Below are 144,179 nucleotides of genomic sequence, written 5' to 3' on the forward strand. Positions count from 1 at the left end.
CACTGAGTTAGACCAGAATTGAACCAGAAGATAACCGAGGGTAACTGCACAGCCAAAGTAAAAAATGTTTCTCTTGGTTTTCACCCCCCCCACTATAGTCCTACACGTTCTACTAACCCTTCTCATCCATACACCTAGTAATGAAGTGATCATCTCTCCCTCCATCTCACCTCCTCAGATTTGTTCCTCAACATACAATCCTCTGTCTCCAAACACAGACAGCCATCTCACACTCTCTCCTGCTCCCACTAATATCACTTTCTCTGCTCCTCCTCACTGCTGGCGATATCTCTCCAAATCATGGCCCTCCTCACCACATACCCACAGTCACTTCTACCTCTCATCCACAATCTATCAAATTTCCGCAACCTTTCTAACCCTATACCCATTGCCCATCCCCCACTTCCCCAATCCCACTAACAGGAGCTCTATGGAACGCTGGCTCCGTCTGCAACAAACTTTCCTACATCCATGACCTTTTCATTACTAACAAACTTTCCTTCCTTGGCATCAATGGTATCTGACTCACCCCCTCTGACATGGCCTCTCCAGCTGCACTTTCATATGTTGGATTCCACCTTTCCCACACCCCTCGCCCCATCGGCAAGCTTGGCAAAGGAGTTGGTTTTCTCCTGTCAGATAACTCTACTCTGCTGCCCGACTAATCCACCTGTCCCCCTGCTATTCCCTGGCCTCTACCCTCTGTCAATCCCTTCACTGGCTCCCCATTATCCAGAGACTCCAGTTGAAAACGCTAACCATGGCATACAAAGCCATCCACAACCTGTCTCCTCCATATAACTGTGACCTCGAGTCCCTGTACTTTCCTGCACGCAACCTCCGATCCTCACAAGATCTTCTCTACTTATGACGCGCCCCCTGGGCCTGTGCTGTGCAGGGGGATACCCGGAGCTGGATCGCTGGGGGTTGTAGTCCTCCGTGGCGGTGACCCGGTCCGTGCCCAGGGCGGTCAAACCAGTGGCAGTCTGAGTGTGATAACAATGTCTGACTACGCCACCCGTGGATTGCGGTCAGTGGGGACCGCCGCTGCGCTGCAGACCGCTGAGGCTGATGTAGTTTGCGCAGCCAAGTATGGAATAACTCCCCAAGGGAGAAGTATTGCCTCAGGGCAGCTAGTGTGGATGATGGGAGTGATGGTGTGAGCGTCCCAATACTGATGGTGCTGGTGCGGCGATGAAACACAGAGACATGTGGTGCAGTTCAGGGTCTTTACTGATGGTATAACGCAGACCCTCCCGGGAGTACTGGTTAGCAGTAGAGGCCTGGTCAGTCTGTGAGCAAGCAGGATCTCCCCCTGGCCAGGTGGAGTTGTAGGCCTCCCCGTCTATCTGTACTCTTTCTTGGCTACCTTGCTGTATGCGGATCAAAGTAGCCCACGTCCCTGAGTATACCATGTGGTGCTCACCCGTATGGCCGGTGACTTGAGGCCTTCTGTTAGCCTCCGCTTCACAATGGCGTTGCTGGTCCCTTGCTTGTGACCGTGCCTTCGGGTTTCTATGGCCAGAGGACATGAAATCCCCTGCCGGTTGGATTCTGCTGCTGGACCTGGATGTCCCCACTGCCTCGGACTCCGTGTCCGGTATTAGTGTCTTCAACCAGGGCGAACTCTGCTCAGCTCCAGCCCCTGGTATTCAGCTACTGTTCCTACAGAGCTCCTAGGTCTTCCTTTCCCTGTGTCTGCTGTCCTCCAGACCAGACTGCGTCTCTGTCTGGGAATTCACTCTCTACTCCCGCCCCAGACCCAGTCTATAAGGGCAGATTCCTCCCCTCCCAGGTCTGGGTGGGCCGTGTTGCATGCTTAGGGCTCCTGACCAGAGAAACCTCCCACTTACTCTCAGACATAATATTTCTATTACTGTGGCAACCAGACCCCTGGGGGTGCCACACTTACCTCTTATCTCCTCTTCCCACAATCGCACACAAGATTTCTCCAGTGCATCCCCCCTACTCTAGAACTCTCTACCCCAACATATCAGACTGTCACCTACCGTGGAAACCTTCAAAAGGAAGCTGAAGACCCACCTCTTCCGACAAGCGTACAACCTGCAGTAACCACCGCTCCACCATATTGCTGCACGACCAGCTCTACCCTCACCTACTGTATCCTCACCCATTCATTGTAGACTGTAAGCCCTCACGGGCAGGGTCCTCGCTCCTCCTGTACCAGTCGGTGATTTGATTTTGTTCAAGATTATTGTACTCGTTTTTTGCTATGTATATCCCTTTTCACATGTAAAGCTCCATGTAATAAATAGCACTATAATAAATAACTTAATAGGGGGAGGTTAATTTGCTGTTTAGACTTCAGGACTCCGAAGAAAGTCCAGCAAGTCCCTGTATCACCTCCTACATAGGATTCTGCTATGGAATTGGTTCAACACCAGTGCCGAGCTTGCTCAAGAATGGCAGCAGGCAGACGTCAGTGCTGTTAGGGGCATATGGAAGAATGAATGTCCGGAGAAGAAAAGCGGAGCGCTACTTTAAGTCCTGTGTTATGCCAACAGTAAAGCACCCCGAGAGAAGTCATGTGTGGAGTTATCCATCATCAAAAGGGAGTGGGCTCACTCACAATTTTGCCTAAGAACACAGCAGGAGCATTTTGGTGATTAACAATGCATTTACCAGCATGACGGAGAATATGTCACAAGGCAAAAGTGACAACTAAGTGTCTGGGTAGCATTGACATTTTGGGTTCATGGCCAGTAAACTCTCCAGATCTCAATTTGATTGTGGGCAATCCTCAAAAAGCGGGTGGACAAACAGAAATGTATGTAGTCAGTTCCAAGCACTGATTAGACAAAAATTGTCCGTCCTCAGTCAGGATTTGGCCCAGCAGCCGATATCCAGCTGCCAGGGCGAAGGGAACGAGTCTTGAAAAATAAGGGTCAACACTGTGAATATTGAATCTTTCCATAAACTTGATGTATTTGTCAATAAAAGTGTAAAACTTATAAAAATGCTGATAATTGTATTACAGTAACCACAGAAACATCTGACTAAAAGATCTAGAAACACTGAAGTGAACACCAAAATTTGTATCAGTCACAAGACTTTTGGCCACGACTATACATAAAGTGACACAAAACAAGATACAAGACATAGGTCAAAAAAAATTCTCCATCTTCTCCATTACGTCAATCCATGAAAAATGGGACTGCACTCAGATGTCATCTGAGTGCAGTCCGATCTTTTCCAAGAACTCATTAACTCGCATGGCCGAGCGCGATCCGTATATTAGATGAAACTCAAGCATAGTGATTTTTGTCCTTGGACAGACTGTCTATGGGGCCGTGCACATGTCCGATTTTTCTCCTTGGACAAACACTGGTCAGAGTGCGATTCAATGTTTTGTCAGATCGCACTCCGACCGAAAACACGGTTGTATGCGCCTGCCTTAACATAGCAACGCTAACAATAGTGATCTCAGCAAAGACTGCTGGGAGATTTCAGCTCAGAAGCCTGCAGATCTCTGAACGCAGCTCTAGACTATAACACTGGCTGTAACTCAGGATTAGTAATCGATACCTTTTTCGAAAGTTACACAATAAACTATAATAAATTACTCTCATGTGAACACAAATTCTAAAGGAGAACTCTAACACTAAGATATTAACTTAAGGACGAATTCACACATCCGTGGTGGGACGAGACCACCCGGCCCGGCCCTCCGGACCTGATCAATGCCTCATCTATTCCTAGGAGGTAATCACAGATCAGCACTGGTGACCCAGCGGTTGTCAGATCTGAGCTCGGTCCGTGGAGCACAGATGTGTGAATTCAGCCTTACATAAGTTTTCCCAGAGTAGAAAGCCAGAGCTGTTGGATTGTAGCGCCACCCCTGGGCACAGGCTGTGTGTGGCATTACAGCTCAGCACCTGTCACGTCACTAGACCGGAGCTGTAGTACCAGACACAACCTGTGGCCAGGACTGGCGCTCTGTGTTACTTTTCCTCCAGGACAAACACTGTGCAGAAAAATACAGAATCTGGAAACCCCCAAACATGGCAGAAATCGCTAAATTCTAACAGTGCATAATGGGCAGCGCTCCAGCCATACTGTCAGTGACTGGAAACCTGGTTTATAGTCCAACTGCTGACAGGTGAGAGGCTGCGGCTCCCTGTAATCACCGGCTCTGACCCGTCACCGACCATTGCTGCTATACAGCAGTCTATGTGCCGCTCTCTATAGTGCAGAGGACTAACCACATCCACAGGAAGCCAGGCTGCCCCCCCAGGAGCTCAGTGTGGGGTGCACAGCCATCCGCCATGTCTCCCCAGTAATCATCAGCAGCCTCACCACCCACCACGGTAAACACTAGAATGTATAAACTCCTTCCAGGTCTGACCTCATTTCCGGGGGGCGTGTCCTGACTGCATTATGGGCGTGTTCTAGTTTAGCACCAGACTCCATAGTCTCAGGCAGAGAGACACAGCTGCCGGTGAAGCTGCAGGAGGAGGTCAGTGCTGCGGGCTCTGGAGGGATGCTGCGGGTTTGTGGGGGTTCTGTGGGGGCTAGTGGTGGCTCTGTGGGGACGTGCTGTGGGCTCTGGGTGCTCTGTGGGGATGCTGCGGGTATTCTGGGGGATGCTGCTGGTTTGTGGGGTTTCTGGTGGCATGCTGCGGGCTCTGTGGAGGCTCTGGGGGCATGCTGTGGACTCTGTGGAGGCTCTGGGGGCATGCTGCGGGCTCTGTGGAGGCTCTGGGGGCATGCTGCGGGCTCTTTGGGGCTGGTGGGGGGATGCAGCTGGCTCTGTGAGGGCATGATTCACGTGTGGGGGGGCATGCTGCTGGCTCTGGGTGCTCTGTCGAGGCCCTAGGGGCATGCTGCGTGCTCTGTAGAGGCTCTGGGGGATGCTGCAGGTTTATGGAGCATGCTGTGGGCTTGTGGCTCTGGGGGGACGCTGGGGGCATGCTGCGGGTTCTTGGGGGATGCTACAGGTTTGTCGGGGCTCTGGGGGGATGCTGCAGGTTTTTGGGGGCTCTGGGGGGATGCTGCGGGTTTGTGGGGGCATGCTGTGGGCTTGTGGCTCTGCTGGGGGCATGCTGCGGGTTTCGGCGGGCTCTGTGGAGACATTCTGTGGGGGGGGATGATGCACGCGTGGGGGGAGCAAGCTGCGGGCTCTGGGTGCTCTGTGGTGGCATGCTGCGGTGGTTGCATCTAGTTTGGAGTTGATTTTTTGTGATCCTCAAACAATCAACTCCATTCTAGCTGATTCACCATTGAGCCGTCTAGTTTGGAGTTGATTTTTTGAGGTCTCATTTTATCAACTCCACTCTAGACGGCTCACTACTGAAGTGACTGGATCGGAGTGGATATTTTGTGGTCCTCATTCGAGCATCTCCACTCTAGACGGTTCACTGGTGAGGTGACTAGATTGGAGTTGATCTTTTGATGATCTCTCTGCAGCTTCTCCATTCTAGACTGTTCAGTTTCTACAGTGACGTTCCTCAAAAACTCACCTCCAATGTCCAGAATGGAGTAGATTCCTGGTTCCTCATAGCCTGCAATGTAGTGGAATTGGAATGTACACACATTGTAGATATATATCAACTTTATAATTGTAATGATTTCATGTTTTTATTTTTTAAGTACTTGCTCAAACTGTTATATTTATTACGTATTTTCAAAGGGCAAAAATTTATTTTTTTCATGATTAATCAAACTTGCATTTTATTATCGTTTTTTGTAATATAAATAATTACAGCGCTCATTGTTCAGTTTTAACATAACATAACAGAGCGCAGCGACAGAGTCCTCATAATTTACAACATTGTATTGGAGTGGATTTTTTGAGGACCTCATTTTAGTAACTCCATTCTACCTGATTCACTAGAGAGCCGTCTAGATCGGAGTGGGCATTTTGAGGATCTCCCTGTAGCCTCCAATCTGTACAGTTTGGTGCTGAGGTGACTGGAATCGAGTTTTTCAAAGAGTGAGCTTCGCTTCGCAGGGAGAAACATAACAGAGCGCAGCAACAGAGACCTCATAATTTACAACATTGTATTGGAGTGGATTTTTGAGGACCTCATTTGAGCAACTCCATTCTACCTGATTCACTAGTGAGCCGTCTAGATCGGAGTGGATTTTTTGAGGACCTCATTTTAGTAACTCCATTCTACCTGATTCACTAGTGAGCCGTCTAGATTGGAGTGGATTTTTTGAGGACCTCATTTTAGTAACTCCATTCTACCTGATTCACTAGTGAGCCGTCTAGATCGGAGTCGGTATTTTGAGGATCTCCCTGTAGCCTCCAAACTGTACTGTTTGGTGCTGAGGTGACTGGAATCGAGTTTTTCAAAGAGCGGGTGGAGCCTCGCGGGAAGAAACGTAACAGAGTGCACCCGAGAGAGTCCTCATAATTTACAACATTGTATCGGAGTGGATTTTTTGAGAACCTCATTTGAGCAACTCCATTCTAGCTGATTCACTAGTGAGCCGTCTAGATCGGAGTGGATTTTTTGAGGATCTCATTTTAGTAACTCCATTCTACCTGATTCACTAGAGAGCCATCTAGATCGGAGTCGGTATTTTGAGGATCTCCCTGTAGCCTCCAATCTGTACAGTTTGGTGCTGAGGTGACTGGAATCAAGTTTTTCAAAGAGTGAGCTTCGCTTCGCAGGGAGAAACATAACAGAGCGCAGCAACAGAGTCCTCATAATTTACAACATTGTATTGGAGTGGATTTTTGAGGACTCATTTTAGCAACTCCATTTTAGCTGATTTACTAGTGATCTGTAAAAAGAACTGACCAGCACATCCTAATGTGAGCAGGTGCAAGCTGCAGAAACTGAATAAGATATATAAAAAGAAAGCGCAGCAGCACTCCATTATGGACAAAATACATAGACAATAAAAACGTTTGATTTAAACTGTGTTATTACTCAATGACCTTTACTTCTTTACTTACAAAATACGGAGGTTCCTAGAGCATAAATTGGCCAATTCATGTGTGCCCATCAACCGCTGCAAGGTGACCTCCCATCTAATGGGTACTACTCTGCCTACATGCCTCTCTTGGGCTACAAGCCTATAACTCTGGACAGAACATGTCACTTCTGGGCTGAAACACCTACAATTTAAATGGGCTGGTAGAGTAGAATATACATGGGGGAGGGGGGGGGGGGGGCAAGGAGGTAACTGCCTCCTGTTTGACCTTGCACTCCCCCCCATTTAACCAGCAGGTGATGTATATTCTACTCTACCAGTCCCTCTAGATCGGAGTGGATTTTTAGATGATCTCCCTGTAGCCTCTATTCTGTACAGTTCATTGCTGACCTGACTAGAATGGAGTTGCTGGAGCGATGTCCTCATAGGTTCAAATCCAATCTAGACGGCTCATGACTGAAACCTCCAGAATGGAGTGAATTCCAGGAGCTCATCATAGATTCCAATCTAGTGGCATAGGAATTATAAATGGATGGATGTATTGTCACATTTTATGACATACATAATTACACACAGCACTGATTGTTCAGTTTTGCCCGAATTTGACTTTTCCTGTATTTCCACCAGTCCCAGCCACAGCACCGACATTTCTGAACAGTGGGTGGAGCTAGACAACATTTATGTGATAATTTTTGCCACTTTTGTGATGTAAATTATGATAATGTCCACCCGCTCTTCAAAATGCTGGTGCTGACCAGGACTGGTGGACAGACAAGAAAAGTAAAATTTTGTCAAACATGAACAATCAGAGCTTTGTGTAGGTTTTTAAACTATGAAAAGTGATAATATAAAAAAAACCTAATTTTTTACAAAAAAAAAGTGGCCCAGCTTTCTACCTCTCACCTTTTATTACTACTGGCATGCAAAAAGCATGCAAAAAAGCAGATCACAGACATGGCACAAAACTAAAGTCATTTGAAATAGCAGCTTGAGGGCTTTAAGAAACACTAAAAGAAATCAAGAAAAAAAATGTGGTACTCAGTAAGGGTAATCTTTTTCAGACCAAGCAGAGGGAAAAAATTATGGAATCACTCAATTCTGAGGAAAAAAATATGGAATCACCCTGTAAATTTTCATTTCCAAAACTAACACCTACATCAAATTAGATCTGCTCGTTAGTCTGCATCTAAAAAGGAGTGATCACACCTTGGAGAGCTGTTGCACCAAGTGGACTGACATGAATCATGACTCCAACACGAGAGATCTCAATTGAAACAAAGGAGACGATTCTAAAACTCTTAAAAGAAGGTAAATCGTTACGCAATGTTGCAAAAGATGTTGGTTGTTCACAGTCAGCTGTGTCTAAAAACTGGACCAAATACAAACAACATGGGAAGGTTGTTAAAGGCAAACATACTGGTAGACCAAGGAAGACATCAAAGCGTCAAGACCGGAAACTTAAAGCAATATGTCTCCAAAACAGGAAATGCACAACAAAACAAATGAGGAACGAATGGGAGGAAACTGGAGTCAATGTCTGTGACCGAACTGTAATAAACCGCCTAAAGGAAATGGGATTTACATACAGAAAAGCTAAACATAAGCCATCATTAACACCTAAGCAGAAAAAAACAAGGTTACAATGGGCTAAGGAAAAGAAATTGTGGACTGTGGATGACTGGATGAAAGTCACATTCAGTGATGAATCGCGAATCTGCATTGAGCAAGGTGATGATGCTGGAACTCTGGTGCCATTCCAATGAGATTTATAAAGACTGCATGAAGAGAACATGCAAATTTCCACAGTCATTGATGATATGGGGCTGCATGTCAGGTAAAGGCACTGGGGAGAAGGCTGTTATTGCATCTTCAATACATGCCCAAGTTTACATTGATATTTTGGACAGTTTTCTTATCCCATCAATTGAAAGGATGTTTGGGGATGATGACATCATTTTTCAAGATGATAATGCATCCTGCCATAGAGCAAGAACTGTGAAAACATTCCTTGAAAGAAGACACATAAGGTCAATGTCATGGCCTGCAAATATTCTGGATCTGAATCCAATTAAAAATCTTTGGTGGAAGTTGAAGAAAATGGTCCATGACAAGGCTCCAACCTGCAAAGCTGATCTGGCAACAGCAATCAGAGAAAGTTGGACCCAGATTGATGAAGAGTACTGTTTGTCACTCATTAAGTCCATGCCTCAGAGACTGCAAGCTGTTATTAAAGCCAGAGGTGGTGCAAGAAAATACTAGTGATGTATTGGAGTGTTCTTTTGTGTGTTTGTTTTTCATGATTCCATAATTTTTTCCTCAAAATTGAGTGATTTCATAATTTTTTCTCTCTGCTTGGTCTGAAAAAAATTACCCTTACTGAGTACCACATTTTTAATCTTGATTTCTTTTAGTGTTTCCTAAAGCCCTAGAGTTGCCATTTGAAATGACTTTAGTTTTGTACCATGTCTGTGATCTGCTTTTTTTCAACATTAAACAACTGAATGAACATCCTCCGAGTCCGGTGATTCCATAATTTTTGCCAGGGGTTGTATACACCTTTTGATCACTTGTTTTATAATATTTTTTGCAGATTTATTTATTTTCTGTTATGGGGTATAATAATTCTATAGCTTGGGTCATTACAGATGACCGATAACAAGTGTGCACTTTGTTGGCTTTATTTTAGTTTATTTATAAAAAAACATTTTTATTGGCACTAAAAAATTGAAGCCAAAATTTAAATTTTTGGGGGTTTTCTTTTACATTTTAGCCCTTTTTTGTAATACCATCTTACTATTAGCACCATATAGTAATTTTGGCCAATATCTTGTAGTAATGTCCCCATCATGGTCCCTATCTTGTGCTTATGTCCCCCATCATGGTCCTCATCTTTTGTTTTATTGTCCCCCATCATGGCCATCTTGTAGAAATATCCTCCAACCTGGTCCCCTTCTTGTAGCAATCTCACTATTCGGCTCCCTATCTCATAGTAATATGTCCCTTCCTGGTCCCCTTTTTGTAGTAATTTTTGTCTCTTTGCAGTAATGTCAAGATCCTGATCCTCATCATCTAGTACTGTTCCCATCCTGGTCCCCTGCAGACTTTAGCTGCTGGCCTGTGATTGACCCACAGTTGGCATTGGTAGAGCTGAGCAAAGAGCTTGTCTGTGTACGGCGCCTGCAATATGTTCCACTGAAAAAGTGCTGACGTGCCACAATCCTCAAGGTGTATGGTGCCTGCGGGCTGCATGAAGCAGCCTCTGTGGCCAAATGTTTGAGACCCCCACTCAAGTCTATAAAGCTACAGCTGCCAATCAAAATACAGGGTGCCATGATATACTGAGGGGCTGCGATTGGTTTGATTAGTTATTCTGTGATGACAGAGTCTCTTTAAGGCCCTGTCACACATAACGAGATCGCTAGCGAGATCGTTGATACGTCACGGGTTTTGTGACGCAACAGGTAGCAACGATCAGGCCTCTGCTGTGAGATCGCTGATCGTTACAAAGCTTCCTGGACCATTCCTGGGTCGTTGCACTCCCGCTGGGCAGTGTGCATCGCTGTATTTGACACCTAGCCAACGACCTCGTCAGCGATTCAGAACTGAGACACGTAGGCGGGCATAAATTGGATTTTTCCGCGCCCCTCGTCCCCGATTGGTGGTCGCTACAGCGTTCTCATTTCCGGCCGCGCATAAAGAAGGCAACAGAATAGCGATTCCGTCCTTTGTTTCTGACCTCGTGCTTGATTGCAGATCCTAGCAGAGTTCTCCGGGCTGTTAATATCCATTCATTGGACTAGTGCTGATCTTTGCGGATCATTGTAGCGTTCTCCTGCTGTGACTCCGCTTTGAACAAATCAGGCATCTTTAGTGAGGTAGGTATTGTTTGAGGTCTCAAATGCGTTTCCATTTTTATTCTTTTATCGCACATCTACCAATTATCTGTTATCTTTGCTTTTCAGGGAGGGAGGGCTTGGCTTCTATCTGTATATATATATATATATATATATATATATATATATATATGCTTTTGCATGGACAGATATTTTAGGGGTCTCGTGCACACGCACCCACACAGCACGTTTTCTGTCATGCTCACTTACAGAATGGAACATGGTTTTCCATGATATTTTTTATATACAGTTTCAATACTTGTGTTAATTGTTTTGTTGAAAGTGTTCTCATCTTTTCATGTTATGTTTGCAGTTTGCACATCATGGACGACGGGCAGTGTGTTATAGTGGTTGCTGCATTGCTGGTTGAGGAAGCTCGGCGTCAAGATGAGGCACGAGAGCTACAAAGGCGTTCCAAACGAAAGCGTCGCATGTGGACCAGAGAGTGGCTGCAGAAGAGGTCTGAATTGTCCCACATGCAACTTGTAAGAGAGCTTCAGGAGAAGAATCCTCATGATTTCCGCAACTATCTGAGGATGTCAGAGGAATCTTTTAAAGAGTTACTGGAACGAGTTACGCCACGTATTCAACGGAAGGATACAGCGATGCGTGCTGCCATTCCGGCAGATGAAAGATTGGCAGTCACACTGAGATTCCTGGCCACCGGACGCTCACTCCAAGACTTGCATTTTTCTGCAGCCATTTCAAGGCCCATGCTCAGTGTTCTAATCCCGGAGACATGTAATGCAATTTACCACAGTCTACGTAGTTACATACAGTTTCCCAACACGGAGGAGGAATGGAAAAAGATTGCCTCTGATTTTGAGCAGCTGTGGCAGTTCCCTAACTGTGGTGGGGCTTTGGACGGGAAAGATGTCCGAATCACTCAGCCACCAAATAGCGAATCCTATTTTTATAATTATAAGGGCTATTTCAGCATCATCATGATGGCCCTTGTTAACGCCAATTACGAATTTATAAATGTAGATGTTGGCATGAATGGCAGGGTTTCTGATGGTGGTGTTTTAGAGCACACACTTTTTGGAGAGCGATTGGACAACTGTGACCTACACTTGCCTCCCAACTCAGAGACTACAGGTAACCTTAATTTTGTTTTTGTCGGCGATGAAGCCTTCCCACTTCATCCCAATCTTATTAAACCGTTCCCCCAAAAAAGTCTTACCCAGGAAAGAAGAATTTTCAATTATCGTTTGTCAAGGGCACGTCGTGTTGTCGAAAATGCCTTCGGTATCATGGCCAACCGCTTCAGAGTTTTTCACACGCCAATTAACATGAAGCTTACATCAATAGACTCTGTTGTTTTGGCCTGTTGCACGCTTCACAACTTTCTTCGTCGACGTGATGCAATTACGTACTGTCCGCCTGGCTTCGTGGACTCTGTGGACCTAGCCAATGGGGAAGTGGAGCTCGGAGAATGGCGTGCAAACGATCCTGCAATTGTAGGCCTTCAACCAGTGGGATATGGCAGAAACACCCATGATGCGAAGACCAGCCGCGACAACTACTGCCAGTATTTTAACGGTCCTGGTGCTGTTACTTGGCAGCATCAGAACTTATAGTGGGCAACTACTGACAATTATACACTACTTTCAGTTTTGTATTGATTTGTGTAATAAACTGTGTTTAACTTTGCAAACGCTTTGTTTCTCATTGTTTCAGTAGTAAGGGCCCGTATATACATACGTGTACTACTCCAGGGGCGTACATAGGAATCATGGGAGCCCATAGCAGAAGTTATAATTGGGAACCCCCCCACAAAAAAAAAAAAAAAAGTAAATAATTGTTGGGGACACAGAAGAGCAGATCTCACAACCTTCCAGCCTTTGCATAGCAGCTTTCTTCCTTTCTGAACTCCTAGATTCCTCTTTCATAGCCCCATAAAAATGTGATGCCAACAAAAGTGTCCCCCTTAACACAGTATGATACCCCGATGGTGAATTCCTCCTTTTTAGCCTCCACATGCACAGTGTAATGACCCTAATGTATCACATGAGCCATGTATGAGGGAGTTGGAGTCGTGGAGTCGGAGTCATGGAAATTGAGGAGTCGGTTTGACTTACCGACTCCACAGCCCTGTATACCAGGATGGGAGAGCATATACATATGCATACATATACATAATGCACTCGCTGTGGTCCTCCACACAGTATAATGCAGCCCCCCATAGGGTAAAAGGCAGCCCCAGTCCTCCAGTATTATCAGTACTGACTGATTTACAAAAATATATAAATACATACTTACCACTCCTTATTCCCCGCTGCTTCAGTCTCTGCAGCCTGTCTCTCTCATCACGACAGCAGCTGGCAGCTCCAATGTCTGACACAGCGTGGTGCATCGTAGCAGCGTTGCCGCTGTTTGATTAACCGCCACCCACCGGCACTGTACTCAGTAATGGCTGCGTGTAGTGTGCTGTGCGGCTGTGTCTTGTAGTAATGCCGCAGCAGGGCCGACTCAAGCACAATTAAAGGCGCGGCCATGTCTGAACACAGTGGCAGTGGGCGGCGGCGGCAATCAAACAGCGGAGCGTGGGGTACAGAATGGGGGAGACTGCTATGGGGTCTGCCGGCTCACGGGCCCCTTACGGCCACGGGCCCCATAGCAGTTATGTGGCCTGCCACCAATGGCGGTACGCCACTGTTGTACTCATATGTATACATATACATCCATATACACATACATATTCAGATACATAAAAATCTACACCCATATCCACACTTATATACAAATAACTAGATATACACACACATACTCACAAACACAAAAGTATGCATACCTATATAAAAATATAGATACATATTTCTACTTAAAACCACCTAGACACCAGTGTTCCTGTGTGACCGTCAGACTGGAGACACTGCTGCGTTCTACAGATGACGCATTATCAATACAGCGTCTCCAGTCTGACAGAGATGCTAATAATTCAGGTCGCAGTAGCGTTCTCTAATGAACCGGCGCTTTATGGGCGACGTTGATGCGTCATGGGCGTGGTTACCGACGTTGATGCGTCGTGGGCGGGTCTTACGACGTAGTTGCGGCCTAGCTCATTAACAGCAATATGGCATCCAGGGTGAGAGCATCTCCTTGGGGTGATGCTGAGGTGCGTTATCTTGTGGAGCAGCTGGATGCACTGGATTATGAGTGCCTTGTGCACTCTGAACATCCAGTGCTCCATAAACAGGCGGTGCTGCAGAGGATCGGTCGGGGCCTGGTCCGGAGATTTGGGGTGCAGCGCTCTGCTTCCCAAATCAGAAAAAAGCTGGCGGACCTGAAGTATAGGTCTGCCGACCGTATCGTCAGCATCCGGTCACAGACTTTGCCCCATCGTGGTGAGTGGTTTTAAAATATGTTAGCACAATATATGGCAGCACATTAGTTACAGCTTCATCTTACGGTAATGCTTTCACATAGAATACGGTCCATACAACTTGGAAAGTATAGGGCTGTCATGTACTATGAAGTGTAGTGTCTTTCCCTAGCCGGTGATGCCAGGGGATCCGGGTGGTCACTCAGCTCGTCATCATCCGAGCAAACCGAAAACCGTAAGTGTTAAATACCAAACATGTACCTGATAGGCTGTGTGCCCACGATGCGTTTTTTAAGGCATTTCTGCAGCGTTTTTGCAGCTGTGGAAATGCATTAAAAGCGCATGGTAGAAGGTCTGCCATGTTCATCAATGATAATCCGTATGTGCTGTGCACATGCTGCAGAAATTTCAGCTGCAGATTATCATTGCGAAAAAAAACGCAGCACTACCAATTATTTTGCAGAAGGGTTTTTTTGCGCCGCCATTGACCTGCATTATAATGCGCCAATTCCGCAATACTGCATCTGTACTTGCGTAATTAGCGCGTTCTAATGTGCGGATAGTACCCGGGTGTGGTGCATCGTGGGCACATAGCCTTAATTTGATGAATGTACAGAATTATTGGACTTAAGTTTAACAATTACCTCCGTAGAAATCCCAACATTACAAGATCTCCTGGCATCACAATGGAGACTGAGTGAAGAGATCCACCAGCTCGGAGTGATGCTGGCAAAATTTGTGGCAGCCCATGAGAGTCGCGGCAGCCAATAAATTTTTTTTTGTTATGTTGTTGATATTTTTTGGTTTGTTGTTATATTTTTTCTATTTTTATAAAAAAAAGTTAAAGTTTATATCCACTGTTGTCTACACTTTGTTACAAACAAACAAGATGTTTCATCACTCACACCCATTATATGTATGCATCTGTATAGATCAGAGGTCTCAAACACGCGTCCCGCGGGCCGCATGCGGACCCTCCAGCTGCTTCATGCGGCCCGCAGGCACAGACCCCGTAAGTATCGTGGCTCTCTTCAGCAGCCGCCGACATCAGCGCTGTAGTGCAGAGTATTGCTGTGCGGAGACCGGCTCTCTGCACAGCAACACCAGTGCCAGCCGCCGGCCTTTCAGAGGCCAGCAGCTGACATCTGCGCATGGCAGTGACGTCATACGCTGCTGCGCTGGGACGCAGATGTCAGCTGCTGGCCTCTGATAGGCCGGCGGCTGACACTGGTATTGCTGTGCAGAGAGCCGGTCTCCGCACAGCAATACTCTGCACTACAGCGCTGATGTCGGCGGCTGCTGGAGAGAACCGCGATACTTACGGGGTCTGTGCCTGCGGGCTAATTTAGGTTATCAGCTGATTTTGTGCGGCGGCAGGAAAGCCAACTCCGAATACTGTCTGCTGAGTTGTGTATCTAATCCTATTCTTTGTGATACTGCCTGAAGAGTTGTGTATCTAATCCTATCCTGTGTGATACTGCCTGACGAGTTGTGTATCTAATCCTATCCTGTGTGATACTGTCTGCTGAGTTGTGTATCTAATCCTATCCTGTGTGATACTGCCTGAAGAGTTGTGTATCTAATCCTATCCTGTGTGATACTGCCTGACGAGTTGTGTATCTAATCCTATCCTGTGTGATACTGTCTGCTGAGCTGTGTATCTAATCCTATCCTGTGTGATACTGCCTGACGAGTTGTGTATCTAATCCTATCCTGTGTGATACTGTCTGCAGAGCTGTGTATCTAATCCTATCCTGTGTGATACTGCCTGACGAGTTGTGTATCTAATCCTATTCTTTGTGATACTGCCTGAAGAGCTGTGTATCTAATCCTATTCTTTGTGATACTGCCTGAAGAGTTGTGTATCTAATCCTATTCTTTGTGATACTGCCTGAAGAGTTGTGCATCTAATCCTATCCTGTGTGATACTGCCTGACGAGTTGTTTATCTAATCCTATCCTGTGTGATACTGCCTGACGAGCAGTGCAGGGGCAGGAAAGCCGACTCCAAAGTCGGCTTTCACACCCTCCTGCTTATTGATGTTATCAGCTGAAGTTGTGTGGGGGCAGGAAAGCCGCCTGAAGTCGGCTTTAATAGCCGCCTGCTAATTGATGTTATCAGCTGAAGTTGTGTGGGGGCAGGAAAGCCGCCTGAAGTCGGCTTTAATAGCCGCCTGCTAATTGATGTTATCAGCTGAAGTTGTGTGGGGGCAGGAAAGCCGTCTGAAGTCGGCTTTAATAGCCGCCTGCTAATTGATGTTATCAGCTGAAGTTGTGTGGGGGCAGGAAAGCCGTCTGAAGTCGGCTTTCATAGCCGCCTGCTAATTGAGGTTATCAGCTGATGTTGTGTGGGGGCAGGAAAGCCGTCTGAAGTCGGCTTTCACAGATGCCAGCTAATTCAAGAAGAGAGAAGAGGAAAGAATAGGAAAGAATAGGAACATAGTATGAAAAGTTGAAGGAAGACCTAACATGTTGATCCAGAGGAAGGCAAAAAAAAAACATGCTCCGTTTCGGGTAAAAAAAATTCCTTCCTGACTCCACATACGGCAATCAGACTAGTTCCCTGGATCAACGCCCTATCAAGAATCTAGTATATACAACCTATAATCAGAGTCAGACTCAGGGTGCATGGTATGGCAGATCATTGCCATACAGTGCACCATGACTATGACCCCAAAGACTAAAACAAGGGAAGTAGGAAGAGGAGGGGAAGAAGACCAGCTGTGGAGAAGACCAGAGGACACAGGGAGAAGACAGAAGACAGGTGATAAAGCCTGGAGCCGGAAGAGGAGAAGGGGAGGAGGTGATGGGAATGGGAATAGAGGGTAGGGAATGGAGGGGAGGGAACGGAGATTGGGAAGGGATCGGAGGGCAGGGGTGAGGGGTCCCACCCTCGGGAGGAGGTAAAGCAGAAAATAAGACAACAAAAACACATTTTTATTTCAATCAGGGTGAGATCAGAGGGCAGGGGTAAAGTTAAAAAAGAGGACAATAAAACATTTTTTTTATAAACAAACAAAAATGTGAAGAATTTAAATAAGTATTAAATTAACAATATTTACAAAATGATAACAAAAATTGAAATGAAACATCACTACAGTTCTTCATATCGATTGCCTGTATTTGTGTATCCATGCCTGGGGGAAACAAAAGAATCAGAACACATGGGATACTGTGGGGGGGGGGGGGAGGGGGCAAGGCTTTGTGGATGCCGGATCCTCTGCACTGGTGTGCTGCGAAGTGGGTCCGGCATATGGGTCCAAGAATGTTGTTGAAAATGGCCAGGGTCGATCAGAGTATGTACAGTAGAAGTTTCATTAAGTTCACCGGCTGCCGCTTTATTTAAAGTCTCAAACATGACCCTTTCTGCGTGCGCCCTCTGTCGGTCATCCAGCCTCTGTAGTCTCTCGCCAGCAAATGTTGCAAAGTTGTCCCGCTTGGCCTGGGTCTGCAGCAGTAGAATCTTGTTCGCCAGAGATACTAGATCTGGCGATGGCGGCAAGCTGGCCTTTCTTTTCCTTGATTTTCTTTGTCGCCGAGGCACAAGGTCTTCTCTTGTAGAAGCCATAGGGTCTTCATTCGCCGATGCCATAGGTTCCTCATTCCTTGACAGCACACTCGCCTCCTCCATACCACGTTCCGTAGCCGGGATGTCGTCATCTTGCCGATGGTGCTGTGGGAACACAAAATTAAAGTTAAGATTTGGTTACAACATCCAGCAGGTATGTTATGACCAGCATGGGTACACGTGCACTTAAAAACAAATATGAGGGGCGGCTAAACTATGGCATGTACATTGAAAGTATAAATGCTATTTACAGGGAAGCAAAGAAGGTACTTACATCTTCAACAGGGGAGTCAGTCCGGATGTCGGGGTCTTCTTCCGGGGTCGGCCGCATCGTACACGCCATTCGCCGAGGTAGCTCCTGGTCACGGGTGAAGGCAAGCAAGTCATAATACCATAATGTCAGCACATAAACCTCATCTGTGCCGGTACCCTACTTCTTTGACTTCTCCACCCGGTTGAGTTCTTTCTTATATACGGTGCGTAGACCCTGGATCTTTCTCTTCACCAGCTCTTCATCCACCTTCTCGTTGGGGCCATGCCTTTTAAAGAGGGCAATCAATTGCTGGTATGCCTCCCTCTTTTTCTCTCTATTGCAGTAGTCTGTTGATTTTATTTGCCAGAGGCACGGCAGGGAGCGGTAGAGGTCAATCATTTCCCTCACAAACTCTTCACTTTTGAAAGCCATCTGAAAAAGGATAGCATACAATGAGCATACATGAAACATTTTAAAACATATTAAAAAATACTGCACACCATTTGTTGACTCCCTTAAAAATGGCCTCCAATGCATAAGCAAATGTATACTTGTTGGGTGTGGCAAAAATCCACTAAAATAACTTACCGTGTAAACAAAGCAATATAGCTGCCTGAAGAACCCAAAAATCGATGTTGAGTCACAGCTGAAGAAAATCCACATATGAATGGAATCACAGCTGTAGAACGCTACTAGGATCCAAAAATCAGGATGCTGACAAGGCTTCAACAAATCCCAGATGGACGAATCTTGCCCGGAGAACACTGCTACGATCCGAAAGCAGAGCGCAGATAGGAACAAAGGAACGGAATTGCTGCAACGTCGCCTTATTTTAAACCTGCCGCCAATCAGAACGCAGTAGCGTCCACCAATCGGAGATGTGTGGGCGCGGAAAGGTAATTTTATGCACGCCTTTGTGACACAGTACAGTCCCTATCAAAGTGTGGATCGTTGAAATAGCTGCTGTGTGAAAGCGCCCCAGCGACCAACGAGATCGTTAGTTAGATCGTTGAGGCGGCCGAAATCGTTGGCAAGTTCTACATGTTTGACGGCTCCCCAACGATCTCTCCAGCGATCTCAAAACCGTGACGTAGTAACGATCTCGCTAGCGATCTCGTTGTGTGTGACAGGCCCTTTAGATTGCATTCAGAAGTCAGTTTTTCACGTATGTGTTCCACCTGCGATTTTCACGGATAGAAAACGTACCTATCATGGTTTAAGGGACTGTTCATATGTCAGCCTTCTTTTGCAAAAAAATAAAATAAAAACTGAGAAATATCTTTTTTTTTTTTTTAATTAGCCTCACTGATGAAAATCACCCATATAAGTCTATGGAGCCATGAAAATCACAGACAGCTCATGGATGGCATCAGTGTGAAATCCATGCGCTGTCCATGATTAACACTGCAGTGTAAAGGAGAGGCTTTGTAATTTATTTTTCCTCATGTAAAAATCACTGATGGTCAAAAAATGTTTTTTGCATACATGAAAAATCATGGATGTCTGAATGAGGCTTGACATGGAGTATCTATGGTAAAGTCAGAAATTTCAGTTTTAAGAACTGAGTCGAATAGAAAGTAGAAGTCAAAGCAAGGACTCTCACCTACTAAGTTAGCAATTCTCACATGGCATTAATACTGGGTCAATACATGTTTCGTACAGAATATATTTAGGGACAGGGTGCTTCAATGCGTTCTATACACACACTAGCACAGTATATCCAAAGCACCATGTTCACAGTGCTGGCAATTATCCTTTATCTGGCACGAGAAAAGAATGGTTAGACAAAAGCAAAGGATTCTTACCTGGGCACCTCTGACAAGTGGTCTCATAACTATCTGTGTGGATTGCTTGCCTGGTGTCTGTTGCCCACTTTTGTACTAAAGGGGGAGGAATAACAGTGCCACCAATACATGATGGTACCTGCCAGAAGAACATGCAAGTCATTACTACAGTAGAATTAGCCTAACATTTATTAGGATGTACATAAGGAGGGCTAGATTTTTCACTCAGTCATTACCAGGCAACTTTACATTTTTTACTCTGTCAAGGAACAATTTTTTTTTAATTTTTCCATTTACATAGCCATTTGATGACTTGTTTTAGACTGGTGGTGTTCAAAATTGAAACTCGTCCTAACACTACCATTTCATGTACTGAAAAACGGGGTGAGCGTGATTAAGTAAAGGGAGTTTTGTTTTGAGGCATTCATTTTGGGGTAGACATAACCTGTCAAGATGAATCTGCAGGGTTATGGTGTACCATTGTTCCTTCTACAGTACAGACCAAAAGTTTGGACACACCTTCTCATTTAAAGATTTTTCTGTATTTTCATGACTATGAAAATTGTACATTCACATTGAAGGCATCAAAAATTCTGCACAACACAACTGATGGTCCCAACCCCATTTATAAGGCAAGAAATCCCACTTATTAAACCTGACAGGACACACCTGTGAAGTGAAAACCATTTTCGGTGACTACCTCTTGAAGCTCATCAAGAGAATGCCAAGAGTGTGCAAAGCAGTCATCAAAGCAAGAGGTGGCTACTTTGAAGAACCTAGAATATGACATATTTTCAGTTGTTTCACACTTTTTTGTTAAGTATATAATTCCACATGTGTTGATTCATAGTTTTGATGCCTTCAGTGTGAATGTACAATTTCCATAGTCAAGAAAATACAGAAAAATCTTTAAATGAGAAGGTGTGTCCAAACTTTTGGTCTGTACTGTATATGAGGACTTGTTTTAAAAAATTCCATTTTTGGGTGCATACAACATTTTTAATCACTTATTGCCGTTCTTGGGGAAGTATGTGTAGAAAAATGGCAACCAACAAAAGAGCAATTCCATTTTTTTTTCTTTTTCAGTGTTACAGGCTATATAATTTTATATTATGATCTGACTTTCACAGACACTACAAACCATACAGATACACACCCATGTGTATTATATATTATATTTTTTAAAATAATTTCTTACATTTTTATTTTTTTTTAGGATTTCATTTTGCGATTGCATGATTGCTTATGGCATATACAGCAATACTAATGTATGGAATTATATAGTGTCAGCAACATTCTCCTATGACTGGGCTTCATAGGCCTCTGCCATTTGGTATTTCTATCGGGAGGCCCCAGGCTGCCATGGTAAACCATCTGCCCCCTGCAATCACGATGTAGGTGGGATTGGAAAAAGTATGAGCACATTGGCCACCAGCATATTTAAATGTCGCTGACCATAATCAATAGCTGCCTTTTAATTCAGAGAAAAAAAAACAGCAGCAATCATAGCTAATTCTCTGCTGCTATATGCAGATGTCGACTGTATAACACAGCCGGCATCTGCATGATATGGAGCGGACTGCGTTTCTGAGCCTGTTCCATACCACGATCTACCATAAAAATATGCATCACAGGTTATGGGGTTAATTCTGAATGGGATCAATTACAGATCTGACCCAATGTGGAATTTAGCTGCCCTCATCTAAGGCTGAAAATTAAATTAACCTTTCGTGGTGCAGTTTCTTTCTGGATCTGACTCTGGCGGAGCTTTTTAAGTAGCACCAGTTTAGCTTCTTCTAACCGCAATTCTTCATTAAGTTGCTTGATCAGTCGTTCTCTTTCTTCAGGGCTGCTCCTCTGTATTAACTGTGGAGAAACAAGGTAAGACGTTCTGAAGAAGAAACCGCAATGGAGAGTTTTAAAATGGGAACCCGACAGGTGACACATGCTGCCCTATACAAGGGCAGCATGTATTAGCCACTGGCTGTATGATCTCAGCCAGGTATGTTTAGCTCTGAAAGGCGTTTCAGAGAAAAAAAAACTACATTAAAAGCCACCAGGAACAATGCCGCGCTGGAGAATAGTCGGACAGGCTGGTGCCTGGTGGCTTCTCCACAACCGCTTCACTGGATTGATAGGTCTCTGCCTATACAAGCTCGCGGAGACACCTGTCAATCCAGGGCAGCGGGCGAGGTGCAACTGGCAGCTCAGTCCCCAGCAGACTTTAAAGTTTCAGAGTTAAACATACAGTTGTGCTCAAAAGTTGACATACCCCGGGAGAATTTTTGCTTTCTTGGCCTTGTTTCAGTGAATATGAATGATAAAAAAAAATTTTCTCCACTCATGGTTATTGGTTGGGTGAAGCCATTTATTGTCAAACTACTGTGTTTTCTCTCTTTTTAAATCTTAATGACAACCAAAAACATCCAAATGACCTTGATCAAAAGTTCACATACTCCAGTTCTTAATACCATGTATTGCCCCCTCTAACATCAATGACAGCTTGAAGTCTTTTGTGGTAGTTGTGGATGAGGTTCTTTATTTTCTCAGAAGGTAAAGCTGCCCATTCTTCTTGGCAAAAAGCCTCCAGTTCCTGTAATTTCCTGGGCTGTCTAGCATGAACTGCGCGCTTGAGATCTCCCCAGAGTGGCTCAATGATATTGAGGTCAGGAGACTGAGATGGCCACTCCAGAACCTTCACTTTGTTCTACTGTAGTCAATGACAGGTCGACTTGGCTTTATGTTTTGGATCATTGTCATGTTGGAACGTCCAAGTACGTCCCATGCGTAGATTCCGGGCTGATGAGTGCAATTTGCCTCCAGTATTTGCTGATTACATGCCACATTCACCTTTCCTTCAACTTTTACCAAGTTTCCTGTGACTTTGTAGCTCACACATCCCCAAAACATCAGCAATCCACCTCTGTGCTTTACAGTAGGAATGGTGTTCCTTTCATCATAGGCCTTGTTGACCTCTCTCCAAATGCAACTGACGCGCCCCTGGGCCTGTGTCGCGCTGCGTTGCGCACGCGGGAGCTTACCCGGAGCCGGATCTTTTGAGGGTTGTAGTCTCGTGGCGGTGATCCGGTCCGTGCCCAGGGAGTCAGACTAAGTGGCGCTGTATTAGCGATAGATGTTGGACGACTACGCCACCCGTTGAGTACAGCTAAGGAGCTGCTGCTGCAGGGCAGACCGCTGAGGCCGGTGGTAGGATTATGCAACGTGATAGTATAACCCCCAACGGGAGGGGTATGGCCTCAGGGCAGCCGACGTGGATGATGGGGGTAGCAGGAACCACTCGGAGACGGTACGGTGTAGTTCAGGGTCTTTACTGGTGACAAAGATAGACCCTCCCGGAGTACTGGCTAGCGATTGGGGCCTGGTCAGTCCTTGAGCAGATGGGATCTCCCCTGGCCAGGCGGAGTTGTAGGCCTCCCAAACTAACGATACTCTTCTGGCTACCTTGCTAGAGGCGGGTATAAGTAGCCCACGTCCCTGAGTGTACCGTGTGGTGCTCACTCGTATGGCCGGTGACTCGGGGCCTTCTAGTAGCTTCCGCTCCACGACGGCGGTGCTGGTCCCACGCGTGTGACCGTGCCTTCGGGTTTCTGGGCCAGAGGACCTGCAATCCCCTGCCGGTCGGTTTCTGCTGTTGGATAGGAGTTAGTCCCCACAGCCTCGGACTCCGGGTCCGGTGATAACTTCTCAGTCAGGGCGAGCTCTGCAGCTGCCAGCCCCTGACTCCTTGTAGCACTGCTCCCACAGAGCTCCTGATGTTCTTTTCCTATATCTGCTTCTCTGTCTCTACTTCTTCTCTACTCACTAACCCTGCCTCAGCCCCAGGTTTATATAGGGGAAGTTCTTCCCCTCCCAGGACTGGGCAGGAGGTGTGGCATGCATAGGATTCCTGACCAAGAGACCTCCCACCTGCTCTCAGACATAACATTGCTGTTACTGTGGAAACCAGACCCCTGGGGTGCCACATTCCCCCCTAGTGAAATTTAGTACTCCGGGACTAAACATATTTTTAAACATAACAAGGTATAAACAATAACAGTACAATAAGAAAAACATATAAAGATGGTCACGGCGTGTCCGCAACCGGGTGCAGTTTTTGAAGAAAAGCAAGGTGTCCATTTCACCAAAACAGGGAGACGTAACCAGGTAGGGGTCTGTCCTGCCCCGAGTCCTTAACAGTCTTTAGTCCATTCCTAGGTTACGCTCCAACCATGTACAAGGATTCCCGGTAAATCCACCAAGGACTCCTATAAATAACTAGAAACACATAATTATACACAAGCAACAAGAAAAACAGGTAACCACAAATAAAACAATTTATACACTTCAAATCCTCCAACGTGCGGGTAACTGGCCTCTAGTGGCCCTAGTGGACCTACGGAGCTGACTGTCTAGCCCTGAACTACAGGGTGTAGGAGCTGTCAAGGGTAAACTGGGCAGCTGTCTACCGGCTCTTTGGCTCACTAGGGGTACGGCAGGCTCACTATAAGCAGAGGGTTGATCCTCCTGTTCTGCTTGTGTGGAGTCTTCTGCCTCCTGGACCGGCTGCTCTTCCAGCTCTACCTGTTGCTCCGTAGGCACTTGGGATGCTGGTTGGAGGAACGTGAGGACGGGTACCACAACTGCACCATTGACTTGAGTCCAGGACCGATGGAAGTCTCCGAGCACAGTACTAACCATATCTTCCCTTTCCTCTACGGGTCGATGGTCTTCTTGTTCCTCTTCAGGGTTCCGTAGCTGTTCAGGACACTTCTTCAGGTGATCCCGGGATACAATGGCTATGGTCTCCCCTCCGTCTTTACTGATGGTACAGACTTTCGGGTTCTCGTGGCTTGAGGGCAGTACGGTGTACGGGTCCTTCTCCCACTGGTCGTCCAACTTGTGGAGCCGTCTTTTCCTCTTCAAGACCTGCTCTCCGGGTACCAGGGGAACAGCGGGAGCATACTGGTTGTAAGTTTTCTCTTGTCTTTCCCTAGCCTGACAGAGACTTCGCTCCACGCTCTCCTGTACTTTCCGGTACTGCTGCTGCCTCTCTGTGTCCCAGTCTGCTTCTGGTGAAGTGTCCTCGGGTGTCAGGACTCCCATTTCCAGGTCAACAGGTAACTTACCAGGTCTCGCCCTCATTAGGTAAGCCGGGGTACAGTTGGTGGAACCTACCGGGATGTGGTTGTATAGGTCCACCAGATCGGGCAGCTTCTCAGGCCACAGACTGCGTTCTTCCAGGGGCAACGTTTTCAGGAGATCCATTACCACCTGGTTCATTTTCTCACAAAGTCCATTAGTTTGCGGATGATAGGGTGTCGTCCTTATCTTCCGGCAGCCATACAGATTGCAGAATTCCTGGAAGACCTCCGCTTCAAAGGCAGGTCCCTGGTCCGTCAGCACTTGGTCCGGGTACCCGTGTGGACGGCAGAAGTGCTGCTGGAAGGCTCTAGCTGCTGTTTGAGCCGTTAAGTCCTTAACGGGGACGACAACCAAGAACCGGGAGTAATGATCCACAATGGTTATCGCGTAGACGTAGCCACTTCTGCTTGGGGTCAGTTTTACATGATCCAAGGCTACCAGTTCCAACGGCTGCCGGGTGACGATGGACTGCAGGGGAGTCTTCTGGCTGGCACGGTCCTTCCTTCTTAGGTTGCACGGGCCACAGTCTCTGCACCACCTCTCGATGGTTCCCCTCATGCCTACCCAGTGGAACCGCCCACGCAGCAGGAACTCCAGCTTCTTCCATCCGAAGTGTCCAGCCCCGTCGTGGTATGCTTCCATCACCATGGCTGCGTCTCTCCGTGGCACCACTACTTGCCAGATTAGTTCATGCGTCCGGGAGTTAACCATTCTGCGGCACAACTTCCCCTTGTAAAGGAACAGTCGACTCTTCTCAGCCCACAGTTGCTTGGCTTCCTCCGGAGCGTCTGGGTCAAGGCGAGCCTCTGGCCGAGTCAGCATCTCCTTCACCAGCCGGACGGCAGGGTCACTGTCTTGCGTTTCCTCCCAGTTGTAGTGAGGCAAGGGGTTAAACGTAGCGGCTTGCTTACTCCTTAAAGGATGGGAATACTGGATAGTCCCATGACGGTGGAACGCGGGGAGTTCGACTTCTTCCAGTCCCTCTGGATCTTCTCCTACGTCCGGTAGGTTTGGCATCCTGGACAGGGCGTCCGCGTTGGTATTGGAGCGTCCTGCCCGGTATTTGATTGTGAACTCGTAGTTGGACAGACGGGCCATCCATCTCTGCTCTAGGGCACCGAGTCTTGCCGTGTCCAGGTGTGTCAACGGGTTGTTATCCGTGTACACGGTGAACCGGGAAGAAGCGAGGTAGTGCTTAAAGCGTTCGGTGACTGCCCACACCACTGCCAGGAACTCTAGCTTAAATGAGCTGTAATTCTCAGGGTTTCTTTCGGTGGGTCGCAGTTTTCGGCTGGCGTAAGCGATTACTCGTTCTTTCCCCTGCTGGATCTGGGACAGTACGGCTCCTAGCCCGATGTTACTTGCGTCGGTGTAGAGGATAAAGGGCTGGCTGTAATCAGGGTACGCCAGGATTTCATCCCCCGTGAGGGCCATCTTCAGCTGGCGGAAGGACTCTTCTTTTAACTTCTCCCATCTGAAGGGTGGCTTCTGGTTCTTGGCCTTCCGGGACTGACCTATCAGGAGGTCCTGCATAGGAGCTGCCTTTTTGGTGAAACCGGGGATGAATCTGCGGTAATAGCCTACCAACCCGAGGAACTGCCGCACTTCCTTTACACTGGAGGGACTTGGCCATTCCTTAATTGCGGTGATCTTATCAGGGTCGGGAGCCACTCCATCAGCGCTCACCACGTGTCCCAGGTACTGCACCTTTGGTTTCAGGAGGTGACACTTGGAGGGTTTCACCTTTAGGCCGTAGCTTGCCAGAGCTTCGAACACTTCCGCCAGGTGTTTCAGGTGGTCCTCATACGTCTTGGAATATACGATGACATCGTCCAGGTACAACAGGACCGTCTCGAAGTTTCTGTGGCCCAGACAGCACTCCATTAATCGTTGGAAGGTTCCTGGTGCATTGCAGAGTCCGAACGGCATGCAGGTAAACTCGCTAAGTCCCATCGGGGTGGTGAATGCGGTCTTCTCCCGGTCCGCCTCTGCTACAGGAACCTGCCAGTACCCACTAGTGAGATCCAAGGTAGAGAAGAAGTTAGCAGATCTTAAAGCAGCCAAAGACTCCTCTATCCTTGGTAAGGGGTACGCATCCTTGTGTGTGATACGGTTGATTTTCCGGTAATCTACACACATCCTCATGGTGTTGTCTTTCTTTTTGACTAAGACTAGTGGAGCTGCCCAGGGGCTACAGCTATCCCTGATTACCCCAGCCTCCTTCATGTCTCTAAGCATCCCCTTGGCGTGTTGGTAGTATGCAGGGGGTACGGGTCGATACCTCTCTTTTATGGGAGGATGGTCTCCCGTGGGGATGCGGTGTTCTACCCCCTTGACTCGCCCGAAGTCTAACGGGTGTTTACTAAACACTCTCTCGTACTCTTGAACCACCCGATAGACTCCCTGTTTCTGGTGTGAGGGAGTGGAGTCAGTACCCAAATGTAGTTGCTGACACCAGTCCTCCATTGTTTTCTGAGAGCCGTTACCTTCCTCCGGGGAAGATGGAGGCAAGGGTTCTACGGACTGTATGGAATCTTGATTGATGGTATACAATTTGGCTAGCGTGGCATACCGGGGCAGGTACACTTCCCTCTTCCCGATATTTATTATGCGAACGGGCACCCTCCCATGGCGTACATTGACCACCCCCCCGTGCTGTCAAAATGGTGGGCCTACTGTCTGAGTAAACTGGTTCTACCATTGCCTGGTAATCTCTACCTCTCAGACCAATAGCTGCCCGGCACCAAATCATCATTTCACTTTTCGGGGGCATGGCAATAGGGAAAGGGTCACACATTCGCACGCTACCAATCTCACCACCGGAGAGTTCTAGCTGTTGCCGTCGCATCAGTGCCCGGATCTCTTTCTGGAGCACTCGCTGCTGGCCGGAGCTGGCGTTCTTGGCAACCTGCTGTAAAAGGAAAATCACCTCTGCAAGACAATTTTCAATTACATTAGTTCCTAGAGTTATCTTTGGGTGACTCTCGTGTTTGTCAATGTCTACAATGATCAGTCCCTGTGCTGCCAGTTCGACTCTACCGATTTTAATGGTCACCTCTTTAAATCCAATCTGTGGCACGGGCTGACCATTGCTGGCGATGATACTCAAGTCGTCGTCAGGGTAGCGGGTGATATCCGAGTCATTCCAGTACTGCTTGAAGAGCACGTACGGGATGGTGGTGACCTGTGACCCGGTGTCCAGTAGGGCACTCATAGGAATGCCATCCAGTACCACGGGTAAGACTGGACGTCCTCCCACATATTTGTCGCGCCAGTTCGATGGGCCTGGTGATCTTTTTCCTGGGGGTTGGCCCTCTACCCCAGGTTGTGCCAGTTTAAAGGACAGTACCTTGCCATATGTCCGGGTTGATTGCAGCGGCGGCAGATGGGTCGTCCGTCCTCGTTGTATCGGTCGCTGGGTCTTCCTCTGGCCGGTGGGGTCCTCCTTGGTCGACGCCACGGGATGTCCTCCGGTCCGGATGCCAGCTGGATCTTCCCTGGAGTGGAAACCTGTAAAGACTGCACAGTTCGGGTTAGCGCAGCAACGCTTTTAGCTAGCTCTTGGACCTGATGGTGCAGGTCTGGAGCCGGGTCATTGTTCAAAGCCTGCGCATCAGCTCCCACAGGCCCTGCCGACAAGGGCGCCGCCTCCTGGTGGTAAGTGGTAGTGGGGCGTCTGGGGGTCACAACGCCACCTGGTGCCGGTTCTCGAAGCACCCGGATGGCTCTGTCCTTGAACTGTGCAAATCCCAGATGAGGGTCCTGTAAGGCCATTGCCCGCAACTGGGTTCGGTGGGCATTGCAATATAAACCCTCTATAAATTGTTCAGTCAACAGCCTGTCCTCGTCTCCCACGCCGTCAGGGTCGGTCTGCTTAATGGCTCTCAGGGCCTCTTGTAGGTTCAGGGCATAGTCCCTTATACTCTCATGTGCCCGCTGTTTGCACCCGTAGAATCTAAGCTTGATCTCGGCTGAGGTGCGGGTATCAAAGGTGTCCCTCAGCCGGGTTAGTATCCCTGCGACAGTCCTCCCCCCAGGTGGCCAGGACTTTACCTCCCTTTGGGCTGCCCCGGTTAATTGGGCCACCAGGATGCTCACTTTTTGCTCCTCTGTGAGGGGGTACACCTGGAAGAGGCTATCCAGCTTTTCTCTAAAGTCATGCAGGGTATGTGACTCCCCTGAGTACTGGGGTAGCCAGGCTGCCCCCGGGATATAGGGCATGGTGAAAGGCATGACCGCAACAGCGGTGGCGCTGGCGGGGGTTGAAGCGGTGAAGCTCTCCTCCGTATCCGGCATCCTTCTCCCCCCTAGTGGACCGTGGCCTACCTTGCGATGATCCTCTTCCGTAGGCCGCGGCTCCGCAGTGGATCGTCAGGGTTGAGGACCTTCCGTCGCGCTCCTGTGACGTCGGCATCTGCTGGGCTCCTTCCAGGACCTTACGCAACGTCCGGACGTGAGGCGGGGCTTCAGTTCTCGCGCGCTTTCGGAGTCCACGCCCCTCTTCTTCCCGCGCGGCGTCCTCAAGATGGCGTCCAATGGCGGGAAAACTCCACGTATGGCGGGAAGAAGGCTGAAGATGGCGCCGGATGGCGGGAAAACTCCACCGATGGCGGGAAGGAAGCGGAAGATGGCGCCGGATGGCGGGAATCTTCACCACAGGTAAGTTTGAACAGTCTTTTTCAGGCACGCAGTACCCGGTGGTTGCGGGCATGAAATCCTGCCGACTACGCCAAAAGTTGACGCGCCCCTGGGCCTGTGTCGCACTGCGTTGCGCACGCGGGAGCTTACCCGGAGCCGGATCTTTTGAGGGTTGTAGTCTCGTGGCGGTGATCCGGTCCGTGCCCAGGGAGTCAGACTAAGTGGCGCTGTATTAGCGGTAGATGTTGGACGACTACGCCACCTGTTGAGTACAGCTAAGGAGCTGCTGCTGCAGGGCAGACCGCTGAGGCCGGTGGTAGGATTATGCAGCGTGATAGTATAACCCCCAACGGGAGGGGTATGGCCTCAGGGCAGCCGACGTGGATGATGGGGGTAGCAGGAACCACTCGGAGACGGTACGGTGTAGTTCAGGGTCTTTACTGGTGACAAAGATAGACCCTCCCGGAGTACTGGCTAGCGATTGGGGCCTGGTCAGTCCTTGAGCAGATGGGATCTCCCCTGGCCAGGCGGAGTTGTAGGCCTCCCAAACTAACGATACTCTTCTGGCTACCTTGCTAGAGGCGGGTATAAGTAGCCCACGTCCCTGAGTGTACCGTGTGGTGCTCACCCGTATGGCCGGTGACTCGGGGCCTTCTAGTAGCTTCCGCTCCACGACGGCGGTGCTGGTCCCACGCGTGTGACCGTGCCTTCGGGTTTCTGGGCCAGAGGACCTGCAATCCCCTGCCGGTCGGTTTCTGCTGTTGGATAGGAGTTAGTCCCCACAGCCTCGGACTCCGGGTCCGGTGATAACTTCTCAGTCAGGGCGAGCTCTGCAGCTGCCAGCCCCTGACTCCTTGTAGCACTGCTCCCACAGAGCTCCTGATGTTCTTTTCCTATATCTGCTTCTCTGTCTCTACTTCTTCTCTACTCACTAACCCTGCCTCAGCCCAGGTTTATATAGGGGAAGTTCTTCCCCTCCCAGGACTGGGCAGGAGGTGTGGCATACATAGGATTCCTGACCAAGAGACCTCCCACCTGCTCTCAGACATAACATTGCTGTTACTGTGGAAACCAGACCCCTGGGGTGCCACACAACGTTTATGGTTGTGGCCAAAAAGTTCAGTTTTGGTCTCATCACTCCAAATTACCTTGTTCCAGAAGTTTTGAGGCTTGTCTCTGTGCTGTTTGGCGTATTGTAGGTGAGATACTTTGTGGCATTTGCGCAGTAATGGCTTTCTTTTGGTAATGCAGCCCATTCTTCTTCAAGTGCCTCCTTATTGTGCATCTTGAAACCACCACACCGTGAGTTTTCAGAGATTCCTGAATTTCAGCTGATGTTATTTGTGGGTTTTTCTTTGCATCCCGAAAAATTTTCCAGGCAGTTGTGGCCGAAATTTTTGTTGGTCTACCTGTCCGTGGTTTGGTTTTTACAGAGCCCCTTATTTTCCATTTGTTAATCACAGTTTGAACGCTGCTGACTGGCATTATCAATTCCTTGGATATTTTTTTGTACCATTTCCTGTGTTATACAGTTCAACTACCTTTTCCCATAGATCCGTTGACAATTCTTTTGCTTTTCCCCATGACTCAAAATCCAGAAACGTCAGTGGCTGGATTAAGGATGCAAGAGTCTGTCTGGATCCCAGAAACTCACTCAGCTTTTATGCACACACACTGATTACAAGCAAACAGGTCACAGGTGAGGATGTTACCTTTAGTAGCCATTCAAACCCATGTGTGTCAAATTCTGTGCATGTTATCAGGCCAAAATCACCAGGGTATGTGAACTTTTGATCAGGGTCATTAGGATGTTTTTGGTTGTCATTAAGAGAAAACGCAGTAGTTTGACAATAAATGGCTTCACCCAACCAATAACCATGAGTGGAGAAAAGTTTTTTTTTGTTATCATTCATATTCTCTGAAACAAGGCCAAGAAAGCAAAAATTCTGCCGGTGTATGTAAACTTTTGAGCACAACTGTATATGGCTGAAATAATACAGTCGGCCTCTGATACAGGCTGCTCGATACATGAACAGAATGCATCAGCTGTCACGTTCCCTTTAAAGAAACAGGAGCCAGAATCATGTGGTGTATAATTATTTATTAATATATGTTAGGAGAGTAGACAGGTCCCTCCACAAAAAACAAAAAAAAAAAGTAGCATAAATTGCATGAAATCACCACCAACAAACAAGGCCCAAACCATTTACAAGCATCTCAAGTACTTTTACTTAAAGAGAATCTGTCAGCAGGTTTTTGCTATGTAATCAGAGCTGCATGATGTAGAGACAAAGACCCTGATTCCAGGTGTGTCATTTACTGGATTGCTTGGTGCAGTTTTGATAGAATCCCTTTTTTCTCTGCTTTACATGTAGCAGTGCTCAGAATGCTGAGCTAAACAACACCTGCAAACCCCGATTGGCAGTTTCCTGTATACACTATACATTGTCAACAAACGGCCAATCAGTGGTGAGGGTGTGTTTACACAGATTAGCTGGACTGGTTTATGTCCGGCAGTGATAATCTCCTGCTGATAAAACACTGATTGTATTGAAACTTATTAGCGCACAGCCTAATAAGCAACACATCCAAGAATCAGGGTATCTGCTCCCATCATGCTGCTCTCAGATTAAAAAGCAAGAACCTGCAAACTGATTCCCTTTAAAAGGTACTCTTTTACCATAAAATGAATGTTTAAACCAAGTAAAAGGCACTCTGTGCTCCACGGTAGGGACAATAATTTAAATACACTTTCCCACCTGCTTGGATTTTCTCTCTTTCTGTCCTTCTCTGGTTCTATGAAGCCAGAGCTGTCAAAGAAGAGGAAGGGTGGAGATAGATGAAAAACAAGCAGGTGGGAAGGTGCATTTAAAGGATTGGCCTTCGTCATGATGCCCCTAGTGGCGGGACTTTGTCAGCACAGGATGACTGTTCAAACGAAGTCCATTTAAGGGTATGTGCGCACGATCAGGATTTGAAGCAGAAATTTCTTGAGCATTTCTGCATCTCCTTGGCAGGAAAAACGCTGGGTGTTTTTGGTGCGTTTTTGAATGCGTTTTTTAAAGCGTTTTTTGTACATCAATGAATGCTTTTTGGAGCTAAATAAAGTTATATGGTGGGACATTGCTTAAACCTTAGATTACCATCAGAACTGTGGTGAGAATATTGGTTCATTTGAATGATTAAAGAATGTGTCTGTTGTAATTCAGATAAAGTGTTTACTCTGTGTCTGCTTGTGTATTTAAACTCTTTAATTAGGTTTGGTCATGAAAAGGTCTGATTGACACCTTGTCATAACCAAACAAAAGAGCAAGGTGTCAACTAGTCCCATTCACCCAATCTACATTAGCATTTCTAATCATGTAATTTATGCGGCTGCTGTGAGCTGGTATTTTTAGCCTGGGAAGGTACCATTTGCAAACATTTTCCCTGGCCATAATTAACATCTCACAGCTGGTTCGTTAGTCACTACTTCCCCATGAAGAGCAACAAATAGCACTTTGGACACAGCTTATTTTTGTTGTTGGTAAATGTGAATCCACCGCATATGACACTTCAATCAGTCAAAATCTGCAGCGGAGACTAGCGTGTCGGCTACAGAAATTGATGTGCTGTGGGCGAGTTTGGGTACGTGGCAACGGTCAGGAGCCACTGCAGGTTTGACGCTGCGTGGTTATACGGCGTCAAACCCGCAGTGTCCAGATGTTACAGTATAGTGGATGGAATCTCTAGAAATCCCATGTCCACTATGAATGCATCTGAGGCTGTGGATTACCCGTGGACACTGACATGCAGCACGTCTTTCTGGACCGCAGCATGTCAAATTCTCTTGTGGAGTCGCTAGTCTCCGAAACAGAAATTTGACAACTAGAAAGTATAGAATGCGGTAAATCCGCATTGTTCAGTGAACACATGTGGATTTACCTGCGTTCAATAGAATGCAAAGTTTTGGATGCAGCAAAAAAATATGAGTCCAAAGCGCTGCTACATCTGGATCGTGGGCACAGAGCCAAAATAAAAAAAAAAAAAAAAAAAAAGGCGTGTGCTCTCACGTCAATTTTATAACCAGCAGAGGGTAAGCCGACTGCTGGGGACTGATATTAGTAGCCAGGGAAGGGGCCATTAGCCAACAATGTTTACTGGCTATTAATATCAGCCCGCAGCTGTTTGTTTAGCCTTTACTGACTAAATTACAGGGGGACCCCAGAAAAAAATTGACGTGGGGTCCCCCTATAAAATCTAACCAGCAAAGGCTAAACTAGACAGCTGCGGGCTGATATTAATAGCCAGAGAAGGGGCCATGGATACTAGCCCCCTTCGTGGCTATTAATATCACCCCTCAGTAGTCCCAGAATTGGTGTCGCTGTACAGGGGAGTATAGAGGTTTATTTATTTTTTCTTTGATTTTTTACAGTGGGCACGTGGGCTGGGGAAGCAGACCACTGTTCCTCCCATCCACTCCGCTCTCGTTATCAGCGAGAGCGGCGATCGGATGAGAGGAGTTGTAGTCCTCCTCTCCCGACCCGGGTACCACCCGTAGCGCATTTCCAGCGCGAATTTGCGCCCATTGACTTACATTGAAACGCAGCATATTCGCATGTATAGATATTATACCTGCGGGTTTGCTGCGATTCAATGCAAGTCAATGGGCGCGAATTCGCGACGGAAACACCCAAACAACGATCATGCTGAGGTTTTTACTGCAATGTGAATCCGTAGAGGAAATTTCCGCATCATGTGCACAGCACATCCAGATTCACATTGCTATATCTGGCAGACCTATTAAGCATCAAAAATGCATGGTGTGAACTTAACCTAAAAGGGAACCTGTCAGCAAGAAACACATTGTTTACCTGCCATATAGGGAAAACAGATGGTAAATACGGTGTTAAAAAGGAATCTATCAACAGGTTATTGCTATATAATCTGATAGCAGAATGGTATAGGAACATAGACCCAGATTCCAGCAATGTGTCACTTACAGGGCTGCTGGTTTTATAAAAATCAGTTTTCTCTGCTGCAGATTTAGCATTGCTCAAAATGCTAAGCTCTGTAAAACCCTGTCCACACCACTGATTGGCAGCAAACTGTCAGTCAGTAGTGGGGGCAGGGTTACACAGAGCAATTGACTAGGAGGCATGAGGCAGCAGTCCTATAGTGATACTTTCCTGATTTTATTAACACACCACACAAGTGACATTGTGGAATCCGGGTCTTAGCCCCTACGTCATGTTGCTCTCAAATTACATAAGAAAACCTGCTGACAGATTCCCTTTAAATATATACCTTTTTAACTGGAAGTGCAACTTCAGAGAGAAAATTAAGTTATGTTCTCTCTGCAGCCGCTTGCTTCCAGCCTTCGAGGCGGCGCTGGAATGTGAACAGTTAGTGAGCGCACTGTAGTCACTGCTCCTGCTCACACGCTACAGAACAGTAGATCAGTCAAGGGGTATGGGGGAGTGATTACAGTGTGATCACTGTGTACTGAGCACTGACTTTACAGCCCTTATGATAGGAAGTGAGCTGTTTCAAGGAGAATAGATATTTCATTTTCTCCCTGCAACAGCACTTGCAATTACACTGCTACAGGTATTAAAAAAAACAAAACCAATACCTGTAGATTATCACTATGGCTGTAGGTAAATACATTTTGTTATATTAGTTAAACAAGCTCCCTTTAAATCCACTTGTATTTTTATCTATAATGTTGAAGATTTCCTGTCATTAGGTGAAAAGTAAACAGTTTTTGCTCTAATTTTATTCCCACTGCTCCCCTGAAGTATTCAGGGTTTTGTTTTTAATCCGTAGTACGGTTGCAAAGAAATAGGCTTTTATTTTATTTACGGTCTTTACAAGGGGTGTTTCTCACACGATTTTCAGGGACTTGCTTTAGCTTGCTTTGCATAATTCACTCAGCAGCGCCCCCCTTGTAAAGATGATAAAATCAGTACTAAATAATAAGCAGCATCTCTCTGGAACCACATAGCGCTTTTTAAAATAAAAATGCAATGAACCCGGAATCAAATCAGAGCAAAAATTGGAAACTTTGGTGACAGGTCCTCTTTAAGCTACAGTGAATTAAAAACTATGATCCCATATCAAAATAATTACATAAAAGCAAGAGTAGTGGAAACTGGAGAATATAAAATGTTCTTACCAAAAAAGTTTCAGAATTGAGCTCCTGTGCCTTTGTTAAGCCATTCATCCGTGGACTTGAGGGTTCATTATCAGACAAAACTATAGCATCTGGAGAGGGAACACTCTTTTATCTCTTCACTTCACTAAGATTAAGAAAATAACTAAACATTAGCATTTCCACCCAAAAACATTTAAAGTGATGATTCAGCATTGGCATCATAAGCTGCACTTTTAGGCAGTGAAACTTATTCCCTTTGCAATACATACAGTGTGAGCACAAGGGTCTGGAGTCTCAAACTGCTGAATTACCGGTTAAAGCAATAACAGATTCTATCAAATATCACGTAGGCAACGTTCACTTATACAGTGCTCTATGATGAGCACTACATCAAGGTCTTCATCTAAAGTACGGTCTACAACGCTTCTGTGTCCACCTAAATAAAGACGGACCCCGCCACCACTGGAGAGGAGGCCAAAGAGTAAAATGTGACTTCATCTGCTCAATTATCCTGAAGGTTTCTGCTAGGGTTTCATGTTATTGTAACCAATATAATCAGCTCTATTCTATTTATTTTTATACCGTTATACACATACATTTGTAGATGATCCTAAAGCTTTTCAGAGCTAAAGGTGTACAACCTGTATAGAGTCCAATAAAATTCCTGACCCCCATGAGTGCTAATCTCATTGAAAGAGAATGCAGAGTCAAATTCTCCCCAGCCTGGAGTGGCTGGAAAAAGATAATAGTTTATATTAAAAACAACAAAAAAAAAAATGGTGTCACCATTTATTGAGGTCCATAACTTAAATTTTCCTGTCAATGGAGTAGTGTGTTCGCACCTGTGCACATTTTTTATTGATATATGACATTTTGATCATTTTTAGTGTGGTGTGGAGGGGGGAGTGCAACGATCTGAAAAATGCAAATTCTGGGGCTTTGTTTTTTCATTTAGTTGTTTATTTGGGTATGGGATAGATATTTGGTAATGCCGCATGGTTACTCGTCCACACAATAAATATATATAAGTTTTGCTTTGTGCACTTCTACCAGTTACACTTGGGGAAGAGAGGTTAGGGGGGCAGGTGATTTCAAAACTAACATACACTGCTCAAAAAAATAAAGGGAACACTAAAATACCACATCATAGATATCACTGAATGAAATATTCCAGTTGCAAATCTTTATTCATTACATAGTGGAATGCGTTGTGAATAATAAAAATAAAAATGCTCAATGTAGATCAAAATTAATATCCCATAGAGGTCTGGATTTGGAATGATACTCAAAATCAAAGTGCAAAATCAAATTACAGGCTGATCCCACTTCAGTGGAAATGTCTCAAGACAAGGAAATGCTGCTCAGTATTGTGTGTGGCCTCCACGTGCCTGTATGACCTCCCTACAATGCCTGGGCATGCTCCTGATGAGACGGCAGATGTTCTCCTGAGCTATCTCCTCCCAGACCTGGATTAAAGCATCAGTCAACTCCTGTGGTGCAACATGGCGTTGGTGGATGGAACGAGACATGATGTCCCCAGATGATCTCGATTGGATTCAGGTCTGGGGAACAGCCAGGCCAGTCCAAAGCATAAATGCCTTCATCATGCAGGAACCGCTGACACTCCAGTCACATGAGGTCTGGCATTGTTCTGCATCAGAAGGAACTCAGGGCCCACTACACCTGCATATTGTCTCACAATGGGTCTGAGGATCTCATCCCAGTACCTAATCGCAGTCAGACTACCTCTGGCTAGCACATGTAGGGCTGTGCGGCCCTCCAAAGAAATGCCACCCCACACCATTACTCACCCACCGCCAAACCAGTCATGCTGAAGGATGTTGCAGGCAGAGGAATGTTCTCCACGGCATCTCCAGACTGTCTCACGTGCTCAGTGTGAACCTGCTCTCATCCGTTAAGAGCACAGGGCGCCAATGCTGAATCTGCCAATCTTGGTGTTTTCTGGCAAATGCCAATCACCCTGCACAGTATTGGGCTGTAAGCACCCATTTGTGGATGTCGGGCCCTCATACAACCCTCATGGAGTCTGTTCCTGACAGTTTGAGCAGACTCATGGATGTTAGTGGCCTTCTCTAGGTCATTTTGCAGGGCTCTGGCACAGCTACTTCTTGCACAAAGTTTCTGCTGCTGGGTTGTTGCCCTCCTACGGCCCCCTCCACATCTCCTGGGGTCTGCTCCGTGCTCTGGACACGGTGCTGACAGACACAGAAACGGTCTGTGGTCACCACCTGCAGAACCACTCCTTTAAAGGGATTGTCCTGCTAATTGCCTATCATTTCTACTTGTTGTCTGTTCCATTTGTACAACAGCAGGAGAAATTGATTAACAATCAGTGTTGCTTCATAACTGGACAGGTAGATTTCACAGAAGTATGATTGACTTGGAGTTACATTGTGTTGTTTAAGTTTTCCTTTATTTTTTGAGCAGTGCATATACATATATTTAAAAGTGTTTTCTTATTGCATGTTTTACTAGTCCAGGATCTTGAAATCGGCAATCTCTTGATCACTTAGGATTTTCACAATAGAAAAAAAAATAAAATACACTGATGTGTGAAACCGGCCTTTACTCAGGTGCCCGCTATGTAATGTAGCATGTGAGCCCACTTCATATAGTGATAGCACCTTCGCTAAGGGGTTAAATCACATCTAATACTCTACAGATAATAAATCAATAGGTCCAAAATCAATATGGTCATAAATAATCTATAAATCAAAAGAATGACACCCCTCTCCTAATCATAAGGGGGGCAATCAAACCAAGACCACAACCATTATCATTAAAATAAATATTTATTAATACAGAAAATTCATTTGTAAACAACGTTTAAAAAATATATATATGCAGTACCTCAAAAGTGAGGGATAGCGGATAGCACTGCCCAATAGCCACTGTATACTCAGAAAATCAAATTATGTCTAATTTGGAGAAGTTCAATATTGTAAAAAATGGTCTCAACCAGAAATCCATAATACAATAATCCAATAATTAGTACATAAAAAAGAAAACAAAATCACATATAAGGTAAAGAAATAATTATCAAACTCATAACAGGATCTGTGTCTTGGATAAAGTAAAGTGCCATGTGTGTGTGCTGCTAGTATAAAATGGAAAGCAATTCTAAGAATTAAAAAGGCTCTAATAATATGCAGCACACCAGGATAAAGTAACCTATCAAGATCTACCAGTATCCATGAATAATAAAGTGCAGTGTATGAGTGCTGCTAATATAAATTATGGAGCAATTCTCAAAATTAATAAGGCTCTAATAATATACAGCACTCCAAGATTAAGTAATCAAGATCTACCAGTATCCATAATAAGTAAATTGCAGTGTATGCGTGCTGCTATTAATTACCTGAAGTTGTGAAGGAGCTCTGTGTAGGGCATGCACGCGTCCCTCAACCCCAACGCGCGTTTCGTCAACACTTCCTCAGGGGGCATGGAGTAGAAGGAGACTTTCATTACTGTTGCCCCTTACTTCCTCCGTGCTGATAGGAAATGCCATGCTGTTTGCTTGTGTCCTGTGATTACAGCAGCCTGCAACAGTTTTCAAGCGTGCACTCCCCGGCTCAGGCATCAAGCAGTAAATGATAAAATTAAAACGCTACTATCCCTTTGTTAGTCACTTTTTTTATCTCCTTCCCCCTTCTACAAATGCTATAGTCCGTTATTCTAGAACTGCTCTGAAAATGGTTCTCTCTGAAGTGTTGGGATTTGGGTTTAGGGTGGGTTATGGGAATTGAAGTTCAGATACTTTGTTCATGTTTTATACTATGGAATTACTATGCCATGTATGTTATTTGAAAGATGGAAAATTTGTATTTGGAGTTTTTCAATAAAAATTATTTGATTAAAAAAAATTATGAAATTAAAATTCCTCTGTTCTTGAGAAAGAATAGGATTTTTACTAAGAGGTAAATTGCAAGTTCCTTGTGTTACAGGCACTTTACATTTTTGCTAGTTTTGTACGATTATACAACCCCTTTTAAAGGCCAGTGCCAGTTGTACATCTCTCCCTAAACTCTTGTTCAGCACTATATTTTATGCCAGTTTTATTATATGGTTTCTAGATGTTGTCTACCTTTGATAAATAATTAGTATTTATACTTTTGCTTTCAGATAGACTTGAAGAATGCAGATCCGGAGAGGGTGGAGAAACAAATTGAGAAGATGTTTGACATTCCCGCTAGTGACTGTGACGCGCCCCCTGGGCCGCGGTGTACCCGGATCCGGGCCTGTAGACGCTGGGGGTTGTAGTCACCGTGGCGGCGACCCGGTCCATGACCCAGGGCGGTCAAATCAAAGGTAGTCTATGTGTAAAGGTGTTTAATGTCCGACTACGCCACTTGTGGAATGCGGTCAATAGGAACCGCCGCTGCGGAACAGTCCTCTGAAGCTGGTGGTATAGCAGCTAAGGTAGTGTAACTCCCCACAGGAAGAGTGTATCTCCAGGGCAGCGAGTGTAGATGATGGTGGTTATGGTGCAGGTAGTCAGTAATGACACGGAGTCAGATAGTGCAGTCCCAGGGTCTTTACTCGTGGCAATTATACAGGCCCCAACGGGAGTACTGGCTAGTAATAAGGGTCCGGTTGGTCTGGGAGCAAGCATAGAGTCCCCCTGGGCAGGTGGAGTTGTAGGCCTGCCGTTCTCACTATACTCTTTTGGCTATTCTGCTTGAAGCTGTGTTGTAGCCCACGTCCCTGAGTGTAACGTGCTGTGCTCACCCATATGGCTAGCAACTCGGGCCTTGTGGATGTGTGGCACCCCAGGGGTCTGGTTGCCACAGTAATAGAAATATTATGTCTGAGAGCAAGTGGGAGGTTTCTCTGGTCAGGAGCCCTAAGCATGCAACACTGCCCGCCCAGACCTGGGAGGGGAGGAATCTGCCCTTATAAACTGGGTCTGGGGCGGGATTAGGTCAGACAGAGTCTGAGAGTCAGAGTCTGGAAAGGGAGAGTTACAACAGGAGCTCTGTAGGAGCAGGAGCGAGTGCCAGAGGCTGGAAGCTAGATAGCTCGCCTTGGCTGAAGACACTAAACCCGGACACGGAGTCCGAGGCTGTGGGGACATCCAGGTCCAGCAGCAGAATCCAACCGGCAGGGGATTCCATGTCCTCTGGCCATAGAAGCCCGGAGGCACGGTCACAAGCAAGGGACCAGCACTGCCATCGTGAAGCGGAGGCTAACGGAAGGCCCCAAGTCACCGGCCATACGGGTGAGCACCACATGGTATACTCAGGGACGTGGGCTACTTCTACCCGCACACAGCAAGGTAGCCAGGAAAGAGTGCAGAGAGACGGGGAGGACTACAACTCCACCTGGCCAGGGGGAGATCCTGCTAGCTCTCAGACTGACCAGGCCCCTACTGCTAACCAGTACTCCCGGGAGGGTCTGCCTTATACCTTCAGTAAAGACCCTGAACTGCACCACACGTCTCTGTGTTTCATCGCCGCACCAGCACCATCAGCACTGGGACGCTCACACCATCACTCCCATCATCCACACTAGCTGCCCTGAGGCAATACTTCTCCCGTGGGGAGTTATCCCATACTTGGCTGCGCATACAACATCAGCCTCAGCGGTCTGCAGCGCAGCGGCGGTCCCCACTGACCGCAATCCACGGGTGGCGTAGTCGGACATTTGTCACATTACTCAGACTGCCACTGGTTTGACCGCCCTGGGCACGGACCGGGTCACCGCCACGGAGGACTACAACTCCCAGCGATCTGGCTCCGGGTATCCCCTGAACAGCACTGGCCCAGGGGGCGCGTCAGATGCCTCGCTCCTCCGTGGCGGTGCTGGTCCCTCGGTGCTGCTGAGCCTCCGGGCGTCTGATGGGGCCAGGAGACCTGCAATCTCCTGCCCTGCGGTATCTGCTGCTGGGCCTGAAGGGTCCCACAGCCTCGGACTCCGGTGTCTGGTTCCTTGTGTAGTCCAGCTAGGACGAGCTATCTCCAGCTCCAGTCCCTAGCTCCTCTCTCTTCAGTGTCCTAAACTCGACTCCTCACACTGAACTCTACTAACCCCGCCTCCAGATCCAGTTGCCAAGGGGAGGAGCTCCCCTTGCTGGCCTGGAGCCAGGAAAGTGTTGCATGTATAGTGTTCCTGACCAGGAAACCCCCACTTGCCTCCAGACATGGTATTACCTCTTTTAAGGGAAGCAACACCACTGTGGTAACCAGACCCTCTGGGGTGCCACACTCCCCCCTAGTTAATCTCAGTACTCCGGGACTGAGCATATTTTACAAGGAATACAACAGGTAACAATAAAAATAACAAGGTACATTAGAATATTTACAAGGATTACAGTCTTTTACAGGTCACAGTATAGTCTGCAACCAGGTGTCCATTCCACTGAAACAAGGTGTACTTCTTGAGGGACCCGTCTCAAACCCTCCACGGAGGCCCTGGGGTGGCTGCAGGGCATTGATGATCCGGATGTTGGACCACGTCTTCAGCCACCTCCACAGGTTTTTGTTCTGTGGTCTGGCACAAAGGGGCACTTTTATAGGTGCAACTATTCACAGGCAAAGTTTTTGGTTATTCACTGTCCATAACCTAAAAGTCTTTTGGGCCCTTTTTTGGGTAACCGGAAAAAAAACAGGTTAAATGCACCCATATAAAACATATCAAATTTTCTATACTTTAAATTTCTGCAATTTTAAATTCTCCAACGGGCAGGGGGCTGACCTTTTGTATCTCTGGTAGATCTACGGAGTACACTATCTGTCAGTGTTCTATCCTGGTCCCTTGTGTCTACCCCTGGTGTGGTGGGTTCAGTGTGAACTGCATTTTGAGGTGACACTGGTAGGTTGGGCAACTTCCTACGGATTCTCTGGGTTACCGTGGGTAAGACAGGTTCGCTACTAGCAGAGGGTTGATTCTCCTGGTCTGCTGTTGATGAAACTTCTGCCTCCCGGGCCAATTGTTCTTACAACTCTTCTGGGACTTCTGCAGCTTCCTGAGGGGCTGGTTGGAGAAAGGTGAGGACTGGCACAACAATTGCATTGTTCACTTGGGTCCACGACCGGGGAAATTCTCCGAGTACCATTTTGACCATTTCTTCCACTTCCTCTGTGGGTTGAGGGCTATCTTGGTCTTCTTTAGGGTGTTGTAATTGCTCGGGACATTTCTTCAAGTGATCTCTTGCAACTGTTGCTAATGTTTCTCCTCCATCCTTACTAATGAGACACACTTTGGTGTTATCATGACTCGAGGGTAGGATGGTGTACGGCTCTATCTCCCACTGGTCATCCAATTTGTGGAGTTGTCTCTTTCTCTTAAGGACTAGCTCTCCAGGTGACAATGGAACAGCAGGTGCGTGTTGATTGTAAGTCTTCTCTTGCCTTTGTCTTGCTTGGGACAGACTTCTTTCAACACTCTCCTGCACTTTGCGGAACTGTAGCTGCCGCTCAGTGTCCCAGTCTGCATCTGGTGAGGCCGTCTCTGTTGTTAGGACTCCCATGTCCAGGTCGATGGGCAGCTTACCAGGTCTTGCTCTCATCAGGTAAGCAGGCGTGCAGTTGGTAGAGTTCACTGGGATATGGTTGTATAGGTCCACCAGATCCGGTAGCTTTTCTGGCCACAGGCTGCGTTCTTCCAGGGGCAACGTCTTCAACAGGTCTATCACCACCTGGTTCATCTTCTCACACAACCCGTTGGTCTGGGGGTGATAAGGCGTTGTCCTGATTTTCTTGCAGCCGTACAGGTTGCAGAATTCCTGGAACACCTCCGCTTCGAAGGCTGGACCTTGGTCAGTTAGCACACGTTCTGGGTAACCATGCAGGCGGCAGAAGTGCTGCTGGAAAGCTCTGGCTGCTGTCTGAGCCGTCTGGTCCTTTACTGGCACTACTATCAGGAACCGGGAGTAGTGGTCTACGATGGTGAGAGCGTAGACATAGCCTGACCTGCTTGGGGCTAGCTTCACGTGGTCCAAGGCTACCAGTTCAAGTGGCTGTTTGGTGATGATGGGCTGCAGAGGAGCCCTCTGGCTGTCACGGTCTATTCTTCTCAGGTTGCATGGTCCGCATTCTCGACACCACCTCTCGATTGCTTTCCTCATGCCAGCCCAATAGAACCGTTCACGTAGCAGGACTTCCAGCTTCTTCCATCCGAAGTGTCCTGCTCTATCGTGGTACGCTTCGAAGACCATTGACGCATCCCACCTCGGGACTACCACCTGCCAGACCAATTCATGTGTCCGGGAGTTGATGGCTCTTCGACACAGCTTCCCTTCATAGATGAAGAGCTTGCCCTTCTCCTTCCACAGCTGTTTGGTCTCCTCTGGAGCATCTGGATCAGGGTACGAGTCAGCTCGTGTCAGCAACTCCTTGACTAGGCGGACAGCTGGGTCACTATCTTGTGTTTCTGCCCATCCATGGTGGGGCAATGCATTAAATGTGGCCTCCCTGTTGGCAGAGCACCTGTTCTTCACACAATGTGAGCGCTGAGTTATCCCATGGCGGTGGAAAGCGGGGATCTCTATCTCTTCCAGCTCCTCCGGGTCTTCTCCCCCATCTGGCAAGTTAGGCATCCTGGACAGCGCATCAGCATTTGCATTCTTGCGCCCAGCCCGGTACTTGATGGTGAACTCATAATTAGACAGTCGGGCCATCCATCTTTGTTCCAGCGCACCAAGTTTTGCAGTGTCCAGGTGCGTCAGCGGGTTATTATCCGTGAAGACGGTGAATTTGGAGGAGGCGAGATAATGCTTGAAGCGCTCTGTCACAGCCCAAACTACGGCGAGGAACTCCAACTTGAAGGAGCTGTAGTTTTCGGGGTTCCTTTCTGTGGGGCGGAGCTTCCTGCTAGCATAGGCAATCACTCTTTCTCTGCCTTGCTGTATCTGGGACAGCACCGCTCCTAGCCCCACATTACTTGCGTCTTTATGGAGTATGAAGGGTTGGCCATAGTCAGGGTAGGCCAGTATCTCGTCTCCCGTGAGAGACATTTTCAGCCTGCTGAAGGATTCGTCTTCCAGCTTATCCCATTTGAATGGAGGCTTCGGGTTTTTGGCCTTCCTGGACTGGCCTACTAGGAGGTCCTGCATGGGTGCCGCCATCTTGGTGAAGCCTTGGATAAATCTTCGGTAGTAGCCCACCAACCCGAGGAACTGCTGCACTTCCTTGATAGTGGAGGGTCTTGGCCAGTCCTTGATTACTGTGACCTTGTCAGGGTCTGGTGCTACACCTTCAGCGCTTACCACATGACCTAGGTACTGCACCTTGGGCTTCAACAGGTGGCACTTTGACGGCTTCACCTTTAGGCCAAAACCAGCTAGGGCTTCAAACACCTCTGCCAGGTGCTTCAGGTGATCTTCATAGGACTTGGAGTATACGATGACGTCATCCAGGTAAAGCAGGACTATCTCGAAGTTCTTATGTCCTAGACAGCACTCCATCAACCGCTGGAAGGTTCCTGGGGCGTTGCAGAGCCCGAATGGTATGCAGTTGAACTCGCTGAGGCCCATCGGGGTTGTGAATGCGGTCTTTTCTTTATCCGCTTCTGCCACAGGAACCTGCCAATACCCACTAGTGAGATCCAAAGTAGAGAAATAATTAGCAGATCTTAATGCAGCTAGTGACTCCTCAATCCTGGGTAATGGGTATTCATCTTTGTGTGTGATGCGGTTAATTTGCCTGTAGTCTACACACATTCTCATTGTGCCATACTTTTTCTTTACAAGAACTAATGGAGCTGCCCAGGGGCTACAACTGTCTCTTGTCACCCCAGCCTCTTTCATCTCTCGTAACATCCCTTTGGTATTTTGGTAGTGTGCAGGGGGTACAGGCCGGTACCCCTCTTTAATGGGTGGGTGGTTTTCCGTGGGGATATGGTGTTGAACCCCTTTCACCTGCCCGAAGTCGAGCGGGTGTTTGCTGAAGACCCTTTCATACTCCTGCACCACCCGGTATACTCCATGTTTTTGGTGTTGAGGGGTTGAGTCAGTGCCCACATGCAGCTTCTGACACCAGTTCTCCATCTGTCCCTTGGAGCCATTATCCTCCGCCTGTTTGGATGGAGGCAAGGGTTCCACTGTCTTTATAGAATTGTGGCTGACAGTGAATAGTTTGGCCAGGGTAGCATACCGGGGCAAATGGACTTCTTTTTCCCCAATATTCAGGATGTGGACGGGCACCCTCCCATGGCGAACATCAACCACCCCCCTGGCTGTCAAAATGGTGGGCCTACTGTTGGAGTAGATGGGCTCTACCAGGGCCTGGTAATCTCTACACCGGAGACCGATTGCTGCCCGGCACCATATCAGCATTTCACTTCTTGGGGGCATGGCAATAGGGAATGGGTCACTCATCCTGACACTGCCAATTTCACCACCAGACAGTTCTACCTGTTGTCGTCTCATCAGGGCTCTGATCTCTCTCTGCAGAACCCGCTGCTGACTGGAACTGGAGGTTTCCGCAACCTTCTGTAACAAGACAATAATTTCTGAAAGACAATTTTCAATGACATTAGTGCCTAAGGTTATCATGGGATGACTTTCTCGGCGATCAATGTCAACAATTATCATTCCTTGCGCCGGCAATTCCACTTTGCCAACCTTTATGGTCACTTCTTTAAACCCCACTTGAGGTACGGGCTGACCATTGCTGGCATAGATGCTTAACCGTTCATCTGGATGGCGGGTAATGTCCGAATCAGTCCAGTATCATTTGTAAAGAATGTAGGTGATAGTGGTCACCTGGGATCCAGTGTCCAGCAACGCGCTCATTGGAATGCCATCGAGCACGACAGGTAGGACCGGTCGTCCCCCCACATACTTGTCTCGCCAGCTGTGTGGGCCTGGTGGTCTTACGCCTGGGGGTTGGCCCTCTGCCCCAGGTTTTGCTCGTTTAAATGACAGTACCTTGCATAATGTCCTGGCTGGTGACAGCGGCGGCAGATGGGTTGTCCGTCCTGGTCATAGCGGTCACTGTTCCTCCCTCTGGTTGGTGGAATCCTCCTCTGTTCCCGCCACGGGACGTCCTCCAGACTGGAAGCCAGCTGGATCTTCTCTTTGGGGGACACCTGCAAGGACTGCACAGTTTTTGTTAGCGCAGCTACACTTTTAGTCAGTTCTTGGTCCTGAAGGTGCAGGTCTGTAGACGGGGCATTGTCCAGAGTCTGTGCATCAGCTCCTACAGGCTCTGGGGAAAAGGGTACCACCTCCTGGTGGTAGGTGATTGCTGGGTGCCGGTGAGATGTAGCGCCACCTGGTGTTGACTCTCGCAGCACCCGGATGGCTCTGTCTTTAAATTGTGCAAAGTCCAGATCAGGATTTTGCAGAGCCATTATGCGTAGCTGGGTTCGGTGGGCACTGAACAGTAGACCCTCAATAAACTGCTCAGTTAACAGTCTGTTCTCATCTCGCACACTGCCGGGGTCTACCTGTTTGATGGCCCTCAGCGCCTCCTGTAGGTTTAAAGCATAGTCCCGTACACTGTCCTGCGCCCGTTGTTTGCACCCATAAAACTTCATTTTTATCTCTTCTGTAGTACGGGTGTCAAAAGTGTCCTTTAGGCGGGCCAGTATCTCTTTCACAGTCCCTTTGTCTCTGGCTGACCAGGACTTCACTTCTCTCTGGGCTGCGCCAATTAACTGACCTATGAGGATGCTCACTTTCTGCTCCTCGGACAGGGGATACACTTTAAATAAGCTGCTCAGTCTATCTTTAAAGTCACTCAAGGTGTGTGACTCTCCTGAGCACTGGGGCAACCACGCCGCCACCGGCATGGAGATTGGCATTACCGCGGCAGCGGCCGCGCCTGCGGCTGAAGTTCCCTCCATATTGGGCGTCTTCCTCCTCCCTAGTGAACCATGGCCTACCTTCTTTCACTTTGCTTCCGTAGGCCGCAGTTCCGCAGGCGATGGTCTCCTTTGAGGACCTGGCGTCGCTTGATTCTGACGTCAGTGCTCGCTGGGGCTCCTTCCAGGACCTGGCGCTGCGTCAGTGCGTGAGGCGTGGCTTGGGCTTCGCGCGCTTCCAGCGGTTATGCCCCTCTTCTTCCCGCGTGGCGATCCGGAAATGGCGGCCAATGGCGGGAAACAGCGGTAATTGGCGGGAAAACTTCACCACGGTATGCAACATAGTACGTGAAGGGGCACAGTACCCGATGGTAACGGGCACGTAATCCTGCCGACTGCGCCAAAGTTGACTCGCCCCCTGGGCCATGGGGTACCCGGATCCGGGTCTGTAGACGCTGAGGGTTGTAGTCACCGTGGCGACGACCCGGTCCGTGACCCAGGGCGGTCAAACCAAGGGTAGTCTATGTGTAAAGGTGTTTAATGTTCGACTACGCCACCTGTGGAATGCGGTCAATAGGAACTGCCGCTGCGGAACACTCCTCTGAAGCTGGTGGTATAGCAGCTAAGGTAGTGTAACTCCCCACAGGAAGAGTGTAGCTCCAGGGCAGCGAGTGTAGATGAAGGTAGCTATGGTGCAGGTAGTCAGTAATGACACGGAGTCAGATAGTGCAGTCCCAGGGTCTTTACTCGTGGCAATTATACAGGCCCCAACGGGAGTACTGGCTAGTAATAAGGGTCCGGTCGGTCTGGGAGCAAGCATAGAGTCCCCTTGGCCAGGTGGAGTTGTAGGCCTGCCGTTCTCACTATACTCTTTTGGCTATTCTGCTTGAAGCTGTGTTGTAGCCCACGTCCCTGAGTGTAACGTGCTGTGCTCACCCGTATGGCTGGCAGCTCAGGCCTTGTGGATGCCTCGCTCCTCCGTGGCGGTGCTGGTCCCTCGGTGCTGCTGAGCCTCTGGGCGTCTGATGGGGCCAGGAGACCTGCAATCTCCTGCCCCGCGGTATCTGCTGCTGGGCCTGAAGGGTCCCACAGCCGCGGACTCCGGTGTCTGGTTCCTTGTGTAGTCCAGCTAGGACGAGCTATCTCCAGCTCCAGTCCCTAGCTCCTCTCTCTTCAGTGTCCTAAACTCGACTCCTCACACTGAACTCTACTAACCCCGCCTCCAGATCCAGTTGCCAAGGGGAGGAGCTCCCCTTGCTGGCCTGGAGCCAGGAAAGTGTTGCATGTATAGTGTTCCTGACCAGGAAACCCCCACTTGCCTCCAGACATGGTATTACCTCTTTTAAGGGAAGCAACACCACTGTGGCAACCAGACCCTCTGGGGTGCCACAACTGTATCTGGGTACGATGCGCTCCAGATCAATATCATTCCTGTAGGCAAATTTAACTCCGCTGTCTGTACCTTGTCTTTTATTTTTTTTCTACAAAATTTGGCTGGAAAAGGGGCAATGTAGCAAGGAACTTACATCAATTTTTGGTGTTAAAAAAACAAAAACAAAACTATTTTGTGACGCATCATTTTTGCGCAAAAAAATGTGCAGCTTCCTATTTTACACCACTCTTGCAACTTTTAGAAATTGGGCTTGGTAAGCTACATAGGTCTAAGAACGACGGGTGACGTTAAAAGTGGATAAAGATACACGGTGGCTCAGTGGTTAGCATTGTTGCTAACTGGGTTCAAATCCCACCAAGAACAACATCTGCAAGGAGTTTGTATGTTCTCCCCGTGTTTGTGTGGGTTTCCTCTGGGTTCTCCGTTTTTCTCCCACACTCTAAAGACATACTGATAGGGAATGTAGATTGTGAGCCCCGATGGGGACAGTGATGATAATTCCTCAGTGCTTTACAGACATTAATGGCGCTATATAAGTGAGTAAAATAAATAAATAAAGATAGATAGAAGTGCTACATAAACATTTATCAAACAACACTTTGATACATTTGGCACAAATAATGGTAACACAACCACAAGCAAAACTGACCTGAGAAAGTCCCTTTATGATACAATTTTCGGAAAGAATTTGAAAGATTTAAAGCATTAGAAATGAACAAGATTATCCAATATCACAGAAAAAGGAAAAGTCTCCAGATGTCTTTATGCCGGATGCCGGTCTGTGTCCACACCTAAAGAAGAGCTGTCAAAAGAATGGGAAAGGAATCCTTTAGTAACCATAAATATCCATAGGGGTTTTGAGTGTTAAAAAAAAATGATCATATGATCAGAGAGGAGTAGAGAAGGAGATCTTGTGAGGATTGGAGGTTGCGTGCGGGTATGTAGCGAGAGACTAGGTCAGAGATATATGGAGGAGACAGGTTGTGAATGGCTTTGTATGTCATGGCTAGGGTTTTGAACTGGAGTCTCTGGGCAATGGGGAGCCAGTGAAGAGACTGACAGAGAGGAGAGACGGGGAATAGCGGGGGGACAGGTGGATTAGTCGGGCAGCAGAGTTTAGGATGGATTGGAGGGGTGCGAGAGTGTTGGAAGGGAGGCCACAGAGCAGGAGGTTGCAGTAGTCGAGGCGGGAGATGATGAGGGCGTGCACTAGTGTTTTTGCAGATTCATGGTTGAGGAATGTGCGGATCCGGGAGATATTTTTGAGTTGGAGTCGGCAGGAAGTGGAAAGGGCTTGTATATGTGGTTTGAAGGAGAGTTCAGAGTCCATGGTTACGCCAAGGCAGCGAGCCTGAGGGACTGGGGAGAGTGGGCAGCCATTGACGTTGATAGATAGGTCAGTTGGGGGGGGTTGAATGAGATGGCGGAAAGATGATGAATTCTGTTTTGTTCATGTTAAGTTTTAGAAATCTAGCAGAGAAGAAGGATGAAATAGCCGACAGACATTGTGGGATTTTGGTTAGTAAGGAGGTGATATCAGGTCCAGAGAGGTAGATCTGTGTGTCATCAGCATAGAGGTGATAATGAAAGCCATGAGACTCTGAGCTGTCCCAGGCCTAAGGTGTAGATGGAGAAGAGCAGGGGTCCTAGAACTGAACCTTGGGGGACACCGACAGATAGGGGGCAAGATGAGGAGGTGGTGTGTGAGTGGGAGACACTGAATCTTCTGTCTGTTAGGTATGAGGAGATCCAGGATAGGGCCAAGTCTGTGATACCGAGAGATGAGAGAGTTTGTAGTAAGAGGGATTAGTCCACTGTGTCGAAGGTAGATGACAGGTCAAGGAGGAGGAGGACAGAGTAGTGTCACTTAGATTTGGCGGTTAGTAGGTCGTTGGTGACTTTAGTCAGTGCAGTTTCAGTAGAATGGTGCGGTCAGAGACCAGATTGTAGGCGGTCGAAGAGGGAGCAGGAGGAGAGGTGGGAGGACAGCTCAGAATGGACGTGTTGATCCAGTAGTTTTGAGGCATAGGGGAGAAGTGATATGGGGTGATAGCTAGACAGAGAGGATGGGTCAAGGGAGGGCTTTTTGAGGATGAGTGTGTTTGAGGCATGTTTGAAGCATGAGAGGAAGACACCAGTTGTTAGTGACAGGTTGAAGAGGTGGGCTAGGGGTGGGATGAAGATAATGGTAAGGTTTGGGATGAGGTGGGACGGGATTGGGTCAAGTTTACAGGTGGTGAGGTGTGATTTGGAGAGTAAAGAGGAAAGTTGATCTTCCGTAATGGTGGAGAAGGTAGTTTTGGAGGAGGAGGGTTGAGTAGGTGTGGGGAGGGGCAGTGGGGGCTTTAGGCAAAAGCTTTGTCTGATGGTGTCAATCTTCTGCTTGAAGAACGAGGCAAAGTCTTCTGCTGAAATAAGAGGAGAGGGAGAAGGCACTGGGGGACGGAGGAGAGAATTGAAGGTGTTGAATAGTTGTTTGGGGTTGTGAGACAGGGAGGATATGAGAGATGAGAAGTATGTTTGTATTGCTGCCGTGAGTGTGGACTTGAAGGTAGTGAGGGACTGTTTGAATGCGATGAAGTGCTCATTGGAGTGGGACCTTTTCCATCTACGCTCAGCAACCCTGGAGGCCCGTCGCAGTTCTTTAGTTAGGCCGGTGTGCCAGGGTTGCCTGTTGATTGTGCGAGCTTTGGTATGTGTGAGGGGGGCGACTGAATCGAGAGCTGCAGCTGTTGTGGTGTTGTATAAAGTGGCAGCAACATCTGCATCATGTAAGGAACTAATGTCTGTAAGAGGGAGAAAGGATTCAGAGAGTGAGTGTAGGTCAAGGTGTTTGAGATTTCTGCAAGGGTATGCAAGTTTGTGGAGTGGGGATTGTTGCCCTGGAGAGGAGAGGGTAGAGAATGTAAGTAGGTTGTGGTCAGAGAGAGGGAGAGGTGAGTTAGAGAGGTTAGATAGGGAACAGAGGCGGGTGAAGATGAGGTCCACTGTGTGGCCGTCTTTGTCGGTGGGTGTGGAAGACCACTGAGTAAGACCGAAGGAGGAAGTGAGGGATAGAAGCTTAGAGGCAGCTGAGAGGGAAGTGTCAATGGGGATGTTGAAGTCGCCCATGAGGATAGTGGGGATGTCAACGGAGAGGAAATGAAATAGCCAAGTGGTGAAGAGGTCAAAGAAAGTGGTGGTTGATCCTGGGGGGCGGTAGAGGACAGACAGTTGGAGGATGGAGGGGGAGTAGATGCGCACGCAGTGCACTTCAAAAGAGGGGAGAGTAATTGAGGGTGGCAGTGGGATATGCGTGAAGGAGCAGCTATCTGAGAGGAGGAAACCTATTCCTCCACCGTGTTTGCCGGTGGGGCGGGGGGTGTGGGAGAGGTGGAATCCGCCGTATGAAACTGCAGCAGGAGAGGCCGTGTCGGAGGGGGTGAGCCAGGTTTCAATGATGCTCTATCCATCTTCTCTTTATTAAAGTGAACCTGTCACCTTGGAAAATGTTATGTACCTGCAGGTATAGGGTTAATCTGCAGATAAATATTGTTACAATGTTGCCCGGCCGCCTTATTGATAGTGCAGGTACCGGGAGAAAATTAACCTCACTATATCACTATATATGGGGCGACGGCTGTAAACCCGGCCCGGATTTTGATTGACAGCTTGCTCTGCACAGATGCGCTGCAGAGCCACTTAGAATCTGAGTGAAGGAGAGTAGTATGTTCACAGATAGAGAATAGGGCTCATCCACGTGCAGATCCTCTCCACGTCCGATTATATATTTGTGGGAGAAACCCTAGTGACAGCCTCATATTTCTGACATGGATCCTCTAGCACTATTTGTGAAACTGCGGCTCCCAGCATAACTTGATGAGAGACCGTCAGCCTGCTGGGACCTGTAGTTTCACTACAGCAGGAGTGTCACAAGCTGCAGACCTCTACTCACTCCAGCATTGGTCGGCATTTTCAGCACGTGAATGTATGCTATGCTTTCCGGAGACACAAGGGTGTAGATAATTTTATCAAACTCTTGACTGTAAGTTTGCTGAACCCTAAGTGGATTCTATTGTTCCCACAGTTTCAGTTTTGGACCATTTAAGGGGAATTTAAAGGGTTCTGGCCACTGATTTTCCTTAAAGGGGATCAGTATCCCTGTATGTCTTTGTATATACTTGATAAAGACCTATAACAGGTCGAAACGTTATGTCATGGCGGAATAAACTTTGTCTTTTTGAATTCATCACCCTGGACTGAACGTGGTTTACTTACCTTTATACCCCTTAACAGGATGTCTTATTTTTGTGTTTTAGTGCCAAGATTGAAAAGGGCAGCCCTCTTAAAGCCCTGCTGTTTGACTCAACGTTTGATCAGTACAGAGGCGTCGTAGCCAGCATCGCCCTGTGTGGAGGCGACGTGTGTAAAGGCAATTCAATCGTGTCTGCCCACTCTGGCAAGTGCTATGAAGTCAATGAGGTTGGCATATTGACCCAAGGCGAAAAACTAAGTTTTTTTTTTATAATTTTATTAGCCTTTCCCTCTGTCTTCACCAATCAGCCCTCTGTATTGATGATAAGATCAAAGATCTAGACAGGGATTGTCTCACGCTGCATCTCCTTCCTGATTGTATCACTGAGAAGACAGAAGCTGCCCCATCCCATTCTCCAAGAAATGCAGAACCCAATGCATCTGCTGTCCGTGATCTGCTTATTGTCAGAGGACATCATTAGGGACTGCATTTTCTCATTGCTTAAGAAATTGTTGGGGGATCCTGCTAATCGCTGAATAATAAAACTGCAGCAACGCTCCATTTAAAGCAGTGTTTCCCAAACTCCAGTCCTCATGGCCCCCAACAGGTCAGGTTTTCCCCCCAACAGGTCATGTTTTCAGGATTTCCTCAGTATTACACATGTGATGAAAGTATCATCAAGAAATCAGGAATTCTCTCACCTGTGCAATACTATGGAAATCCTGAAAACATGACCTGTGGGGGGCCGTGAGGACTGGAGTTTGGGAAACACTGATTTTAAAGGGACTGTCAGCACAGACTGGCTGTTGAAACCAAGCACAAGCGCTCCGTGGATCACGGCGTTGGCCAATCATTTATATACACCTTCCCACCTGCTTGTTTTACCTCTGTCTCCTTCCTTCTCTGGTTCTATGAAGCCAGAGCTGTCAATCAAAGAAGAGGAGGGTGTGGATAGAGGGAAAACAAGCAGGTGGGAAGGTGTATATAAATGATTGGCGCCGCCATGAAGCAACTAGAGTTGGGACTTAGTTTGAACAGTCATTCTGTGCTGACAGTCCCTTTAGGTGGACGAGATCCAGATGCAGCTCATTTCACCGCGTAAGGCTGTGTGCCCACTGTGCGTTTTTAAGCTTTTCCGCAGCCGCAATTCCGCCGCAGAAACGCTTAAAAAACGCTTGGTAGAAGGTCTGCAATGTTCCCCAATGATGATCCGCATGTGCTGTGCACATGCTGCGGAAATTTCTGCTGCGGATTATCATTTCGGAAAAATCCGCAGCACTACCAATTATTTTGCGTAAGCGCGGCGTTTTTGCCGCCATTGACGTGCATTGAATCGCTTAATATCCGCATGACTACATGTGCACATGCGGATATTAAGCGATTCAATGTGTGGATGGTACCCGGGTCTGGTGAAGAGGAGACTCTCCTCCAGACCCGGGTACCATTAGTACCTGTAAAAAAAGAAAAAAGAATTTAAAATAAAAAATAAACCTTATACTCACCTTCTGATGGCCCCCGGTCTCCTTATTGATGCGTCTTGGCTCCCCAGCGGCTCGCGATGGTCTAAAAGGACCTTCCATGACGTCATTTAGTGATGTAACGGGTCACATCGGATAAGGAGACCGGGGGCCATCGGAAGGTAAGTATAATGTGTTTTTTTATTTTTTACCATTTTTATTCTTTTTTTTTAAACTAACTTGGTCACACTATAATAAAAGCCGGTTGCATGGATTTATATAGTGTGACCAAGTTGTCAAGCACTTTTCCAAGTGATGTTAAAATCGCTTGGAAAGCGCTTGATAACCCGCATGCGAAATCACATGTGCAAAACGCGTGAAAAACTCTTGTCCCTGGCCGAAAAAAACGTATGTAAAATCCGCGTGTGTTTTTTCTGCCAGGGAGATGCAGAAACGCTCAGGAAAAATCCGGAGCATTTCTGCATCGTGGGCACATAGCCTTAGAGTGCCGCTGTGCAGGCAAAGAAAGCATCCCCCTCTTTCTGAGAATAAGTGGGGTACGGCTCCCCATCAGTTATAAAGCCATGTCATATCATCAATCATATGAGTGTTATGTGGCAATGGCATTGTCTTGACAGCCAAGGATCCTACTGAAGGCCTCCATGTCTTCCATGATTGTACAATTATGAAGCCCATTCCATATCCGGATTTAATATCAGATTGGTAATTTTACTCTACACTGTAGCGGTAAAGCGATTGTATGTTTTCGGCGACCTGAGCCTGCAAAGTTAAATTCTCCCGTTACATCATTTTTGGCTTCTCCACATCTGTTTGTGTTAAAAGTAAAAAAAATATCTTGTATAAATCCAATCGTGTGGGTGATGGAATGAAAAAGATGAAACGGCAGAATCTCTGGATTTTTTTTTGTTCACTTTGCCTCACCAAGAAAAGTAATAAAAAGAGATCAGAAAATACTTATAAAAACTACAGCTCTAACTGCAAAAAAAAGCCCAGATACAGCAAATCTACTGGAAAAAAAAGAGATTAAAAAAATTGTAAAAGTGACGATTATCCCACATGCACTTTGTCACCCAAGGATCTGCATAAACTGCAGCCGGCCCATCTCAGCACCACTTCTTCTCTTTGTTCTTTTTTCTTATGGCATTCTGTGCCTTTTTAAAAGGGTTTTTTCATCATTTTTTTAAAGTAATTTTTTCCAAAGCATTTCAAATTGTGTATGACCCTGTGCAGGATATAATAGACATTTTAGCACACTAGGAATATTCTTTTAGTGCCACTAGATGGCACTCTAATCCTGCGTCCAGTAGTGACGCTCCTGTTGGTGCTGCTTTCTATGAAAATACATGTATGTTTGGTGCCCAGGAGAGTGCAGAGCGAAAAGGGGATTCTGTTATTAAAGCAAATAAAATGTCAATATTGTGTTATGGAAAGTTCTGAAAATTAAAATACAATTTTGTGTTTTTATTGCCATTCAATACAAATCTGTTGTGGCCGCACGATGGTTCTCAGCTTGTTACAGTGCGATTAGTAGAGCTCTCTGATGTGGTATTTAGGCTCTGGGAAGTTATCAACAAATATGTTGCTGGATCCAAATTAGTTTTAGATCCAAAATTCAGTGTTGACTAATCTCACAGCATTTCTGACTTAAATGAATGTAACTTGATGAAATACTATTTTGCTGCATGCAGCCACCACCAGGGGGAGCTGTTGACATGTGATTATGTACAGCTAATATTGGACCCAACCGCAGCAGTAGAAGTCTGTCTCCAGTGAGCGCCCTCTAGTGCCAGCTGTATATAGCTGTAGTGAACACATGCAGTGCTGGGTCCCAGAGCCGTTGCTACCTTCTTTTATGGTAGATTTGTACCTGATATTCAATGTAGAATTTGAATCTGCACTAATTGTGATGTTATATTACTCTCATTGTTTCCTAGATATGCTGAGCAAGTAGGTTATCTAATCGCTGGGATGAATGACGTACAGGAAGCACAAATAAGAGACACTGTGCATTTACTGAAGCAGCCAGTGGAGCCTCTGCCTGGCTTTAAGCCTGCGAAACCCATGGTGTTTGCAGGTGAGTTGAACCCTAATACAAATTAAATGGTCGCTGTACTTGATCTTATTCGATAGATAATGTGCAAAATCCCTTTATGAAGTTCAATTAAGTTGGAGTTACTTTTCAGGGGTTAGATAACATAAGTGTCGGCCGCTAGGGTCTCCCTTCTGTCCAAGTGTAATTTGTCTCTAGCAGCAGAAACCCCCCTATATGGATTACCGGAAGTGGGGCTTGGCCTTTGTCTCTCTGCTCCTCCCTGTCAAACTGTATATGCAGGCATAACAGAGATGCAGCCTTTCAGTTAATTGTAGGCATCTCATTAAGCAATGGCAGAAGCAATGCATGCTGAGTAATGAGAGAAAGGATGTCCCAGGACCTATAGTGCTGACAGAATGCTGATAATGAGGAATCGTCCACTCCAAAAGAGTGGATGGCTAGTTACAGAGCATGTGTATTGGTACTGTTCCAGGACCTACTGTTTTATCTACAGTCCATTTAGAATCAAAACTCTGTTCTACATAATATTGTACATGGAACAAAGTATTATGCCAATGTAACGGCAACACACATCGAAGTCAAAATCTAAGCAGAATTACACCTATAGCCCCCTCAGACTATGCAAAACACCAATTGAGCTTGAAGAACTTCAGCTCAAGTGCTCAAAAACTGTGTAACGGGGTCATAAAGCTATTGTACAGTATACAGTATATATTTTATTAGCGTAGTATTAAACCCTGTATTACAAGAGCACTTAGTTCAAGATTCAGCCTCCAGATGGAGTGACATCAGAGATTAGACACATCTGCAAGAGCGTCCTCAACAATGAATGTATAGTCAATCACATGGACTATACGTGTAATCTATTAGTACAACAGTATAATGAGTGTTGTGTAGAGATGAGCGAACCCGAACTGTAAAGTTTGGGATTCATACCGGACACCTAGTGTCCAATGCTGAACTCCGAACACTCACAAGTTCATTTTAAGAAAGAGAGACCCCTAGCTCTTACTACGACCATTTTACAGCAGCAAAGTTTGTGTCTCCATTGACTTCTATGGGGTTCGGGTTCAAGTTCTGGTACCCGAACCGAACTTTGGACTAAAGTTTGGTTGAAAACGAAAATCCACGGGGTTTGCTCATCCCTAGTGTAGTGTGAATTCTACATATTTTGTGCCTGAGTGCCAGTATTGAGGAGAGCCTTACCCATTATGTGCCTGCCACTCTCCTAAACACGCGTTTCACTTTTATAGCTTCTTCAGAGGGACACAGAGTATACCAAACACTGCCCCCCAGGCACCAGATGTAACCCACAGTATCAATTCCTTTAAGGCTAAAGTTACAGCTATAGAATAGATTGACCTTGACAATTCAAGTGCTTTCTCGTGGGAAGTATGTGCACCTCCCGATCATTTCAGTGGAGAGCGACCATTCCCAGCCACCTCTATTGAGAATCCATGACAGGCACAGGCGCTGTACCCTCGCCTATCACACTTTAGTAATGCTTCTAATTCCTTGTAACGGCCAGGAACGCCTCCACGATTGGATTAGGAACGGTGATCACAGAGTAGATAAATGCCAGAGAACATTTATTCTGCAGCCGCATTTTTCATCCCATTAGACTCAGCCTATTTTACAGAAGCCGAGATAATTGAGGAGAGATGTAAGGAAGGAACCTCACGATACACCAGGACTAGTCAGCTCAGAGCCGTGACGTGTGGGCAAGGTTTTTGCTACATTGTCGGGAATTTAGGGAGTGCTGCAGCAAGGGGGTTGGTAATGACACGCCACCGTGATACATAATGCATGGACTGTCTCCTCTCATTTGTTCTTTGAAGCTTGTTTTCCTCGTGAGTGATGCTCGGCGCATGAAAAAAGCCCAAACAATTAACATCAAATGGGTTTTCTGCGATTTGTAATAAATATAGCAGAGAGATGGGAATCTAGGAATGATTACATATGGAATAAAAAAATAAAAGACCTTCTCAATCTCTGCCCTTTGAAAATTGCGGCTCTCACGGTCCCTGCTCACTTCCTGCAGTGACCACATCCAGTATATCATTCATATGGACACTTAACCCCTTTCTGACCCAGGGCATATTAGTACGTATCTGTGCCCTGGGCCTTATGGGCCTGATACGTATTAATACTCCCTGGCGATTTCGCCCGCACACAAGCGGTGCGGGCGAGATTGCCGCCGGGGGTCAGCTGATTGTTACAGCTGACACCCTGTGCTATGTTATCCCAAAAAGGTCAAAAAGATTATTACCTCCAATCAAAATTTATCAACACAAAAACCTCAGGCTATAAACCCACGGTTATAAGGAAGCAAAAAGAGAAAAGACTCGTAAAATAAATAATTTATTTCAATATTTTTTAAAAATACTAGTAGAAGTTAAAAAACAGGAACCTTCAAAACAGCCCACAACAAACATACATCCCTCTTGGCTATTACAAAAAATTCAATCAACACCCTATTTAAAATAATAGTATATTACATCTGTAACTAATATTGCACATGCCTTTTTAGTAAAGTGCTATAGTTGCTGAACAAAGTGTGTATACACATTTAAGGAAGCCTTCAATAATTAAAGTGCCAATGTGCACATATACACATTTAGTAAGCAGAAAAAGTGCAAAAAAGTGTACATATAAGTAGAATTCAAGGCAGTGCAGACAAATACAATAATATATATACTCTATGCAGCCTATTCACTCAAGTAGTGAAGTTAAACCTGTAAGGCGGATGCATTAGAGTAGAGACTTTTTTTTTTTTTTTCCAAGGGTTACTTACATAATGTTTGCAAAAGAAAGAAATAGCCTGGGGGGATATGCCGTTGTAAACCCCGACGACGCCCTTTCGCCTTCAGCTGACACCCTGTGCTATGTGCAGGGAGTAGTCCCGCACCGCTCCCGGCACATTAACCCCCGAAATGCTGTGATCAAAATCGATCGAAGCATTCCGGTGACAAGAGGAGGTAAGCGCTATACTTGCCTTCTCTGCTGGCGTCCAGGGGCGTCTGAGTCCAGTGCCGGATGTTGCCATGGTGACCCGACGTCATCATGACAACATCCGGGTCACCAGGAGGCAGGAAGTTGCTTTGGTCATGCGCAGTGCACGACCAAAGTAACTTCTCCCTGTGCAGCGCTGACAGGCTGCATGGTATAGGGAGCTGCTGCTCTCTATGCCATGCAGGCGATCAGGCTACAAAAAGTGAAAGTCCCATAGTGGGACAATGTGAAACAATAAAAATGTCAGAAAGTAAAAAAAAAAAATTGTAAAAATATTTTTTTAAAAAATGAAAAAAATAATAAAATAAAAATAAAAATATATTGTACCCATAAATAAATAATCTTATGGGAAAAAAAAATAAACCAATAAAAGTACACATATTTGGTATTGCCGCGTCCGGAACGACCTGAGCTGTCCTGCTAGTTAACCCCTTTAGTGAACATGGTAAAAAAACCCAAAAAAACGAAACATAAAGCGATGTTTTATCATCATACCGCCAAACAAAAAATGGAATCAAAAAGACGAATGTAAATAAAAATTGTACCACTGAAAACGTCATCTTGTCCCGCAAAAAACAAGCTGCCATACAGCTCCAACAACCGAAAAATAAAAAAGTTATAGCTCTCAGAATAAAGCTATGCAAAAACAATTATTTTTTTCTATAAAATAGCTTTTATTGTGTAAAAGCGCCAAAATCTAAAAAAAATATATAAATGCAGTACCGCTGTAAATGTACTGACCCGAAGAATAAAGCTGCCTTATCAATTTTACCAGATGCAGAACGACATTAAAAACAAAAAACAAAAAATAATTCCTGAATTGTTGGTTTTTATTTATTCTGCCTTCTAAAAATCGGAATAGAAAGCGATCAAAAAATGTCACATGCCCGAAAATGGTACCAATAAAAACGTCAACTTGTCCCACAAAAAACAAGCCATCACATGACTCTGTCAGCCGAAATATGGAAAAATTATAGCTCTCAAAATATGGCGATGCAAAAACTAGTCTTTGCAAAAAAATGCGTCTTTTATTGTGTGACAGCTGTCAATCATAAGAACCCGATATGAATCTTGCATCGCTGTAATCGCACCGACCCAAAGAATAAAGACGTCTAATCACTTATACTGCACGAGGAACGGCGTAAAAAATAAACTTTAGGGTTAGGGTTGTGCTAGGGTTAGGGTTGTGCTAGGGTTAGGGTTGTGCTAGGGTTTGGGTTGGGGTTGGGATTTTTTCAGAAATAAAGAAAAAAAAATGATGACGATATGGCGACTAGTGAGTGCAAGTGCTCGCTACTTGAGTTTGCATCGGGTGCTTGCTTATGCACCGAGTATGGCGGGTGCGCGAGTGTCATGCTTGAGTCTCCGCCCCAAATGTTTTGCAGCTGTTATACAGCTAAAAAAACCTCGCGGGGATTGCCCGAGCATGATGCACGAGCTATCCCCGCATGTTTTTTTTTTGGGTGTCTAATAACCGTGAAACATGCGGGGCAGGGACTCGAGCATGTCACTTGAGCACCCGCGATACTTGGTGCATACCCGAGTACCTGATGAAAACTCAAGTAGCAAGCACTTGCACTCAAGACTTATGACAACTTATTCAATATGATGACCTAATGTTATCAAATTCTGTGTCGTACTTCTGGGTTCAAAATGTTCACTATACCCCTTGATAAAATCCTGGAGGGGTATAGTTTCCAAAAGGGAGTCACTGGGGAAAGGGAGGGGGTGGTTTCCACTATTTAGGCACATCAGGGACTCCACAAACGCAAATTTTACAAATCAAAAAGTCAAATGGCGCTCCTTCCCCTCTGAGCCCTGCCGTGCACCCAAACAGTGGTTTTCCCCCACATATTGGGTATCAGCTTACTCAGGAGAAATTGCACAACAAATTGCATGGTGCAATTTCTCCTGTTACCCTTATGAAAATGCAAAATTGGGGGATGAAAAACATTTTTGTTGGAAAAATGTGAAAATTTTATTTTTACTGCTCAATGTTATAAACTTCTGTAAAGCACCTGAGGGTTCAGGGTGCTCATCACACATCTAGATAAGTTCCCTAAGGGGTCTAGTTTCCAAAATGGGATCACTTGTGGGGGGTTTCCACTGTTTAGGCACATCAGGGGCTCTGCAAACGTAACATGGTGTCCGCTAATTATTCAAGCAAATTTTACATTCAAAAAGTCAAATGGCGCTCCTTCCCTTCCGAACCCTGCCGTGCGCCCAAACAGTGTTTTTTCCTCAGATATGGGGTATCTGCGTGCTCATGGGAAATTGCACAACAAATTTTGGGGTCCATTTTTTCCTGTTACCCCTGCAAAAATAAAAAAATTTGGGTCTAAGGCTGTGTGCCCACAATGCGTTTTTTAAGCGTTTCCGCAGCGGCAAAAATGCTGCAGAAACACATAAAAAACGCATGGTAGAAGGCCTGCCATGTTCCCCAATGATAATCCGCATGTGCTGTGCACATACTGCGGACATTTCCGCTGCGGATTATCATTGCGGAAAAAAACGCAGCACTACCAATTATTTTGTGGAAGTGCTGCGTTTTCGCCGCCATTGACTTGCATTAGAACGCATGCATTCCGCTTCACTAGATAAGGACATGCGGAATGCATGCGTTCTAATGTGCGGATGGTACCCAGGTCTAGAGGAGAGGTGACTCTCCTCCGGACCCGGGTATCATAGAAACTGTAAAAAAAAGAATAAAATAAAAAATAAAGATTATATTTACTTTCTGACGGCCCCAGCTGCACTCCTCCTCTCATGCCGACAGATCGCGGTACACTGAAGGACCTGCGCTGACGTCATAGTCATGTGACGGGTCACGCGACGCTGATGTCGACAGGTCCTTCAGTGTACCGCTGCCGGCAGCCAGGATGAGCGCAGCAAGACACCGGGGGCCATCAGAGGGTAAGTATAGATTTATTTTTTATTTTTTACCATTCTTTCGGTCACAGTATATAAATCCATGCCGTTTGCGTGGGTTTATATACTGTGACCAAGATGACAAGCACTTTCCAAGTGATGCTAAAATCGCTTGGAAAGCGCTTGTCAACCCGCATACGGAAATGCAAGTGAAGAACGCTTTACTTCCGCATGTCCCTGGCAGGAAAACGCAAGTGCAATCCGCATGCGTTTTTTTCTGCCAGGGAGATGCAGAAACGCTCAGGAAAAATCCTGAGCATTTCTGCATCGTGGGCGCATAGCCAAAGTAACATTTTTGTGAAAAAAAGTTAAATATTGATTTTTTTCTTCCAATTTCCAAAAATTCCTGTGAAGCACCTGAAGGGTTAATAAACTTCTTGAATGTGGTTTTGATGACCCTGAGGGGTGCAGTTTTTAAAATGGTGTCACTTTTGGGTCTTTTCTGTCATAAAGGCCCCTCAAGGTCACGTCAAATGTGATGTGGTCTCTAAAAAAAATGGTTTTGTAAATTTTGTTGTTAAAATGAGAAATCACTGGTCAACTTTTAACCCTTATATCTCCCTACTAAAAAAAAAATTTTGTTTCAAAATTGTGCTGATGTAAAGTAGACATGTGAGAAATGTTATTTATTAACTATTTTGTGTAACATATCTCTCTGATTTAAGTGCATAAAAATTAAAATTTGGAAAATTGCAAAATTTTCAAAATTTTCACCAAATTTCCGATTTTTTCACAAATAAACGCAAGTGATATCGAAGAAATTTTACCACTATCATGAAGTACAATATGTCACGAGAAAGCAATCTCAGAATCAGCGGGATCCGTTGAAGCGTTCCAGAGAAATTACCTCATAAAGTGACAGTGGTCAGAATTGTAAAAATTGGCCTGGTCATTAACGTGCAAACCACCCTCGGGGGTAAAGTGGTTAAAGTGTATCCATCGTTTTAATTTTTATTTCATAAATCAATAGTTTACATGAAAATAAGAAACTTTGTAATATATCTTATCAAAGAAATTTGCTTCTATATTTGCTAAAATTGATCAGTCATCATCAAGTCTCAATTCTGAGGATTTAAATTTGTATTCAGTGAAGACAGACTTTCCCATTACTGAGATAGGAGATGGCAGCTGCTTCTGATAAGGGGGAAAAGCTGTCTCAAGCTCCTCCCTCTTCCTGCCCACATAGAATTGTATCAGTAGCAGCTGCCATCTCCTATCTCAGTAATGGGAAAGTGTCTTCACTGAATACAGATTTTACCTCAGAGTTTCATAATGAATGATACATTTTGGCAGAGAATGAAGAAAATTACAATGTTGTTTAATTTCATGTGTACTATTGATTCATGAAATAACAATTAAAACGAGGGTTACTCTTTAAGATAATCGGGAGCCTTAAAGGTCATGTGCTGGAGATGTCGGCTTCACTGCTGAAGCCAGTACCTTAGTCACATGAATGATGTACGGAAAGTCTGCAGGAAGTAAGCGGAGACCAGTGCGGACTACCGGAGCAATAGTGATGGAGCCATGGGGGGAACAAAGAGGAGAGAATAGGGATTTTGAATTGAACACCTTTCCTGCTGTTTCCTGACTTTTTGGAAAACCATTTTAAGCTATGTGCACACGGCGTCTCTTAGATTTCGGCACCGCCACATAGATTTCCCAGACAAAAACGCTTCAGGAAGACCGCGACGGTCGTTTTCCTGAGGTGTCTTTTCCAGCGGCTTTGCAGCTTTTTCACTTTATACTGGTAACTATAGAGAGCAGGCGGCTTCCTAGCGAAAGACGCTCAAAGAATGAACCTGTTCCTTATTTTAACCACTTCAGTTTCCGAATCCTAAAGTGGTTAAAAGACATAAGACAGAAGATGTGCACAGCAATGTTGCTTTGACATTGCTGTGCATTATGTTCATATTATGGGGTGCTTTATCTGGCAGATTCTAGGCTGAAAAAGACGCCATGTGCACACACCCTTGGGGTAAGTTCACACACAGTATTTTGATGTGGATTTTTTTATGTGCATTTATTGAGTGGCCATACCCACTCCCAGTTGAGTTCTGACCACTTTTCAAAAACTTGGCAAAGTGGTCCTAGACGGGCGAAAAAACACACAAAATTTTAAGCAATTTTACACTAGAAAACAAACGTAAACTGCTGGATGAATCGGCCCCTTCTTTTTCTGAAGCAGTCAAAAAACTCAGTGTGAACATCCCCTAAATGTGGTTTTTGGAGCAGAATCCACTTCAGAATATTGTGGGAACATACCCTACTGGTTTCTTTTAGCTTTCTGTTCCAGGAGTGTTTCCAGTTGACCAATCCGAATACAGCAATTTGAAGAGTGCGCTGGAAAAGCTGACCTTGGACGATTCAAGTGGGTCTGTTAGTTGGGACAGCAGTGCAGCTCTGGGTGCTGGCTGGAGGTGCGTCTACTACTGCCATTATCTGACTTATTTTATATCACTATATATTTTATTTCAGTCATTTCCTATACTTATGATGAAAATATACCATGCGGGCATTAATGTGTCCTACAGTGATCATAAGAGCACAGTTATCACCTACTGGCCGATTAATTGAGCATTAGATAGACATTTCAATAACTTTAATTTCTGAAAAGGGGTCATTTGTGAAAGGTAATTATTGATTTAGTGTGTAAGGCTGAAAAAAACCATCTTCAGCTCAGAAAATTCTTCTGTAACAATGATCAGGAGGAAAGCAAAAAAACGTTACAAGGTAAAGGCCAATTTTTGGCAGAACAAACCACTGGCTCAACAATTCATCTTGGTAATGTGTTAACCACTTGTATATTATACTCACGAATGGTATCTAGTCCCCTAGTGAATTCAGCATTGTATCACGCAGAGAGTTGCACAGTCTCACGCTCTTACAGTAAAGAATCCTGGTCTTGGCCCTTTTGTTATAGATACGGTACTGAATATATTACACTAGGTCACTCCTTAGCATTTCTTTTTAACTAATAATTTAATAATAATTAATAATTTTAACTAATAATTAATTGTATTACTCTTTCCTTGTATTGCAGTCCACCTATTCCATCTTTACTTTAATTTCCCACCTTGTACTTGCTAGACTTCGGCTTTGTCTTTCTTGCACACTGGTGGCCAAATCTGTGCACCATGTTCCATATGGAGTCTGACTAGTGAAAATGTATTTTTCATTGTTAAATCACATTTGTCACTTCTCGGCCCAAACCTCCAGCTTATCCAGATATGTTTGTGACATATTATCCTGCAATTCCATAGGTAGGATTGTCATCAGTACAGTATTGTGTAGATCTGAATCCTCATATCCTCATCAATACACATGTACATGTACACATGAGCCTGCTGGACTTCCCATAGAGAAGTCAGAAATGGTTTATTATCACCTCTGCCTTCCTGATTGTTTCCTAAACAAGTGCTATAGTTTAGGAAGCTATGACGGTGATCATGTGAGTACCGGTTGCTGGCAGCATGCGTTGCTTGGTTAGCCCCAGATTGACTCAGCAGTTTGCAGGAAGTTGAATTTTGTCATGTTTTATTACTGAATTCCCCTGTAACTGGGCCTGGCATATAAGCCCCAGTTACAGGGGAATTCAGTAATGACAAAATGAAGACAAAAGTTATTTGGATGACTGAACCAGAGACATTTTTAGAGATCTTAAAATCCCATGTACGAAAAAGAAAAATTATGCCTGGTGATGATCAGAAATGATCTGGTCTTGAACTGGTTTGTAGTCCATTCTACGACCTGCCTTGTGTATAGTAGGCAGTGCAAATAGCCTGGTGTTTCTCTGTTATGATGGACACCGCGTTACTGGTATTTTCCAGACCAATTTCTATTAGAGTGGTGGATCCCTATCGAGCACTAAGTAGTTTCCCATTTTATTAACACTTTTGGTATATTTGCCTCTCTATATAAATTATAACTAACGTTCATGTCCTGCACAGGTTGGGCTTCCTGGGGCTTTTACACATGGAGGTGTTTAACCAGAGACTGGAACAGGAATACAATGCATCTGTCATAATGACGTCCCCTACAGTCCCATACAAGGCTGTGCTGTCCTCTCCAAAGCTGATTAAGGTACTTTCTGTCTATGGCTTCCATGATGCAGTAATGCCTTATACATGGATCTGGTGGATCATAGGCTGCAAAACGTAACCACTCTGCGCTGTATTGTGGGCCACTCTGATTTGTTGTGCCATACGCCAAAACTAACTATCAGGGTGTTTCATTACTTCTGGGGGAAACAAAATCAGTAAAATTGGACTTTGATGTTGAGATGTTGACATTTTTTGTTCAGTATTTGCAGTTAAAGTGGTTTTCTGCTACTGTAACATTAATGACCTAATCCCAGCACTGGTTATCAATGTCAGATCGGTGGAAGTCCCAACAACTGGCATCACCAACAATCTGCTGTGTGCAGCGGTGGCCAGATGGATCCACACCGCTCCAGCACGCTGGTCACTAGTCACTGCCGGGTTCTGCAGATCGGCTCCAATTGTATGATCCCATCTAATTTTCCACATTATTCCTTTAGGAATATGGAGAATCGGAGATTACTATTGTAAATCCATCTGAATTTCCTGACAAATCTGTAGTAAAGGAATATCTTGAAGCTATGATTTTGGGTACAATTATTTCACCAGATGACTATCTTGGAAAGATCATGTCACTGTGTCAGGTCAGTGACCATTGGATCACAAAGATTTGAGGTGATATTATTGGGAAATTATATCATAAACATTAATTTTGCAAACACATTATATGTGTTATCTTAAACTCTCCATATGTTAAAGGGGTTGTCCAAGACTTAGATATTGATGACTTAACCTTTGGATGGGTGGAGGTCCGCAGCAGCTCCCCCGGCAGCTGGGTGTGCACAGTATACGGAGGTGGAACACCTAAGCTCTGTACATTGTGTAGAGACCGTTATCAGGTTCTGCAGCTCTGCTCTTATTTACTTCAATGGGAGCTGAGCTGTAGTACCTGAGAATGTCCACTACGTGGTGTCCTGACTCCATACACTGTTCACTTTTGGGTGCCATGTGAGCTGCAAACAATGGATCAGTGGGGTGCCGAGTGTAAGAAGCCCCCTGATCTATCAAAGTCCTAGATAACCCCGTATTATACAAGGACGGCAGATTATAGGAAATGTCACCCTATTTTGGAGTAGATGTAGCAAAACTAATGTAGGAGCCAAGTGGAGCAGAGACACGTAGCAGGCAATTTGGTTTCTGACACCCTCCATTATATCAGGTTTCCACTCCCTTTTAATGTAGCGGTCAGTGGCGTACCGCCAATGGCGGCAGACCACGCGACTGCTATGGGGCCCGTGAGCCGGGGGGGCCCCATAGCAGTCCAGGGGTGGACATACCACCGCCAGTGCAGCTGCACCGGGTCCCCACCATGCAGCTGCACCAAGGGGCCCGCAAGGTCCTGCTGCTCCCTGCACGTGGCAGTCAGTGAGCGATCCTTGCAGCTCCGCTGCTGTCAGGAGGAGAATAGCAGCGGAGCTGGAGGGTTCATCCTCTGCTTCCTCCCTGACCCAGGTGCATGCAGCTTGATGACGTCATCATGCAGCGCGCCTAGGTCAGGAAGAAAGCTGCCGGCAACCAGGAGGATGCTGGAGGGGAGCGAGCTGAAGTAAGTTGTTTTTTTTTTCGTTTTTTTTTACTGAAATGCTGGGGAGGGGAGGTGGGGGAGAGCAATGATGGGATGGTGGGGCTGGGGAGAGCAATAATGGGGCTGATGGGGCTGGGGAGAGGAATGATGGGGCTGGGAAGAGCAATAATGGGGCTGATGGGACTGGGGAGAGGAATGATGGGGCTGGGGAGAGAAATATTGGGGCTGGGGAGAGGGCTGATGGGGCTGGGGAGAGCAATAATGGGGCTGATGGGGCTGGGGAGAGGAATGATGGGGCTGGGGAGAGGAATAATGGGACTGATGGGGCTGGGAAGAGCAATAATGGGACTGGGGAGAGGAATAATGGGGTTGATGGGGCTGGGGAGAGGAATAATGGTATGGTGGGGCTAGGGAGAGCAATGATGGGGCTGGGGAGAGGAATGATGGGGTTGGGGAGAGCAATGATGGGGATGGTAGGGCTGGGGAGAGCAATTATGGGATGGTGGGGCTGGGGTGAGCAATAATGGGGCTGATGGGGCTGGGGAGAGGAATAATGGAGTTGTTGGGGCTGGGGAGAGGAATGATGGGATGATGAGGCTGGGGAGAGCAATGATGGGGCTGGGGAGAGCAATGATGGGGCTGGGGAGAACAATGATGGGGCTGGGGAGAGCAATAATGGGCCTGGGGAGAGCAATAATGGGGCTGGGGAGAGGAATGATGGGGCTGGGGAGAGGAATGATGGGGCTGGGGAGAGCAATAAGGGGGCTGATGGGGCCAGGGAGAGGAATGATGGGGCTGATAGGTTTGAGAAGAGGAATGATGGGGCCGGGAAGAGCAATAATGGCGCTGATGGGGCTGGGAAGAGGAATAATGGGATGGTGGGGCTGGGGACAGCAATATTGGGGCTGATGGGGCTGGAGAGAGCAATGATAGGGCTGGGGAGAGCAATGATGGGGCTGATGGGGCTGGGGAGAGGAATAATGGCGTTGATGGGGCTGGGGAGAGGAATGATGGGATGATGGAGCTGGGGAGAGCAATAATGGGGCTGATGGGGCTGGGGAGAGGAATAATGGGGCTGGGGAGAGCAATAATAGGGCTGATGTGGCCGGGGAGAGGAATGATGGGGCTGATATGGCCGGGAAGAGGAATGATGGGGCGGATGGGGTTGGGGAGAGCAATAAAGGGGCTGATGGGGCTGGGGAGAGCAATAATGGGGCTGATGGGGCTGGGAAGAGCAATAATGGGGCTGATGGGGCTGGGGAGAGCAATGATGGGGCTGATGGGGCTTGGGAGAGCAATGATGGGACTGGGGAGAAGAATTATGGGGCTGATGGGTCTGGGAAGAGCAATAATGGGGCTGATGGGGCTAGGAAGAGGAATGATGGGGCTGGGAAGACCAATAATGAGGCTGATGGGGCTGGGGAGAGCAATGATTGGGCTGGGGAGAGGAATGATGGGGCTGGGGAGAGGAATGATGGGGCTGGGAAGAGCAATAATGGGGCTGATAGGGCTGGGGAGAGCAATGATGGGGATGGTGTGGAAGGGGAGAGCAATGACGGGGGTTCTGGGAGAGAGCAATGACGGGGGTGCTGGGAGAGAGCAATGATGGGGTGGTGGGAGAGAGCAATGATGGGGGTGCTGGGAGAGAGCAATGATGGGGGTGGTGGGAGAGAGCAATGATGGGGGTGCTGGGAGAAAGCAATGATGGGCGTGCTGGGAGAGAGCAATGATGGGGTGGGGAGAGAGCAATGATGGGGGCCTGGGAGAGAGCAATGATGGGGGGCTGGGAGAGAGCAATGATGTGGGTGCTGGGACAGAGTAATGATGGGGGTGCTGAGAGGAAATGATGGGGGTGCTGGGAGAGAGCAATGATGGGGGTGCTGGGAGAGAGCAACGATGAGGGTGCTGGGACAGAGCAACGATGGGGGTGCTGGGACAGAGCAATGATGGGGTGCTGGGAGAGAGCAATGTCAGGGGTGCTGGGAGAGAGCAATGATGGGGGTTCTGGGACAGAGCAATGATGGGGGTGCTGGGAGAGAGCAACGATGAGGGTGCTGGGACAGAGCAATGACGCGGGTGCTGGGACAGAGCAATGACAGGGGTGCTGGGAGAGAGTAATGATGGGGGTGCTGCGAGAGAGCAATGATGGAGGTGGTGGGAGAGAGCAATGATGGGGGTGCTGGGAGAGAGCAATTATGGGGGTTTCACTTTGCTTGTACTGTGAAGCCTTGTATGTTTTCTGTGTGCACATAGCCTTACAGTTAATTGGGGAGAGTCACAGAGACTGAAAAATTTATATTATTGGCTGGTGAAGATTATAGTTAATGGGGGGCACAGTGCTGCTTATCACTTAATATTTTGATTACTAAGTGGCTAATAGTATATTAATGGGGGGGGTACATATCTGTATTCAGGGGCGCAGAGCAGGGGAGACACATGTATGCATACAATATGTGACCTTGTTATTTTCTAGGCTGGAGATCATCGTGACAAGATGAGTCGTGGCTGGGGGATGTCGACATGAAGGTCTGACCAGATGGAGAAGAAGCAGCAGAAACCGACTCTGATCAGATGAGACGTCAGCGGTAAGTGCCTGGATGTAAATATTATTCTGTATCTGCACTGTGTGACTTGGAGTGATAATGTTCTCTGTAAAATCCCTTAGGCTGCATTCTCACATTTGTGTGAAATGCCTGTGTGCTGCCAGATTTTTTATCGGCTGGTCCACGGACTCGTACAGTTTTATAGATCCATTCACACATCCATGAAAATCATGGATCTGAGAATGAGATCTGTGAGGGTCAGAGAATGTCCTGTTCTGATCCGATTTTGAGGATTAGAATAGGACATGCTCAATGCGTCGGTAAAACAGGGCAGCACACCGACACTGCACACTGATACAGGAATGTAGTCTTATTATGTATAGCACAGTCCCTTAGTATATAGTGTATTCACTTATTATGTATAGCGCCATCCTTAGTTATATAGTTTCCTCTTTTATTATGTATAACACCCTCCCTTATTATGTACCATCCTCTCTAGCGGCTCACAGTTGGGGGATAATACTGTGTTGGGTTCAGCATAATTTACCCTGGGAGTTGAGGTGGGGTACAGTAGGGTCATTATACTGTGCATGTGGAGGAATTCACCATGGGGGTTTCATACTGTGTTTGGGGGGCCCTTTTATTGGCACCACACTTTATGGGGCAATGAAAGAGAGATCTAGGACTTCAGCTGGAGGAAAATCACTATGTAAAGGATGGAAAGTTGTGAGATCTGATCTTTGGTGACCCCGACAATTATTTAAATTTTTTTTTTGGGGGGGGGCCCAATTAGAGCTTCTGCTATGGGGCCCCATGATTCCTATGTACCCCCTTGGTAGTGGTAATGTATGTAGAAATAACGAAGACCGGATATACCAATTATAAGTCATTGGGACCCACAAGGATTCATTTTGTTTCATTTAGAAGACTGATCTCTTGGTTTATGGCTCCATGAGGAATGGCAGTCGTGATGCCAATGTGAACTACGTTCCAATAAAGCCAATTGCTTGTTTCCGCAGACCCGGTGAGCAGAGCAGAAGAGCTTTCTTTACATAGACGAACACCAGATCATGATGAAATATTTGTTCCCATTGAAGGAAGTTGTGGTTGATTTTTATGACAACTTAAAATCCTTATCTTCAGGATATGCAAGGCGAGACCTACAAAACCATGCAAAGCCTTCACCCCTTCCGCCCGGCCTTTGCTGTTCCCAAAACAAGATATATCTATATAGTCGAAAGATGGTACGATTGTTCTACATTTTCTTCTTACTCAACTCCAACTCCAAGAGACTGACAGTCTATTTGGTCAAGTTTGAGGCACATTATCACAAAAAGATCAGAATGCCCCATAAGGTAATCTCCTAGGGCCTCCTCTAGTGGTCTCGGACTCTTCGAGGAATAAGGGGCTTATGAGGTTTACCTTCTCCAGCAGCAATAAATGAGAGTACATAAAACCGTACACCATAGCAGGGTGTACATAATCGGGAAAGGAGAGCAAGAAACCAAATCCGTTCCAAGGTCTCAATCTTGACAGCGTTTAGCAACCTAAACCTTGTGAATCTCAGTGGTGCTAGGCCAGGAGTATCGAGCCAAGAAGCCCATAGGTCTTCACGTTTTTGCAGAGAGCCTGGAAGCTTTTGTTGATACGGAGATCACATGCACTGTGTTCATCATAAAATATTAAACTTTACAATTTACAAGATATAAAAGGAAATTGTATTTTCTACCAGCTTTACATAACTCAATAGAACAGGAGATTGTTAAAAAACAAAGCAAAACACCTTGTAATATATCTGATCAGAGAAATCTGCTTACTTATCCACTCCCCCTACCTCCTGAACTTGTCATAAAAAAAAAAATAACTCAAATCTAACTTGCTGAGAGAAGACGGACAGCAGGCTCACTGTGGTGTCGTGACGCTGCCCGTTATACTCTATGGAGAGTGGAAGGAGGAGTGAGACACAGACTGAGGAAAATGAGGACTGAGCTTCCTCTTAAGTGTTTTACCTTACATAAGAGCTGGATGCACAGCTACACAGCTCCGTACTGCTGTATAATGTTCTTCTGTCAACTTCCCCATTGCCCTGTATTTTATAAGCCCTTGAGGGCGGGGTCCTCTTCTCTGTACCAGTCTACTTGTTATATGTATATAACCCTGTTCACAAGTCCAGCACCCACAAATTAATGGTGCTTTAAAAAGAAATAATAATAATGTCCTCCATGCCTTTGCTTTGTCATCTATGTGCTAACTAGTGTTGAGCCACCCCCGTAGTGTTCGAGTTCGGTTCGGTTCGTCGAACACCCGTATGTTCGACGAACTGTTCATCGAACTGTTCGACGAACACCTTCGAACACCGTTAAAACCAATGGCAGGCAAACAAAAACACATAGCAACACATAGAAAACACATAGAAAACACTTCAAAGGTGTCCAAAAGCTGACAAACTGTTCAGAAGACACAACTAACACATGGAAAAGTGACAAGTACATATAGTCATGTGAAAAGAAAAGAGGTGGAGGAGTAAAAGGAGGGGAGACACAGATATAGGCATGTCATGCCCTTCTAAAACCAAAAAAGTGCGAAGCCGACATGGCCAGTCCGTTCCTGCCTGTGCGACCTCCGTGTCGCCGTGTTTGTGCCAGAGCTGCGTTGGACCCTGACGGCCAGCCCCCCTCTCCCAATACTGGTGCCTGTCCGCTGGTGGGTTGAGCGAGCCCCCCTGCGGTGGAGGCAGGTCTAAGCTTTTTCATTTAAATTGTCTCTCTAATTTGAATGAGTACACTTTAAATCCTTTTACAAGGATCTATTGGAGGGCAAGTCTGATGCCAGCAGCTGCTGGAATTCCAGCTCCAATAGCGTCCACTAAAGCTTCTGCAGTTAAAAAGCTTTTATAAGGATCGAGCTTGGCGGTCCACCGCAAGGCATCCTACCGTCAGTCCCAGCCCCTGTGCCTTGGGGTGCCTCCCGATGCTCTTCACTGAGTATCCTGGGGGCCCGAAGCATTTCCTTTGAAAAAATTAAGTGTCCAAACTACAGGTAGTGTAGCTTGCTTAACAGCTGGGATAATCCGCTGACTAGCAGACACTGCTACTAGGCACAAAGTATTTCCTGGGCTAGATGCAGTTAAAAATTTGTAATTAGATACTCTCGTTGGATGCTGAGAAAGCATTCCATAGAGTCTTCTGGCACGCCATATATTATTCTCTTAAAAAGCTTGGGGTAGGGGTCTAGGGGACCTTTTTATAGCCAAAATCACAGCCCTGTATCGCAATACATCACCTAGGCTGAAGATAAATGGAACTGTAGCACCCCGAGGGCTCGGTTGCTACAGAGGTATTGCACCTCACCCAGAGGTGTGATATCTCACTCTCAGGTAAGGATGGAGTGTGGATCAGGACCCCGACACCTGCATGCATTACACCACATTGCCGTGGGGCAGGGCGACCAATATGCCCCTGAGATGGGCACGACAGTCCCTGTCCCTGGCTGGAGTGGGGGGAGGGAACACCGAGGAAGGGGAACCCTGTAGTGCAGGAGCAGGGAGTAAGCAGTTCCTGGGTGCATTGAGAAGGGAGTATAAAAGGTGGGCACCATCTTAGTTCAGTGCAGAGAAGTCTGAGCAGAAGTGACAGGGAGCAGGGGCTCTGCATGAGCTCTGCTCCGGAGGCTGGCCTAGTAACAGAGGCCCAGGCCTGGAAGAGGGAGAAGGAAGGAAGAGGAGCGGAGAAAGCTCCAGGAACGAGGAACGAGGGGATCCCAGGGGTGCGGACTGGCGAGTCGCCACCGCACGCCCGAATCCACCTGCGTGGAGGGGTCAGGCCAAAGGGGGAGACCGGTCCCAGAAAGTAGTGGAGGCGGGAAACGACCCTCAGCTAGAAACTGGAGGCTGTGACATTTTATGTGGCGCAACCCCTCGCTACACCCGCTAGGAAGGCACCACATAGGGTCAGGGAAACTGGCGCCAATTTTACCAAGAGGAAGCCCAAGGCAGCCGGACAGAAGCGTGGTCACTGGTGGGGTAAGAAAGGCCAGAGAAAGCACACACAAAGGGGGTCCTGTGAAGCGCTCCAAAGTTATCTGGGAGTTGGCCGAGCCCCTCACTTGGTGAGCACAGTACGACGTGGGCAGCCGTTACCTGCAGATGTGGTCTGGATAATAAAAACTGTGAGTAAAGGCCCTGGACTGCATCACTGACTCTGTGTCGTTACTGCTGCTGCCCTGCACCATCACCCCCATCCTCCGCATACACTGCCCTGAGGCTATACTCCTCCCGTGGGGAGTTATACTATGCTCTGCTGCACCCACAACACCAGCCTCAGCGGTCTGCCCTGCAGCGGCGATTCACTCTGACCGCAATCCACGGGTGGCGTAGTCGGACATTTAAACATCAAGACCACATAAATAGTTCCGCCACTGGTTTGACCGCCCTGAGCAACGGAACCGGGTCGCAGCCACGGAGACTACAACCCCCAGCATCCACCAAAAAGGGTCCGGCTCCGGGTGTCCCAAGGCCCAGGGGGCGCGTCAGAACATTTTCATCACCTTTCATAATCACCAATGGGACAAGGCAGGGATGTCCTCTGTCCCCTCTCTTATACATCCTAGTGACGGAGCACCTGCTCTCATCAATTCGCCATAACCCCAATATTAGGTGGATTGAGGTGGGAGGCACCGAGTACAAGTGCTCTGCATTTGCTGATGATGTTCTAGTATATATCACTCAATCACATATATCCATCCCTGCTGTTATGGCTGAAATAGATCACTTTGTTACATGGTCAAATTTTAAAATCAATGCAGCGAAGTCTGAGGCCCTCGATCCCTCCCCAAATCCATACAGGATTCCATCCAGTCCAACTTTCCCTTTGCCTGGCCCTCACAGGGTATCAAATACTTAGGAATTCGTATTCATAGAGACCTCTACCGTCTATGTTATCTTAATTTTGGGCCCTTTATTGAACAACTCCATACAGACCATGGTTGGCAAGTTAGAACTGTAAGATTCACTACATGAACCACTGGTGTTTTGTGGAAAAGCACATGAACACTGTGTTCCAAATTATTATGCAAAAAGTGTTTAGGAGTGATAAGGGAAGAATTTTTTTGTTTGTCAGTTAAACTTATTGATGGTGATGTGTGTCAGGGCTCTTTATATCACTGTAAGCAATTGCAGACACCTGTGCTAATTAGTTTGGCAGGTGTGTCCAATGAAAGGCAAGACTACTTAAGAAGGCTGTCCCACATTATTAAGCAGCCTACATTTTCTGCCAAAATGGGAAAGAAAAAGGATGTGTCGGCTGCTGAGAAGCAACAAATTGTGGAGTGTTTAGGTCAAGTACAAACAACATTGCCAAGACACTTCATCATGATCATCGCACAATCAAGAAGTATGTAGCTGATTTACAGTACACACGTGTGCGTGCTGATAAGGGAAAATTGAGGACTCTTTCCTACAGGCAATTACGTCAGGTTAAAAGAGCGGCGGCAAAAAAGCCTTGTCATAGCAGCAGACAAGTTTTTGAAGCTGCTGGTGCCTCCAACGTCCCCCGAACAACAAGATGCAGGGTCCTTCAGAGGTTTGCAGCTGTGCAAACCTCTGAAGGACCTCCTCTATCCACTGTACACAAGCAGAAACGGCTCCAGTGGGCCAAACAATACATGAAGACTGACTTCAAAACTGTTTTGTTCACCGATGAGTGCCGTGCAACGCTCGATGGTCCAGATGGATGGAGTGGAGGATGGCTGATTGATGGACACCCCATGCAAACACGGCTACGGTGCCAACAAGGAGGAGGTGGAGTAATCTTTTGGGCTGGAATCATGGGGAGAGAGATTGTCGGCCCCTTAAGGATCCCTGAAGGGGTAAAGATGAACTCCATAATGTATGTGGAGTTTCTCAAACAGCACTTCCTGCCAAGGTTCAAGAAGAAGAACCGTGTGTTCCGCAGCAAGATCATTTTCATGCATGATAATGCACCGTCTCATGCTGCTCATAACACATCTGCATCTCTGACTGATATGGGCATAAAAGGGGACAAACTTATGGTGTGACCCCAATGCTCCCCTGACCTCAACCCCATTGAGAACCTTTGGAGCATCGTGAAAAGGAGTGTCTATGATGGCAGGAGGCAGTTCACATCTAAGCAACAGCTCTGGGAGGGTATTCTGTCCTCATGCAAAACAATTGAAGCCGAAACCATCCAAAACCTGACAAATTCAATGGAAGAGAGAGTTCAGAAGCTCCTTTCGAACAAGGGGTCCTATGTGCAAATGTAACATCACCTAGAATAAAGTTTTGAGTTGAAAACTGTTTGATTTCAGTTTCTAATAACCTGCTAATGCTTATAATTTCAAAAATGACCATTTTTTTGTTCTTTATTAAAATGAAAAGGTTGATCGAAGAGTGTGGGGGATCTAAGAGTGTGGCAACCCAGTAGTCAGGATTATTTCGAATTTTGACAATCTGAGGGTCATGTTGCAGGTAGTGCAGCAAGAAGGCACTCATGTGTCTTGCACATCTAGGAGCCCCAAAATTATTTTCCAGGCTAGATGCAGCTAAAAATTATTATTAATTTGAAAGCTGGTGGAGCTTAGTATAGATGGCCTAATAGAATCAGTACTGCAAACTGCTACAAGGCCCAAATTATTTTCCAGCCAAGATACAGATAAACATGGTTAGTAATTTTAAATCTGGTGGAGTTTAGTATAGATTGCCTAATAGAATCAGTACTGCACACTGCTACAAGGCCCAAATTATACTCCAGCCAAGATACAGATAAACATGATTAGTAATTTGAAAGCTTAAAACGGTTGGTGAGGTGATTTTAACAAATCATCAAGCTTTTACTCTCCCCAGGATGACACAGTGGTAGAAAAGTCGTTTTGGATCCATGATTTGTTCATCTTTATGAACGTGAGTCTGTCTACATTATCAGTGGAGAGCCGCGTGCGCTTATCTGTCAGCACACCACCAGCAGCGCTGAACATACGTTCAGACAGAACTCTGGCTGCGGGGCATGACAAGATCTCCAAGGCGTAAGTGGCGAGCTCCGGCCATTTATCCAGATTGAAAGCCCAAAAAGAGCAAGGGTCCAGTGACACAGTCATGGCTTCAATGTTTACTTGGAGATACTCCTGTACCATCGTCTCTAGGCGTTGACTATGTGTCAGACTTCTTGTCTCCTGTGGCCTTGCAAAGGATGGGCTAAAAAAGTGGTGAATTGATTCCGCAAAATTGATGTTACCAGCAGATACTGTGTTTCTGTTACGGTTTGAGTGCTGAACACTCGACGGTCTCATGGTTGGCAAGTTGGAACTGTGAGATTCACTACGTGCACCACTGGTGTTTTGTGGAAAAGCACATGTAAGATTCTGCAACAGTCTCTGCTGATACTCCTGCATGCGTGCATCCCTTTCTATGGCAGGAATAATTTCTGCAAATTTACTTTTGTACCGGGGATCTAACAGTGTGGCAACCCAGTAGTCAGGATTATTTCTAATTCTCACAATTCGAGGGTCATGTTGCAGGTAGTGCAGCAAGAAGGCACTCATGTGTCTTGCGCATCCAGGAGCACCAAGTCCCTGTTGTGTTGGTGGCGAGGTAACAATCATGCTTCCTTCCTCTGTCCTCTCCCCCCAACCTCGCACAACAGAAATGTGATCAAGGTCTCCCTCATCTGATGAGTCTTCCATCAGTTCATCCTCCACTTCTTCCTGGGCTCCTGCACCTTCCTCACTAGTTTGGCTGCTACCATGCGCCCTGGTAAAACCTTCTCCCCCACCCTCACATGCCTGCCCGCCTTGGTGCTGCCGATCGTCTGGACCTTGCAGATGTTAGCCCTTCCACATACAACTCCTCCTCCTCTACTTCCTCCACCTCTTCTTGTGCCACCACCTGACTCTGAATTCTGTTTAACATGTGCTCCAGCATGTAAATCACCGGAATAGTCATGCTGATAATGGCATCGTCAGCACTAAACATCTTCGTCGCCATTTCAAAACTGTGCAGAAGGGTGCATAGGTCCCTGATCTGAGACCACTCCTCCAGCGTGATTTGCCCCACTTCTGGATCTCGTTGTCCCAGGCTATACGTCAGAACGTATTGCACCAGGGCTTGTCGGTGCTGTCACAGTCGCTGCAACATGTGCAGAGTTGAATTTCACCAGGTAGGCACATCGCATTTTAGCCGTTGAAGTGGCAGGCCCAACGACTTCTGTAGAGATGTAAGTCGCTGAGCTGCGGGATGCGAACGGCGGAAGTGAGCACACAGCGACCGTGCCCTCTGCAGAAGGCCATCTAGTCCGGGATAGTGGCCTAAAAATTGCTGGACAACCAGGTTCAACACGTGAGCCATACAAGGCACGTGTGTGACATTGCCCCGGTGAAGGGCCGCACCCAGGTTGCAGCATTGTCGCACACGGCCTTCCCTGGTTTCAGGTCCAGTGGAGACAACCATTTATGAAACTGGTTCTCCAGAGCTGACCACAACTCCTCAGCTGTGTGACTCACATTTCCCAGACATTTCAAAGTAAAAACCACCTGATGACGTTGAGCCCTGCTGCCAGCATAGTAAGGAGGTGTGCAGTATCACTTCTGCGCAGTTAGAAAGCTTGTGACATGACCAGACAGGCTTTGGTTGCAGGTGGAGGACCGAGAGGAGGTTGAGGAGGCAGAAGCAGTGGAGGAACTTTGAGATAAAGAGGATTGACGCACAACTCGTGGGGACGGCAAGACTTGGACAGCAGCCCCTTGTCCTGCTGTCACTATAGTTACCCAGTGCCCAGTCAGCAACATGTAACGCCCCTGTCCATGCCTACTCGTCCTAGTGTCTGTGGTGAAATGCACCCTGTCACACACAGAGTTTCTCAAAGAAGCGGTGATGTTGTGTGCGACATGCTGGTGGAGCTCAGGAACACCTTTCTTTGAGAAGTAGTGCCGACTGGGCATCTGGTACTGGGGCACTGCGACGGACATAAGGTCTCGAAAATCCTCTGTGTCCACAAGGCAGAAAGGCAGCATTTCTGTAGCCAAGAGCTTGCAGATGGTGAAATTCAACCTCTTAGCTTTCTCATGGCTAGGAGGAAATGGTCTTTTACTTGTCCACATCTGAGGGACCGAGGGCTGGCTGTTGTGCTTAGACGGGGTTGAAAAGGGTGTCCCCAGCAAACTACCGGTCTGTGAGGAAGATGCAGGCGGACATATTAGGCTGCCTTGATCCAAAGGTGGTGCTATCGATGTCGGACGGCGCTGAACACCAGCTGGTGTTTCCACCTCCATAGAAAATGATGACCTGCCAATCACGCTGGCTGTTGCGGGTAAAGAGGTAGAATCATAGAATCATAGAATCATAGAATGGTAGAGTTGGAAGGGACCTCCTGGGTCATCTGGTCCAACCCCCTGCTCAAAGCAGGATTCACTAAATCATCTCAGACAGATGTCTGTCCAGCCTCTGTTTGAAGGCGTCCATTGAAGGGGAACTCACCACCTCTCGTGGCAGCCTGTTCCACTCATTAATCACCCTAACTGTCAAAAAGTTTTTTCTAATATCTAATCTGTGTCTCCTCCCATTTAGTTTCATCCCATTGCTTCTAGTCTTTCCTTGTGCAAATGAGAATAAAGATGATCCTTCTACAATGTGACAGCCCTTGACATATTTGTAGACAGCTATTAAGTCTGGCAGGTCTGCGTCCCAAAACAGGTGTGACTGCTGTCCCCCCAGTCACAGAGGATGAAGAGGCCGCGGATGCACAAGATGTGGCAGACGGTGGTTGGCCCGGCCGGCTAGGCCGCATTTTAGCACAGTGAGCTTCCCACTGCAACTTATACTTCATATCCATGTGCCGTTTCATGCATGAAGTACTCAAACTATGTATTTTTTGGCCTCTACTTAGCTTTTGCTGACAAATGTTACAGATAACACGAGTTGGGTCATCTTTATCGATCTGAAAAAATGCCCAGGCTATGTAAGGCTTAGCACCCATGCGACCTGAAGAGCCACCCCGACTTGTGGTCAGAGGCAGAGTTTTGTTTGAGGATGCAGTTGTTGACGTGCTTCCAGTACTACATCTCTGTCCAGGAAGGCGCAACCTGACCTTGTCGTCACTAGCATCCTCCTCCACCTCCTCTGCTGACCTCATCGACTGGCTGACTGTGGGTTGACAGTAAGTGGGATCTCCAACCTCGTCATCATCACCCTGTGTGTTATCACACCCGTCGTCCTCAGAGCCAACCTCTTCCTGCCCTGACAAAAAACTAAAGTTGTCGCTACAATCAGGTATTTGAGTCTCATCATCGTCTTCCTCATTGTCTCCACCAACAGGAGTTACAGTTTGGGAACTTGGGTCGACATTATGGTCAGAACCTTCTGCATCTGGTCCTGGATCCGACTCATAAAGATTCTGGGCATCAGTGCAGATCATTTCCTCGTCTGGATTCACAGAAGCTCTGGAGCCAACCTCTGATTCCCAGGCTATAGTATGAGTAAACAGCTCTGCAGACTCAACCATCTGTTCTACCCCATACTCAGATGGGCAGCTGGAGACTTGGGAGCTGTGAGGAAGCAAGTGCGATTGGGGTGACACCTCTGAGGACTGGAGTATTTGTGATGTTGAAGTTGAGGTGGAGGAGAGCCCACTTAAAGGAGCACTTGATATCCGTTGAAGCACCTGCTGTTTTTGTGCCTCATCTGGAATTTGTAGCGATTGGCGTGGCCGTAAGAAAGGGATCTTATCACATTGTCCGCTAAAAGAAGTAGACATCTTAGTTTGGCTGGAACATGGTCTTTCTTCTGCAGATGTTACTGTTGCTTTAACACCTACCCCACGGACACAACCTTTTTTTCCCTTCCCAACATGCCTATTCCCCTTTCCACCAGCAGCAGGCCTTTTTCCACTCATTTTGGTGGTTAACTAATTCACAACTCTGGAGTTGTTAGCACAAAAAACAATGGATGGGAACCGAGCAGAGCTGAGTGGCCAAACTGAGATATTAGCCCAAAAGTATTGGCTGGGTTAGATGTAGATAAAAATTATTTTGAATTTGCAACCTGGTGGAGGTTAGTATAGATGGACTAATAGAACAAGTCCCACACACTGCTACAAGCCGAAATATTTTTTCAGAGCTAGATGCAGATAAAAATTATATTGAATTTGCAACCTGGTGGCGGTTAGTATAGATGGACTAATAGAACAAGTCCCACACACTGCTACAAGTCGAACTATTTTTTCAGAGCTAGATGCAGAAAAAAATTATATTGAATTTGCAACCTGGTGGAGGTTAGTATAGATGGACTAATAGAACAAGTCCCACACACTGCTACAAGCCGAAATATTTTTTCAGAGCTAGATGCAGACAAAAATTATATTGAATTTGCAACCTGGTGGAGGTTAGTATAGATGGACTAATAGAACAAGTCCCACACACTGCTACAAGCCGAAATATTTTTTCAGAGCTAGATGCAGAAAAAAATTATATTGAATTTGCAACCTGGTGGAGGTTAGTATAGATGGACTAATAGAACAAGTCCCACACACTGCTACAAGCCGAAATATTTTTTCAGAGCTAGATGCAGATAAAAATGATATTGAATTTGCAACCTGGTGGAAGTTAGTATAGATGGACAAATAGAACAAGTCCCACACACTGCTACAAGCCGAAATATTTTTTCAGAGCTAGATGCAGAAAAAAATTATATTGAATTTTCAACCTGGTGGAGGTCAGTATAGCTGGACTAATAGAACAAGTCCCACACACTGCTACAAGCCGAAATATTTTTTCAGAGCTAGATGCAGATAAAAATTATATTGAATTTGCAACCTGGTGGAGGTTAGTATAGATGGACTAATAGAACAAGTCCCACACACTGCTACAAGCCGAAATATTTTTTCAGAGCTAGATGCAGAAAAAAATTATATTGAATTTGCAACCTGATGGAGGATAGTATAGATGGACTAATAGAACAAGTCCCACACACTGCTACAAGCCGAAATATTTTTTCAGAGCTAGATGCAGATAAAAATTATATTGAATTTGCAACCTGGTGGAGGTTAGTATAGATGGACTAATAGAATGATGCTATGCCCAAAAGGTTTTAGTTCACTAGGTGCAGTAATAAAATTGGTATTCTATACACAGGTGGTGTAGCTTGCAACACAGATAGACTACTCCACTGACTAACACACACTGCAAGAGGCCAAAAAGGATTTGCTTTGGTAGATTTAGCCAAATGCTGTGAAAAAAGCTTGCACAGCACTGGCACAGACCTGCCTGGCAAAAACTGATAGGAACTGATGTAACTTAGACCTGAAATGGACTGCAATTACAATTAGTCTTTACTCCCAACCTATCTATTTAAGAGCACAGACCTGCCTGATAAAAGTCATAGGAAATGATGTAACCTAGTCCTTAAAAGGACTGCAATCACAACTATTCCCTACTCCCAAGCTATCTGTAGATTTGTGCGAAAATTGGCTTGAAATTAACAAAGTATAGCGCACACAGCAACAGCGGTGCCGTCTAACACACAGCTGCAGCAGTGAGAAAATGGTGGCGACGGGGAAAATGGCTGGACATGTGACATACACTGCCAATGGCACATGCCATTGCTTGTGTGAAAAAAAGCACTTCGCTCCGTGTGTGCGCTGCTGATAGGCTGACAGATTGCACCTCCCCACTGTAAATGCGGGAAAGAGAAAAAAAATGGAGATCTTCATTATTTCTGCAGAGATCCATCCCCTGCCCCGCTGTACACTCAAACTGCGCATTAACATTAATTTTCAGCATTACTGAGAAAAAATCCAGTTATGATTTTGGTGCACGAACAGTTATCGAACATAGCCTCGAACAGCCGAATTTTTTTCAAATCGTTCGTGTTCGCCGAACAGTTCGATTCGAACACCGCTCATCTCTAGTGCTAACTAAGGAATAAAGAGCAAGAATCCCTCTGTAGCTGCCAGGAGTCTCCTCCCTCCAGCTCAGCATCTGTTGAAAATTAAGAGATAAAGCCTGCAGAGGGGAAAACTGGTGACTATCCAGAAAAACAAGTCCTATAATGGCCAGAAAGTGTTATACCTTACGCACAAACACAAGACTGGTTATTCGTAAACGTTACTTGAAAGTACAACTACAAAAAAAAAAAAAATTGAAGTTAAGTATTGCACCACCTGGTGTTCAAAGTGTGTTTCAATTTGCATGTCCATCTAATAAGCTGAATGCTAATGGACCTATGTCCCCCCATCCTGTCCTCTGCACAGTTATCCTCTGTTCACTGTGAAGGACCAATGGGAATAGCTTTCTGTGCACAGACACAGAGATCTGGCTGTGCGGAGACTGAGCATGTGTGTCCTCTAGCACTTAGCTCAGTAGACGGACCTGACGTTGCTGTACAAATTAAACAACAGGTGGCGCCATATTATGTAAATGTCAGAACTCCTTCCTGGATTGTTTTTTTTTTTTTTCACGTAAATGTCAAATATTGCTTAATTTTCATGATCTACACCATGGATGTAATGGCAGAACCATCCGATTTATATGTTAATATATCTGTTTGGGTCTACCTACTTTCCATGGACTTGATGTATTAGAACATCTGCAATTTTTGATTAGTGTAAGAACATTTCTAATGGACGAATACATATGTTATTATGATATATAGCTTTGACTATGAAGACGCGGGATACTAACCTGCTGATCTGGTGAAAATGAATATTTTATTGAATGGTTGGCCGGTGGAAGAACTAGTGACTATTGCACATAAGTAAGTGTTGTGGCCATGAAACCTAATGAATTATTTTAAGGGGAAAATGGAAGATTACATATGTAATAGTAAATTGTATGTAGCCCCTAGAGCTGGAATTTAAGGGAGGGGTGACTGGTTGGGGTCCCTAGAAAGGTTCTCCTTTGATTCGGAGGGCTGGTCTATTATTGGGTGACATGCCACTTTCTCCTGTCCTGAATGTTAAATCTGCCTATTTATGTGCTTCTTCCCCATGTTTGAGGGAAACTGGGTAATAACATCTATGGCAGGTTGATGGGTGCCTATATAGACTGGAAGCCACTATATAGAAATTATTGGTACTTGGTAGATGAGGACTCGTTAAAGGGCTTCTTTATACTCGTTATTGTAGAGGATATGTTCTTCGTTAGAGATGGGCTTTACAAAGGTGAATAAACCCCAATTAACAAGAAATTGAGTTACATGTGATTTTTAATGAGCTCACGCTTTAACTTAGGGAAAAGGCGTATGAAGTGGGTAAAGCAATGTGTGAACGGTTACGTGACTCCATACCAAGAGAGCTGTTTGAGATAGCAGTTCCATCGGTAGCAGGATAATTGCTCGAGAAACGTAAGTATTAATTACTACCTTTGTCTGGTGTGTCCAATGTAGTGAATAAAGGAGGATCTAGGCCAGGAAACCTGGATGTTCGTCTCCTTCCATTAAAATAAAGTAGAAAAGCATGGCATTCTTTAAAAAAAAAACGATCCGTGTTAAACTACCCTCATGTGGTTTTTCACACTATAATTTTCAGTGTTTTTTTATATTTATGCTATAAAATCCTATGCTACTGGAAAGTGAAAAGGGTATCCCAACAAGAGACGCAGTCTATAGATTTGTCATGTATGACACTTTATGGGATATTCCTATTAAAGGAAACCTGTCATGTCCTCCAAGTCTCCCAAACTGCTATTATCCTTCATTATGATGCAGGAATCAAAAGTTGATTGCTATGTGCAGTAAAAACATTTCTTACATCGCTGCTAGCAATAGGCAAATTGGCTGGGACTAGTCCGGGGGGGGTCTATTGGCTGGGACTAGTTCAGAGGGGGGGATCTATTGGCTGGGACTAGTCCAGAGGGGGGGGATCTATTGGCTGGGACTAGTCTGGAGGGGGGAGCTGCGGCATCTATTGTCTGGGACTAGTCCAGAGGGGGAAGTGGGGGTGCGCAATGTATTGGCCGCCAATACTAGTCCAGAGGGGGGTGGGCATCTATTGTCCGGGACTAGTTCGGAGGGGGGCGGCTTTATCTATTGGCCAGGACTAGTCCGGCCTCATGTGCTATAATCATGCCCCCTCTTTGTGACTGAAGAAGAGATCAATGTCCCTGTCATAGTTTTAGTGTAGGACGTCACTCACTTCCCAAAATTTCCTGCACCGAGGCTGTGATGGGAACAATAAGGAAACATCCGATTCTAGTCACCTGAGCGCTGCTGCCAATCACAGGCTTGAGCAGTTGGGTCCTCCAAACGGAGCAGGCAGCACAGACCTCAGAGCGAACTGCGTTGGATTTATTTTTTTAAATATATATTTTTTAAGAGCATCCTTGTCTTAAAAGAAATTCTCAAATCTGCACAGATATTTTTCCTTTATAAACACAAATTCTGTACTGAACTTTATTGCAGATATTGATGGTGAATCCTCAATAATTACACCACATGTAAACATATTGTAGTCTTACAATAGTGAGAGCATTAAAAGGTGTTGGAGCAAGTAACTGTTCTTCTTGTGCTTATTACCCTTAAGATCATTCAATACAGAATAGAATATTAAGTCTTTACAGCAGACGGCAACTTGGGGCCCATATTTCCAGGTCATAACCTAATTCATTGGGTTACACTGTAAGGCTGAGTTCACACGATGCGTTTTTCATGCGTTTCCGCGGCGTTTTTGCAGTTGCGTAAACGCTGCGGAAGCGCATGAAAAACGCATGGTAGAAGGGCAGCAATGTTCCCCAATTGAAATCCGCATGCATGTCAATTAATTTTGCGGAAACGCTGCTCTTTTGCCGCCATTGACTTGCATTAGACCGCATGGAATCCGCATCACTGTATATGTTGATGTGCTTTTCATGCGGTCTAATGTGCGGATGGTACCCGGGTGTGGATGAGAGGACTCTCATCCAGACCCAGGTACCATTAAAAAAAAAAGAATAAAATAAAAAATATATATATTCTCACCTCCTGACGGCCCGTGCAGCCCTCCTGCTTGATTCCCCGCACTTCGCGGTTGAATGAAGAAGGACCTTCGCTGACGTCAGAGTCATGTGACCGGTCACGTGACGCTGACGTCAGAGTCATGTGACCGGTCACGTGACGCTGACGTCGGAAGGTTCTAAAGTCTTCACTGCCGGCAGCCGGGACCGAGCGAAGCAGGACACCGGGGGCCATCAGAGGGTAAAGTATATATTTATTTTTTATTTTTTGACATTCACACACTATATAAATCCATGCCGGTTGCATGTGTGACACCCCAGGGGTCTGGTTGCCACAGTAATAGAGATATTATGTCTGAGAGCAAGTGGGAGGTTTCTCTGGTCAGGAGCCCTAAGCATGCAACACTGCCCACCCAGACCTGGGAGGGGAGGAATCTGCCCTTATAAGCTGGGTCTGGGGCGGGATTAGGTTAGACAGAGACAGAGCCTGCAGAACAAGCAGAGCAGTCAGAGCCTGGAGAGGGAAAGTGAGAACAGGAGCTCTGTAGGAGCAGCAGCTGAAGGCCAGGGGCTGTGAGCAGAGATATAGCTCGACCTGGCTGAAGTTACTAAAACCGGACACAGGAGTCCGAGGCTGTGGGACTGATATATACCCAGCAGCAGAAACCAACCGGCAGGGGATTCCAGGTCCTCTGGCCATAGAAGCCCGGAGGCTCAGTCACAAAGAAGGGACCAGCGCCGCCATCCAGGAGCGGAGGCTAACAGAAGGCCCCAAGTCACCAGCCATATGGGTGAGCACCACACGGTATACTCAGGGATGTGGGTTACTTGTAACCACTGACAGCAAGGTAGCCAGGAAGAGTGCAGATAAACGGGGAGGCCTACAACTCCACCTGGCCAGGGGAACTCCTGCTTGCTTGCAGACTGACCAGGCCCCTTATACTAGCCAGTACTCCCGGGAGGGTCTGCCTTGTACCATCAGTAAAGACCCTGAACTGCACCTCACGTCTCTGTGATTCCTTGCCGCACCAGCACCATTAGCACTGGGACCCTCACACCATCACTCCCATCATCTCTCGCATTAGCTGCCCTGAGGCATTACTTCTCCCGTGGGGAGTTATCCCATACTCGGCTGCGCAATCAACATCAGCCTCAGCGGTCGGCAGCGCAGCGGCGGTCCCCACTGACCGCAATCCACGGGTGGCGTAGTCGGACATTTGCTATACATTAAGACTGCCACTGGTTTGACCACCCTGGGCACGGACCGGGTCACCGCCACACGGAGACTACAACCCCCAGCATTCTACAACAGGCCCGGTTCCGGGTTCCCCTGCACAACACAGGCCCAGGGGGCGCGTCAACTTTGGCGTAGTCGGCAGGATTTCGTGCCCGCAACCACCGGGTACTGCGTGCCTGAAAAAGAGACTTTTATACTTACCTGTGGTGAAGTTTCCCGCCGTCCGGAGTCGTTTCCCGCCATCCGGAGCCGATTCCCGCCATCAGACGCCATCTTGGACCGTTTCCCGCCGTCTTCTGCCTTCTTCCCGCCATCCGCAGCTGCTTCCCGCCTTCGGATGCCATCTTCGGGACGCCGCACGGGAAGAAGAGGGGCGTGGACGCCAAAAGCGCGCGAGATCCGAAGCTCCGCCCCACGCTCCGCCCCACGCTCTGACGCTGCGCAAGGTCCTGGAAGGGAGGAAGAGCAACGCTGACGTCATCGGAGCGCGACGCCAGGTCCTCAACCCCGACGATCGACTGCGGAGCCGCGGCCTACGGAAGAAGAGCATCGCAAGGTAGGCCACGGTCCACTAGGGGGGAGGAGGATGCCGGATACCGAGGGGAGCTCCACTGCCACAGCCACCGCCAGCGCAACCGCTGCAGCAGTCATGCCATTCACCATGCCCTATATCCCGGGGGCAACCTGGCTACCCCAGTACTCAGGGGAGTCACATACTCTAAATGACTTTAGAGAAAGACTGGATAGCCTCTTCCAGGTGTACCCCCTCACAGAAGAGCAAAAAGTGAGCATCCTGGTGGCCCAATTAATCGGGGCAGCCCAAAGGGAGGTAAAGTCCTGGCCACCTAGGAGGAAGAGGACTGTCAGAGAAATACTAGCCCGCTGAAAGACACATTTGATACCCGCACCTCAGGCGAAATAAAGCTCAGATTTTACCGGTGTAATCAGCGGGCACATGAGAGTATAAGAGACTATGCTCTAAACCTACAAGAGGCCCTGAGAGCCATTAAGCAGGCAGACCCTGACAGCGTGGGAAATGAAGATAAGCTGTTGACTGAACAATTTATTGAGGGTCTATTGTGCAATGCCCACCGAACCCAGTTGCGGGCAATGGCCTTACAGGACCCTGACCTGGACTTTGCACAGTTCAAGGACAGAGCCATCCAGGTGCTCCGAGAACCGGCACCAGGTGGCGCTGTGACCCACAGGCCCCCTGCTATCACTTACCACCAGGAGACGGCGCCCTTGTCTGCAGGGCCTGTGGGAGCTGATGCGCAGGCTTTAAACAGTGACCCGGCTACAGACCTGCACCATCAGGTCCAAGAGCTGACTAAGAGCGTTGCCGCGCTAACCAGAACTGTGCAGTCTTTACAGGTCTCTTCTCCAGGAAAGATCCAGCTGGCATCCGGACCGGAGGACGTCCCGTGGCGCCGACTGAGGAGGACCCCACCGGCCAGAGGAAGACCCAGCGACAGATACAACGAGGACGGACGACCCATCTGCCGCCGCTGCAATCAACCCGGACATGTGGCAAGGTACTGTCATTTAAACGGGCACAACCTGGGGTAGAGGGCCAACCCCCAGGCATAAGACCATCAGGCCCATCAAACTGGCGTGATAAATAGTAGGGGGACGTCCAATCTTGCCTGTGGTACTGGATGGCATTCCTATGAGTGCCCTACTAGACACTGGGTCACAGGTGACCACCATCCCGTACGTGCTCTTTAAACAGTACTGGAATGACTCGGACATAACCCGCTACCCAGATGACGACCTGAGTATCATCGCCAGCAATGGTCAGCCCGTGCCGCAGGTGGGATTCAAAGAGGTGACCATTAAGATCGGTAAAGTCGAACTGGCGGCACAAGGACTGATTATAGTGGACATAGACCGTCATGAGAGTCACCCTAGAATAACCTTGGGAACTAATGTGATTGAAAATTGTCTTGCAGAGGTGATTCTTATTTTGCAACAGGTTGCCAAGAACGCCAGTTCCAGCCAGCAGCGTGTGCTCCAAAAAGAGATCCGGGCACTGATGAAACGGCAACAGGTGGAACTATCTGGTGGCGAGATAGGTAGCGTGAGAATGTGTGACCAGTTCCCTATTGCCATGCCCCCAAAAAGTGAGATGATGATTTGGTGCCGGGCAGCTATTGGTCTAAGAGGTAGAGACTACCAAGCAATGGTAGAACCCGTCTACTCAGACAGTAGGCCCACCATTTTGACAGCACGGGGGGTGGTCGATGTACGCCATGGGAGGGTGCCCGTTCGCATCATAAATATCGGGGAGAGAGAAGTACACCTGCCCCGGTATGCCACGCTAGCCAAATTGTTCACCATCAACCAGAACTCTGTACAGGCCGTGGAACCCTTGCCTCCATCTCAACCAGAGGAAGGTAACGGCTCTAAGAAACCAATGGAGGACTGGTGTCAGCAACTGCATTTGGGTACTGACTCCACTCCCTCACACCAGAAACAGGGAGTCTATCGGGTGGTTCGAGAGTACGAGAGAGTGTTTAGTAAACACCCGCTAGACTTCAGGCTAGTAAAGGGGTAGAACATCACATCCCCACGGGAGACCATCCTCCCATAAAGGAGAGATACCGACCCGTACCCCCGGCACACTACCAACACGCCAAGGGGATGCTTAGAGACATGAAGGAGGCTGGGGTAATCAGGGACAGCTGTAGCCCCTGGGCAGCTCCACTAGTCTTAGTGAAAAAGAAAGACAACACCATGAGAATGTGTGTAGACTACAGGAAGGTCAACCGTATCACACACAAAGATGCGTACCCGTTACCAAGGATAGAAGAGTCCTTAGCTGCATTAAAATCTGCTAACTTCTTCTCTACTTTGGATCTCACTAGCGGGTACTGGCAGGTTCCTGTAGCAGAGGCGGACCGGGAGAAGACCGCATTCACCACCCCGATGGGTCTCAGCGAATTTAACTGTATGCCGTTCGGGCTCTGCAACGCACCAGGAACCTTCCAACGGTTGATGGAATGCTGTTTGGGACACCGGAACTTCGAGACGGTCCTGTTATACCTGGACGATGTCATCGTCTATTCCAAGACCTACGAGGACCACCTGAAACACCTGGCAGAAGTGTTCGAAGCTCTGGCAAACTACGGCCTAAAGGTGAAACCCTCCAAGTGTCACCTCCTGAAACCAAAGGTGCAATACCTGGGACACGTGGTGAGTGCTGACGGAGTGGCTCCTGACCCTGATAACATCACCGTGATTAAGGACTGGCCAAGACCCTCCAGCATAAAGGAAGTGCGGCAGTTCCTCGGGTTGGTAGGCTACTACCGAAGATTCATTCCCGGTTTCACCAAAATGGCAGCCCCTATGCAGGACCTCCTGATAGGTCAATCTCGGAAAGCCAAAAACCAGAAGCCGCCCTTTAGGTGGGAAAAGCTGGAAGAGGAGTCCTTCTGCCAGCTGAAGATGGCCCTCACGGGGGATGAAATCCTGGCATATCCAGACTACAGCCAGCCCTTTATCCTCCACACGGACGCAAGCAACATCGGGCTAGGAGCCGTACTGTCCCAGATCCAGCAAGGGAAAAAACGGATAATCGCTTACGCCAGCCGAAAGCTACTGCCCACGGAGAGGAACCCTGAGAATTATAGCTCATTCAAGCTGGAGTTCCTGGCAGTAGTGTGGGCAGTGACCGAACGTTTCAAGCATTACCTTGCCTCCTCCAAATTCACCGTGTTCACGGATAACAACCCGTTGACACACCTGGACACTGCAAGGCTCGGTGCCCTGGAACAGAGATGGATGGCCCGCCTGTCCAACTTTGAATTCACCATCAGATACCGGGCAGGACGCTCAAATGCCAACGCGGATGCCCTGTCTAGAATGCCGAACTTACCGGACGTAGGGGAAGATCCAGAAGATCTGGAAGAAGTTGAGCTCCCTGCGTTCCACCGTCATGGGATTACCCTGTATTCCCACCGTGTGAAGGACAGGCGCTCCATGACATTCAATCCCTTGCCCCACTACAACTGGGCGGAGACGCAAGACAGTGATCCCGCAGTCCATTTGGTGAAGGAAATGCTGACCCAGGCCGATGCCCGTCTTGACCCAGATGCTCCGGAGGAGACCAAGCAACTGTGGAAGGAGAAAAGTAAGCTGTTCCTCTACAGGGAGAAGCTGTGCCGGAGAATGGTTAACTCTCGAACACATGAGTTGACCTGGCAGGTAGTGGTCCCAAGACGAGACGCGGCTATGGTTCTGGAGGCATACCACAACGGAGCAGGGCATTTCGGATGGAAGAAGCTGGAGTTCTTGTTGCATGAACGGTTCTACTGGGTAGGCATGAGAGGAGTCATCGAGAGGTGGTGCAGAGACTGTGGCCCGTGCCACCTGAGAAGAAAAGACCGAGCCAGCCAGAAGACTCCCCTGCAGCCCATCATCACCAGACAGCCACTGGAACTGGTAGCCCTGGACCATGTGAAACTGGCTCCAAGCAGATCTGGGTATGTCTACGCCCTCACAATCGTAGATCATTACTCCCGGTTCCTGGTTGTGGTCCCGGTCAAGGACTTAACGGCTCAAACAGCACCTAGAGCCTTCCAGCAGCACTTCTGCCGTCCACACGGGTACCCGGACCAAGTGTTGACAGACCAAGGACCAGCCTTCGAAGCCGAGGTCTTCCAGGAGTTCTGCAACCTCTATGGCTGCAAGAAGATAAGAACAACGCCCTATCACCCTCAAACCAATGGACTCTGCGAGAAGATGAACCAGGTGATGATAGATCTGCTAAAAACATTGCCCCTGGAAGAATGCAATCTGTGGCCTGAGAAACTGCCCGATCTGGTGGACCTGTATAACCACATCCCTGTAGGTTCAACCAACTGTACCCCGGCTTACCTAATGAGAGCAAGACCTGGTAAGCTGCCTATTGACCTGGATATGGGAGTCCTGACGCCTGAGGACACCTCGCCAGAGGCAGACTGGGATACAGAACGGCAGCAGCAGTATCGGAAAGTACAGGAGAGCGTCGAGCGAAGTCTGTCTCAAGCTAGAGAAAGGCAAGAGAAGGCTTATAACCAGTATGCTCCCGCTGTTCTCCTGGTACCTGGAGAGCAGGTCTTGAAGAGGAAGAGGCGGCTCCACAAGTTGGACGACCAGTGGGAGAAGGACCCGTACACCGTACTGCCATCAAGCCATGAGAACCCAAAAATCTGCATAATCAGTAAGGATGGAGGAGAAACCACAGCCATTGTCTCCAGAGACCACCTGAAGAAGTGTCCCGAGCAGCTGCAAAGCCCTGAAGAAGATCAAGAAAACCCTCAACCCGCAGAGGAAAGGGAAGAAATGATCAGTACCGTACTCGGAGACTTCCCCCGGTCTTGGACACAAGTAAACGGCGCTGTCGTGGTACCCGTCCTCACCTTTCTCCAGCCAGCCCCGCAAGTGCCTACAGAGGAACCGGTAGAGCTGGAAGAGCAGCCGGCCCAAGAGGCAGAAGAGTCCACACCAGCAGTACAGGAGGATCAACCCTCTGCTAGTAGTAAGCCTGCCGTGCCCCTAGTGAGCCAAAGAGTGCGCAGACAGCTGCCCAGCTTACCCATAACACCTCCTACACCCTGTAGTGCAGAACCAGTTAGTGAGCTCCGTAGGTCCACTAGAGGTCAGATGCCCGCTCGCTGGAGAATCTAAACTAATGCACTGTGAATTTATCTGTTAACTGTTTATGGTTTATGTTTGTTGCCTGTTATTAATTATGTTTCTCAGTTACCCTGCAGATTTTTATGGACTAACAGGTTATGAACGCTGGATAACCGGAACAGTTTTGTAGATAGTTGCACCTTGGTGCCTCTTGTGAAGACGGCCGCGGAAGAGAAAACCTGTCTGGCGTGGCCTACTTGCGGCCCAAAGTAGCTAGCTCCAGCCTTGCAGCCACGCCCAAGGACAACGCAAGGGGTTTGCTTTGGACAGGTCCCCTACTTCCCTTAAAACTTCACCTTGGGTGATATGGACACCCGTGACCTTTAAAGAACTACAGCTTCTTGTAAATATGTTATCGAATTATTGTTATACCCTGTTATTATGTTTTAAAAATGTGTTTAGTCCCGGAGTACTAAAATTTACTAGGGGGGAATGTGACACCCCAGGGGTCTGGTTGCCACAGTAATAGAGATATTATGTCTGAGAGCAAGTGGGAGGTTTCTCTGGTCAGGAGCCCTAAGCATGCAACACTGCCCACCCAGACCTGGGAGGGGAGGAATCTGCCCTTATAAACTGGGTCTGGGGCGGGATTAGGTTAGACAGAGACAGAGCCTGCAGAACAAGCAGAGCAGTCAGAGTCTGGAGAGGGAAAGTGAGAACAGGAGCTCTGTAGGAGCAGCAGCTGAAGGCCAGGGGCTGTGAGCAGAGATATAGCTCGCCCTGGCTGAAGTTACTAAAACCGGACACAGGAGTCCGAGGCTGTGGGGACTGATATATACCCAGCAGCAGAAACCAACCGGCAGGGGATTCCAGGTCCTCTGGCCATAGAAGCCCGGAGGCTCAGTCACAAAGAAGGGACCAGCGCCGCCATCCAGGAGCGGAGGCTAACAGAAGGCCCCAAGTCACCAGCCATACGGGTGAGCACCACACGGTATGCTCAGGGACGTGGGCTACTTGTAACCGCTGACAGCAAGGTAGCCAGGAAGAGTGCAGATAAACGGGGAGGCCTACAACTCCACCTGGCCAGGGGAACTCCTGCTTGCTCGCAGACTGACCAGGCCCCTTATACTAGCCAGTACTCCCGGGAGGGTCTGCCTTGTACCATCAGTAAAGACCCTGAACTGCACCTCACGTCTCCTTGCCGCACCAGCACCATTAGCACTGGGACCCTCACACCATCACTCCCATCATCTCTCACATTAGCTGCCCTGAGGCAATACTTCTCCCGTGGGGAGTTATCCCATACTCGGCTGCGCAAACAACATCAGCCTCAGCGGTTGGCAGCGCAGCGGCGGTCCCCACTGACCGCAATCCACGGGTGGCGTAGTCGGACATTTGCTATACATTAAGACTGCCACTGGTTTGACCACCCTGGGCACGGACCAGGTCACCGCCACACGGAGACTACAACCCCCAGCATTCTACAACAGGCCCGGTTCCGGGTTCCCTGCACAACACAGGCCCAGGGGGCGCGTCACATGGATTTATGTAGTGTGAAGTTGACAAGCACTTTCCAAGTGATGCTAAAATCGCTTGGGAAGCGCTTGTCAACCCGCATGCGGAAATGAAAGTGAAGACCGCTTCATTTCCGCATGCCCCTGGCAGGAAACCACATGTACAATCCGCATGCGTTTTTTCCTGCCAGAGAGATGCAGAAACGCTCAGGAAAAAATCCTGAGCATTTCTGCATCGTGTGCACATACCCTAACAGCATGCTTATTTCTGTGTGTCCTGTTATATTATACCTCTTCTTTTTCAGAATTAAAGCCTACAGAAAGAACGTCTTGGCAAAATGTGTATGTATTGTATGTCTTATATATATAGTGCTTTTGCTGCTTTGATTTAAAAAAAAAATATATATATATTAACGCCCATTCAAAGATTATGATTTTCTCAATTTACAGCTCACCTGGAAGATCAAGCAATGTCTCTAAGGTTATAAAGTATTGAAGCCTTGTGTGGCAGGGTTGAAGAATATATTAACTTGTCAAACACTTTCTCTATTTAAACAAACTTTTAGATTTAACACCTTTTGTGTTTTTGTTAAATTCTAGTCAGTATTAAAAAAAAAGTAAAGCACGTGTATTTTTTATAAATCCATCTTTCTAGTTTTCAATGGATGTAAAGGAAAACTCTGAAAATAGCTAATTTTTTCTGCCATGTGCTAATTGACTATTGTAGAAAAGGCAGTACACGGTGTAATACAGCGACTTGCTGGCATTACGGTAATCGTCCAGGATGTGTTTTACCTGACCATGTACCTTCCCCCTCAGGTGACTGGTCACATGACTGTGACATAGCACAGGTCCTGCACGCACCGAATGTCTGTCTGATCACATGACTGTGACATCAGCAAGGTCCTGTCAGTGTGTGTGTGTGTGCACGGGATGCATATATAAACTCTGCTTGATGGGAGACAGGTGTGTTCGGTGTGTTCTGTGAGAGAGGCGTAAGGCCTGTTCCCGTGTGTGTGGGACACCGACCGTGTGAGGCCTAGTGAGGCCGAGTGAAGCCTGGTGCCTGAAAGGCAGAGCCTGGATCCTGTGTGGATGCTAGTGGCCTTGGAAGGCAGAGGCTTGAGTAAGAGTCCTGAAAGGCAGAGCCTGGATCCTGTGTGGATGTCAGTGGCCTTTGAGGGAACGACGGCTGGAGACCCCTACCTGGGAAGCCGCAAAGCCACAGTGGTGGCGGAGTAATGGACTGAGACAGCTAAACCCGGCAAAGGTAATACCCTGTGTTATATGGACATTAATATGGACATTGCTATTTTATTACCTTGCTGAAGGCTGTTACTTGGGCCACTTGGGCCTGTCTGCTACTTGAGAGACTCCCGGATGTTAAGTGTGGAAACATGCCGGTGGCGGACTAAGATGGACTGTGTGAACTGTGGTTTATGAAGTAATAAACTGCTGAGCATTGTTTAAAAACGGAAAGACATCGCACGTGTGCATTGATTGTCGCAGCAAAACGAGTATTCCCCATTATGATGACTAGTGCTGCCTTACATATGGTTCGAGAGTGCGGGCAGCTGCAGCCCGGTTGCTAGGGGCAACGGCACAGGACGAGTGTGGATTAAAGCATCTGGCTGCAACTCGGCGGGGTTGCGAAGATTGGCGTCGCACTCAAACCTGGTTTGCCGTGGCTCGGCGGGGCTCACGAAGTTTAAAGCATCTGGCTGCAACTCGGCGGGGTTGCGAAGGTTGTCGTCGCACTCAAATCCGGTTTTGCTGTGGTTCGGCGGGGCCACGAAAATTTTCCGGGGAGAGCGGTGAAGTTCTGGTGTGAACAGTGCACCGCGATGGCTGTGAACGGAGCAGCAAATGGGTCTGATGAGTCGGACCGCATATATGAGAAACGTCTACTGGACATGAAACTGGACATGGTGCAGCAACCACAGGAGCTGTGGGCACCATATGGAATGGCGGCAGTGGACCATTCTATGAACTCTCCAGGGGCGCCAGTGTTGTCCCAGAGTGCCCGGGGAAGTGGTAAGAGCTGTTGTGAACTAAGTCCTAAGACTATTGCTGATTTTTTTTCTAAAAATTACCCTGTAGGTGTGTTTGTTAAAAAGGGGGCGGAGTCTAAAAGGGGCAGATTTTCAAAACAGCGTAGAGTGCAGAAAACTGGAAATTGTTACTGGTTGTGGGTTGGTACCTCCTAAAAATGACAATGTGACCGTTGATAACGGGGGAACTCCAGTAGAAGGGGGTGACGTCAAAGTGGGAGGTGACCTGTTAGTCCACAACACCATGGGGAGTGACACAGACCCCGTAGCTGACTGTGACACTATGAAAGTAAAAAGTGAGTTCAGTCAGGAGGGGCTAGACGAGGGGAGAGAGTCCCCCTCTCGTCGTCGACGGCGCAAGGGCCACAAAAAGGTTGCTCCGGTAGTCCTCGCTGAAAATGAAAATAAAGAGAATGTAGTACTGTGTGCCTTTGCTTCAAGTGTGGATCCTCCATTAGAGATAGAAAAGGAGGTGATGTTGCCAGTAGCAACCTCCGGTACGGTACCGAGTCAGAAGGATCTGACAGCCCTGAAAGAGGAGGCGGCCAGTCATGACCAAGAGCTGGAGCCTATCAGGCAGCAGTATCAGAGTGACGTGCAGCAACTAAGGGAAAACCTGGGGAACGTGTCCTCATACCAGCTGAACCTGGAATCTGAACAGCAGAAAATATACCAGGTTATGAGGAACTGGCAGCGAGATGTGGAGGGAAGCAACGCGGAAATTAACCATTGGAAGGAAATGTTCTATGGAATTAAGGAGGACCGCCGCAAAATCAAGGAGGAGGTTTTTCAATTAGAGATTGACAGAGCGGTGTGTGAAGATGAGTTATGCGAGGTGAAAGATCGCTTCTCCCTGGTACAGTTAGAGCTGTCTGTCCTCAAAGAGGCGCTGCAGCATGAAGTTGCTGGGCGTGAACAAACCCTAGAATGACTGCGCAAACAGCTCAACCAGGAGCTGTGTGACTCCAAGAAGGAGTGTGGTGAACGCAGTAGGGAACTGCAACAGAGTAAGAGAGATTATGAGGATCTCCTCAAGGTGAAGAAAAAACTAGAGGAGGATAAGGCAGGTGCAGGGCAAGTGCGCCAAGTGGTTGAGACCACTCTGCAAGACACCCGTGAGGAGAATGATGATCTTCGGGGAAAGACCCTAGATCTGGAAGCTCAGGTGAAGGAGCTACAGATGTCCTGTGATACTCTCCAGAAGGCGGAGACGTACCTTAAGGAAACAGTCAGCAAGATGGAAGCTGAGCGAGAGAGGATGGAGGAGTCCATCGGAAAAGCCACAGACCAGGGCCAGGAGTTGACCGCTGGTCATGGGAGGTATGAAGCAGATACCTCCTCGAGTGATGTGGGCTCGGAGGGTTCGGTGGATGTCGGAGCCGAGATCAAGCAGCTCAAGGAGTTGCTACAAACCCAGTGGACGCAAGAGAGGCGTGAGAGACTGGCTATTGAGAGCCGAGTGGGCACATTGGAGACGGAGAGGTCTGAGAGAGCTCTGCTGCTGGAAGAGCTGTTGAAGCAGGAAGAGCTTCAGAGACGGGCCGCTGAGAGGCGAGTGGCGGAGCTAGAGGAAGAAGTTTCCGGGCTCAAAAGTCGCCTGACAAAGTATCACTCAGTGAACGAGGCCTTCTTGGAGAAGGAAAAGGGCGAACACGTTGCACTCACTCCCTTATACCATGAGAAGGTGGACCTGAGGAGAGCTAAGAGAGTGTTAACCACACATAAATATGAGATGGAAGTGGTCAAGACGAAAATTCGTGAATTTGTAGCTGTGAGTCAGCTCAGGGGAAGCATACAGGGTGAAGAAGCTTGAGGTCAATTGCCCCTGAAACCTGAGCTGGTTGATCGTCTGGAAACCACTGGTGAGACCGAAACGTCTCGGTACAAGTGCCTTGTAGATGTACCCGAGGATTTGAGGGAAGAATGCACCAGTGAGTCCGTGCATGAGGAGTTTAAGAAGGCCGTGGGAGCCTGTAAGGTGTACTTGACCTCAGAAGCTAAACAGCTGGTGGTCCTGTCCACGACCGAAGTCACAGTGAAGAGGGTGGCTATCCTAAGTGACATGCACTGGCGATGTATTCGCACAAAGCGGTTTCTCCGGTTGAAGACGGAACAAGCCGTTAGACAACTGGAGTTGATGAGGAAAGCTCACAGTATGCGTGAAGAGGTCATCCGGGTGCCTCATGTTCTGGTGAGGAAGCTCGTTGGGAGAAATGGTCGAGCCATGCAGATGATGGTCAAGAAGTCTGGGGTGGTGAAAGTAAGCAGTCCACATGATCGTCAGGACTGGATACCCGACAAAGACGGCATGGTATCATTCTCCGCTGTAGGAACAGAAGAAAGCCTGGGATATATGCGCATGCTGTTGGAGTACCGAGTGACCTACCTGCGAGAGGTAGAACAGTTGAATCTCGCTAGACTGCGAGTGGATAGACAGCATCATCTGAGCAGCAGAAGATGGCAGCCGTCTAGAAATTGTGAGACCCGACAGAGAAAGGGCCCCCTAAATAACAGAACAGCTACAGCTGAAGTTAGGGACCTTTCAAGATGTCCTGAGAGTAGTGGGCGTGGGTTTAGAGGTAGTGAGACCTCCAGTAACTCAGGTTTGAGCAGCCCATACAAACGACCCAATAGAGGACGGGACATTACGGAGTCGAACCAGACCTTAGATACCAGGGCATGTGAGTCACACCGCTGTATGACTGACCGCTGGGAGCGGGGGAGACCTGACGAGGTTACGACTGACCGCTGGGAGCGGGGGAGGTCTGACAAGATTATGACTGACCGCTGGGAGCGGGGGAGACCTGACAAGGTTACAACTGACCGCTGGGAGCGGGGGAGCTCTGACAAGGTTACAACCCGGAAAGGTGACCTGACGAAGTCAGTGACAGTGACAAATGGTAGGTCCCTAAGGAATGGGCTAATGTCATTGACTAATGTTCCAGGGGCTGAGTAGCACAATTGTAAAGTACATGGTCTCTATGTGAGCTGGGGGTTATAGTGATTGTGTATATTATGTGTTCAACCCCACAAGTTTGAACAGAGGGGGGGGTATGTAATGCAGCGACTTGCTGGCATTACGGTAATGGTCCAGGATGTGTTTTACCTGACTATGTACCTTCCCCCTCAGGTGACTGGTCACATGACTGTGACATAGCACAGGTCCTGCACGCACAGAATGTCTGTCTGATCACATGACTGTGACATCAGCAAGGTCCTGTCAGTGTGTGTGTGTGTGTACGGGATGCATATATAAACCCTGCTTGATGGGAGACAGGTGTGTTCGGTGTGTTCTGTGAGAGAGGCGTAAGGCCTGTTTCCGTGTGTGTGGGACACCGACCGTGTGAGGCCTAGTGAGGCCGAGTGAAGCCTGGTGCCTGAAAGGCAGAGCCTGGATCCTGTGTGGATGCTAGTGGCCTTGGAAGGCAGAGGCTCGAGTAAGAGTCCTGAAAGGCAGAGCCTGGATCCTGTGTGGATGTCAGTGGCCTTTGAGGGAACGACGGCTGGAGACCCCTACCTGGGAAGCCGCAAAGCCACAGTGGTGGCGGAGTAATGGACTGAGACAGCTAAACCCGGCAAAGGTAATACCCTGTGTTATATGGACATTAATATGGACATTGCTATTTTATTACCTTGCTGAAGGCTGTTACTGGAGCCACTTGGGCCTGTCTGCTACTTGAGAGACTCCCGGATGTTAAGTGTGTAAACATGCCAGTGGCGGACTAAGATGGACTGTGTGAACTGTGGTTTAAGAAGTAATAAACTGCTGAGCATTGTTTAAAAATGGAAAGACATTGCCCGTGTGCATTGATTGTCGCAGCGAAGCGAGTATTCCCCATTATGATGACTAGTGCTGCCTTACAACGGATACAGCACCTATGTCAGTGAAAGGTGCCAGACCAATATAATCTGTATATGACCTCCTGTTCATCTATCTGCATTTCATTCCGTGAATCATGCACACATCCGTCCATCTCTGCCGAGGACTGGCAGCCATCTTTCCTAGCACCTTCATTGATGGCTAGTGTTGAGCGATACCTTCCGATATCGGGAAATATCGGATCGGATTGGATCGGACCAATATCCAAAAAATATCGGATATCGCCGATTCCGATACCGGAAACCAATGCAAGTCAATGTGACACAAATATCGGAATGAAAATAAACCCTTTCTTTCCTTGTAGGTTAATTCTACATGAAGGAAAACAACTAAGAATAATGTAGAATGTATTACATGAAAAGCCAGCAATTCAGCAGCGGCATACACCGGTACCCGACAATTTAGAACAGAAAGAATAGAGCATCACACATAGATTAGATAGATAGAAACATGTCAGTCACATATATAATAAGTACAGTGATAGTGTTGATTACTGTACTTGTCATTTAGTGTTAAAGGATTTATTTAAAAAAATAATAGTGTTTTCATGCACCGTCTCTTTAAAAAAGCCGGCCGGCAATTCAGCTTCGGTACCCGACAATTTAGAACAGAAAGAATAAAGCATCACACATAGATTAGATAGATAGAAACATGTCAGTCACATATATAAGAAGTACAGTGATAGTGTTGATTACTGTACTTGTCATTTAGTGCTAAAATAAAGGATTTCTTAAAAAAAAAATTGGTGTGGGGTTCCCCGTAATTTTAGTCTCTAGCGGAGGTTAAGCAGATGGCTGGGGCAGATGTTTGAAGCCTGGGAAGGGGGTAATACCCACTGAGCTTCCCAGGCTACTAATATCAGCCCCCAGCTGAATACCTAGCCTTTACTAGCTATTAAAATGGGGGACCCCCCAAAAAATTATGTGGGGTCCCCCCTATTTTAATAGCTAGCAAAGGCTAGGCAGACAGCTGGGGGCTGATATTAATAGCCCAGGAAGGGTGCCATGAATATTGGCCCCCTCCCAGGCTAGAAACACCAGCCGTCAGCCGCCCCAGAAATGGTGCATCCATAGGATGCGCCAATTCTGGCACTTAGCCTCGCTCTTCCCACTTCCCTGTAGCGATGGCAGTGGGGTAATAGGGCTGGGGTTGATGTCAGCTTATAATGCCAGCTGACATCAAGCCCAGGTTAGTAATGGAGAGGCGTCTAAAAGACACCCCCCATTACTAACCCCATAGTTAAAGTTAAAAAAAAACACAAACACCCAGAATAAAGTCCTTTAATTGAAATAAACACACAATTCTTTATTGTTCTAAATTAAACTATACTTACCATCACGCCCATTCCAGCTGAAGCCATTGTCTTCTGCAATAAAAGTAAAATAATAAACCAACATCATCCTTACCTTTCCATGATTCCCAGGACGGCTCCAGCTCTGCTACATTCTCTCATGCTCACTGCAAGCACAGGAGAATTTTCCCACGCTGTCAGTGACGTGCATGAGGTGAGCCGAGTTCATTGGACATGACCTCGGCTCATCTGGATGCCGTCACAGGCAGACACTGAGGAGCGCAAGCATGCCTGCGCTTCTCAGTGTCTGCGGCATAGCAAGCTGGATGGCAACTTTCGGCTGCGATCCAGCCTGTCATGTGAATGTAGCAGAGCTGGAGCCATCCTGGGAACCATGGAAAGGTAAGGATGATGTTGGTTTATTATTTTACTTTTATTGCAGAAGACATTGGCTTCAGCTGGAATGGGCGTGATGGTAAGTATGGTTTAATTTAGAACATTAAAAAATTGTGTGTTTATTTCAATTAAAGGACTTTATTCTGGGTGTTGTGTTTTTTTTAAATACTTTACTAGAAATTCATGGCGGTCATGTCTAATATTGGCGTGACCCCATGAACTTTGGGCTTAGGCCAGCTGATAATACCAAGCTGGCCCTAACCCCTTTATTACCCAGTGAGCCACCGCACTGTTAGAGATGTTAGTCCCGAACAACCCTCCTCCTTTTCAGCTTTTTGCTTAAAAGCAATTGCAAGAAGGGACCCACAATGGTAATATTAGTTGTAAGTAATTCTAGGATTATTTGTGATCATAACAGAACATGAGCACATGAGGCCTGCAAGATAACAAGATTTTAGTGAATGCTTTAGGAATAGTTCATGTGGCTGGGGTAACATATAGAAGCAATATTGGATCCAGCTCACCGTAGGGAACATCTTGAAAGTGTTCAGAGCACGGAAACATCACGTTGTGGCATAGCACAGTCATAAAATGAAGGTAATTCAGATCAACGTACCGTGAATAGGCTTTTATTCACAAAGTGCATAACAGAGGCAGGATCAGCAGTAGTTAGGAGAAATGTGACAAACGCATTTCGGGTGACAGCCCACCCTTATTGACTGGTGGTGGGCTGTCACCCGAAAACAGTTGACGCATTTCTCCTAGCTGTACTGCTGATCCTGTCCTTTGTTATGCAATTTGTGTGAATAAAAGCATTCACAGTTCGTTGAGCTGGATTACCTTCATATCATGCGGTAAAGAATACCTCTAAGGCTGCGTGCCCACTATGCGTTTTTCAAGCGTTTCTGCCGCGGAATTTCCGCAGCGAAACCGCTTAAAAAACGCTAGGTAATCCGTCCCCCATGGTCCCCAATGACAAGCCACAATGTCAATGCCCATGCTGCTGATTTTTCCACAGCGTTTGTGCTGCGCTCAAAAATCCGCAGCATGTCCATTAAGCATGTCCATGACTCAGTGACATCATGGTAGGTCCTTCACAACGCCGAGAGCAGTGCAAGAGACCGGACGGAGCAGCGAAAACACTGGGAGGACATCGGAAGGTGAGTATAAACTTTTTTTTTTTTTTTTTTAACTAACTTGGTCACACTGTATAAAATCCATGCCGGTTGCATGGATTTATATAGTGTGAACAAGTTGTCAAGCACTTTTCCAAGTGATGCTAAAATCGCTTGGAAAAGCGCTTGATAACCCGCATGCAGAAATGCATGCAAAGAAGCTTGACAAACGCTTCTACCTGCCGGGAAAAATGATGTAAAAACCGCATGCATTTTTCCCGCCAGGGAGAAGCGTAAAAAATATGCTGCATTTCTGCATCGTGGGCACATAGCCTTAATGCAGCTAACAAATGTTCAGTTAAGATGGTTACCTCCATAATCATGTAAAAAATCTGTTTTGTAATTATTAAAATATTATAAGTGATACATTTTGCTTTAAAGGGAACGTGACAGCAGACATGGACATCATGCATCAGGCACTGGCTGTATATTCTCAGCCAGGTATGTTTGACTTTCAAACACCGCAGCGTTTTAGAGAAAAACAGTCTAAAAGCCGCCGGGGACCGAGACGCGCTATAGACTAGTCAAAAAGACCAGTCCCCAGCAAATTCTCCCGCCCGCTACCAGCGACTCACAGGTCCCTCCGTGTACGCGAGTGCAGGGAGAAGCTGCCGGGACCTTCCTGTCCGACTAGTCTTACATGCAACTTTTTGACCGGCAGCTTTTAAATTGTTATTTTCCAAAACGTCACAGCATTTCCGAGTCATACAGTCAGTGCCTGATACTCGCTGCCCGATTCCCCTTAGGCCTCATTGACCCGTCCATGTTTAAACACGTATATGAAAAAAAGGTACCAGTATCTTCAGTGTGTCTGTTTTTACCATTGGGGATTTTCACGGATGAATTAAGAAAATAAATGACAAAGTTCCTCCTATACAATGCAGTCTTATATACGGATAGTACACAGACACAATCCATGTGCTGTATGTGTTTTTCATGAACCCAAAGACTTATATTCATCCATGCTGCCATAAAAAACTTGGACAGGTGAAAAGCATCATAGAACACGTACCCAATATAGCCTATCCATGAAAAACACACACACGTACGTGTAACATGGACGTCTGAATGAGGCTTAACAGTACTTAGTCTGTTATTTCCACTGTTATTGACTCTGCCGTTACTACATCTTACGGCAGAGGCACTCCACCAACCATGCAGAAGCTCTCCGGTTTATTAATGATGCCCCCGAAGTACTAAACCTTAGAATATTTTAAAATCTTCATACACCAATCTTTTCATAGAATATTGATATCTTGTATCACTCGTATTTTGGCAGTATGGCGGCGATATCACAAGGAAGATGAAGCTGCTGAAAAGACAAGCTGAAGGCAAGAAAAAAATGAGGAAAATCGGCAGTGTCGATGTGCCTAAAGATGCATTCAATAGTGTATTAAAGAGATGGTTGGACAAGTGACACCGTAGAACTAACACTACCTCCTCAGCAGACTATGGATGTAGAAAAGCAGAAATGCAAGTCTGGTTGGGACAAAGATTTCCCAACGTGCTGCAATTCCTGAGATTAGGAAACCTAATAAAACCTGATCTTTAAGGGTTTTTTGCTAATGTTGCAGAGCATAATAAATGCCAAGTACATTAATAAGGCTCTGTTCACATGTCCGTTTATCTTTTCATTTTAGAACCAACAAACCCCAGATAAATGGCATTAGCATCCTGTGCATTCCTGGTTCAAATGCAAGTGGGGGGATCATTAATTTATAAGGAGGCCATCTGGTTACTTGTAGTTTATTTTTAGAATGGTAGAGTTCTGCATTCAGGGCTAATTTTTTTTCTCAGTTCTAAAAATTATACAGTACACGGACCCCCGTATAAATCAATGGGGCCCCTCTACTTCTGTTTGAAACAAGATGTTAATTTAGTTTATCTGCAAGAAGTTTGTGTGTTCTCCCTGTGAGTTTCCGCCCACACTCCAAAGAGAGTGACAGGGGATCTAGATTGTGAGCCCCAGTGGGGACAGCGATGATTGTAAAGCGCTGCAAAATATGATGGCTCTATATGCGCAAAGCATAATAAATCTCTTCCATTTGTCTGTTCTATATGGTATAGACAAAAAAAAGATAAGCGGACATGTAACAATTCTGGGGGGAGGATTTGTAACTTTTGTCTTTTGTAGTGTAAATCTATGTAATGATACTGTTTTATGGTTTTTTTTTTATAAACAAACGCAGTTCTCACATCAATATGAATAATCATATTGGCATTTTTTATGGGTTATTGAAAAGTTTATCATTTTCTTGGAATGGGTGGGGGTTGGGTAAGGATTGCACAAAGCTACAACCCCTGGCAAAAATTATGGAATCACCGGGCTCTGAGGATGTTCTTTCAGTTGTTTAATGTTGTTGAAAAAAAGCAGATCACAGACATGGCACAAAACTAAAGTCATTTCATATGGCAACTTTAGGGCTTTAAGAAACACTGAAAGAAATCAAGATTAAAAATGTGGTACTCAGTAAGGGTAATTTTTTTCAGATCAAGCAGAGGGAAAAAATTATGGAATCACTCAATTCTGAGGAAAAAATTATGGAATCGCCCTGTAAATTTTCATTTCCAAAATTAACACCTGCGTCAAATTAGATCTGCTCGTTAGTCTGCATCTAAAAAGGAATGATCACACCTTGGAGAGCTGTTGCACCAAGTGGACTGACATTAATCATGGCTCCAACACGAGGGATGTCAATTGAAACAAAGGAGAGGATTATCAAACTCTTAAAAGAAGGTAAATCATCACGCAATGTTGCAAAAGCTGTTGGTTGTTCACAGTCAGCTGTGTCTAAAATCTGGACCAAATACAAACAACATGGGAAGGTTGTTAAAGGCAAACATACTGGTAGACCAAGGAAGACATCAATCTTCAAGACCGGAAACTTAAAGCAATATGTCTCCGAAACAGGAAATGCACAAAAAAACAAATGATGAATGAATGGGAGGAAACTGGAGTCAATGTCTGTGACCGAACTGTAAGAAACCGCCTAAAGGAAATGGGATTTACATACAGAAAAGCTAAACATAAGCCATCATTAACACCTAAACCGAAAAAAAGAAGGTTACAATGGGCTAAGGAAAAGCAATCGTGGACTGTGGATGACTGGATGAAAGTCATATTCAGTGATGAATCGCGAATCTGCATTGCGCAAGGTGATGATGCTGGAACTTTTGTTTGGTGCCGTTCCAATGAGATTTATAAAGATGACTGCATGAAGAGAACATGCAAATTTCCTCAGTCATTGATGATATGGGGCTGCATGTCAGGTAAAGGCACTGGGGAGATGGCTGTCATTACATCTTCAATAAATGCCCAAGTTTACATTGATATTTTGGACAGTTTTCTTATCCCATCAGTTGAAAGGATGTTTGGGGATGATGACATCATTTTTCAAGATGATAATGCATCCTGCCATAGAGCAAAAACTGTGAAAACATTCCTTGGAAGAAGACACATAAGGTCAATGTCATGGCCTGCAAATAGTCTGGATCTCAATCCAATTGAAAATCTTTGGTGGAAGTTGAAGAAAATGGTCCATAACAAGGCTCCAACCTGCAAAGCTGATCTGGCAGCAGCAATCAGAGAAAGTTGGAGCCAGATTGATGAAGAGTACTGTTTGTCACTCATTAAATCCATGCCTGAGATGCTGTAAGCTGTTATTAAAGCCAGAGGTGGTGCAACAAAATACTAGTGATGTATTGGAGTGTTCTTTTGTGTGTTTGTTTTTCATGATTCCATAATTTTTTCCATCTGCTTGGTCTGAAAAAAATTACCCTTACTGAGTACCACATTTTTAATCTTGATTTATTTTAGTGTTTCTTAAAGCCCTAAAGTTGTCATTTGAAATGACTTTAGTTTTGTGCCATGTCTGTGATCTGCTTTTGTTCAGCAACATTAAACAACTGAATGAACATCTTCCGAGCCCGGTGATTCCATAATTTTTGCCAGGGGTTGTATTAATATAAATTTTTTTCATAGAAAATAAAAGTCTATCTCTGTATGCAGTCATGAAAAAATTTAAGTACATCCCTTTGAATGCTATTATTCTACATATCAGTCCATTTCGAAAGTCTTAATTAGGTAAATACAACCTCAGATGAACATAAGTCACACTGTCATATTTTACAGAATCTAGGACAAAATGCAACAGACTCTGACAAATTAAGTACACCCTTACTACTTCTGACGGTAGGCATTAACTGCTTAACGACCTGATACGTACATTTATATCATAGCTCACTAAAGTAAGTATCACGCTGGCTCAGGAGCTGAGCCAGCTTTGTAGGAGGCAGATGCAAAGTGGTGTTACATAGCCGACCTCTGCCTGTAGCTGCAGCAGTCGCTGATGTTTTACCATGTAATGCCTGAAGGGAAAAAAACTAACTACAAAAAGCCATGCTTACCAATCCCTAATACTAATGTATTGCAGGATATAAAAGGAAAGATTAGAACAGAGTATTAAGTTACCTAATATGATCAAATATAATGCACATCTATCATCCATATTGCAACCTACTCTTTTAGGATATATATATCCGGCCATTCGTATGAACTACAATATTTTGGGGAGTGCCGAAGCAGAAAAAAACGAACATATGGCCCATTTTATAGAGAATTAGAAAAAATATGTTATTAACAAAATCTTATTGTACAGAGTTGAAAGTGACGCAGCATGTGTCAAAAAATACATACAGAGTTTAAAACATACTTAAAAACAAGCAGGTGTCACAAGAGTGTAAGTATCACATCCCACAGGTATCATTATTCATAATTATTGCATCACTGAAGAAACTGAATTGATGGATAGGGGTAGTATGGACAACCAATCCATGTACAAACAGTATTCGGTCTAAAAGACTATGGATATATGTATATATATATATAACTCTCCCTACCCCTGTTCATCAAAAATCACTAATGTCCTTCATAATTACCTTTGTGGAGTGAAGCCCACACGCTGTGTGGTTCCCCGACGCGCGTTTCAGCGCTATTGCCTTCCTCAAGGGGATGTATTGCAGGATGCAGCAGCAGCACCCCATGGTAAAAGGCGGAGGCAGCGCAGGTGTGAAATACTGAATAGACACTCGCCACCTCCTCACCATGGATGGCCGGTGTATAAGTAGTAATAATGCACACAGATAAGATCTGTATAAGGTGTGTGGAAGAAATTATTAAAATTAGGGGGAAGACAATTGAATTATATCACCTTGGCACATCAGAAATTGAGCATCTGCTTAGAAGGAAAATTCTATCTTGGCTTTTGTATGAACATTTGCTAAAGAAGAACTGCGCCCAGCGGAGCCAAGCTGAAGGAAGAGAATGGACTTGATCTGACTTCACAGACATTTTTCAAGTTGCCCCTCAGGAGGGGGCCAGTTCACTTTTTAGCTGGGTTAAAATACACTGCTCAAAAAAATAAAGGGAACACTCAAATAACACATCCTAGATCTGAATTAATGAAATATTCTCTTTGAATACTTTGTTCTGTACAAAGTTGAATGTGCTGACAACAAAATCACACAAAAATCATCAATGGAAATCAAATTTATTAACCAATGGAGGCCTGGAGTTGGAGTCAACCCCAAAATTAAAGTGGAAAAACACACTACAGGCTGATCCAACTTTGATGTAATGTCCTTAAAGCAAGTCAAAATGAGGCTCCGTATTGTGTGTGGCCTTCACGTGCCTGTATGACCTCCCTACAATGCCTGGGCATGCTCCTGATGAGGTTGCGGATGGTCTCCTGTGGGATCTCCTCCCAGACCTGGACTAAAGCATCCGCCAACTCCTGGACAGTCTGTGGTGCAACGTGATGTTGGTGGATGGAGCGAGATATGATGTCCCAGATGTTCTTAATCGGACTCAGGTCTGGGGAACGGGTGGGCTAGTCCATAGCTTCAATGCCTTCATCTTGCAGGAACTGCTGACACACTCCAGCCACATGAGGTCTGGCATTGTCCTGCATTAGGAGGAACCCAGGGCCCAGTGCACCAGCATATGATCTCAAGGGGTCTGAGGATCTCATTTCGGTACCTAATGGCAGTCAGGCTACCTCTGGCGAGCACATGGAGGGCTGTGCGGCCCTCCAAAGAAATGCCACCCCATACCATTACTGACCTACTGCCAAATCAGTCATGCTGAAGGATGTTGCAGGCAGCAGATCGCTCTCCACGGCGTCTCCAGACTCTGTCACGTCTGTCACATGTGCTCAGTGTGAACCTGCTTTCATCTGTGAAGAGCACAGGGCGCCAGTGGCGACTTTGCCAATCCTGGTGTTCTGTGGCAAATGCCAAGTGTCTTTCACGATGTTGGGCTGTGAGCACAACCCCCATCTGTGGATGTTGGGCCCTCTTACCACTCTCATGGAGTTGGTTTCTAACCGTTTGAGCAGACACATGCACATTTGTGGCCTGCTGGAGATCATTTTGCAGGGCTCTGGCAGTGCTCCTCCTGCTCCTCCTTTTTCAAAGGCGGAGGTAGCGGACCTGCTGCTGGGTTGTTGCCGTCCTACGGCCCCCTCCACATCTCCTGGTGTACTGGCCTGTCTCCTGGTAGCGCCTCCAGCCTCGGGACACTACGCTGGCAGACACAGCAACCCTTCTTGCCACAGCTCGTATTGATGTGCCATCCTGGATGAGCTGCACTACCTGAGCAACTTCTGTGGGTTGTAGAGTCCATCTCATGCTATTACGAGTGTGAAAGCACAACCAACATTCAAAAGTGACCAAAACATCAGCCAGAAAGCATTGGTACTGAGATGTGGTCTGTGGTCCCCACCAGCAGAACCACTCCTTTATTGAGGGTGTCTTGATAATTGCCAATAATTTCCATCTATTGTCTATTCCATTTGCACAACAGCATGTGAAATTGATTGTCAATCAGTGTTGCTTCCTAAGTGGACAGTTTGATTTCACAGAAGTTTGATTTACTTGGAGTTATATTCTGTTGCTTAAGTGTTCCTTTTATTTTTTTGAGCAGTGTATATAATAATATAGAGGACTTGACCCCTATAAAAATGATACTAAATCTCTACCTGTTACTGGTACAGTGCTTTTGAAAATTGACTTTTAATCCATAAGCAAATGAGGGGTTTTCAGTGCACCCATGGCCATGAGCTGGGTGCGCTGTTATGCCCCCACAATTATCGCTGTCCTTCACAAGCTAGGGCAGTCTCTAAGAGACAAATAGAGGGGGCATTACCATGAGCTGGGTGCACCGAAACCCCCTCATTTGCTTTTGGATTAAAAGTTATTTTCACAATCTCAACAAGAGGTTTGACTTGCTCCAAAGCTCAATAACGAAATTAAAATGAATGCTGAAGCAACAGAAAAAAAAGTGAATACAATTTCAACCAGACAAGACAACCTAGAAGAATCTAATACTGCCCTAAAATCTGAAATCAAATTTCTCCAGACAAAAATAATCGAGCAAGAAGATAGAAATAGATGCAATAATTTGAAATTCAGGGGGATCCCAGAACAGGTTTCACCATCTGACCTCGCTCCATACATTAAGGGTATTATTCAAAAAATGTTTCCAACTATATCCAGTCTTGAACTTGTTCTAGACCGAGCACATAGAGTACAAAAGCCAAAGTCCATTCCCAAGATTTACCAAGAGACACAATAACTAGATTTCATTTTTACGAGACTAAAGAAAATCTTCTTAAATATTTGAGAGACCACAAGACCCTCCCTTCCCCATTTGAAAAAATTAAGATTTTCCCTGATTTCTCTAGGGAAACCTTAAGTTTTAGAAAGTCCCTAGGAGACATAACCCTAATCCTGAGACAAAATGACATTTCCTATAAATGGGGCTTCCCCATGAAACTCCTGGTTTTCTTTAAGCGGAAAACTTACACCATCACAAACATTGAAGAAGGACAGTCTTTTATAAAAGACAAAAACCTCATGAGAGAAGGTGACGATCAAACTTGACTTTTCAACATCTCTGACTTGGCCCTTGTTTTCTTTTAAGGAGGAATCTAATACATCATACACAAAGCGCATATATTTTAACTAGTTGTGTACTATGGATGCGAATTTGACTATTATAATTTTTCCTCAAGGCTTTATCCGAAAGCTCATATCTACAATCCAGGTTTCCATCGCAGAGCAATGATGAACTTTTCTTTCCCCTTTTTTGTTGAGGTTAGAAGTTGGGATTTTGTTTTCTTATTCATCCCGCTCTAACCCCTCAGTCAGTTCTGAGAATTTATCAAATGTCTATTTGTTTTTTTTAATCTTTCTTGTTGTTACTTTTTGTCTCTCATGGTTATATTTTAGGCTAAGATTTGACAAAGTTGTCATTAATGTTTTTGTAATAATATATTTTATTAAGGTTCTGATGGTGGTAAGTCTATTATCTCATTTCTTGTACTATGGCTTTAACATTTTTATCTTTAAATGTAAAGGGACTTAATAGTCCCATTAAAAGACACTCTGCTTGGAGAAAAGCCGTTCAGTCAAGAGCAGACCTAGTTACTTTTCAAGAAACTAAATTTAAAAATAAAAACCCACATAAATTCAACCACAAACAATTCTCGTTTACCTTCAGATCTTCTTCTCCAGTAAAGAAAGCTGGTGTTCTCACAGCTATAAGAGATACTATTTCATTTCATTTTGTAAAAGAAATAATAGATTTAAATGGCAGTTTTCACATATTAATATGTGAACTAGACTCAGTATTACATACAATAGTTAATATCTACACTCCCAATATTAGCCAAATAAATTTTGGGCGATTTCAACATCATTCCGAATAAAAATCTTGACTCTACAGCTACAAATAGGATTAAAATGCCTTCATTAGAAAATTGGCTAGCAAAAGAACAACTCTATGATGTGTTTCGAAGCTTGAACTCTTCCTCAAGGGAATATACCTTTTACTCAAACCACCACAAATCATACTCAAGGATTGATTTAATCCTTACAAATCTCTCGTCTATTCAGAAATTCACAGAAGCCTCTATCGGACAAATTACTTGGTCCGATCACGCCCCTATATTAGTTAAATTAAAATTGACGTCACCCAAATTTCCAACTAAGGAATGGAAGGGAAATTCCTTTTTCTTTAAACATCCAAAGTATAAGAAAATAATAGATAATGCACTGTCTCTTTATTTTAAAGAAAATAATTCTTCTGATACTTCTCCATTCAATCTCTGGAACGCCCATAAGGCTGTTATCTGTGGAATTCTTATACAATTAAATGCGGCTCATCAAAAAAAAAACAAAGAACAAATTAAAGAAATTACAAAGCAAATAATGATTGAAGAAAAAATCCAACAGGAAAACCCATCCATTACAACCCACACTAACTTACTAAAACTTAGATCAGAATTTAAAGCTCTACTTTTAAAAGATTGTGACAAAATAATTAAATTTTCTAGACAAAATTTTTATTTATCTTTTAACAAGATGTCCAAACTCACTGCAAATAGAGTAAAAAGTCAGCGTCTTAAAACTAGAATAAAATCAATAAAGATTGGAGACTCTTGTTTTCATACTCCACAAAATATTGCGAAACAATTTCAAAAATATTATTACAACTTATATAACCTTAAAGATGACCCCATTAACCAACACCCCAATCTAGAAGATATTCAAAAATTTCTATCCAAAATCTCTCTTCCCAAATAAAACTTAAATCAACTCAATTTCCTAAATGATTTATTTACTAAAGAAGAAATTATTGCAGCTTTTTCTAATTTAAAAGATAACAAAGCCCCTGGCCCGGATGGATACCCCAACGAATATTATAAGACCTTCCAACATCATTTATGTCAACCCCTCCTATCCTTTTTTCATCTGCATCTGCCTACGGCTCATTCCCAAAAGAATCTCTCCATGCAAATATTAGTTATTCCCAAACCTAATAGTGACCCGGAAGTAATTCAGAATTATCGACTCATTTCTCTCCTCAATGTAGATGTGAAATTATATGCAAAAATTATAGCTGAAAGATTAAAAAATATCATACCAGACTTCATACACTCCGACCAGGTCGGTTTTGTTAAAAACAGACAAGCTCTTGTCTGTACTAGGAAAATTATTAATTTAATATCTTTAATTGAAAATAATAAAATTCCTTCAATTCTCCTTTCAATAGACGCCGAAAAAGCATTTGATCGTTTAAATTGGGAATATATGACAGCAGCTCTTATGAAATTCGGTTTTGAAGGTAGAATATTAAATTCAATTTTAGCTCTTTATTTTTCTCCGTCAGTCAAAACTTCTGTTAATAATCACAATTCTAAAATTGTATCCCTTATGAACGGTACACGTCAAGGATACCCCCTCTCCCCTTTATTATTTATTTTATCTATAGAACCATTCGCCAAACTAATTCGTCTAAATAATAATATTAAAGGCATCCCTTTGAAAATAAGGCAATATAAGTTGAGCTTATATGCAGATGACATTTTACTAACCATTACAGATCCGCTAAACTCCATTAGAGAATTACTAAAATTTATTGAAAATTTCTCTCTCATTTCATATTAGAAAATAAACCAAAAAAAGTAAAAATTTCTTAGCTTTAATCTAGACCTAAAACTACAAAATATTATTAAAAGTGAATTTCCCTTTTCATGTGAAGAGTTCAAGCTAGATTTTTTGGATATTAAAGTTACGAATCCTTTCATGCGGATGATGGATACAAACCTTATGGAGATTTTTAAAGAAATTCAGAAATCCCTAGATAATTATGGAAAAACTGAAACCTCCTGGATGGGTAAGATAATATATAAAATGATGATCCTCCCTAAACTTTTATATATCTTTAGAACTATTCCTCTTACTATAACACCGACATGGATTCAAAAATTCCAAAAACAGATTTCAGATTATATCTGGAATAAGAAACATCCAAGAATTAATAGAAATCTTCTTTTCAAAAGCAGGGATAAGGGAGGAATGGATCTTCCCAATCTACAAGCTTACTATGAAGCCAGTATTATCTTACAGATTAAAAAATGGTTTCATAGAAATAATCCATGTAACTGGGTCTCATTGGAAGAGGAATCTAATGGAGGTTATCCTCTTTCATCTTTAATTTTAATTAATTTATTTACTTCAGACCTTCCTCTTCCAATGCATCCACTTCTTAAAGCCACAATTTTACAGTGGAGAAAACTCTGTAAGCTTACATCAGACAAAATATGCCCATATTCTCCTGATAAGATTCCATTATCCATTTTTAATTTGGTTATCTCAACAATTTCTTTTGTGAAATGGTTTAAGTTATGTATTAAAAATTGCTCCTCTTTTCTCACAGGCCATAATAAAAATGTCCTTTTACATTTTCAATCTTTAAAAGTCCTTTATGGCCTCCCAGAAGAGGAGCTCTTTAATCTTTCTTCCATAAGCAATGACAGCCCGTCCAACATCAGCTCACACTTCTTGGTGGTGCTTCAACACACAAAGATGTTTCTTTGCGCCTTGAATTTCATGACTACAGAGTTGGGCTATGGCCTGATCTACAATGTGTTTTCAGAAATAACATGCAGAAGCAAAGCCACTGAAGGTCATCATTAAGCGAAACTCATACAGCTTTCCCACAGAATGAAAGAGGGGTATTAAGACTTCCAAGAAAGCCAAGACTTCCCTGTCCTCACTAAGAGGACGACTGTCCATGTTCTCCTCCTCCTCATTATCACCCAATCCGCCTTGAGATAAGATGAGGCTGGGCTGTGTAGCATCACCCTGTATAGTTCCTTGCTCTGCTTGCATGGCCTTGTCTTTGTGAGCTGCAAGCATTTCAGTAGACAGAGAAGCGGGATGGTGATGCTAATTATGGCATCATCGCCGCTCACCATCTTGGTGGAATCCTCAAAGTTTTGGAGACAACACAGATGTCAAGCATCCATCCCCAATCATCAGCTGTTATGTGCGGAGGCTGACCTGAATTCCAACGAGCATGTTGAAGCTGGTACTCAACAACTGCCCTCTGCTGCTCACAAATCCTTCCCAACATCTGCAACGTTGATTTCCAACGTATGGTCACATCGCACACCAGTCGGTGAGCTGGAAGCTGCAAACGCTGCTGAAGCACTGCCAGGGTGGTGAAAGCTGTAGCTGACTTTCTAAAATGAGCACACACGCGGCATTTTCATTAGCAACTCTGGCAGATCTGGGTAATTTTTGAGAAACTGCTGAATCACTAAGTTGAGCACATTTAGTGCTTGCTCAACACTAATGGGTACCCCTGTCTGGAGAACAATATCATCACCAAAGAATTAAAAGATGAAATGTAGCCTGCTTTATATACCACAGTACTAAGAAAACCAATTTTGATTATATCATGTGTACTCCTGTGACAATATCTGTACCAAAGAATTATTTTCACTAGATATAGAACTAGTATAATGGGGACCGACACCCACTACAGCAAATCCAGCAGATGAAGACCCAACCAGGAGTGTTCACATTTCAAAAAATTAGGGCCTGACACCACCATTTCCGTGGCCAACAGATTGGAGATGGTGGAGTTCAGTCTCTTAGTTTTGTTATGTGTAGGAGGAAACAATCTTTTGCTGGCTGCAGTGCTGAGAGAGGGCAGAGTACGGTGGACCGGACAAACAGCTGAACCGTGAGTGAGATGCAGTCGGAAATGTTATGATGGATAAGGTTGTTGTGTGCTCGTTCTCGGAGATCGGTCAAAAACAGGCATGTCCTCTTCCATTACAGGTGATGGGATCTCACTCAGCCTGACTGAAGCGGGTAAAGAACCGGAGGTTCTGCAGCTGGAAACCTGCTTGACAATACTTGGCATGGTAACAAAAGAGGAGGAAGAAGCAGCAGATGCATTTGATGGGCTGGCTGATGGTTGTTTATTGAAAATCAATTTTAAGTTTAACATGTTTGTGTACCCCTGTGTGGAGATCAATATCTGCACCAAAAAAATAAATTTCACTAAAGTATAACTATTATAATAGAGACCAAAACCTCTTCTACTACAGCCAACCCAGCAGATGGAGACTCAATCAGGAGTGCACCATCCTCTCCAGTCGTTCATGTGTCAGACTTGTACTCTGTTGTGCTGGTGAATGAGCTCGTCTAAAAAATGTGTGAAAGGACTCACAGAAATTGCTTCTGCCACTTACACTACTGCTGCTACTAATATTTTTGAGTTGATAAATTGACGTGCCAGAGATTGGAAGTGTAGAGCTGCAATGCACTCTGTGTGCCTCATTGGTGTCTTGGGAAAAACCTCTCTTAAGGTTGTGTAAAAACGTGTTTCGATACTCCAGCATTCGCGGGTCCCTTTCCAGGGCGGGAAGCATGTGGCAAAATTTACTCTTATAACATGGATCGAACAGAATTGCAAGCCAGTAGTCAGCATTATTTAGAATCATAACTATACGGGGATCATGTTGCAGATAGTGCAACAAGAAGGCACTCATATGTTGGGCTCTTCCAAGAGGTTCAAGATCATGCTGTGTTGGTTGCTGGGTAATTCTGAGGCTACGTGCCCACAATGCTTTTTTCAATCGTTTCTGCAGCGGCAATTCCGCTGCAGAAACGCTGAAAAACGTTATGTAGAAGGCCTGCCATGTTCCCCAACGACAATCCGCATGTGCTGTGCACATGCTGCGGAAATTTCCACTGCAGATTATCATTGCGGAAAAAAACGCAGCACTACCAATTATTTTGAGGAAGCGCTGCGTTTTCGCCGCCATTGACTTGCATTGGAACGCATGGAATCCGCATCCCTGTATCTGTAGATGCGCATTCCATGCATTTCAATGTGCAAATGGTACCCGGGTCTGGAGAGGAGGAGACTCTCCTCCGGACCCAGGTACCATAGAACCTGTAAAAAAAAGAATAAAATAAAAAATAAATATTATACTTACCTTCTGATGGCCCGCGGTGTGCTTGTCTTGCTGGCAGATCGCGGTAGACTAAAGGACCTGCGCTGACGTCATTTAGTCATGTGACTGGTCACGCAATCGTTGACGTCGGCAAGTCCTTCAGTGTTTTCCCGCGAGCTGCCGGCAAGCCAGGACGCATCGGATAAAGACTCCGGGGGCCATCAGAAGGTAAGTATGATAATTATTATTTAATTTTTACCATTCTTTCGGTCACACTATATAAATCCATGCGTTTGCGTGGATTTATATAGTGTGACCAAGTTGTCAAGCACTTTCCAAGTCATGCTAAAATCGCTTGGAAAGTGCTTGACAACCTGCATACGGAAATGCATGTGAAGAACGCTTCACATATGCTTGTCCCTGGCAGGAAAAACGCATGTACAATCCGCATGCGTTTTTTCTGCCAGGGAGATGCAGAAATGCTCAGGAAAAAATCAAGAGCATTTCTGCTTTGTGGGCACATAGCCTGAAGCTAGTTTCCTCTGTCCCCTCCCACCAAACACGAACAGAGAGGGGATGATTATCCTCTTCATGCTCTGAATGTTGCTCGCCCCCATCACCTCTTCCTCTTCCATTTGTTCCTCACCTCTCGCACCTTCACTAACAATTTGTCTGGTATCACCAACCCCCCTTCAATCGCAGTGAACCACCCTCCCTTGGCACCCTGAGATGTCCCCCAGTGTATGACCTTAGTAACAGAAGAAAGTATTTTAGTGTGGATGAGGCCTCTATAACATAGCAGATATGCTCTAAACTACACTGCTCAAAAAAATAAAGGGAACACTTTAACAACAGAATAGAACTCCAAATAAATCAAACTTCTGTGAAATCAAACTGTCCACTTAGGAAGCAATCAATTTCACATGCTGTTGCGCAAATGGAATAGAAAATAGATGAAAATTATTGGCAATTATCAAGACACACTCAATAAAGGAGTGGTTCTGCAGGTGGGGACCACAGACCACATCTCAATACCAATGCTTTCTGGCTGATATTTTGGTCACTTTTGAATGTTGGTTGTGCTTTCACACTCGTGGTAGCACGAGACGGACTCTACAACCCACAGAAGTTGCTCAAGTAGTGCAGCTCATCCAGGATGGCACATCAATGCGAGCTGTGGCAAGAAGGTTTGCTGTATCTGCCAGCGTAGTGTCCAGAGGCTGGAGGCGCTACCAGTATACAGGCCAGTACACCAGGAGACATGAAGGGGGCCGTAGGAGGGCAACAACCCAGCAGCAGGATCGCTACCTCCGCCTTTGTGCAAGGAGGAGCACTGTCAGAGCCCTGCAAAATGACCTCCAGCAGGCCACAAATGTGCATGTGTCTGCACAAACGGTTAGAAACCGACTCCACGAGGGTTGTATGAGGGCCCAACAACCACAGATGGGGGTTGTGATCACAGCCCAACACCATGCAGGACGCTTGGCATTTGCCACAGAACACCAGGATTGGCAAAGTCGCCACTGGTGCCCTGTGCTCTTCACAGATGAAAGCAGGTTCACACTGAGCACATGTGACAGACGTAACAGAGACTGGAGACGCCGTGGAGAGTGATCTGTTGCCTGCAACATCCTTCAGCATGACCGGTTTGGCAGTGGGTCAGTAATGGTGTGGGGTGGCATTTCTTTGGAGGGCCGCACTGCCCTCCATGTGCTCGCCAGAGGTAGCCTGACTGCCATTAGGTACCGAGATGAGATCCTCAGGCCCCTTGTGAGACCATATGCTGGTGCGGTTGGTCCTGTGTTCCTCCTAATGCAGGACAATGCCAGATCTCATGTGGCTGGAGTGTGTCAGCAGTTCCTGCAAGATGAAGGCATTGAAGCTATGGACTGGCCCGCCCATTCCCCAGACCTGAATCCGATTGAGCACATCTGTCCAGGAGTTGGCGGATTCTTTAGTCCAGGTGTAAGAGGAGATCACACAGGAGACCATCAGCAACCTCATCAGGAGCATGCCCCAGGCGTTGTAGGGAGGTCATACAGGCACGTCGAGGCCACACACAATACTGAGCCTCATTTTGATTTGTTTTAAGGACATTACATCAAAGTTGGATCAGCGTGTAGTGTGTTTTTCCACTTTAATTTTGGGGGTGACTCCCATTCGAAGGCTTCGATTGGTTAATACATTTGATTTCCATTGATGATTTTTGTGTGATTTTGTCGTCAGCACATTCAACTTTGTACAGAACAAAGTATACAATGAGAATATTTCATTCATTCAGATCTAGGATGTGTTATTTCAGTGTTCCCTTTATATTTTTGAGCAGTGTATTTCAAACTCAGACACGCATCTGAGGTTATATCATAGATAACACCCTTTCTGCTCTGTTGCTCGGCAGGCACAATCTAGCAACCTTCCTCACGTGTGGTTTGGGGCACAGCAGGCACCATCTAGTCCCGTCCTCACGTGTGGTCTAGGGCACGGCAGGCACAATCTAGTACCGTCCTCCCGTGTGGTCTGGGGCACGGCAGGCACTATCTAGTCCCTTCCTCCCGTGTGGTCTGGGGCACGGCCGGCACTATCTAGCACCGTCCTCCCGTATGGTCTGGGGCACGGCAGGCACTATCTAGTACCGTCCTCCCGTGTGGTGTGAGGCACGGACGGCATAGTACCGTCCTCCCGTGTGGTCTGGGGCACGGCAGGCACCATCTAGCACCGTCCTCATGTGTGGTCTGGGGCACGGCAGGCACTATATAGTACCGTCCTCCCTTGTGGTCTGGGGCACGGCCGGCACTATCTAGTACCGTCCTCACGTGTGGTGTGGGGCACGGACGGCACTATCTAGTACCGTCCTCCCGTGTGATCTGGGGCACGGCAGGCACCATCTAGCACCGTCCTCACGTGTGGTCTGGGGCACGGCAGGCACTATATAGTACCGTCCTCCCATGTGGTCTGGGGCACGGCCGGCACTATCTAGTACCGTCCTCACGTGTGGTCTGGGGCACGGCAGGAACCATCTAGCACCATTCTCACGTGTGGTCTGGGGCACGGCAGGCACAATCTAGTAACGTTCAGTCCTATGGATGTTGCTGGTCTTCATCTGACATTGTCCTCCTTCTCTGCTTCATGTGGATTACACTTCCAACGTCAGCCACACAGCCTCTGCCATCACGCTCCTGCGCAGGCACGCAATGAAATACACTGGATGATGTAGGACATGTCATCCACTTGAAGAAAGAAGGACGGCAATCTTAGGAAGAGGAGGCTCTGGATTAACACTAGAGAAACCCATTGGAGGGGACCACCTTGTAGGTGAGTCTAATATAAGGATTTTTTTTGGTTATGCAGATCGGCTTGGGGACTTATATACAGCATTCTAGGGCATACAGGTGGTGGTCATACTTTATATGGGGAAAACCAGGTGACAGGTTCCCTTTAAGCAGGTTTTCATCTATGCAGCTTGTACAAGTGAACTTCATTGTTTCAAAAGTGGGTTACCTATCTAAGCCATGTTATTATAGTACCTTTTACATGGTTTACACAGATGCATCATGGGCTTTTCCTGCCCTATGAGTAAAATGAAAGGCTAAAATACAATGTGGAAACTTAATCAGAGAAATGTTTTATTTACATTCAGAACAGATTTAAAAGAAAGAAATAACAATTACCACAGAAATCTCAAGCTTTTAATTGCAGAAATATTGTATAAATAACATTTTAACATTATGTATAGAAATAATTCTAATTTTATAAAAGTGCATTTATGGGAGGATTGTGGTAAGGTTTTTGGCTTTGCCCCAACCCCTCAGCCTGCCTCCGGTGTCCGATGTTTCAGCGTCCTGGAACTGAGATCATGATGCCTGCTTTGGATAGCAAATCAATAGCCTTGAAAAACCCGGGAATAAGTGTAGGGGGTCTTTGGGAAATTGGTCTCGAAAACAAGGCAGCATGGAAAATTCTATTTTGTGACTGTAGTCGACAACATCTCAGACCCAAGCGCTGTTGACTACTGAGAGCCACTCATCCTGAAACCAAAGGAGACGGCCATCCTCCCTCAGAAACATCCCGGGTGGGAACACCGCGTCATACCGAAGAGAATCTGCTAGATCCTGACCGGCGCTGGTGAGGTCGTTGATGCCAGGTGGGGGCTAGCCTAAAGGAAGGTCTCCTCTTTTCCTGGCAGGCCGGAGAGTTGTCCTTTTGGTTGCTGTTCTACACTGAAAATCTCCAAAAGGACCAAAACTGGACTGTGCGTCTCTTCGGAGGAGGGCATTTGGCTCACTGTTGCGGAAGCAAAATACTCTTACCCCCCATGGCATTAGAGATCATCTTATCTAGGTCTTCGAAAAGGCGGGACCCTTGGAAGGTGAGGCTGGTGGACTTTTTGGAAGCTGAATCCACGTTCCATGATTTCAGCTATGAGGCCATGTTGATGGTGATGTTGCCAGCTGCTAGAGGGCTGAATAGGTGGCTGCAGGGGGGGCACACTCTCATTATAGGTAGTGAGGAGCTCCTGGGGAGGTGACATTGTGGGCGGACTGCAGTCCTGGCAGAGGGACCAGGTCTGACTAGAGGGAAACCTTTTGTTAGAGGAGAAACCTGCAAAATGCAGGACAATGGGAGTGAGACTCCCTGGGGTTAGGTATAGAGAGAAGAGAAAGAAACAGGTGCTAGAGGGGAGCTAGGCTGTGGATAAAGAGCTGCCCCCGGTGGCAGAGCTTACTCAGACACTGCATCCTGAGGACCTTGAGAGGCTGAAGGTGGCGGTGATCCGGCAGAACCAGGCGATGAGGCAGCAGAGTTCAGGTGAGCAGCGGCAGTATTATAAACTGGCAACAGAAAGATGGGGCCCAGCAGAAAAAGGAGGAGAAAGAGGCAGCGTCAGGAAAAACACGTGTAGGGATCTTGAGCACCAGAATGCAAAGTGTGCCCTGATAGGTGGAGGGCGGATAGCGCTGGAGAGCCGGCGTGCGTGATCGTTTAGGCTGCTAGGGGTGTGGCCCGGCCACTGGAGAAAGTCTGGACTGAAGTCTGGATTTTTTAAGAGAGGGGCCGCAGGAGCCTCTTGAAAACGTGGAGGTGGCGAATCGAGCACCCTCACTGCCTGGTAGGATATACAGTTAGGTCCATATATATTTGGACAGAGACAACATTTTTCTAATTTTGGTTCTAAACATTACCACAATGAATTTTAAACAAAACAATTTAGATGCAGTTGAAGTTCAGACTTTCAGCTTTCATTTGAGGGTATCCACATTAAAATTGGATGAAGGGTTTAGGAGTTTCAGCTCCTTAACATGTGCCACCCTGTTTTTAAAGGGACCAAAAGTAATTGGACAGATTAAATAATTGTAAATAAAATGTTCATTTCTAGTACTTGGTTGAAAACCCTTTGTTGGCAATGACTGCCTGAAGTCTTGAACTCATGGACATCACCAGACGCTGTGTTTCCTCCTTTTTGATGCTCTGCAGGGCCTTCACTGCGGTGGTTTTCAGTTTCTGTTTGTTTGTGGGCTTTTCTGTCTGAAGTTTAGTCTTTAACAAGTGAAATGCATGCTCAATTGGGTTGAGATCAGGTGACTGACTTGGCCATTCAAGAATATTCCACTTCTTTGCTTTAATAAACTCCTGGATTGCTTTGGCTTTATGTTTTGGGTCATTGTCCATCTGCAGTATGAAATGACGACCAATCAGTTTGGCTGCATTTGGCAGGATCTGAGCACACAGTATGGCTCTGAATACATCAGAATTCATTCGGCTGCTTCTGTCCTGTGTCACATCATCAATAAACACTAGTGACCCAGTGCCACTGGCAGCCATGCATGCCCAAGCCATCACACTGCCTCCGCCGTGTTTTACAGATGATGTGGTATACTTTGGATCATGAGCTGTACCACGCCTTCACCATACTTTTCTCTTTCCATCATTCTGGTAGAGGTTGATCTTGGTTTCATCTGTCCAAAGAATGTTCTTCCAGAACTGTGCTGGCTTTTTAGATGTTTTTTAGCAAAGTCCAGTCTAGCCTTTTTATTCTTGATGCTTATGAGTGGCTTGCACCGTGCAGTGAACCCTCTGTATTTACTTTCATGCCGTCTTCTCTTTATGGTAGATTTGGATATTGATACGCCTACCTCCTGGAGAGTGTTGTTCACTTGGTTGGCTGTTGTGAAGGGGTTTCTCTTCACCATGGAGATTATTCTGCGATCATCCACCACTGTTGTCTTCCGTGGGAGCCCAGGTCTTTTTGCATTGATGAGTTCACCAGTGCTTTCTTTCTTTCTTAGGATGTACCAAACTGTAGATTTTGCCACTCCTAATATTGTAGCAATTTCTCGGATGGGTTTTTTCTGTTTTTGCAGCTTAAGGATGGCTTGTTTCACCTGCATGGAGAGCTCCTTTGACCGCATGTTTACTTCACAGCAAAACCTTCCAATTGCAAGCACCACACCTCAAATCAACTCCAGGCCTTTTATCTGCTTAATTGAGAATGACATAATGAAGGGATTGCCCACATCTGTCCATGAAATAGCCTTGGAGTCAATTGTCCAATTACTTTTGGTCCCTTTAAAAACAGGGTGGCACATGTTAAGGAGCTGAAACTCTTAAACCCTTCATCCAATTTTAATGTGAATACCCTCAAATGAAAGCTGAAAGTCTGAACTTCAACTGTATCTGAATTGTTTTGTTTAAAATTCATTGTGGTAATGTCTAGAAACAAAATTAGAAAAATGTTGTCTCTGTCCAAATATATATGGACTTAACTGTATCTATAGTGAAGAACCTGAATCCTTCTTCGCAGACCGATGATGAAGCTGGGCATGAGATAACCTGAACAAAGACCTTCGAGAGGCTAGCAGGGGACGGATCAGTCTTCCCTCCCTGCACCTTCTGGATCTGGGGGGGGAGCGGGCAGGGGATTAGTGCAAAAGACAGTCTGCCAGGGAATCCCAAACACTCTTGTTTTGTTAGGGTCCTGCCTCGTAGACCACAGAGGATACAGTAGTGAAACAATGCCACTGTCGCCCTCACAAACCGTATCTGAAAGAAAAAGGGGAATCAATAATAAAAAAAACAAACAAACCTAAGGCTACATGCAAATTGCATTCTGTGTCCCAGTCGGGGTATACGTCCGAAATCTCCAGCAAAACGGGGTCTGATGTATGCGCTGATGGGGGCCATAGACTGCAATGGTGATGGCAGAGCGAACATGCACTCTTTTTGAGAGTGTATGCCTACAGGAGGTGGACTCTTAGACACAGTAGCCTATGTCTGAGTGTCCGCCTCCTGTGGGCGTACACTCCGGAAAGCACACGTTCGCTTTGCCATCACCATTGCAGTCTATGGTCACCTTCAGCGCATAAGTCCCAACCCCGTTTTGCTGGGGATTTCAGACGTATGCCCCAGAACGCAATGTGGAAACACCCTAAGGTAGAGATGGGCCGAGGTCCAGACTCGTGTCTGCCTCCTATTGACACTAAGCTAAAACGGATTAGCTTCATGCCAGTTGATGAAGCACCCTTCTGGGGAAGAGCTAACTTTTCTTTTGCATAGTGTCATCAGCATACACCCATGTTTTTTTGTGTCCCCCAATGAAACATTAACCCCCCACCCCAAATCCCCCCCAGCATTAACCCCCCCACTCCAAATCTCCCTCAGCATTAACCCCCCCACAGAGGATCCCCAGGATTAATCCCCCTACATCAACCAGAGGGCCCCAAAGCATAAACCCCCCAAATCCCACCAGTCCCCCTCCCTTCAAGCATAAACCCACACCAGCCGCCTCCCCAAGCATAAAGCCCCACCCCAAATTCCAGCAGACTGCCCTCTACAAACATTATCCTCCCCTTCCCCAGAGCCCCCACAAGCCCCCACAAGCCGGCAGCATGCCCCCAGAGCCACCACAAACTGGCAGCGTGCCCCCAAAGCCACCACAAACCCGCGGCATCCCCCCAGAGCCCACAGCATATCCCCCCAGAGCCACCAACAGCTCCCACAGCGCCCCAAGCGTGCATCACCCCCCCTCAGAACCCGCAGCATGCCCCCCCAGAGCCCCCACAAACCCTCAGCATCCCACAGAGCCCGCAGCATGTCCCCACAGAGCCACCACCAGCCCCCACAGAGCCCCAAGCATGCATCATCCCCCCCCTCCAGAACCCACAGCATGCCTCCACAGAGCCCGCAGCATCCCCCACAGAGCCTCCACAAATCTGCAGCATGCCCCCAGAGCCCGCAGCATGCCCCACAGCATCCCCACAGAGCCCGCAGCATGCCCCCACAGAGCCCCAAGTGTGCATCATCCCCCCCCGAACCCACACAAACTTGCAGCATCCCCCAGAGCCCGCAGCATGTCCCCACAGAGCCACCACCAGCCCCCACAGCCTCAAGCATGCATCATCCACCCCCTCCAGAACCCGCAGAATTCCTCCACAGAGCCCGCAGCATCCCCCACAGAACCCCCACAAACCCGCAGCATGCCCCCACAAGCCCCGCAGCATCCCCCCAGAGCCCCCACAAGTCCCACAGCATCTCCCCAGAGCCCTGCAGCATCCTCCAAAGCCCCCACAATCCCTCCATAGCCACCACCAGCCCACAGCATGCCCCCACAAACCCGCAGTATCCCCAAAGAGCCCCCACAAACCCGCAGCGTGCCCCCACAAGCACGCAGTGTGCCCCCCAGAGCCACCACCAGCCTGCAGCATGTCCCCCAGAGCCACCACCAGCCCGCAGCATCCCCCCAGAGCACGCACAAACCTGCAGCATCCCACCAGAGGACGCACAAACCTCGCAGCATGCCCCCAGAGCCCCCACAAACCTTGCAGCATGCCCCCAGAGCCCCCACAAGCCCGCAGCATGCCCCCCAGCATCCCCCCAGAGCCACCACCAGCACGCAGCATCCCCCCGAGCCCCCACAAACAAGCAGCATGCCTCCAGAGCCCCCACAAACCTCGCAACGTTCCCCTAGAGTGCCCACAGTCCAGCAGCATGCGTCCCCCTAGAGTGCATGCAAACCTTGCAGCATCCCCCTAGAGTGCCCACAGTCCCCCCCCAGAGCCCCCACAAGCCCCGCAGCGTCCCCCCAGGGCCCCAAGCGTGCACCCCCCCTCCTCCTGTCAGGTATATATTATTGGAGGCAGCAGAATGTATGGGCTCCTGTCAGGTATATATTATTGGAGGCAGCAGAATGTATGGGCTCCAGTCAGGTATATATTATTGGAGGCAGGAGAATGTATGGGCTCCTGTCAGGTATATATTAATGGAGAAAAACAGACAGCATAGCCAGAACAATAGACAGAATTTTTAGAAAATAGCAAAAGGCAATGGTACTCACCAGCCAAGGTTTCAAGAAAAAATGCACACCAGGACACGGCCGGCCCCCTTTTTGTTAGAAGGAGGTAACACAGGTGCAGAATGCTAATGAACAATCGCCCTCACTCACTCTCACTGGAGGGGCGACTGCCCAGCATTAAAACTGCACACAGATGAAACTTGCAGTAGGGTGCAAGTTTCCCCCACTCACAGTAATGGTGACCTTGTGAGTGGGGGCTTCACAACTCTGCGATGCACGGATAGGGTGCCGGGCATCCCGCCTAGTCGAATAGTAGGGGCGTGTAATAGGATGCTGGCTAGGCACAGTGCCGCGAGTGTGTGAATTGCACCCTACTGCAAGTTTCATCTGTGTGCAGTTTTAATGCTGGGTAGTCGCCCCTCCAGTGAGAGTGAGTGAGGGCGATTGTTCATTAGCATTCTGCACCTGTGTTACCTCCTTCTAACAAAAAGGGGGCCGGCCGTGTCCTGGTGTGCATTTTTTCTTGAATCCTTGGCTGGTGAGTACCATTGCCTTTTGCTATTTTCTATATATTAATGGAGGCAGCAGAATGTATGGGCTCCTGTCAGGTATATATTATTGGAGGCAGGAGAATGTATGGGCTCCTGTCAAGTATATATTATTGGAGACAGGAGAATGTATGGGCTCCTGTCAGGCATATATTATTGGAGGCAGCAGAATGTATGGGCTCCTGTCAGGTATATATTATTGAAGGCAGGAGAATGTATGGGCTCCTGTCAGGTATATATTATTGGAGGCAGCAGAATCTATGGGCTCCTGTCAGGTATATATTATTGGAGGCAGGAGCATGTATGGGCTCCTGTCAGGTATATATTATTGGAGGCAGGAGCATGTATGGGCTCCTGTCAAGTATATATTATTGGAGGCAGCAGAATGTATGGGCTCCTGTCAGGTATATATTATTGGAGGCAGCAGAATGTATGGGCTCCTGTCAGGTATATATTATTGGAGGCAGCAGAATGTATGGGCTCCTGTCAGGTATATATTATTGGAGGCAGCAGAATGTATGGGCTCCTGTCAGGTATATATTATTGGAGGCAGGAGAATGTATGGGCTCCTGACAGGTATATATTATTGGAGGCAGGAGAATGTATGGGCTCCTGTCAGGTATATATTATTGGAGGCAGGAGCATGTATGGGCTCCTGTCAAGTATATATTATTGGAGGCAGCAGAATGTATGGGCTCCTGTCAGGTATATATTATTGGAGGCGAGAGAATGTATGGGCTCCTGCTAGATATATATTATTGGAGGCGGGAGAATGTATGGGCTCCTGCTAGATATATATTATTGGAGGCAGGAGAATGTATGGGCTCCTGTCAGGTATATATTATTGGAGGCAGCAGAATCTATGGGCTCCTGTCAGGTATATATTATTGGAGGCAGGAGCATGTATGGGCTCCTGTCAGGTATATATTATTGGAGGCAGGAGCATGTATGGGCTCCTGTCAAGTATATATTATTGGAGGCAGCAGAATGTATGGGCTCCTGTCAGGTATATATTATTGGAGGCAGCAGAATGTATGGGCTCCTGTCAGGTATATATTATTGGAGGCAGCAGAATGTATGGGCTCCTGTCAGGTATATATTATTGGAGGCAGCAGAATGTATGGGCTCCTGTCAGGTATATATTATTGGAGGCAGGAGAATGTATGGGCTCCTGACAGGTATATATTATTGGAGGCAGGAGAATGTATGGGCTCCTGTCAGGTATATATTATTGGAGGCAGGAGCATGTATGGGCTCCTGTCAAGTATATATTATTGGAGGCAGCAGAATGTATGGGCTCCTGTCAGGTATATATTATTGGAGGCGAGAGAATGTATGGGCTCCTGCTAGATATATATTATTGGAGGCGGGAGAATGTATGGGCTCCTGCTAGATATATATTATTGGAGGCAGGAGAATGTATGGGCTCCTGTCAGGTATATATTATTGGAGGCAGCAGAATCTATGGGCTCCTGTCAGGTATATATTATTGGAGGCAGCAGAATCTATGGGCTCCTGTCAGGTATATATTATTGGAGGCAGGAGCATGTATGGGCTCCTGTCAGGTATATATTATTGGAGGCAGGAGCATGTATGGGCTCCTGTCAAGTATATATTATTGGAGGCAGCAGAATGTATGGGCTCCTGTCAGGTATATATTATTGGAGGCAGCAGAATGTATGGGCTCCTGTCAAGTATATATTATTGGAGGCAGCAGAATGTATGGGCTCCTGTCAGGTATATATTATTGGAGGCGGGAGAATGTATGGGCTCCTGCTAGGTATATATTATTGGAGCCAGCAGAATCTATGATCTCTTCACAGTTATACACTAGTGAAGCTAGCTGAATGTAGCCTACAATGTATGGTCTCCTTCCAGGTCTTGACTGCAGCCCATACATTCTAGCCATTTAACTGTTAAAACCACTATAATGTAAGGGCTCCTGGTGGTATATAATAGTGAAGGCATCACAATATTGGCTCCTGCCAGGTATACAATAGAACATCAGAATCAGGGCAGTAACGTACCCAGCGGACAAGGGGCCCACCGGCGCCAGCCCCTATTTCAGCTGAATATGCATCCTTGAACACACATTCAGCTGAAGCGTATTGCAGAGCAAAAACTTGCCAGATCCATACTCCGCAATACATGCTGCTGGCCAATCAGAGGCGGCCGGGAGCGCATAGCAGTGACGTTATGTGCTCCTGTCAAAATCAACCAAAATCAGCTGCCAGCTTCAGATGTGGACGCCGCACACCATGGTGAGTGTTAGGTAGGTGAGTAGGAGCGTTTATTGTTTTTTTCTGTGTAGTGACCAACAGCGGGGCCATATATTAGGATGGGGGACATATACCAGGATGAGGCCCAGGAAGAAGGCCATATTCTAGGATGGGGCCATATACCAGGATGAGGGCCATACACCAGGATGGGGAATATATACCAGGATGAGGGCCATATACCAGGATGGGGTCCTGGATGAGGGCCACATACCAGGATGGGGAACATATTTTAGAATGGGCTGTGCATTATACTATACAGAGGACTATAGGCTGTGCATTATACTACATGCATGACTATAGGGTGTGCACTATACTGTATGGTGGATTATTGAGGGTGCATTATACTATATGGAGGAGTATGTGGAGTGCATTATACAATAGGGAGGACTATGGGCTGTGCATTATACTGTATGGAGTACTATGGGGTTCATTATAGTGTATGGAGGAGTATGGGGAGTGCATTAAACTATAAGTAGGAGCATAATACTGTAGGGGGACTATGGGGCACTATGACTTCTGTGTTCACCCCTGGGGAGTGTAATGCTTTACTATTTTTTTCTATACAGTAAAGAACAGCACCAGAATGGGGGATATATACCGTATATACCAGTATGGGGCTCTAAGATAAGGGACCATGATGAGGGACATATATAGGTGCTTTTTTCTTGCCATAATACAAATTCTAACAGTTTATTCAGTAGGAATATCAGCTGTGTATCCACCAGACTTCTGCACAACACAACTGATGGTCCCAACCCCATTTATAAGGCAAGAAATCCCACTTATTAAACCTGACAGGGCACACCTGTGAAGTGAAAACCATTTCCGGTGACTACCTCTTGAAGCTCATCAAGAGAATGCCAAGAGTGTGCAAAGCAGTCATCAAAGCAAAAGGTGGCTACTTTGAAGAACCTAGAATATAAGACATATTTTCAGTTGTTTCACACTTTTTTGTTAAGTATATAATTCCACATGTGTTAATTCATAGTTTTGATGCCTTCAGTGTGAATGTACAATTTTCATAGTCATGAAAATACAGAAAAATCTTTAAATGAGAAGGTGTGTCCAAACTTTTGGTCTGTACTGTATATACACTGCTCAAAAAAAATAAAGGGAACACTCAAATAACACCTCCTAGATCTGAATGAATGAAATATTCTCATTGAATCCTTTGTTCTGTACAAAGTTGAATGTGCTGACAACAAAATCACACAAAAATCATCAATGGAAATCAAATGTATTAACCAATGGAGGCCTGGATTTGGAGTCACCCCCAAAATTAAAGTGGAAAAACACACTACAGGCTGATCCAACTTTGATGTAATGTCCTTAAAACAAGTCAAAATGAGGCTCCGTATTGTGTGTGGCCTCCACGTGCCTGTACGACCTCCCTACAACGCCTGGGCATGCTCCTGATGCGGTTGCGGATGGTCTGTGGGATCTCTTCGAAGCCCTGGACTAAAGCATCCGCCAACTCCTGGACAGTCTGTGGTGCAACGTGACGTTGGTGGATGGAGCGAGACATGATGTCCCAGACATGCTCAATCGGATTCAGGTCTGGGGAACGGACAGGCCAGTCCATAGCTTCAATGCCTTCATCTTGCAGGAACATCTGACACACTCCAGCCACATGAGGTCTGGCATTGTCCTGCATTAGAAGGAATCCAGGGCCAACCGCACCAGCATATGGCCTCACAAGGGGTCTGAGGATCTCATCTCGGTACCTAATGGCAGTCAGGCTACCTCTGGCGAGCACATGGAGGGCTGTGTGGCACTCCAAAGAAATGCCACCCCACACCATTACTGACCCACTGCCAAAACGGTCATGCTGAAGGATGTTGCAGGCAGCAGATCGCTCTCCACGGCTTCTCCAGACTCTGTCACGTCAGTCACATGTGCTCAGTGTGAACCTGCTTTCATCTATGAAGAGCACAGGGCTCCAGTGGCGACTTTGACATTCCTGGTATTCTGTAGCAAAGTCAAGCGTCCTGCACGGTGTTGGGCTCTGAGCACAACCCCCATCTGTGAATGTCGGGCCCCCATACCACCCTCATGGAGTCGGTTTCTAACCGTTTGTGCAGACACATGCACATTTGTGGCCTGCTGGAGGTCATTTTGCAGGGCTCTGGCAGTGCTCCTCCTGTTCCTCCTTGCACAAAGGCAGAGGTAGCTGTCCTGCTGCTGGGTTGTTGCCCTCCTACGGCCCCCTCCACGACTCCTGGTGTACTGGCCTGTCTCCTGGAAGCGCCTCCAGCCTCGGGACACTACGCTGAAAGACACAGCAAACCTTCTTGCCACACCTTGCATTGATATGCCATCCTGGATGAGCTGCACTACCTGAGCAACTTCTGTGGGTTGTAGAGTCCGTCTCATGCTACCATGAGTGTGAAAGCACAACCAACATTCAAAAGTGACCAAAACATCAGCCAGAAAGCATTGGTACTGAGATGTGGTCTGTGGTCCCCACCTGCAGAACCACTCCTTTATTGAGGGTGTCTTGATAATTGCCAATAATTTCCATCTATTGTCTATTCCATTTGCACAACAGCACGTGAAATTGATTGTCAATCAGTGTTGCTTCCTAAGTGGACAGTTTGATTTCACAGAAGTTTCATTTACTTTGAGTTATATTCTGTTGTTTAAGTGTTCCCTTTATTTTTTTGAGCAGTGTATATATTTTTTTTCCTGGGTGGGGGATGGTCCAAATCTTGCACCAGGCCCATCAGACTTTACTTACGCCTCTGATCAGAATGTATGGGTTCCTGTTCGGGATTTGTTAGTGAGCAGAGATGAGCGAATGTTTCAATGCTCGGGTCAGATTACTATTGTCAAATTTGCACAATTCGCCGAACATTGACGAACGTCATAGGATTCAATGAGGGGCAACAACAAACGCATACACAACACCTTCAAACTGGTCCAAAAGCTGCCAAAACGCATCAAATTAGGGGCAGACACCAGGAAAGTGCCATCAATTAACCCAGAGTACAAGTACTATAATTATTATTATTACAGCGACATTTATTCCGTGGCGCTTTACATGTGAAAAGGAGTCACTGACTGGTACAAGAGGAGAGAGAACCCTGCCTGCGAAGGCACACAAACAATCTACAAGGGATGGATGAGGATACAGTAGGTCAGGGTACAGCTAGTCGTGCAGCGGTATGCTGGAACGAGGGTTACTGTAGATTGTACGCTTGTCAGAAGAAGGGGGTCTTCAGCTTTCTTTTCAAGGTTTCCAGGGTAGGCGAGAGTCTGATGTGTTGGGGTACAGAGTTACACAGTAGGGGAGAAGTACGGGACAAATCTTGTATGCGATTGTGGCAAGAAGAGATAAGAGGGAAGTAGAGAAGGATGGGCGGTTGTGTGCAGCGAGACTAGGTCATACATGTATGGAGGAGACAGGTTTTCGATGGCTTGGTATGCCAAACTTAGGCTTTTCAACTGGAGTCTCTGGGCAATGGGGACCAGCGCAGGGATTGACAGAGAGAGGAGAGAAGCCGGGGAATAGCGGGATGACATGTGGATTAGCTAGCTAGCACAGTTTAGGATAGATTGGAGGGGTGCGAGAGTGGTAGAAGGGAGGCCACAGAGTAGGAGCTTGCAGTAATCGAGGCGTGAGAGGATGAGGTCATGCACTGGTGTTTTTGTAGATTCATGGTTGAGGAATGTGTGGATACCGGAGATATTTTGGAGTTGTAGTCGGCAGAAAGTGGAAAGGGCTTGGATCTGACGTTTGAAGGACAGATCAGAGTGGGCGGCCATTGACTTTGATGGATAGGTCAGTTGGGGGGGTGAATGAGATGGTGGAAAGATGATGAATTTTGGTTTTATCCATGTAAAGTTTTATGAATCTAGCAGAGAAGAAAGCTGAAATAGCAGACAGACATTGTGGGATTCTGGTTAGTATGGAGGAGATATCAGGTTCAGAGAGGTAGTGTGTCATCAACCTAGAGGTGATACTAAAAGCCTTGAGACTGTAAGAGCTGTCCCAGGCCGAAGGCATAGATGGAGAAGAGCAGGGGTCCTAGAACTGAATCTTGGGGGACACCGACAAGAGGAAGAGGTGGTGTGTGAGTGGGAGACACTGAATGTCCGGTCGGTTAGGTATGAAGAGATCCAAGCTAGGGCCAAGTCGGTGATACAGAGACAGCGGTACGCTTTGTAGATGAGGGCCAGAAAGAATATGTGCTCCAGTGGATGACAAGTGTGGCATCAAGTGGCCTCTGCTCCTTTTCCTCCACCTTAATATCACACACAGTACAGTCCTCAGAGGTGGCCCCCAATTACCGTTGTTTTCCCCCGCGTCACATCTCTAACTGCTCAACTGACTGTGGGGAACTACAAATGGACAAGTCTGGAGAGCTGTTCACACATTCTATTCCGGGGAATCAGAGGTGTGATACAAAGCTTCACAGACTCAAGAGAGGGGGAAAGCATGTGTATCAATGCCCAAATTTTTTTTCAGTTGATCCGGGCCCGGACGAAGCAGGATCTGAACAGAATCCAAACCCTCGTCATCAGACTTTAACCCCTGGGGGTGGGCATGGATGGGTTGGAGAACGAAACAAATACACACCAGAACATAGACAACTAAACTAATATACAGCAGGGGTTGGAAAACTAAACTACTAAACAGCTAGGGTTGGAGAACTAAAGTACTATACACCAGGGGATGGATAGCAAAACCACTAGACATCAGAAGATGGAGAACTAAACTAATAGACAACAGGGATTGGAGAACTAAACTACTAAACAGCTAAGGTTGGAGAATGAAACAAATTCACACCAGAACATGAAGAACTAAACTAATAGACAACAGGGGTTGGAAAACTAAACTACTAAACAGCTAGGTTTGGAGAACTAAACTACTACACACTAGGGGATGGAGAACTGGACCACTAGACATCAAGGTGTCACTAGACAGCAAGTGTTGGAATCCTCAAGGCTTGTGGGACAAACCTCTATATCTAACACTTCGTCCGATGCCTGCGCCTCCTCTAGGGCCTCCACCTGTGCCCTCAACCTTTGCCTTAATGAGACACATGTTCCAACAGTGCAGAAAGAATCCCCCCACCTCCGTACTGCGCAGCCATGGTTCACCGCAATCAGGCAGTGTTAAAATGAATATGCCTTGGAGATCACAGTCATACAGCTGAAGAGTTGTGGACAGCCCTCCAGGCCGAGTTTGAGCAATGGCTATCTCCACTGAACCTTGAGCAAGGGAAGGACGTGTGCAATAACGGTGCAAACCTGGTGGCGACCCTACGCCGGGGCAACCTCACACACCGGGGCAACCTCACACACGTGCCTTGCATGTCTTGCATCCTTTACCTGATGGTACAGCAATTTCTCCGCCACTATCCCGGCCTGGATGCGCTGCTGCAGAAACCATGGTCGGTGTGTGCTCATTTAAAACTATAAAACTATAAAAAACAGTAGGATCTTTAGTATAAAAAAACAGACTCTCGAATGTAACCTCTTAATCCTCGCAAGCTTCAACACAATGTTCACAAGGTAGACAGCAGCAGTGATCAGTAACCCAGACAACGAACAAACTCCTTCATGATGACAGAGGCCACTATCTCCTTAGCTTGCTGCTGGTACTGACTCACCCCCTGGGCCGTGGGGCACCCGGAACCGGGCTTCTGTGCGATGCTGGGGGTAGTAGTGGCAACCCGATCCCGTGGCTTAGGGTGGTCAGGCCAAATGCTGTGGTAGTCTATTTATAGATTTGGGAATGTCCGACTACGCCACCCGTGGATTGCGGTCAGAGATAACCGCCACTGCGAGGCAGACCACTGAGGCTGGTGTTGGTGTGCAGCACAGGGGTAGGACAACTCCCCACGGGAAGAGTGTAGCCTCAGGGCAGTGTAGGTGGATGCTGGGGGTGATAGTGCAGGCCACAATAGTAAGAGTTCAGAGTCCGCTTCAAACAGTCCAGGGTCTTTATTGCAGGTGTTATTACTGACCCAACAGGAGTACCAGTTAGGAATGGGCCTGGGTATCTGAAAGCATTCGGGCGAGCCCCACTGGACAGGGTGAGTGTGTAGGCCTCTCTCTCTATGCTCTTGCTGACTATCCCCCTTTTCGTGGTGTAATATGGTGTAATAGCCCACGTCCCTGAGCTGGCCGTGTACTTTGCCTGTATGGCGACTCGGGCCTTGGGTACCTTTTGCTTCTCCTTGCTGTACTGGTCCCTCTGTGTGGCGGAGCCTCCAGGCTTCTTAGGCCAAGGGACCTGAAATCCCTCGCGAGTTGGTTCTCTGCTGCTGGGCTTGCAACCCTGACAGCCTCGGACCCCAATGTCCGGTTGTGTGCTTCTCTCAGCCAGGACCGGCTCTCGTCGCCTCTGTCCCTAGCCTGCAGTTCCTCCTCTGCCTCACGGACTCCTCAGCTGCTGCTGACCTGTCCCTTCCTCTAAGGAACCCTTCTGGACACTTCAGAAGTGGGTTCTGGTCTCTCTAACCCTGCCCCAGTTCCAGCTTTTATAGGGGCAGCCTGCTCCCCCTACTGGCCTGGGACAGGAGGTGCTGCATGCTAATGGTCCCTGACCAGGGAACCTCCCTCCTGCTCTCAGACACAGCCTTTAATATTTGTGGCATCCAGGCCTGGGGTGACACATTCCCCCCTAGTAAAATTTAGTACTCCGGGACTAAACAGGAAACACAAATACAGGGTATAAATGATAACATAACATATTTACAACTATATTTTGTCCTTAAGGTCACGGCGCTTCCGTGACCGGGTGTCCATATCACCCAACTAGGTGAAGTTTTCCACAATGTGGGGACCTGTCCCTATAAACCCCAAGTTCCTGGCCTTGGGCGTAGCGGCAAGGTAAAAGCTAACTACTTTGGACCACAAGGAGGCCATGCCGGACAGGTTTTTCTTCTGTGGCCATCTTCACAAGAGGGCACCAAGTGCAACTATCTACATGGTAGTTCCGGTCATCCAGTGTTCATGACCTGTCAGTCCATTGTACTAGGAAAAAACGGAAAACAGTATTAATACTCGGATAACAAACATAAAACATTAACTATATACTTTACATTCAGATTTTCCAGCGAGCTGGTACTTGACCCCTAGTGCTCCGGGTTGACCTGCGTAACCCACTGTCTGGTGGTGGTCTAACCTGGCTTTCCCCACTATCATTTAGGGTACAGCTACTAGCTGGGTTTACAGGCAGGGCAGGCGCTGTCTGCGGGTCCTTTGGCTTACCGCAGGCATGGCAGGCTCACTATCAGCAGAGGGTTGACTCTCCTGGGCTGCTGGCATGGGTTCTTCTGCCTCCGGGGCTGCTTGTTCTTCTTCTTCTTCCTGCTCTCCTGTAGGCTCCTGCTGGGTAGGTTGAAGGAAGTGTAGGACGGGTACCACTATGGCATTGTTTATCCGAGTCCAGGACTGGGGGAACTCTCAGAGAACGGTGCTGACTATTTCTTCCTTGTCCTCTGCGGGTTCAAGGTCATCTTGATCTTCTCATGGACTCTGCAGTTGTTCGGGGCACCTTTTTAGGTGGTCTCTGGAGACAGTGCTAGTGGTTTCTCCTCCATCCTTGGTAATTACACATACCTTCGGGTTGTCGTGGTTGGACGGCAGTACTGTGTACGGGTCGCTCTCCCACTGGTCATCTAGCTTGTGAAGCCTTCTCTTCCGCTTCAGGACCTGCTCACCAGGTTCCAGGGGACCAGCAGGGGCGTGTTGGTTCAAGAGCCTCACTTGTTTTTCTCTCGCTTGAGCCAGACTCCTCTCTACACTCTCCTGCACCTTCTTGTACTGTAGCCGCCGTTCCGTATCCCAGTCCGCGTCTGGGGAGGTGTCCTCGGGTGTCAGGACTCCCATCTCCAGGTCCATAGGCAGCTTACCTGGTCTTGCTCGCATCAGGTAAGCCGGGGTGCAGTTGGTAGCATTCACCGGGATATGGTTGTACAAGTCTATTAGGTCTGGCAGCTTCTCCGGCCACAGGCTGCGTTCTTCCAGGGGCAACGTCTTGAGGAGATCAATGACGATATTATTCATTTTCTCACACAGCCCGTTGGTTTGCGGGTGGTACGGCGTTGTCCGAATCTTCCTACAGCCGTCGAGGTTGCAGAACTCCTGGAAGACTTCTGCCTCAAACGCTGGACCTTGATCTGTCAAGACCTGTTCCGGATACCCGTGTGGACGGCAGAAGTGTTGTTGGAAGGCTCTGGCTGCTGTTTGGGCTGTCAAGTCTTTAACCGGGACCACCACGAAGAACCGGGAGTAATGGTCCACAATCGTGAGGGCATAGATGTAGCCGGACCGGCTTGGAGCCAACTTCACATGGTCCAGAGCTACCAGCTCAAGAGGCTGCCTGGTGACGATGGGCCTCAAGGGTGTCTTCTGGCTGGTACGGTCGTTCCTTCTGAGGTGACATGGGCCGCAATCCCTGCACCACTTCTCGATGGCCTCTCTCATACCGATCCAGTAGAACCGCTCTCTCAGTAGGAACTCCAGTTTCTTCCACCCGAAGTGTCCCGCTCTGTCATGGTAGGCCTCCAGGACCATTGCTGCATCCCGTCTCGGGACCACTACCTGCCAGGTCAGCTCGTGCATCCGATGGTTGACAAGCCTTCTGCACAGCTTACCTTCGTAGAGGAATAGCGTGCTTTTCTCCTTCCATAACTGCTTGGCTTCCTCTGGAGAGTCCAGGCCAGGGCTAGCCTCTGCCTGGGTAAACAGGTCTTTCACCAGGCGAACTGCAGGGTCAGTATCTTGCGATTCAGCCCAGCCGTGGTGGGGTAAGGGGTTGAACATGACGGTGGTTAGGTCTTTGTCTCTTACCCGGTGAGAATACTGAGTGGCCCCATACCGGTGGAACGCAGGGAGCTCTACTTCCTCCAGCTCTTCCGAGTCTTCTTCTCCTTCGGGTAGGTGGGTCATTCTTGATAGGGCGTCTGCGTTGGCGTTGGTTCTGCCTGCCCGGTATTTGATTGTAAAGTCATAATTTGATAGCCGGGCCATCCACCGCTGTTCTAGGGCACCAAGTTGCATTGTCTAGGTGTGTCAACGGGTTGTTGTCCGTGTACACAGTGAACTTTGCGGAGGCCAGGTAATGCTTAAACCGTTCTGTGACGGCCCACACCACTGCCAAGAATTCTAGCTTGAAGGAGCTGTAATTCTCCGGGTTCCTTTCAGTGGGCCTCAGCTTCCGGCTGGCGTACGCGATCACCCTTTCTCTGCCCTGTTGGTTTTGGGACAGTACGGCTTCTAACCCCACATTACTGGCGTCTGTGTGGAGGATAAAAGGCTGGCCATAATCAGGGTAGGCCAGGATCTCATCCCCCGTGAGGGCCATCTTCAACTGGCGGAAGGACTCGTCTTCCGGCTTGTCCCACTTGAAGGGTGGCTTTTGACTTCTGGATTTAGACTGACCTATCAGGAGGTCCTGCATTGGAGCCGCCATCATTGTGAACCCGGGGATGAACCTTCGGTAGTAGCCTACCAACCCGAGGAACTGCCTCACTTCTTTGATGTTTGAGGGGCTTGGCCAGCTTTTGATTACTGTGACCTTGTCGGGGTCGGGGGCTACTCCTTCTGCACTCACCACGTGCCCCAGGTACTGTACCTTCGGCTTTAACAGATGACACTTGGAGGGTTTCACTTTCATGCCATAGCCTTCCAGGGCTTTGAACACCTCTGCCAGGTGTTTTAGATGGTCCTCGTAGGTCTTTGAATAGACGATCACATCGTCCAGGTAAAGTAGGACCGTCTCGAAGTTTCGGTGCCCTAGACAGCATTCCATCAGCCTCTGGAAGGTCCCGGGTGCATTGCAGAGCCCGAATGGCATACAGTTGAATTCACTTAATCCCATCGGGGTGGTGAAGGCGGTCTTCTCCTTGTCAGCCTCTGCCACAGGAACCTGCCAGTAACCGCTAGTAAGGTCCAAAGTAGAGAAGAAATTAGCTGATTTTAGTGCGGCTAAAGACTCCTCTATCCTAGGTAACAGGTACGCATCTTTATGGGTGATACGATTGATTTGTCTATAGTCCACGCACATTCTCATGGTACCATCTTTCTTTTTTACCAGAACCAAGGGGGCTGCCCAGGGGCTACAGCTGTCTCTAATAACCCCACCTTCTTTCATTTCTCTCAGCATGCCCTTTGCGCTCTGATAATGTGTGGGGGGTACAGGTCTGTATCTCTCTTTTATTGGTGGGTGGCTTCCCGTGGGGATGTGGTGTTCTACCCCTTTCACCCTGCCGAAGTCTAGCGGGTGCTTACTAAAGATTTTCTCGTACTACTGAACCACCCAGTAGTGTCCTTGTTTTTGGTGCAAGGGAGTGAAGTCAGCACCCATGTGGCGTTTCTGGCACCAGTCCTCCTTAGGTTTCTGGGAGCCATTACCCTCCACTGGGGGAGATGGAGGCAAGGGTTCCACGACCCTGAGAGCATTGTGTTCGACGGCAAACAATTTGACTAGTGTAGCGTACCGGGGCAAGTGTACTTCCCTTTCCCCGATGTTTAAGATCCGGACGGGCACCCTCCCATGGCGGACATCAACCACCCCCCGGGCTGTCAAAATGGTGGGCCTGCTGTCTGAGTACACGGGTTCTACGATGGCTTGGTAGTCTCTCCCTCTTAACCCGATTGCAGTCCGACACCAGATCATCATTTCACTTTTGGGAGGCATGGCAATAGGGAGCGGGTTGCTCATCCTCACGCTACCGATCTCACCACCAGACAGTTCTAGTTCTACCTGTTGCCGTCTCATCAGGGCTCTTATCTCCTTCTGGAGGACCCTCTGTTGGCTGGAGCTTGCATTCATCGCCACCTGCTGCAAAATTACAATCACTTCTGAAAGACAATTTTCAATCACGTTAGTACCCAAAGTTATTTTAGGGTGACTTTCTCGACGGTCAATGTCCACAATGATCACTCCCTGTGCCGGCAGTTCAACTTTACCAATCTTAATGGTCATCTCTCTGAACCCCACCTGCGGCATGGGCTGGCCATTGCTGGCGATGATGCTCAAGTCACTGTCTGGATAGCGGGTTATGTCAGTGTCACTCCAGTACTGCTTGAAAAGTACATAGGGGATGGTAGTCACTTGGGACCCAGTGTCTAGCAGGGCACTCATGGGGATACCGTCCAGCACTACGGGTAAAACCAGGCATCCCCCTATGTACTTTTCACGCCAATTAGACAGGCCTGGTGACCTTATGCCTGGGAGTTGGCCCTCTGCCCCAGGTCGGACCCATTTAAAGTACAGTACCTGGCTATGTGACGCTCGCAAGCCCTGCCCTGGGAAGATGGGGTACTCGGAGCCGGATCAGATGTTGAGAACGGGGATGCAGTCGTGGCCTGGACCCGTTCCATGCCCAGGGCCATCACATTGAAAAAGATGTTAGGGCTTTCCGGGTTGAGTGGAAATTGTCGACTACGCCACCTGTGGTGTCTGGTGATGCGCCACCAGCGCTGCTACAGTCCGCTGAGGCCCGATGTCATGGCGGCTAAAGTTCTCGCTGCTCCCCACAGGCGGAGCGCGGCCTCAGGGCAGGCAAGACAGGATGAAGGGGGGGTAGTAGTGCGGGAGTAGGGATGCGGCGTCGCACGGAATGGCGCGTAATGAACAGTCCGGAGGCCATAAGGATGAATTTCCAAGGCTTTACTCACAGTTCTCATAAGCAGCGCAAGGCTTCTCCCTGCTCCTCGCGGAGTCCTGCGGCCACCAGGGACGGGGGTCCGACTACCTCCGAGGAAGTCCAGTGTGAGGTAGCATCTCTGCACCAGAGTGTTCCTGCACTACAGACTTTACCCCTTCCCGTCTGTGCGTGTGTAGATAGGCCGGGTCTCCCTCTGAGCTCCTCTCAGGTGTAGGGCTCGAGTGGCAATTCCTCTCCATCCGAAGCCCGCCGGGATCCTCAGGGCCTAGCCGGGCTTTCCCGTCCTGGACATAGGGTATGAGGTCGGGTGTCGGGGGCCGGTACCCCTCTTGCAGCCGGAATCCCTCTGAATAGATCAGGTAGGCGAGGACAGGTGGCGTGCTCCGCTCCGTCTGCATCCTCCCCGGGACCCATTTGCTTGGGAGCCACACTTTAAAGCTCCCAGGCCTTCTTGATCCTGGTCCTTGGCCGGGTTGAGACATTCCTTGTCTGCAACCTCCCTCTCGTCCCATAGATCCGGGTACGAGGGCTGTGTCCCATGCCGGTGCAGGCCCACACAGGATCTGCGCTCCCGGAGGGAAGTCACTTAACATACAGTGTTTTGACAGCACAGTATGACCACTTAGAAGGACAGGTCCACACAGAACCAAAAGGACCAGCAAGAGACCAAGATCAAAGATGGCATTCTATTAAATATGAAATTAGAAGTGTCACTAACTAACTGTTCCTCCACCCACACTAACTGGTTCCTACTACTTTGTGTTCCCCAGTCTCCCTGTAACCAGGGGAGCAGCACAAGTGCATAATAGCTCCCTCTGGTGAAGAAATGTGGTGTTGGATGCAAAAAATAGGTAACTACCATCGCACCGGACTTACCTCAGAGGAGGAACACCACACTCCATTAAAGAAGTGCAGCATTCCTGTGGCGGCCGAACCCTCAGGGGCGCCACAGCTACGTGTCCCGGCTGGCTGCAATGGTGGCAAATCGGCTGTCTATCCTCAGTGTAACGATCGGCGGGCCTCCCTCTGAACAACGGGATCCTCCTCCGTCAACGCCACGGGACATCCTCCGGACTGGAAGCCAGCTTGATTGGTCCTGACGGGTCCATCTGTAACAACTGTACGGTCCTGGTCAATGCAGCAACACTCTTTGTCAATTCTTGGACCTGATGGTGCAGGTTTGCAGGCGGGGATGGGTTTAAGGCCTGCGCATCAGCCCCTACAGGATCTACAGGGTAGGGCGCTGTCTCCTGGTGGTAAGTGATGGCAGGGCACCGGGAAACTACAGCGCCACCTGGTGCGGGTTCTCGGAGCACCCGGATGGCCCTATCTTTGTACTGTGCAAAAGTCAAATCGGGGTTCTGTAGGGCCATGAGGCGCAGCTGGGTTCTGTGGGCCCTGGACAGCAGTCCTTCTATGAACTGATCAGTCAACAGTTTATCGGTATCCTGCATGCTGCCAGGGTCAGCTTGCTTAATTGCCCCCAAGGCTTCCTGTAAATTTAGGGCATAGTCTCTGATGCTATCTTGAGCTCGCTGCTTACATCCATAGAACCACATTTTGATTTCTGCTGAGGTACGGGTATCAAAGGTGTCCCGTAGACAGGTCAGAACCCCCCTTACAGTCCTTTTCTCCTCAGCTGTCCAAGACTTTACCTCCTGCTGGGCCGCACCATTTAACTGCCCTATCAGTATGCTTACTTTCTGTTGTTCTGTCAGGGGGTAAACTTTGATTAGGCTATACAGCCTTTCTTTAAAGTCGCCCAGGGTATGCGACTCGCCGGCATACTGTGGCAGCCAGGCCGCTCCGGGGATATAGGGCATGGAAAATGGCATCACAGCTGCAGCGGCTACGCTGGTGGTAGAGGGTCCCTCCGCGTCCGACATCTTCCTACCCCCTAGTTAACCGTGGCCTACCTTCCGGCGATCCTCTTCTGTAGGCCGCGGCTCCACTCGTGATGCTCTGGGCGAGGACGTCGGCGTCCGCTGGATCTCCTTCCAGGACCTTGCGCAGCGTCTCAGCGTAGGGTGGGGCTTCAGGTCTCGGGCGGTTTTTGGTGTCCACGCCCCTCTTCTTCCCGCGCGGCGTCCCGAAGATGGCATCCGATGGAGGGAAACGGCTCCGATTGGCGGGAAATGGCCCCGAATGGCGGGAAACTTCACCCAGGTAAGTATAAAGTCTTTTTCAGGCACGCAATACCCGTTTGTGGCGGGTTGGTCACAATCCTGCCGACTACGCCAAAGCTGACTCACCCCCTGGGCCGTGGGGCACCCGGAACCGGGCTTATGTGCGAATCCGGGGGATAGTAGTGGCAACCCGATCCCGTGGCTCAGGGTGGTCAGACCAAATGCTGTGGCAGTCTATTTATAGATTTGGGAATGTCCGACTACGCCACCCGTGGATTGCGGTCAGAGATAACCGCCACTGCGAGGCAGACCACTGAGGCTGGTGTTGGTGTGCAGCACAGGGGTAGGACAACTCCCCACGGGAAGAGTGTAGCCTCAGGGCAGTGTAGGTGGATGCTGGGGTGATAGTGCAGGCCGCAATAGTAAGAGTTCAGAGTCCGCTTCAAACAGTCCAGGGTCTTTATTGCAGGTGTTATTACTGACCCAACAAGAGTACCGGTTAGGAATGGGCCTGGATATCTGAGAGCATTCGGGCGAGCCCCACTGGTCAGGGTGAGTGTGTAGGCCTACCGTTCTCTCTCTATGCTCTTGCTGACTATCCCCCTTTTCGTGGTGTAATAGCCCACGTCCCTGAGCTGGCCATGTACTTTGCCTGTATGGCTTGCGACTCGGGCCTTGAGTACCTTTTGCTTCTCCTTGCTGTACTGGTCCCTCTGTGTGGCGGAGCCTC

General features: G+C 47.0%; 1 pseudogene; it reads left to right on the top strand.

Moving 5' to 3' along the window:
• The first annotated feature begins 21,636 nt into the window (after window positions 1–21,636).
• LOC141236383 (translation factor GUF1, mitochondrial-like) lies at window positions 21,637–105,183 on the top strand (annotated as a pseudogene).
• The last annotated feature ends 38,996 nt before the right edge of the window (window positions 105,184–144,179 follow it).

This window comes from Phyllobates terribilis, unplaced genomic scaffold (assembly GCF_046119375.1).
Source record: "Phyllobates terribilis strain yellow unplaced genomic scaffold, ASM4611937v1 Scaffold_694__1_contigs__length_805567, whole genome shotgun sequence".
Lineage (NCBI taxonomy): Eukaryota > Metazoa > Chordata > Amphibia > Anura > Dendrobatidae > Phyllobates > Phyllobates terribilis.